Here is a 105,510-nt window from a genome sequence, read left to right on the forward strand (position 1 = left end):
CAAATGTAGATCCTTTAAACACCCCCAAACAGGGAAACAGATCCCAATCAAAGGTGTTATTACGTGCTCCACTAAGGCAGTTATTTATCTTATCCCACTTTTTTTCGTCCCAACGTTATATCGGCATCAAACATGTCACCCTCCCTAGGAGAGGGGGTGACCTCGACAACTTATTGTTAAAACGAGAGGCTGCCTGGATCTTTAATTTAAAGACCCTTGCTCCCTTCGTTCTCAACGTAGACTTTGATTTGAAGCCATTCTTGTGATTATTGTGATTTTGCTATTCATTGTAAATGTTTGTGGGCCTATGTAGCCAAGTTGTATCTATGATCGTATGCTATCCATGTTTTTTGTATGTCTGTTTATCTGTGAATTAACCAATGCTATTAGGCCACTCCCGGCCATGATTACAGACACCTGCGTGTGTCCTTTGACACTATATAAACTAGTGACCCGCAGTGTTTGTCATTATACCCTGATGAAGACAACTTGTCTGTCGAAACGTTGGTTATTAGGATATTAAATTATTGCATCTGAGCTCCTAGAGTGTGCAGCTTTCCTTTTCTTTTTCAGATGATAGCAGGGTGAACAGGCCGTGGCTCGGGTGGTTGATATCCTTGATTATCTTTTTGGCCTTCCTGTGACATCGAGTGCTGTAGGTGTCCTGGAGGGCAACAAGTACTGATATTGTGTCATATAATAGCACTCACAGCTTTCCAAGAAAACAACAGTTGAGACATTTGTGGTCTGTTTACATATATTGTGTAGAAGCTATTCATACAGAAACTTGGTATAGAACCTGTATAAACTGTATTTATAATTATTTGACAATATTTTAGGTTGACAATAATTCAATTACAGAATTCCTGATATCACATGCCTTACTTTTAATGTCCTGCATAAGTAAAATCAGGATTATGCCTCTACTGCCATTAATTCCAATTAGACTGATTAGATTTCTCCCTGACCTATATTGCTGCCATTTTCACCCCATTCTGGAACTTTGAGGGTTTATATCATAGCCCCTCTAGTAATTTAATAACATCTCTATGATTTTATCTCTATTAAGTTAAAGTTCTATTCTTAGTCTTCTAATTCAATAAGTAATTAATGAATAATCTCTACTTGTCCCTGTTCTCTGCTCTACTTCATATGAACAGTACCGTACAAAAGTGTTCCCATTATGAAAATGCCGAACCCCACCATGAGTCAGAGCCTATCAGAGTCCACCACACGGCGAGTGTTCATCTACGGTATCCAGGACGTCAACGGAACAGATATCCAGACATTCTCCCTAGACCTGACTCCTCCCCCAGACATATATTTCAGAATGCTACCGGGGACCAGTGACGGAATGAATGTCCTTGGAATTGTCATCTTCTCAGCCACATGGGTAAGAAACACACACTCATTCGCACGCACGTGCAGACACATACACACACACACAGACACACACACACACACACACACACCCTGTCTTTTTCTCCTGTGATATTGTTTTAACCCTCTTGCTTACATTAATTAGTTTGTTTTTTAATGGGCCAAGTTCAAATGTCAAGCAATGCCTAAATCACTGTCTGCAGAAATTAGCACTTGTCTCACTTGTCTAATGATGTGTACAAGCAGTGCTGTGTCATCATGATTTACTGAGAAGCTGTATAATTGGACAGGTATTACGCTGGGGCCTAATGGCAGCGCCTTGGTCAACTTCTGCCAGAGTTTGAATGAGGCTGTCCTGAAGATCGTCGCTATCGTCATCTGGTAAGGATTTGACTACACTATAACTAGGGCAAGACTCCAGGACCCATATTCACAAAGTGTCTCAGAGTAGTAGTGCTGATTTAGAACCAGATCCTCCCTGTCCATATAATATTATTCATTTTGATTTAAAAAAAGAAACTGATCATAGATCAGCAATCCTACTTTCTGAATACCCAGGTTTTCTGTCATGCACCTGAACTAGGTGGATGTCCAGTGTTAGGTTCTAATTTCTAGTACAATAATTCAGACGGACTCCAAGAAAACTCAGGCTAGATTTATTCACCACACTGGGTGTTGCAGCTGCAAAGACACCATACAGATCACAAGCACATATATTTATAACTTCCGACTAAGCCTCCTTATTTCCGACTATGCCCCCCTTCTATGTCTAGGATAAACAATCAGTCTCTGTTGCTGGGCAGGAACTGAGTCTGTTCCTCATGTTGGAGTTATCGTGTCCCAGCTTGAGTCCAGAACTTTTGTACTCCTCCATACCTTTCACAGATCTTCTTATCAGGAGAGGCCTTGAGTTATGGGGAGTATACATTCCTATAGTCTACTGCTGTCTGCTAGATAATTACACTTCTCATACACAAAGAGCTTAAACCTAACACTACTTTCAAACCCTAAGAATATTTAAAAACTCTATATTCATACTAACAGTATATCATTATATAAAACAATAAATATATAAGACAGTGTTATAGAACAGTAATTATGATCTATCAGCTCCAACTCCAGACACATGGCTCCTATTCAACCCTAATATAATAATTGCCCGTAGAGACAGGCCCCTTTCCCTCTGCCAAAATACAATGCACATAGATAATTCCATCTAACCCATGACATTATAGTTACTACTGCTAGGCTAATTATACAATTATAAACAGATTAAAACGGATCAAGTCAGATCTTCGTTTCAACAGTTCCTCCTCTGAAACAGTGAACCCTCAAGTTCCACACCACTTGGAAAACATGACTTGAGTAGAGAAGAGAGAGAAAATACATGTTTAATAATTTCACACCACCCTTAATTGAGATTGGGGCCAGGACCATCCATCTGATCTGTTCTATGCCAATAGGATGTTAGATCAATATCACATTTTATTTGCCACATACGCCGAATACAACAGGTGTAGACCTTACAGTGAAATGCTTACTTACAAGCCCTTAACCAACAATGCAGTTTTAAGAAAGAAAAAAAAAGTGTTAAGTAAAAAATAGATAAGCAAAAAAAAAGAAAAGTAAAATTAAAGAGCAGCAGTAAGATAAAATAACAGTAGGGAGGCTATATACAGGGGGTACCGGTACATAGTCAATGTGCGGGGGCACCGGTTAGTCGAGGTAATTGAGGTAATATGTACATGTGGGTAGAGTTAAAGTGACTATGCATAGAAAATAAACAGAGTAGCAGCAGCGTAAAAGAGGGGGTGGGGTGGACTATGCAAATAGTCTGGGTATCCATGAATAGCTGTTCAGGGGTCTTCAGGAGTCTTATGGCTGAGCTCCGTGAAAATAGGAACCTATTGGTTTCCCTCATACCAGTGGCGGTCAGTGCCTTTTAGATGAGGGAGGAGGATTATTTTTTTATTGGATGACTGTCATTCATATTCCATTCATCCAGCTCAATATAACATCGATAGGTTTAGGTTACTACATGATACTCTAATTTTCCCTGTACCAATCATGAGGTTGCTACAACCTAGCCTATGAAGGAAAGTTTACAACGTAGGTGCACAGGTCGAGAGAATTTTGAGTAATCAAGGTGACAGACAGTGACATATTCAATACCGACTTGCATACTCTTGCCTGCCTCTAGCTGATCTAGGGTGTAATAATTAGTCCAACAGTTGCAAAGGAGAGTTTCTATTGGAGAAATTCAGGTATGTTTATCGCTATTTCGTTTCGTTAGTTTCCGTTTAAGAAAAGTTTTTCAACAGAATCGGCGGAATGAATACACCCCTGATCGTTGTATATATAATTCCTTCTTGCAACTATCTACACGCTCTCCTCATCTCACCTTTTCCCTTCGCTTGTGGACTTCAGTGCACAACACATCAGCTGTCTGTGACCAGGTGAAAAAACCTCATATCATGACCACTACACACAGCCTACATCTTTGTCACATCAGAACTACTAGAACTGACACGTTAGTAAACCTGCTACAATAATGCAGTACAGTGTACAGTCAGAAAGTAGTTTAGCAGTTACGCTGGCAGCCCCGGTGGCAATAAATTAATAAAACCAAAAGCTTACCTTGACTTGGAAGAGTTCCAGTGTTGGATATCCATAACCAGCTAGATAGCTCTGTTTGAGCCAGGTGTTTGAGAAGGCTAGCTAAAAAGCTGCATTTGCTAGCTAAGTGAAAGTAAACAAAAAAAATACAATCAAATATAGCTCTCTCTCTCTCTCTCTCTTCTCCTTAATTTGGGAAGAAATTCATTCGTTCAAAACTGTTCAACTATTGTCTTTCTCTCTCTTTGAGTCAACTACTCAACATATTTTATGCACTGCAGTGCTAGCTAATTGTAGCTTATGCTTTCAGTACTAGATTAATTATCTGATCCTTCGATTGAGTGGACAACATGTCAGTTCATGCTGCAATAGCTCTGATAGGTTGGAGGATGTCCTCCGGAAGTTTACTTACTGTGTAAGTCTATGGAAGGGGGTGAGAACCATGAACCTCCTAGGTTTTGTATTGAAGTCAATGTGCCCAGAGGAGGACAGAAGCTAGCTGTCCTCCGCCTACACCATGGTGCTACCCTACAGAGTGCTGCTAAGGCAACCTTCATTGCAAAACAGTGGACTACGAGTCTTGTAAGTAATTAGTTAGACTGTGTCGTCCGGCAAGCCATATGTATTAATGCGCTTCAACATTAGGGTTTTGATAGCATGGTAAAACAAGGACCCTACCATCAAGATCCCAATTATGGCTAGCATTGCCCAAGCTGAATACTCAATTATCCACATAATTTGTCCCCATAATTTGTCCCTTGACCATGCGGTTTCTACTGCATTTCGAACAGATTTGGCTACCCCTTTTACATTTCCACCCACCACGGCTGGAGTCACTATCATTGACATGGTGAATCTGTTCACGCTGCTAGTCAAAACTCGTAAGGAATTCAATTTGAGTGACATTCACTTCTCTTATAGATGTGTCATTCTCCACCAGTGCCTTGGTGAACACTCCACCACGGTTGGAAGGTGGTGTTATCGCCTGTTCACCTGTGTCTGATTCTAACAACCCATAATATTGTTTATCTGTTTTTAGGTTGTTCCATTTACATTGGATAACCGCCTGTTACAAAATGACGACGCCAGTTTTGTTTTGCTCGCTCATATTGGTCATTTTGATCAACACGTTTCACTACTATTGTAGTTTTGTTAGCTTATTGCTCGGTTAACATCTGTCTTAGAGTCGCGTTATCCCAGCACAGAATTTGATCGGGTACGTGAAGCTTTCCCCCCAAGAGAGTCTGTGTGTTTCTATCTTTAACTTGATACACTATCGGCATTTAAGAAACAAACTTTATTTTACTGTACTCAGCCCTGAGCTACTCTCAGAAAGCTGAACGTCTGTGACATGTCTAGGGTGGGTTTCCTGCTCCCATCCCTCTGGGAGGATGTGAAAGTATATGGTTTCGAGAGTGTAGTTTTCACTGCTTCCTCCACACAGGGGCGGTGTTGGCGCAGGCATGAGGGACAGTCTCGTCTGATTCTTCAGACTTGAAGTGCCATTCTGCCCTCTCCAGATCCCTTCCTGCAACACAATTACTCTGCCCGGGCACAACCCACCCACAGAGTACTAGTTATCTCCCAGGACAACCCTCACAACATTCCCATGGTGATGAACCCTTTGATGCATACGAACACACAGGTGTGATCATTCTACAGTGGTCCCTGCAGTGTACGCTCAAACTGGTGTGATTAGAACACTTTATTAGAAGATCTAGTAACAATTGATGCAACAGTAAGCGTTTGAGCTGGCCACACTGTTCACAGAAACACTTTGCACAAACACAGTCTTTACAACGTTATGTCCTCAATGTGAACAGTATATTTTTGGATGCAAGATGAGTTGGGTTTGTTTGCAGTATGCATGTTGAAGGCGAAGGGGGTGTGTCATCTACCATCATTCACTTCCCATCATTCATTTCCGGAGGTTTACAAGAAAAATTAGTGAAACATCCCTTCACCTTGTTTTGCTATAACAACTGACAGACATTCACGTGACACCCAGAATGCATTGATTGATGTCAACAAACATGGCTCCACACATAGCAAATAGCTTAGCATTAGCTCATCATAATCAGTACAACCTTCAAAAAAGTATTTTACACACATCATATGTGTCCATTACAATCTATGCAAGAATTGGAATGCATGATTTGTCATCAGTACTTGAAAACATGTGAATAAAATAGTAAATAAAGAAATTATTACCACACAAACCATTTTCTGATAGTGATTAATACAAGTGGCACGTGCCGGTGTTATGATACTGATGATTTGTCGCCACAGATGGTTTGTTTACCTTTCTAGATGGACTAGCTAGGCCTACAACAGCTCTATCCAGTGGTCGTGCGAACACAGTTGTTGACAACTGTAGCATTGTCGCTAAGCCTAATCCTTTTCCTTACCTTAACCTCATTCTCTTAACCTCCTACGTTAATTCACCTAACCTGCTTCGTTAGTTCTCCTAACCTGCCACGTTAATTATCCTAAACTGTTATGTAAACAAACCATCTGTGGAGACAAATCATCAGGATCACCACACCGGCAGCCAATCACGTCACCCCTGACACTCACTTGGAGCCATTCATTGTTGTTGTTTATGTATGTAGCTAGTGGGATAATCTGTAGCATTAGCAATGTTTTTCTAAAGGAGACAATTCAAAAATGCAGGAATTCTGACAGTGACTCTGAGAATGACAGTGAGGAATCAGATTCTGACAGTGACAGTGAGGAGCTGGCCCCCAACCTTGTGGCCATTGAGAACCCTGAATCTGAGGACCCCTTTGCCACCGACGAAGTCCCAGGTCCCTCTGAAGATGCTGGTGGAGATGTAGGCAGACCTACAGTGGGTGAGGTACAGGAGGTCTGTGGTAGCTGAAAGGCCACTAGCCATTTCACCCCTCCTGGCCCTACTGTTCGCTTTGATGAGTCTCTGTCTGGAGTGCAAAACCCCCTTTTTTGTAATTGAACATACAGTTTGCATATAAATCAAATACAGTTTCATTATGCAATTTTATTGGCAATATCTTACCCACCTCCCCACTCCCTCATTGTCCCTACTCCCTCTCCAAACAGAATGTTGCTAGCATACAAAAGCTGTCCTCAATCTTCAGCACAAAAGATGTCCAGTTCCAGTTATGATGTTGGCAAGTTATGTTCAATACTGTGTGTGTGTGGTTTCTGAAAGTACAGAATAAAGAGGTATTATTAGTAATTAGAATACGATATTAGGATATAGCAATAAAACAATATTACAAGTAACATAATAACTGAAGAGCTCCTCAAGGGCTCCACAAGGGGGCATGGCAGAGTTATACAGGCCAAATACAGGCCAACGCAATGGTCATGATAAGGCCAGGGCAGCTTCAGGATACAACACAAGCAAATACTTATTTGACGCCATTAGTGTTAGCATTGTTACACAGAACTAATAGATATATGTAACTACATCATCAAAATTGAGTATAACACCATAAAGGTTATGATATCAGTACCTCGTCCACGGTTATAAAGGAATACACACAGAATACATTATGCTCCTAACATAAATACAGTGTGCTACAGTATAAATGACATAACACGATATACAGAAACTGTATTATGATAAGGTAATAAGGTGCTTACTTTGATACGAATGCACACAGTCATTATTAGTAAGGAAAAGGTTCTGTTCTGACTGGAGATGCACAAATGTCTGCATACTTGATCTGAGGAAACACTGGTGGAGTGCTTGGACCATTGGGCTCTCATCGAAGAGAGAAGTTTGTCCGGCTCATCTAGCTAATCCTCGTCTTACATTAGCATCACAGGAGGTTGCTGGCACCTTAATTGGGGAGGACGGGCTGGTGGTAATGGCTGGAGCGGAATTAGTGGAATGGTATCAAATAACTAAAACACATGGTTTCCATTCCATTTGCTCAGTTCCAGCCATTATTGTGAGCCGTCCTCCCCTCAGCAGCCTCCACTGATTAGCATAGCACGCCTCAAACCTAAGTTGTCCGTCACAGTGAAATTGGCTACTTCTATGTGAATTAATGAGGAGGCGTGCTATGAATTAATGAGAGGTTGTTACACAACATGCCTTTAGATAATTAGCAGGCAGCATGCCTTGGTTTGAGGTCAGGAGGTGTTAACTGTCCTGTTGTGTAACAATCATATTTTGGAACAGTGAGCGAATTCGGGCATTACGCACATAAGAAAACTCACTCTGGGGGGACCGTTAGAGATATTTTGGAACTCACGCGTGAAAAGGTTAATCATCTGCTTTGTCCCTGTGATATTAACAGCACTTCTCATCCAATTCACCCTCTCATCTGTCCACTCTCCTATTCATGGTACTGGCATTGAAATGCGGTCATTATCATTGTTTACATTTTAGTCATTTGGCAGACGCTCTTATCTACCCTGGACCAATTGTGCGCCGCCCCATGGGTCTCCCGGTCGCGGCCGGTTACGACAGAGCCTGGATTCGAACCAGGATCTCTAGTGGCACAGCTAGCACTGCATCCTTAGACCACTGCGCCACTCGGGAGACATTGTTCCCATCAATCACTACTGCTAGTGCTAGGAATACGGTTATCAGTACACAGATGGATGCTGTTATGACAACACTTTTCTTAACATAACTCCTACTCTCAAGTCTCCTTTTCTCCAGCTCTTCTGATAGTAGTGCCTCCTCCAGCTTACCTATTAGTCAGCCAGATCTTGTTTCACATGAGAAGTATGGACCCACTGAGGAGAGGCTGTAGTTTTCACTGCTGTAGGCGCGGTGTGTAGTACTGTGTGGGGCCCGGACAAGCGTTGTCTGAACACTCCGGCTTGGTGGACCTTGATGTACACTCAGTCCCCCAGACTCAGGCCATGCTTGCGGTTATCTCCTGGGGTCCGTTCCTCGTGTGTTACTTTTACCTGTGAATAAACACACTGCAAGGCATGGGTCATTTTCGGACAGTATGACAACATTGATTCACCCATCGTGGAATTACCTCCTTTAGGAGAGCCTGAAAACCGGTCCACAATTACCAGTGTGTGAGTTGTACCCCTACTTTGAGGAAGTGGCCCTACAAAGTCCATCTGCAATGATGTAAAGGATCCGTCTGGTAGTGGTAGCTGTTTGGTGGGTGTAGGCACTGTGGGTGCAACATTGCATTTTGCACACAAAAAATCGTTACACCTAGTCCCGGAAAGTACCCAACACTCCCCTCCGTAGTATACCACACCCCATCGGTGTCTACTTCACACCCGTTCTCTAACCACTCCCATGTTTCCTTGCTGGGAGTTTGCTGCTGATGTTCTCTCAAGCTGAGAATCCCAGCTTTAGTATTTACACGATTTACATGCAGTTTGGTCACATCTTCTATTTTAGATTGTGGCGCCACTTTACCCGCCTCATCTGCTCGGCAATTCCCTACTTCTATCTTATCAGTACGACTGGTGTGAGCTTCACATTTTACCACAGCTAATCTACTGGGTAGTAGATACACTTCTAGTAATGCCTCTACTTCGTGTCCATATTTAATTGGTGTTCCTGTTGCAGTTAGCATGCCCCTTTGTGACCACAGAGTCCCAAAATCATGAACCACCCCTAACGCGTAGCGAGAGTGTGTATATTGTAACATCCTCCCCTGCTGACAACTGACAGCGCAACTCCCTGGGCTGAAATTGATGCAGGCAATGGGCCAGCTTTAAATACTCCCACATCATCACACACAGCATGTCCAATCACTCGCTTTCCTCCTGTCGTCATGTGACTAGAGCCGTCCGTGTATAATAGCCTACTTTACCCGATTATTTTATTGTTTTATTGAACCTATTTAACTAGGCAAGTCAGTGAAGAACAAATTCGTATTTACAATGACGGCCTACCAAAAGGCAAAAGGCCTCCTGCGGGGACGGGGGCTGGGATTAAAAATACAAAATAAAATAAAAATATAGGACAAAACACACATCATGACAAGAGAGACACCACAACACCACATAAAGAGAGACCTAAGACAACAACATAGCATGGCAGCAACACATGACAACACAGCATGGTAGCAACACCACATGACAACAACATGGTAGTAACACAACATGGCAGCAGCACAACATGGTAGCAGCACAAAACATGGTACAAACATTATTGGGCACAGACAACAGCACAAAGGGCAAGAAGGTAGAGACAACAATACATCACGCGAAGCAGCCACAACTGTCAGTAAGAGTGTCCATGATTGAGTCTTTGAATGAAGAGATGGAGATAAAACTGTCCAGTTTGAGTGTTGTTTGCAGCTCGTTCCAGTCGCTAGCTGCAGCAATCTGAAAAGAGGAGCGACCCAGGGATGTGTGTGCTTTGGGGACATTTAACAGAATGTGACTGGCAGAACGGGTGTTGTATGTGGAGGATGAGACCTGCAGTAGGTATCTCAGGTAGGGGGGAGTGAGACCTAAGAGGGTTATATAAATAAGCATCAACCAGTGGGTCTTGCGACGGGTATACAGAGATGACCAGTTTACAGAGGAGTATAGAGTACAGTGATGTGTCCTATTTGGAGTATTGGTGGCAAATCTGATGGCCGAATGGGAAAGGACATCTAGCCGCTCGAGAGCACCCTTACCTGCCGATCTAAAAATTACGTCTCCGTAATCTAGCATGGGTAGGATGGTCATCTGAATCAGGGTTAGTTTGGCAGCTAGGGTGAAAGAGGAGCGATTACGATAGTGTCACGACTCCCTCCGAAGCTGCCTTATCTCCTTGTTCGGGCAGGCTTTGAGGTTCATCGTCACCTGCCTTCTAGTAACTGCCACTCCTCTTTTCATCATTCCATTTGTTTTGTCTTGTTTTCACACACACCTGGTACATATCCCCTCATCAGTCTCTGTATAATTATTCCCTCTGCTCCCCCATGTCTTTGTGTGTGATTGTTCCATGTGGAGGTGTCGCTAGCTCGTGTTGAGCATTATGTTCGCCGGGATATTCACCTGTGTGTTTTGTTTTCCCAGTACGCATTTAAGTCGCACTGTATTTGGTTTACACATTGCTGCGGACTGCTGTATTGGCCTCCTGCGCCTGGCTCCGTCCTACTCACCTTGTTACAGACTAACACATCCAAACAGCATGGAGTCAGCAGGAGCGGGGAATATGCCTGGAGTCATTGAGCGGGTCCGGGAGCATTCCACCATGTTAGCCAGCTTGGGTGAAGCGATGGATCGGTTCTCCAGGCCATCCAGCGCCTGGAGAAGAGAGGATCCGACCCTGCGGAACCAGCTGAGCAACCGGATCCAGCCACCCACACACCAGCAACCAGGGGTATTCACCTGTCTCTACCGAGGTAATACGACGGGACAGCTGCCCGCTGCCAGGGTTTCCTCCTGCAGCTGGACCTCTACTTCAACACCATCAGCCCTGCTCCATCGGATCGGGAGAAGGTGTCCGCCCTCGTCTCCTGCTTCTCGGGGAAAGCCCTAGAGTGGGCCAACCCGGTCTGGAGTGAAGGAGGAGACGCGTTGGACAGCTGTCGCTCGCCTCTTCCATGCAGTCTTTGATCATCCCCCCAAAGGAAGAGAGGGGGGCGAGTGTCTGTTCCATCTGAGGCAGGGGACGAGGACCTCGCAAGACTTTGCCCTGGAGTTTAGAACCCTAGCGGCTGGGTCCGGGTGGAACGAGCGGTCCCTCATCGACCATTTCCGATGCAGCCTGCGTGAGGACTTTCGAAGGGAGCTAGCCTGCCGGGATACCACTCTGACCTTCGACCAACTAGTGGACATGGCCATCCGGTTGGACAACCTGATGGCTTCGAGAGGACGTCCTGGAAGGTGCCTGCCCGTTACACTCCCCCTCACCCCGGCTCACGTTCCAATGGAGCTAGGTGGTGCAGCATTCCTGGAGAACGGAGGACGACAGATCCAGTGTCACTCATGTGGCAGAAGAGGACATACCCACACTCGTTCAGAGCCCTCTGCTGCGCATTTAACCATCCACGTCAACTTCCCTGATTACACGGTAGTTCCCCAGTGTAAGGCGCTGGTAGGTTCAGGCGCAGCTGAGAACTTTATGGACAGGTCTTTAGCTCTTAGTCTATGTATTACATTGGTTCCCCTGTCTATTCCATTGCCCGCCAAAGCACTTGACAATCGACCATTAGGGTCAGGTTTTGTTAGGGAGGTTACAGCACCAGTCACTATGATTACGCAGGAGACCCATAATGAGCAAATCACGTTTCATATTATTGAGTCCCTTGATTTCCCTGTTGTGTTGGGCCTTCCCTGGCTAGCACTACAGGACCCCTCCTTTTCATGGCCGCAGAGGGCTCTCACGGGGTGGTCGCGAGAGTGTCAGGGTAGGTGTCTAGCTGTTTCCGTTGGTGTGACCATGGTGGAAGTCCAGACAATGCCTCCACCATGCGCATTCTCCCCGAATACCTCGATTTGGCGCACGCCTTTTCCAAAATGCAGGTGACCAAATTACCACCCCATCGCTCAGGGGATTGTGCGATAAACCTCCAGTTAGACGCTGTGCCGCCCAGGAGTCATGTATATCTCCTGTCGCAGGCTGAAATGGAGGCTATGGAAACATACATCCCTCCTCTTCACCCGCCTCCTCAAGTTTCTTTTTCATGAAAAAGAAAGACGGGGGTCTGCGCCCATGCATTGATTACCGTGCATTTAATAAAATTACAATTCGCTATAGTTATCCTCTACCCCTCATTTCCTGTGTGATCGAATCAATGCATGAGGCGCGCTTCTTCACATAATTAGATCTCAGGAGTGCGTACAACCTGGTGCGTGTCCGGGAAGGGGACGAATGGAAGACAGCATTCAGCACCACCACGGGGCATTATGAATACCTGGTGATGCCGTACGAGTTGATGAATGCTCCATCAGTCTTCCAGTCCTTTGTGAACGAAATGTTTCGGGACATGCTTGGTCGCGGTGTGGTGGTCTACATCGATGACATCCTGGTGTATTACACTATGCACGCCGAGCATGTGTCCCTGGTTCGCAGAGTGCTTGGGCGACTGTTGGAGCATGACCTGTATGCCAAGGCAGAGAAATGTCTGTTCTTCCAACAATCCGTCTCCTTCCTCAGATACCACATCACCACCTCAGGTGTGGAGATGGAGGGAGACCGCATTTCAGCCGATAGGTGTACACCCTTTGATAAGACCGCAATCCAAAGGCGTCTTTTGCCCACAGTTCACAAAGATTATCCAAACCTAAAATCGGTTCTACCCCAGCTACCATAAAGAATGATCTCTGTGTTGTTATTGGACCTATTGTCAATGGCATGGGTAGTAGTTGCATAGCTTTAGATACAGCCCCAGTTACTCCAAGTTTTTTTATTGGTCACGTCATACTAGAGTCGTCTAGTCTAGTTGACCCCTCAGGTCTTTAATTTTAGTTTTATCAGTTTTACCTTTCCATTGATAGAACTCTGACATTAAAACGCTTGTGCCAACTCACAATAGCATCTCTGATTTATTTTTATCCGATCAGAATTTTCCATCCGCAGGGAAGTGCTGACCAATTTTATAACATTTGCAAGATTTTCCCCATACTCAAACCGAGTTGTTAGATTGCTCATGAGCCTCTTTCAGCATATCCATGGCTCTGTTAATGTTCCTTTCTCCAGAATGTACATGCATACAGATGTGCCAGCTTCTCCATATACCACACTGATAATGCAGACAATTAAACAGACATGTCGTAGGGACGGCCACTCCCCTCGACCCTCCTAGGGGACTTCAACCCCTAGTCCTAGGGGATGGTTAAACCCTCCTAGGAACGCAGTGCCCACAGTACCTACAGTAGCCTAACCTATATGGGGGCTAAACCTTCCTAAGCACGCCATGCCCACAGTGCCTAGTCTAACCTATATGGGGGTTAAACCTTCCTAAGCACGCCATGCCCACAGTGCCTAGTCTAACCTATATGGTGGCTAAACCTTCCTAGAGGACTCCAAAACTCTAGGTCTACGACCGGTCATATACACAGTGGGCCTACTGAATAACTCCAGCCTTTCTAGGTCCGTTTCCTATACATTTTGTATTCAGCCTATGACTCTCATCTCCCCAAGATGTCAGAATGAGTGGTAACAGGTTTAGGAACTTTGCCTATCTTGTTTTGTGCCGGCTGCCGTTCCACTGATTCGGAATCGTTAGTTTGACTGTAGATCGTGGTGAATACTGCCAACAACGCCAACTGTTAGGTTCTAATTTCTAGGATGAACAATCAGTCTCATAAAGTTATAGTGTGACTTTATGACTTTCATGTTCCAATAATGTTCCCTAAACATTCTTCAGCAATCATGTCTGGATTCAATTAAATTGCTTCTGATAAAACATTACTGGAATCTTCCGCTAACATTAATGGAGATGTCATCCAAGACACCTACCTAGGTATAGGATCTTATATGTATGAATATGTATTCACTCATTAACTGTAAGTCACTCTGGAAATGAGCGTCTGCTAAATGACTAAAATGTAAAATGTATATTGACCAGTTTCTCACAGCAGGAATATAATCCTGCAGCAACAGGAAATGCAAATTACTATCCTACAACAGGGTAGTCAAATTTAGATCCTGCATAGGCCTAACAACCAATGATGTGTGTTGATAACAACAAACAGCCCAGCAAACTGGAAAAATTCCCAGAACATTAGCTAACATTCCAATTAAGTTATAGTTAGGGTTTGAGCTAACATCAGAATGATAACGTTCCATAAACATTCAAAGAATGTTTTGGATCACCAAATGTTTTTCTCTAAGAAAATGTTTGAAATGAAATATCTTTGGAATGTTATGCTAACGTTCACTAAAATGTTGTTCACAACATCTGTAAAAACTACCACAGAACATTCCCCTAAGGTAATCGATAGGTTGCCAGGGAATGTAATAGCACAATGTTCCGGTAATGTTCTTAGAACATACTGTTGCAACAAAGTGTGGGAGCAATAGAAGTGGTTCTGAGGAAACATGTTATTCGAAAAACCCATAACAACAAGCAGGGAATATTTCTACAATGTCCTCATAGTATGACATTATGACATGATTGTTCTAATAACATTCCCTGAACATACTTCAGCAATATTCAGCTAATGTTGATGGAGATATTACTATTAAAACCTATAACAACAAACAAGAAACATTACTGCAAGACTCGCACAATTGGCCCAGCGTCGTCTGGGTTAGGGGGGCTTTACTTGGCTCATCGCGCTCTAGCGACTCCTTGTGGTGGGCCGGGCGCCTGCAGGCTGACCCCGATCGTCCGTTGAACGGTGTTTCCTCCGACACATTGGTGCGGCTGGCTTCCGGGTTAAGTGGGCAGGTGTTAAGAAGTGCGGTTTGGCGGGTCATGTTTCGGAGGACCCATGATTTGACCTTAGCATCCCGAGCCCGTTGGGGAGTTGCAGCGATGAGACAAGATCGAAATTGGGGAGAAAAAGGGGGTAAAATACCAACAAAATAAATAAATAAAATAAAATAAAACATACTTCAACAATAATGGAAGTAGTTCTGTAAACCTTGCTGCAATGTTCTGCTAATATTGATGAGTAATGTAACATTATTATAAGAAGTTGCCAAACTTTTAAACAAATAGCACTTCAATCTTCTTACATCATTATATTTCATTAGGGTATATAATATAATATAATATGCCATTTAGCAGACGCTTTTATCCAAAGCGACTTACAGTCATATGTGCATACATTTTTGTGTATGGGTGGTCCCGGGGATCGAACCCACTACCTTGGCGTTACAAGCGCCGTGCTCTACCAGCTGAGCTACAGAGGACCAAACATAGCTAAAAATGTTTGTAATCAAGTAGATTTGAACCTGCGATTTGCCATCTTCAAGCCCTGTAGGCTACTTAGTCTGCTGCACCACCATGATCCTAATGTTTTTAGTGGATTTCCCTTTGTACTGAAATCCTTCTATTATGATCCAAACTATGGCTATATGTCTTAGTACATATGCACATCTATGTACAGTACCAGTCAAAAGTTTGGGCGCACCTACTCATTCAAGGGTTTTTCTTTATTTTTACTATTTTCTACAATGTAGAATAATAGTGAAGACATCAAAAGTATGGAATAACACATATGGAATCATGTAATAACCAAAAAAGTGTTAAACAAATCAAAATATATTCTAGATTCTTCAAAGTAGCCACCCTTTGCCTTGATGACAGCTTTGCACACTCTTGGCATTCTCTCAACCAGCTTCATGAGGAATGCTTTTCCAACAGTCTTGAAGGACTTGTTGGCTGGTTTTCCTTCACTCTGCGGTCCAACTCATCCCAAACCATCTTAATTGGGTTAAGGTCGGGTGATTGTGGAGGCCAGGTCATCTGATGCAGCACTCCATCACTCTCCTTCTTAGTCAAATAGCCCTTACACAGCCTGGAGGTGGTATTTATGCATAGTCACTTTAACTCTACCCACATGTACATATTACCTAAATTACCTCGACTAACCGGTGCCCCCGCACATTGACTCTGTACCGGTACCCCCTGTATATAACCTCCCTACTCTTATTTTATTTTACTGCTGCTCTTTAATTATTTGCTTTTATAATTTTTTTCTTAAACTGCATTGTTGGTTATGGGCTTGTAAGTAAGCATTTCACTGTAATGTCTACACTTGTTGTATTCGGCGCATGTGGCAAATAAAATTAGATTTTATTTGACAATATTGATGTGAACATTGATGGATAATACACTGTTATTAGAGCAGATCGAGACAAAACAACATCACATAAATCAATAGGTGGCGGGCTATGTATCTTTGTAGATAATACTTGGGCCACGCAGTGTAATTGAACAAGTGCGCACCAGAGACTATGAGATTCTCGTTGTATCATTCAGGTCATTCTATCTACCACGCAAGTTTGGAGAGATTACCATTATTCTGGTATATGTGCCTGGACCTAACAATAAGGAAGTTGCGGACAGGATTACAGACTGTTTCAATGCTGCACTTTCACGATCAACTGACCAGCCAGTATTTGTGCTTGGGGATTTTAATACGCTCTCCCTCTCCGCGCACCTCCCCACTCTGCATTAGTATGTCACCTGTCCAACTCACTCAACTCGCATCCTGGACCATTGTTATGGCAACGTAGAGGACGCATACAAGGCAGTGTGCAGAGCACCAATCGGGAAATCAGACCATAACGTTATCCATCTCCTACCGAGATACAGGCAGCAGGTGAAAAAGTGAAAAACCTGTAGAGAAATCCATTCAGGTATGGACAGAGGAGAGTAGGGAGGAGCTCAAGGATTGCTTTGACGTCACAGACTGGGAGGTGTTCTTTGACTCATGCAGAGATCCCCACGAGTTGACAGACAGCATCACATCATACATCCAGTTCTGTGAGGATACTGTCATTAACACAAAAACTGTCAGAGTATTTCCCAACAACAAGCCCTGGGTGTCTAAGGACTTGAAAATGTGCCTCAATGAAAGGAAGTTTGCGTTCCTGAAACGAGATACTGATGCTTTAAAGGAGAAAGAAAATGAATTCAGGTCAAATGTGGAATGCTTAAAAGGACTTCAAGGATAAAGTGGAGCAGAGGTTCTGTACAGCCAATCCAAGACAAGCATGAGAAGGGCTTAATGCAATGACGGGAAGAGAAGGAAAAGAGAGAACAATAAAATTGCAGACTGTTCATCCTTTGTAAACGACCTCAACTGTTTTTATGGAAGATTTGACACCATTGATTTTAAAGACGAATGTAAACAAATATGTGAGAGCATCCACAAATCCTCTCCTGTCCAGATAACAGAGAACGAGGTGGCCTCATGCTTGTCACATACTAAGCCACACAAAGCACCGGGCCCAGGCGTACTACGGTGCAAAGTACTGATGGTCTGCGCCGACCAGCTCAAGGGAGTCTTCACACGACTGTTTCAACTCCTGCTGAGCACCTGTACAATGCCAAACTCCTGGAAGGTGTCGACCATTGTACCAGTGCCTAAGAATTCAGGGGCCAAATCACCAAATGACCTTCGACCTGTGGCCCTCACACCCCTTCTGGCCAAATGCATGGAAAGGGTTGTTAGTAAGCACCTTACCCTGTCCATAGCAGATCAACTGGACCCGTTACAGTTAGCCTATAAGCCACAGAGGGGGACTGAGGACGCTACCCTGACCTTGGTGAACAGGACCTTCAACATGTAAAATCATATACACACATTTTATTTATTGATTTTAGTTCAGCTTTCAATACAATGCAAATATACACACTGCTGAAACGATTACTGGACCAGAATGTCAACGGAGGCCTTGCAGGTTGGTCAAGGACTTTTTAACTGATCGCCCACAGAGGGTCCTCATGAATGGGGCCCTCTCTGATGAACTGACCCTGAACACAGTGGCGCCCCAGAGGTGTGTCTTTCACCGTTGTTGTTCTCTATCTACACTAATGAGATGAAGATCCAAGGAAACAATGTGAGCCTTTTCAGGTAGGCGGATGACATGGCTCTGGTGGGACTCTTTTTAAAAGAGACTACGTCAGATGGGGACAGCTATTTTAAACAGACCAACAACCTTCAAGAATGGTGCCGGTCAAGTGTCCTCCACATCAATGTGGAAAAGACAAAGGAGCTGATCATCAATGGCAACAACTTGCCAATGTCCCAACCACTCTCACTGTATGACCAACCAGTGGAGGTGGTTGAGTGTTTCAAATACCTAGGGACACAAATTGATGACAAGCTGAGTTTTACAGAGAATACAGACTGTATTTTTAACAAAGCAAACCAGCACCTGTTTTTAATCAGGTAATTGAAGGGGTTTCTGGTCTTCCAGGATCTCCTCCCTCAACTTAACCTCATACCCGCTCTCCTCTCCTTTTCCTGTCCAAGCCCTGGATATGTGACCATTGGGATCAGGCACAATTACTTATGTCACAGCACCACTCCCCCTCACAGTGGGATCCATACACCAGGAAAGCCTTCCCTTCCTCATCACCGCACCCGTACACAAAGTCATCCTCGGCCTCCTGTGGCTCCAACTCCATAACCCCACCATCTCCTGGTCAAAGATGAGAATCACCCCCTGGGGACCATGATGCCGGAGGACCTGCAATTAAAACGCCAGTATAGGGACAAAGTGGAGTCGCAATTCAACGGCTCAGACATGAGACGTATGAGGCAGGGTCTACAGAAAATCCCGGACTACGAAAGGAAAACCAGCCACATTGCGGACACTGACGTCTTGCTTCCGGACAAGCTAAACACCTTCTTCGCTCGCTTTGAGGATAATACAGTGCCACCGAGGAGTAGGAGATTTAAGCGTGTTAACCCTCGCAAGGCTGCCAGCCCAGATGGTATCCCTAGCCGTGTCCTCAGAGCATGCGCAGACCAGCTGGCTAGTGTGTTTACGGACATATTCAATCTCTCCCTATCCCAGTCTGCTGTCCCCACATGCTTCAAGATGGCCACCATTGTCCCTGTACCCAAGAAAGCAAAGGTATCTGAACTAAATGACTATTGCCCCGTAGCACTCACTTCTGTCATCATGAAGTGCTTTGAGAGACTAGTCAAGGATCATACCACCACTACCTTACCTGCCCCCCTAGACCCACTTCAATTTGCTTACTGCTCAATAGATCCACAGACGATGCAATCGCCATCACACTGCACACTGCCTTATCCCATCTGGACAAGAGGAATACCTATGTAAGAATGCTGTTCATTGACTATAGCTCAGCTTTCAACACCATAGTACCCTCAAAGCTCATCATTAAGCTCGAGGCCCTGGGTCTGAACCCCGCCCTGTGCAACTGAGTCCTGGACTTCCTGACGGGCCGCCCCCAGGTAGTGAAGGTAGGAAACAACACCTCCACTTCGCTGATCCTCAACACTGGGGCCCCACAAGGGTGCATGCTCAGCCCCCTCCTGTACTCCCTGTTCACCCATGACTGCGTGGCCAACCACGACTCCAACTCAATCATCAAGTTTGCAGACGACACAACAGTAGTAGGCTTGATTACCAACAATGACGAGACAGCCTACAGGGAGGAGGTGAGGGCTCTGTGAGTGTGGTGCCAGGAAAATAACCTCTCACTCAAAAATACCTCCAGAAGGCGAGGTCAGTATAGGTGCATCAAAGCTGGAACCGAGAGACTGAAAACAGCTTCTATCTCAAGGCCATCAGACCGTTAAATAGCCTTCACTATCACATTAGAGGCTGCTGCCTATATACATTGATTAGAAATCACTGGCCACTTTAATAAATGGAAAACTAGTCACTTTAATAATGTTTGCATATCTTGTATCACTCATCTCATATGTGTATATACTGTATATACTGGACATTGCTCGTCCATATATTTATTTACATATTCTTAATTCCATTGCTTTACTTAGATTTGTGTGTATTGGGTATATGTTGTGAAATTGGTACATATTACTTGTTAGATATTACTGCACTGTTGGAGCTAGAAACACAAGCATTTTACTACAATTTTATTGCCGCATCCTGTGGTTCCACGTCGGTTGGAGGGTCCTCTGAGTATCCTCCAGCCCATCAAGCGGTCCTCCCATATCGTTGGCCCCATATTTTGGGACGTAGATGTGGACATCCGCCAGGCTCTGGAGAGGGAACGCGCTCCTGCCACCTGCCCTCCAGCGCACATCTACACTACTGGTCAAAAGTTTTATTCAAGGGTTTTTCTTTATTTTTACTATTTTCTACATTGTAGAATAATAGTGAAGACATCAAAACTATGAAATAACACATATGGAATCATGTAGTAACCCAAAAAGTGTTAAACACATCAAAATATACTATATATTTGAGATTCTTCAAATAGCCACCCTTTGCCTTGATGACAGCTTTGCACACTCTTGGCATTGGGACCTGAACACTTATACTCATTTCAGCATTTCATTTTTAATTAATTTGTAAAAATGTCTACAAACATAATTCCACTTGGGTATTGTGTGTAGGCCAGTGACAAAACATCTCAATTTAATCTATTTTAAATTCAGGCTGTAACACAACAAAATGTGGAAAACGTCAAGGGGTGTGAATACTTTCAGAAGGCACTGTAATTAGAAAAGCTCTTGTCTCATCATAACCCATATTAAACTTTTTTACAACTGATTAATCACGTCATATCATATAAGGTCTGGAGTTTTACCTGGTTAGGTTATCAGATCAGGAAAAGCTACGGGCCCCAGCTAAATAATTCACCACTCTAAGACCTGTGGTGCCACCTCTGGTAGAATTGCAGGAAATGAACTTTAGAACAAAAATGTGTCTCTCCACCGTCAAGTGGGGGGCCACTGAAATGTTTTGCTGCGAGGTGGGGGGCCCCAAACTAAATCTCGCTTAGGGCCCCCAAAAGGTTAAAGCTGGTCCTGCATAAGGGTAAATAGCAGGAGGATAAAGAACATCACTTGTCTATAGATCTCCATGCTGGGAGACAGGCAGGCTGGAGACAGACTTCATTGACCTGTGTCATTTGAGCCATTTCTACTATTGTGTCTGAAATGGCACACTATTCCCTATCATGCACCACTTTTGACCAGGACCCCATAGAAAAAAAGATTGCCATTTTTGACACAGTTACAGTGGGGGGAAAAAGTATTTAGTCAGCCACCAATTGTGCAAGTTCTCCCACTTAAAAGATGAAAGAGGCCTGTAATTTTCATCATAGGTACACGTCAACTATGACAGACAAATTGAGAAAAAGAAATCCAGAAAATCACATTGTAGGATTTCTAATGAATTTATTTGCAAATTATGGTGGAAAATAAGTATTTGGTCACCTACAAACAAGCAAGATTTCTGGCTCTCACAGACCTGTAACTTCTTCTTTAAGAGGCTCCTCTGTCCTTCACTCGTTACCTGTATTAATGGCACCTGTTTGAACTTGTTATCAGTATAAAAGACACCTGTCCACAACCTCAAACAGTCACACTCCAAACTCCACTATGGCCAAGACCAAAGAGCTGTCAAAGGACACCAGAAACAAAATTGTAGACCTGCACCAGGCTGGGAAGACTGAATCTGCAATAGGTAAGCAGCTTGGTTTGAAGAAATCAACTGTGGGAGCAATTATTAGGAAATGGAAGACATACAAGACCACTGATAATCTCCCTCGATCTGGGGCTCCACGCAAGATCTCACCCCGTGGGGTCAAAATGATCACAAGAACGGTGAGCAAAAATCCCAGAACCACACGGGGGGACCTAGTGAATGACCTGCAGAGAGCTGGGACCAAAGTAACAAAGCCTACCATCAGTAACACACTACGCCGCCAGGGACTCAAATCCTGCAGTGCCAGACGTGTCCCCCTGCTTAAGCCAGTACATGTCCAGGCCCATCTGAAGTTTGCTAGAGTGCATTTGGATGATCCAGAAGAGGATTGGGAGAATGTCATATGGTCAGATGAAACCAAAATAGAACTTTTTGGTAAAAACTCAACTCGTCGTGTTTGGAGGACAAAGAATGCTGAGTTGCATCCAAAGAACACCATACCTACTGTGAAGCATGGGGGTGGAAACATCATGCTTTGGGGCTGTTTTTCTGCAAAGGGACCAGGACGACTGAGCCGTGTAAAGGAAAGAATGAATGGGGCCATGTATCGTGAGATTTTGAGTGAAAACCTCCTTCCATCAGCAAGGGCATTGAAGATGAAACGTGGCTGGGTCTTTCAGCATGACAATGATCCCAAACACACCGCCCGGGCAACGAAGGAGTGGCTTCGTAAGAAGCATTTCAAGGTCCTGGAGTGGCCTAGCGAGTCTCCAGATCTCAACCCCATAGAAAATCTTTGGAGGGAGTTGAAAGTCCGTGTTGCCCAGCGACAGCCCCAAAACATCACTGCTCTAGAGGAGATCTGCATGGAGGAATGGGCCAAAATAACAGCAACAGTGTGTGAAAACCTTGTGAAGACTTACAGAAAACGTTTGACCTGTGTCATTGCCAACAAAGGGCATATAACAAAGTATTGAGAAACTTTTGTTATTGACCAAATACTTATTTTCCACCCTAATTTGCAAATAAATTCATAAAAAATCCTACAATGTGATTTTCTGGATTTTTTTCCCTCATTTTGTCTGTCATAGTTGACGTGTGCCTATGATGAAAATTACAGGCCTCTCTCATCTTTTTAAGTGGGAGAACTTGCACAATTGGTGGCTGACTAAATACTTTTTTCCCCCACTGTAATAGTTGGATTCCTTCAACATGTGACCCTTGAAAAGTATTGTGAAACAATCTCAACATCTGTTCTGGACTGTCTCATATTTTATATAAATTATGTCATGATTTCTATTTGCTCAATGTTTTTGTTTATACGCTGGCATTGTATATACATTTCACACTTAATATTGTTGTGTGCTCAAAAACCTGTTAATGCATGATATTTATATTTATTTTTCCATCGATGTAAAGGAAAATACTTTAAATATTTAATGATTTTTCCAATAATTAATTGCTGTGTGAAATCCTTATGTATAAATCTGAAGGTGCAATACATAGAACGTGATTAAATTAATAGTTTATCAGATAGCATATACAAATATTTGCAGTCTTCGTAAAATAATACTGGATTAAAGCAAGGCATTACATTAACAGCATGGATCAAGCTCCTGGTAGGCTAAGAGAGAGGAGATTGTGACACGGTCACAGAACTTGTGGCATAATAACGATGATATAAGAATGACAGAATGGCATAAAGCCACAACCAGGGCCCATATTCACAAAGCATCTCAGAGTAGGAATACTGATCTAGGATCAGTTTATCCTTTTAGACCATAATGAATAAGAGAGAGGGACCTAATCCTAGATCAGCACTCCTAGTCTGAGACGCTTTACAGTATGAATACAGGCTCAGAACTGATGACAATAACTTCAAATCTTGACATAATCTTCTTTGTAAGGTGACACAGCTAGCATACAGTAAAGTTCAGAGATGGGACCCATACAGTATGATCAACATATGACAGATCTGACTGTCTTTTCCTTTCTGATTCCACTAAAGTGGTGGTGAGACAAAGGCTCTGTCCCAAATGGCACACTATTCCTTATATAGTGCACTACTTTCGACCAGAAATGTATAGGCCCTGGTCAAAAGTAGTGCACTCAATAGGGAATAGAGTGCCATTTGGGATGCAAGCAAAGACTCAAGTGCAGAAACGCAACCGTATCTGTCATTGAATAGACAAGCAAAGCCCAGAAAAGTAATACAACAAACAAAAATATAATTTTATCTGGTATCCTGCACCAGAGATATGTGCATCGTCTATTCACCACTATATGGGAAGAAATACCACTTTATGCCTCCACTCATAGTTCAATTGACATTTTAGAATTGAGCCTGACCTATTGCAAAAATACGGTTTTCTGTACTTTCAAAAGAGCATGACTTTGGGATTGCAGCCTAAACAACTGCAACATTTGGTTCAGATCATTTAAGCAGCTTGTGTCCATGGAATAAACTTATGAAGTGAATCCTTCTTCCTCTTCCATCATCTCCATCTCTTCCTCCTTCTCTTCCTCTCGTCTGGAGGAGGATCCGGAGGGGTCCGAGTGGCTCGAGTGGCCGATGTCCAGCACCTGCAGATTGGTCAGGTGTTTGAAGGAGCTCTCCTTCACAGAGTGGGCTAACAGACGGTTGAACCTGAGAGGGAGACATAGTAAAGGTTAGTAGTCAAATTCCCAATATGTGATGATGACTGAGCAGATGCTTGAGTTTGATGTGTAAACCAGCACAGCAAGAGCTGCTAACTGATAGGATGCTGTGTTTAGAATCTGAACCAGCATATTATAAGAACCAATCTGATGTGAATATTGTCCATAAGGACCGACACAACATGTGGTGTAAACAAATCAGATGCTGAGATTCAGTAATTCAGCTAATTAGAGTGTCTGTTTGCCTTCCATTCACAGTTCTATTAAGTTAGTGAGCACTCCCTATACTGCATCAAGGGGAAATAAGGCCATGTTATCCGAATCAAGCCAATTTTCCACTGTCTTCAGAATCTATGACGTCTTGAGTGTCAGTGAATCCGACCCATCTTAGTTTCTAATTCACTCATTATCTGACCCAGACACTCACACATGCTGCATACTCACGCATGTGCGGGCACACTCACATACGCACACATTTATATTCACACACTCAATGTAAACAGATGCAGGCATAGGCTAAACAGACTCAAATAGATGTGCACACACACACAAATCCACCTCCCCTCCCCCACTGAGGCCATGCTGCATTCCAGATAGGCTGTAATTGGCTCAGGCCAGCAGCTCCCAGATGTGTTGGGATTTGGTGGAAAAACAAGTGTTCCTAACTGCTGTGATACTGCAGCAGATGCTGCTGAGGCTGAGCCCACAGCATGAAGAGACCAACAGGCCGAACGGAGAGAGTGGGCTGGACGGGGTCAGGGTCTGTAAAGTTCATTATCCGATAAAGTGGTCAATTAGACTCCGCAAAACCAAACCGACAAAACCTCAGGGCAGCGTCCCAACGGTCTTGGATGGTTTGCTTTCCAAACTGACCGCTGGCCAAACTGACCTGAAATGATTAGAGTTCTACATGTAAGTACAAATATTAATATGATGGAAACTGATACTAACCTAGCTTCATACACTAGTAAATATTCAGATCAGTGGTAGCAAAAGGAAATGATACAAGTAGATGAGGAGACAATGATTTTGCTGGTTTAGAGTGTTGGGACCCAGCCCGCCCTGCAGAAAAAGAAGAGGTCAGAAGGGGACAGAAGGAAGGAAACTAAAAGAAAACAACTTGGCAGATCCAAGCTGTTTTAGTTAGAAATCCAATCATTGACTTGATTTAATTAATTGGAAAAGCAGCGGAGCATCAACTAGCCAAGAAACAGATCTAGACACAGTGGGGAATATTTCTGAAACTTTACCACCATGGGTTCTGTTCTGTTATATCCTGCATATTCCTCCTTCCAAGAGAGCAAAACAGCCTGCTGAACAAGAATGTCGACACAAAGGAAATCATGACTTTAATTTGGCAAAATACCTGATTTATTGAAATAATTTACATTTCATAACCCAACCAGATAATTAAGAGAGTTAATTACATTTTAGTCATTTAGCGGACACTCTTATCCAGAGCGACTTACAGGAGAAATTAGGTTTAAGTGCCTTGCTCAAGGGCACATTGACAGATTTTTCACCTAGTCGGCTCGGGGATTAGAGCCAGCGACCTTTCGATTACTGGTACAACGCTCTTAACCACTAAGCTAGCTGCCGCCCTACAAACCAACAACACCTGATGGGTAATATACATAGTGTATCTGTGTAAGGGATTTTAATGAGTGCAGTCAGCGCAGAAGTAGAGCAGGAATACAACTTATTCCATCATCAGCTCCCTCCTCTGCAACAGTCTTCTCAGCACAGCACACCACACGCAGACACACACACGCTTGCACTCACGTACGCACGCACGCACACACACACAAACAAACACACGCACACAGCAGAGCAGAGTAGGTTGGATCCAAACGGAAAATAAACTTAGTAAGGATAACGAGGGAACTATCAACCAAATACAGATATTGGCACCCTATTCCCTGTATAGTGCACTAAATTTGAGTAGGGCTCTGGTCAAAAGTAGTGCACTATATAGGGAATAGGGTGCCATTGGATGCAGCCTGGGACTCAGTTGACTAGGGGATATGTGGCTCTGTCTTACAGTTGGCATCAATCAATAGGACTTAGTCACACACTCACAACAGAGGATGAACGAATGGAGTGATGATATGAGCTGAGTAGAAGGCCAAAAATGTCTCATTCAGAAACAATGCTACAGACACGGATGGAACAGTGGAGAGGAGAGTGTTCTGCTGGGTTTGGGAGTTAACAGAAAGGGTCAGGAGTTGAATGATGGTTTAATTACTGTTCTATAATAACATAAGTGAGAGTGCGTGTATATACTGATTTGATAGAGTGTATTAATTCACATATCTACTGTAAGTGATTGGTACTCACAATTGAATTTGGTACTTACATGAGCTGTGGGTTTGAACCAAGAAATGGGTTCAGGTGTGTGTGTGTTTCTGAGTGTGCGTTCGTGCATTAGTGTCCAGTCTCTCACCGTAGGAAGATGCCCTTGATGTTGGGCGTGCCCTCAAAGGTGGTGGCGGGGACAGTGCTGATGTGGTTGGACTGCAGATACAGGTACTCCAGAGACTCAGGCAGGTCAGACGGAACATGGGACAGCTGGTTACTGGACAGGTCCAACGTCTGGAGGAACACATCAATCAAATCAATCACTGTATTTATAAATCCCTCTTTACACCGTCTGAGTGCTAACCAACAGGTCCAACAAATGACGGACAGCGCCAACAGCCAGCTTTATCACACAGAAAACCTGTAAGTGTTACTTGTGTGTTTTCACTGAAACATGGGTGGGGGGGACTGGTGGGGGGCACAGGCAACATGCATCCTCTCTCTCCCTCAACATGCATCACCCCTCCCCCCCACACACACACACTCCCCTGCCCCCAGTCTCACCGTCAGAGCACTGAGCTCCATCCATGCTCCCTGGTAGATGGAGTTGAGTCTAAGCTGGTTGTGGCTTAGGTTGATGTTCCTGAGCTTGGCCATGCCCTGCAGTGCCCCCTCTGGTATGGAGGTCAGCTGGTTGTCCTTCACCCGGAGGACCTGCAGGGAGCGGGGCAGGCCCAGGGGCAGAAAGTGGAGGGCATTCCCTGACAGGTCCAAGGTCTCCAGCAGACGCAGCTTCCTGAAGGCTGGATGATTATCAACATGGTCTCATTACAATATGTCGAAATAGAAAAACTAGATACAAAAATCATTGTAGTTAAATGTAGTTATATGCTGACATATCAGTTATTTGATGATAACGTCACTGTATCTGTTAGGAAATTATTTATGTGTCATACAGCAGGACCAAATATAGATAATCATATAGACAAAAGTACTGTACAGTTAATCTCAAACATGTGTGCAAGAGCCACATATAGTTCTACTGTAGATGTACAGTATTCATGTAGATGACAGCACAGCAAAGTACAACACAATACAACAAAACACAACACAACATTTCCATATACTCCATATAGGGTCCAGTGTACCCTCTTTGTGTAGCTTGGGGCTGGTGAGGCGGTTGTAACTGAGGTTGAGCTCGGTCAGGGTGTAGAGAATGACCAGGTCGTTGCGTCCGATCTCATTGATTGTGTTGTGAAGCAGCATGAGTGTCTTGGCTCGACGGGGCAGAGCCCTGGGGACACGCTCCAGCTGGTTGTTGTACATGTGGAGGGTGTGTAGCTTCTTCAGGCCCTGGCGAGAAGAGAAAACTCTTTATGTGAACATTTTCATGTAATTGTAATGGCATTTCATAGCACATTTCAGATTTCTCATGGCTCATTTAACAGAGATACATAATGAACTAGCTGTCAGATCAGGCTTTATATTTAGAATATTTTTCATGGTCCTTCGAGCCGGATACACCTGTGGGGATTCAACTATCCGCAGTATATCCTATAGCCCTCTATATAAGATTGAAATATCCCAAGTATCCTGCAGCGCTGTTGGCCTACCTGGAATGCAGCATGGTGTATGGAGTGGGAGCGAAGCTGGTTGTTGTGCAGCAGTAGGTACTCAAGGTTACGGCAGGCTGTGAGGGCATCGCCAGGGATACTGCGGATACTGTTCCTCTCCAGGTGTAGCAATATCAGACTCCTGGGCAGACCCTGAGGAACCACACTCAGGTTGTTGTTGGACAGGTCCAGATACTCCAGACTGGTCAACTTGCTGAGAGGGGAGAGGAGATGGAAGAGTAGAGGAGGAGAGGAGAGGAGAGGAGAGGGTGACATTATATTTGATACAGGAGAGGTGAGGTCATCCCTTTATCTTTAAACGTCTTCTTGTTATCTCTCCATGAATAGACAAATCTCATTTTTCTCTCCCATTTTGACATTTTCTCAGAATGTACCAGTTCAACCTCTCACCACTGGCTTTCTCTCTCTCTCTCTCTCTCTCTCTCTCTCTCTCTCTCTCTCTCTCTCTCTCATTCTCTCACTCTCTCTCTCACTCTCTTACTCTCACACTCACACCACTTTATTCTCTCACTCTCTCTGATGGCCAAGGGGCTTTCCAGTTCATACTGTGCTTTGTGAGCTGAACTGAACATGAGATCAATACTCATACATCGAAAGTAACAAGTCGACACTCAACTCACCATTCCCTTATGTACCTTCTCATAGATTGGCGTGTTGTCAAGTCTATAGGTCTTTGTTTTAAATTGATGCACTCTGTTATAGCCATTGATACATAATGGGCAACAGTGATAGTGTTCAACCTTGGATATATCGAATCAACTGCACTCAGGTAGAGTGACTGAATGACTCTGTCGAGAGTGTTTGTGTGTCTGAGTGTTCTACACTTAAAAGGAGAGTAGTTTGTAGTTCGCAGTTAAAGCATATTTTTTAAAAGAACCCTGGTGAATGTCTTATCTATTGACTGAAACGTTGGTTATAAGATCCAATATGGAGAATTCAAGAACACCCGACACACTCTTCCTACTACAGTACGTGAAGGTCTCATTGTCGATGCCTTACATTGGCTTGTGTTGTAAAGTCTATAGGTCTTTGTTTTGAATCAATAACCTCAGTTTTAATGTAACAGGTGGCCTCAGATATATCGAATCAACTTAGAAGAAGAGGAAGAATAGAAGAACTGAATGGCTCTCTGTTGAGTGTGTTTGTTTGTTAGTGTGTCTTAATATCCTACAAATTGACCGTAACAGGTACTCCAGTACCTGAAGGTCTTATCATCCATGCTGTACTACGTACTACAGTACTATTAGAATAGTCCTACAGTAATACTAGAATACTAATACAGTACTACTACATTACCTGAAGGTCTCGTTGTCCATGCCTTCGTTGCTGAGCAAGTTGTTCTGTAGGTAGAGCTCTCTGAGCTGGGTCAGGGTATCAAACACCCCTGACGGGATCTTCTCCAGCTTGTTACTCTGTTAACCAAGAAGAAGGACAGACACACAATCAAGCATCACATATCAGCAGGGGCGGTGTGTTCAATAGGGCGATATGGGCGACGCACTGCCAAACGGGAAAAGGAAGGGATTTTTTTTCTAATCAATTATATCACGGCAACAGTAGTTATCAGTGTTGTAATCTAGACGTCTGATCTGCCACAGTGCCACACTGCCACTAAATGTCCAATCAGGCTAAAGTCGTGCTTCAAATGGCCACCCCCCCTTTTGGGGCGATTTCAGTCAGGTTGAAAATCGCCCAGAAGTCTGTCATAGACTCCCATGTAAAATCTATTTTTTTCAAATGTCAGAGCTTTCAATACAATCTCTATGGGTGTCTGAGGGCTTGCACTTACGCGCTTTCGTCATACGTAACGTAACCATGAACGTAACTAAGAAAAGAGCGGGTAGCAGCGTCTCTGTTGCGACCTGCAGTGTGTGTGACGTTTGGTGTGGCGTTATCTTATGTTTTTAATCTTATGTTTTTAATTTGTACACTTAGTGGCGTTATTTTATGTTTTTAATTTGTACACTTAGTTTACAAACATTCTGCCAACCATGGATTTCCAGTGGTGGGGTCACGGTGTTGGACTGATCTTGTTGATCGTGTACATACCCGCTACGAACGGACTAAATAATGAAAACGCTGCTGGCAGCGGAATCCAATACAGCAGGGAGTTTTTACTACAATGCAACTCAAATACGAACGCGATGGATATCCCAATGGCCCATCTAATACCTGATTGTCTGCGAGTGGATTACAAACCCAAATGCAAACGTGGAAAACGCGGGGGAATCAGACAACGACTTAAAAAAAATTAAGAACAAACTTCCCTTACCCACCACCTTGCTGATTAATGCCCAGTCACTGAGGGGGAAAGCGGATGAGTTGTCAGCGAATCTGCGCTTCCAACACGAATATCGGGAGGCCTGTTTGCTGGCATTTACTGAGACTTGGCTGGATGACAGAGTCCCGGACAGAGAAGTGGAGCCGGCCGGCTTCACCCTGGTCAGAGCGGACCGCGATCTGACAGTCACAGGGAAACTTCACGGCGGGGGCGTCTGCCTGCTTGTCAGCGACCAGTGGTGTAAATCGATCCTGGTAAGAGAGCGACTCTGTACCCCCGACATTGAACTGCTTTCTGTGTCACTGCGACCTTACTATCTGCCCCGTGAGTTCCCCCAATTGTTTGTTACCGTTGTGTACATTCAACCAAAAGCTAATATAACAAAGGCATCAGAGATTATTTATAATCTGTCACAGAAACTGGAATCCATCTCCCCCGACGCACCCAAATTTATTTTAGGGGATTTTAACAACTGTACCTTGCACAAAGTCTTGCGCACATACCATCAGTATGTGAAATGTCACACTAGGAAAAATAGGACTCTTGATTTGTGCTATGGGACAATACCAAAGGCGTTCTCTGCCACCACCAGACCTCCTCTGGGGACATCAGACCACAATGTGGTCTACCTCAGGCCAATTTACTGTCGCCTCCTGGAGAGGGGGAAACCCACAGTTAAAACTGTCCAGATCTGGAATGACAACAGTATCACTTGGGGTGTTTTGACTGTACAATGTGGGAGGTATTTGAGGACAGCAGCTCTGATCTGGATGAACTCACAGAGGTTATTTCAGACTATGTAAACTTCTGTGTTGAGTCAGTTGTGCCTACTAAGACCTGTAAAATCTTCCCTAACAACAAGCCTTGGGTATCAAAACATCTAAAATCACTACTTGATAGGAAGAAGGCAGTTTATGCTGGGGGTGATAGACAGGCTTTAAGAGATGTACAACGTGAGATAAAAAGACAGATACTGGTGGACAAGTTTTGCGGAGTGTTTGAGTTAGCTTTGCGAGGCAAAGATGAAACTGAGGGCTCCACCAACCCTGGTAAGCCAACACTTTTGAGATCAGTCAATAAATGCTTCTGGTATTGACTTATATGCTGCCCCTGTCTTCATGTTGTTGCTGGACATATCTTTTTTAAAATGTGTGTAGGTCACCTAAATCATCAGAAAAATTGCCCCCCCTGAGAATTTTTTCAGGAGCCGCCACTGCATATCAGTATCACAGACAGTATATGAGCAGGGTTGGGGAGTAATGGATTGCATGTAATCCCCAATAGCTCAGTTGGTAGAGCATGGCGCTTGCAACGTCAGGGTTGTGGGTTCGTTTCCCACAGGGGGCCAGTATGAAAATGTATGCACTCACTAACTGTAAGTCGCTCTGGATAAGAGCGTCTGTTAAATGTAATCTGTTACATGTAATGAATTACAAAAAAAAACTGTTACGTTACCAGCAAAAGTATTGCAATCAAATTACAGATACTTAAAAAAAATAGATTATTACTTCTAAGATTACTTTTAAATTCAGAAAGGATGTTTGAGAAATTACATTCAAATCAGCATTGTAAAAAGGTGCAAGTTTGTTCCGCCTGAGCGAGTCTGATTACTATGAGACCACTATGATGACACACCAAATGCGTTTGATGAATCGCGGAAAAAGAGCAGGAATAGGCTTTTGGGTAGGCTACAGTCCAAGCTATGTCTTCCAATGGTGCAACTGCTGTCGACATCCAAAGATTGGCCAACTTGAATAAAGTTGGTGGTAAGGACGACAGAAGTGGTGCAACCTACGGGCGATACGGATATCACTTATTATTGATATCTACATAGCGCTTTGATGTGAATCATACAGCTGCTCTCTCATTTAGCTCTTGTTGTGGAGGGCTGTTCACAAACGTATACAGTGTCGTGAAAAAGTATTTGCCCCCCTTCTACATTTTCTCTATTTTTGCATATTTTTGATACTGAATGTTATCAGAACTTCAACCAAAACCTATTATTAGATAATGGGAACCTGAGTTTACAAATAACAAAAAATAGATACTTATTTTATTTATTTAATTAATAAAGTTATGCAACATCCAATTCCCCTATGTGAAATAGTAATTGCCCCCTTTCACTCAATACCTGGTTGTGCCATCTTTAACTACAATGACTGCAACCAAAATCAGTCTCTCACATCGCTGTGGAGGGATTTTGTGGGTTTTCAATCATGAACTGCTCATTTCAAGTCCTGCCACAACATCTCAATTAGGATTACGTCTGGACTTTGTCTAGGCCATTCCAAAACTTAAAATGTGTTACTTTCTAGCCATTTTCATGTAGACCTGATTGTGTGTTTGACCCAGACATAATGGGACCCATCTCTTCCAAAAAGTTGACTCAAGTTTTCCAAAAAGCACCTGGAAGCACCTGGATGATCATCAAAACTCTTGGAAGAATGTTCTATGGACAATGAGTCAAAAGTATAACTTTTTGGACAACATGGGTCCCATTATGCCTGGCGAAAAGCATTCCACAGTAAGAACCTTATACCAACGGTCAAGCATGGGGGTGGTAGTGTGATGGTTGGGGATGCTTTGCTGCCTCAGGACCTGGACGACTTGCCTTAATAGAAGGAACCATGAATTCTGTTCTGTATCAGAGAATTCTACAGGAAAATGTCAGGCCATACGTCTGTGAGCTGAAGCTGAAGCTGAAGCGCAGCTGGGTCATGCAGCAAGACAATGATCCAAAACACACAATCACAAATCTACATGAAAAGGGCAAAAAAGTAACACATTTGAAGTTTTGGAATGGCCTAGTTAAAGTCCAGACCTAATCCCAATGTAGATATTGTGGCAGGACCCACAAATGTCACTGAGTTAAACCAGTTCTGCATGTAAGAGTGGGCCAAAATTCCTCCACAGTGATGTGAGAGACTGATCAACAACTACAGGAAGTGTTTGGTTGGAGTCATTGCAGCTAAAGGTGGCACAACCAGTTATTGACTGTAAGGGGGCAAGTACTTTTTCACACAGGGGCATTGGGTGTTGCATAACTTTGTTCATGAAATAAATGAAATAAGTATGTAATTGTTGTGCTATTTGTTCACTCAGGTTCCCTTTATCTAATATTAGGTTTTGGTTGAAAATCTGATAACATAAAAAAATTCAAAAATATGCAAAAGTAGAGAAATTCGAAAGGGGGAAATACTTTTTCACAGCGACCAAAGAAAAATGTGCTCTTGCAACAACTGCATAGTTCAGATCACAGCCTATGGAATAAACGTTTGAGGGGAGTGCCTACCTTCTAAACTACTCTGTGGTATTGTGCTCCATACTGTCAAAAACTAGTTGAATTTAAGAAGACCACGAGTGCGCCTTTATTGCTCAATCTAATTTGTGCTGATTCAATAAATGTCCATTGGCCTAAATGACACTTGCTCAAACTCCTGTAATTTTGATAAACTTAAAGGGGCAATCTGTAGTTGCTACATCCAATTTTGGATTTATAAATTAATAATATATACACATTGATTCTGTCACGGTTTCGGCCGAGGCTGCCTCTCTCCCTTGTTCGGGCAGGTTTCGGCGTTCGTCGTCTCCGGAATTCTAGCTGCCACCGCTATATGTTTCATGTTCGTTTGCTTTTGTCTGTTTGTTTCCACACCTGTTTCTGTTTTGGCGTAATTAGTGTCCTATAAGTTTCTCGTTGTGTTTGTCTAGTGTTGTGTGTAATTATTTCCGTCAGTTTTGTGTTTTGCTCGGTTGAGCTTTTTCTCCACTGTGCTGGAGCATTTTCGCACCTGTGTGTGCACAGTTACATTTTTGTCGCACCTGTTTGTGCGCAATTACCTTTCGCCTTCGTGCGTGTTTTTTCGCTTTCGGGCTAAGTTGTCCTGTTGCCTTAGTTTGGCCAGTAATACAGCCTTTGGAACATTCAGTCTGAGTCCTGCGTTTGATTCCTACATTACACCTACAACACGCCCTGACAGAATTACACACCATCAATGGAATCAGCAGGAGCCGAAGCAGCCCAGACGAGACTGGAGGCCCAGGTTCGGGACCAACAAGAGCAGCTCCTGCAGATGGGGACCGCCCTGCAGGAGGTGATTTCCACCCTCCGAGGCTGGGGTGCGCCTCCACCGCCTCCCGCCCTGCCAGCACCATCGGCCAGCCCGCCCATTCCAGCGCCGGAACCTCGAGGAGTCCGACTATCTCTCCCGAGGGCCTACGACGGAACCGCGGCTGGGTGTCAGGGATTCCTACTCCAGGTGGAGCTATACCTGGCCACAGTGCACCCGGCACCTTCAGGGCATGAGAGCGTGTCCGCCCTGATCTCCTGCCTGGCCGGAAAAGCGTTGGAGTGGGCCAACGCGGAGTGGAGGAAGATCGACGCCACGACGATTACTTACAACGAGTTCTCCCGCCGCTTCAGGGCGGTGTTTGACCATCCCCCGGAGGGGAAAGCGGCGGGGGAGCGTCTGGTCTTCCTCCGGCAGGGGAGGAGAAGTGCCCAGGAATTCGCGCTCGAATTCCGTACTCTAGCGGCAGATGCAGGGTGGAATGATCGGGCCCTCATCGATCTATACAGATGTAGCCTACGAGAGGACGTCCGTCGGGAGCTGGCTTGTAGGGACACCAGCCTCTCTTTCGACCAGCTGGTTGACATGTCCATCAGGCTGGATAACCTACTGGCTACCCGCGGACGTCCTGCGGAGGGTCCGTCCATTTCACCCTCCAGCGCCTCCGAGCCGTGTCCTATGGAGCTCGGGGGCGCTGGCGCTAGAGAGAGGAGGAGTCGGCAGGCTAGGGGGTCCATCCACTGCACCAACTGTGGTCGGGGAGGACACACCGCGGCTAGGTGCTGGGGATGGCCTCCTAGGGGAGATGACGACAGGTCCCGCACTGGGGATTCCCTCCAGGTGAGTAGGCGCCCCACTCACCCAGAGCTCACTGTTGCCCATTTTTGTATGCCTGTACGTTTTCCACAGGTAGCACCTCATTCCCAGCATAAGGCGCTGGTAGATTCAGGCGCGGCTGGGAATTTTATTGATAAAAAGTTTTGTTTAGCGTTAGGGATTCCCCTCATTCCTGTTGATGTTCCTTTTCCCGTTCACGCCCTAGATAGTCGTCCGTTGGGTACGGGCTTAATCAGGGAGGTCACGGCGCCACTTAGGATGTGTGCGCAGGGGGATCATCAGGAGATGATTCAGCTGTTCCTGATTGACTCTCCTGCGTATCCGGTGGTGCTGGGCATGCCCTGGTTGAGTACCCATAACCCAGCGATTTCGTGGCAGGAGAGGGCTCTGTTGGAGTGGTCTGCTCAGTGTGTGGGTAGATGTTTGGGCGTTTCCGTAGGGGCTACCTCGGTGGAGAGTCCAAACCAGGTGCCCGCATTGCACGTTCCACCTGAGTATGGGGATTTGGCTATTGCGTTTAGTAAGGCGAGGGCGACGCGGTTGCCACCCCATAGGCAGGGGGATTGTGCGATAGACCTCCAGGCAGGAGCTGCGCTCCCACGGAGCCATGTGTATCCTCTGTCTCAGGAGGAGAAGAAAGCTATGGAGATTTACATAGACGAATCGCTGAGACAAGGATACATACGGCCTTCCACTTCCCCCGCGTCCTCGAGTTTCTTTTTCGTGAAGAAAAAGGATGGTGGTTTGCGCCCGTGCATCGATTACCGTGGTCTCAATCAGATTACGGTGAAGTATAGTTATCCACTCCCGCTGATTGCGACCATGACTGAGTCGTTGCATGGGGCGCGTTTCTTCACGAAATTAGATCTCAGGAGCGCGTACAACTTGGTGCGCATCAGGGAGGGTGATGAATGGAAAACAGCCTTTAGTACCACCTCGGGCCATTACGAGTATCTGGTCATGCCATACGGGTTGATGAACGCTCCGTCAGTTTTCCAATCATTTGTGGATGAGATCTTCAGGGACATGCAGGGGCAGGGGGTGGTGGTGTACATTGATGACATTCTCGTGTACTCACCTACCCGTGTCGAGCATGTGGCCCTGGTGCGCAGAGTGTTGCGGAGGCTGGTGGAGCACGACCTGTATGTGAAGGCAGAGAAGTGTCTGTTTTTCCAGGAGTCGGTCTCCTTTTTGGGTTATCAGTTGTCTGCGTCAGGGGTGAAGATGGAAGTAGACCGGGTGTCGGCCGTGCGTAATTGGCAAACACCAACCACTGTGAAGGAGGTGCAGCAGTTTTTGGGGTTTGCAAATTACTACAGGAGGTTTATCCGGGGTTTTGGACAGGTGGCAGCTCCCATCACGTCTCTGTTGAAGGAGGGTCCGGTGCGTCTGCAGTGGTCGGCCGAGGCGGACAGGGCGTTTGGGAGGCTGAAGGACCTGTTTACCTCGGCCCCGGTGCTGGCGCATCCGGATCCCTCTTTGCCGTTCCAGGTAGAGGTGGACGCGTCGGAGGCCGGTTTAGGAGCCGTGCTTTCACAACGGTCTGGCGCGCCACCTAAACTCCGCCCCTGTGCTTTTTATTCTAAGAAGCTCAGTCCGGCGGAGCGGAACTATGACGTAGGGGACAGGGAGCTGTTAGCCGTGGTACAGGCTCTAAAGGTGTGGAGGCACTGGCTTGAGGGGGCTCAACACCCTTTCCTCATTTTGACGGACCACCGTAACCTGGAGTACATCCGGGCGGCGAGGAGGCTGAACCCTCGCCAGGCAAGATGGAGTATGTTCTTGACCAGGTTTACTTTTAAGATCACGTACATCCCTGGGTCACAGAATGGCAAGGCAGATGCGCTGTCTCGGCGGTATCACACGGAGGAGAGGTCCGTGGAGCCCACTCCCATACTGCCTGAGTCGTGTCTGGTGGCACCGGTAGTGTGGGAGGTCGATGCTGAACTCGAGCGGGCGTTACGCACCGACCCTAGCCCACCACAGTGCCCGGAGGGTCGGAAGTACGTTCCGCTCGAGGTTCGGGATCGATTGATCTATTGGGCTCACACGTCACCCTCCTCTGGACATCCAGGTATCGGCCGGACAGTGCACTGTCTTAGTGCCAAGTACTGGTGGCCCACGTTGGCAAGGGATGTGAGGGTTTATGTTTCCTCCTGCTCGGTGTGCGCCCAGTGTAAGGCGCCTAGACATCTACCTAGGGGTAAGTTGCTACCCCTGCCCGTTCCACAACGACCATGGTCCCACCTCTCAGTGGACTTTATAACAGACCTTCCCCTCTCCCAAGGGAATACTACCATCCTGGTCGTTGTGGACCGGTTCTCTAAGGCCTGTCGTTTGCTCCCCATGCCGGGTCTTCCTACTGCCCTGCAAACTGCCGAGGCACTGTTTACCCATGTGTTCCGGCACTACGGGGTACCCGAGGACATTGTGGCTGATCGGGGTCCCCAATTCACCTCCAGAGTCTGGAGAGCGTTTATGGAGCGGTTGGGGGTCTCGGTGAGCCTCACCTCGGGTTACCACCCGGAGAGTAATGGGCAGGTGGAACGCGTAAACCAGGATGTGGGTAGGTTTCTCAGAACATACTGCCAGGACCGGCCGGAGGAGTGGTCAAGGTACGTTCCCTGGGCCGAGATGGCCCAGAATTCCCTACGCCATTCCTCCACTAACCTAACTCCATTTCAATGTGTGTTAGGTTACCAGCCGGTTCTGGCACCCTGGCAGCAGAGCCAGATCGAGGCTCCTGCGGTGGATGAGTGGGCGCGGCGCTCGGAGGAGACTTGGAACGCTGCACACGTCCACCTGCAGCGGGCCCTCCGACGTCAGAAGGCGAGCGCTGATCTCCACCGCAGTGAGGCACCGGTGTACGCACCTGGTGATCGAGTCTGGCTCTCTACCAGAAACCTGTCCCTCCGCCTGCCCTGTCGGAAACTGGGTCGGCGGTTTGTAGGGCCATTTAAAGTCCTGAGAAGGTTGAACGAGGTATGTTATAGATTACAGCTACCTGTGGAGTATAAGTGTATTAACCCCTCGTTCCATGTGTCCCTTCTCAGGCCGGTGGTAGCGGGCCCACTCCAAGAAAATGAGATCTTGGAGACTCCTCCGCCCCCGTTGGACATCGAGGGGGCACCGGCGTACTCCGTGAGATCCATCTTGGATTCGAGACGTCGGATGGGGGGTCTCCAGTATCTAGTGGAGTGGGAGGGGTACGGTCCGGAGGAGCGGTGCTGGGTGCCGAGGAGAGACATTTTGGACCCGTCGCTCCTGACGGAATTCCATCGGGGGCATCCGACGCGCCCTGCTCCGCGTCCTCCTGGTCGTCCCCGAGGCCGGAGTCGGCGCACGTCTGGAGCCGCGCGTCAAGGGGGGGGTACTGTCACGGTTTCGGCCGAGGCTGCCTCTCTCCCTTGTTCGGGCAGGTTTCGGCGTTCGTCGTCTCCGGAATTCTAGCTGCCACCGCTATATGTTTCATGTTCGTTTGCTTTTGTCTGTTTGTTTCCACACCTGTTTCTGTTTTGGCGTAATTAGTGTCCTATAAGTTTCTCGTTGTGTTTGTCTAGTGTTGTGTGTAATTATTTCCGTCAGTTTTGTGTTTTGCTCGGTTGAGCTTTTTCTCCACTGTGCTGGAGCATTTTCGCACCTGTGTGTGCACAGTTACATTTTTGTCGCACCTGTTTGTGCGCAATTACCTTTCGCCTTCGTGCGTGTTTTTTCGCTTTCGGGCTAAGTTGTCCTGTTGCCTTAGTTTGGCCAGTAATACAGCCTTTGGAACATTCAGTCTGAGTCCTGCGTTTGATTCCTACATTACACCTACAACACGCCCTGACAGATTCTTGAAGAATATAACTTATAAATGCATCATGAGCTTAGTTCAACTGTCACACCCCATGAGAACCCGAAATATAAGCTTGTTTTTCTCCAATGTTTACATTGTAAATGTAAACAAACACTGTATAGACTCAAAACATTGTTAAAACAATAATGTTTGATATCATGGATGGTCAGTCCTTGCATCCATAGCTCTGTCTATTACAGTGGCGGTCAGTGCCGTTTAAGATGAGGGAGGACAATTATTTTTTTTCATGAGCATGGCCTTATTTGTATTACAGAATATTGGATGACTGTCATTCATATTCCATTCACCCAGCTCAATGTAACAGCGACAGGTTTAGGCAAATACAAGATACTCAAATGTTCCCTATACCCATCATGAGGTTGCTACAATCTAGCCTATGAATAAAAGTTTACAACAACAGGTTGAGAGAAAATGTTGAGGTGACAAACAGTGAAACATTCAATATCGCCTTGCAAGCCCTTGCCTGCATCTAGCTGATCTAGGGTGCAATCATTAGTCCAACAGTTGCAAACTAGAGTTTCTATTGGACAAATTGAGGTATGTTCATCCCCGTTTGGTTCTGTTTGCTTCCGTTAAATAAACGTTTTTCAACAGAATCAGCTGAATGAATACACCCCTGATCACTCGTAAACACAGTTTACTTTCATGGCAGCCACGTTGTATTCCTTCTCGCATCTCTGCACTCTTCTCCTTTCACCGTGTCCCTTTGCTTGTGGACTGATGTGCACAAACCAAACCATACCATAGCTGCTATACATAGCCTACATCGTTGTCACCATATTAGCTAAAGTAACGTCATAGTCAACATAATAGAACTAACATTTTAGTAAACCCGCTACAATCATGCAGTAACATTACAGTCAGTAAGCAGTTACACCAGCGGGCCCCGGTGGCAATACATTTGTAAAACTAAAAGCTTACCTTGACTTGGAAGAGTTCCAATGTTGTGTTGGATAGTCATAGCCAGCTAGCTAACATAGCATCCCTCTGTTTGAGCAGGGTGTTTGAGGAGGATAAACTAGCTAGCTGCATGTGCTAGCTAAGTAAGTGAAACTGAAAAAAAATGACAATCTCTCTCTCTATCTCTCTCTTGCTTCTCCTTCATTTTGGAAGAAATTAATTTGTTAAAAACGGTTCAACTATTGTCTTTCTCTCTCTTTGAGTCAACTACTCACCACATGTTATGCACTGCAGTGCTAGTTAGCTGTATCTTATGCTTTCAGTACTAGATTCATTCTCTGATCCTTTGATTGGGTGGACAACATGTCAGTTCATGCGGCAAGAGCTCTGATAGGTTGGAGGACGTCCTGCGGAAGTTGTCATAATTACTGTGTAAGTCTATGGAAGGGGGTGAGAACCATGAGCCTCCTAGGTTTTGTATTGAAGTCAAAAGCAGTGTTACATCAAAAACGTCGTCATACGTCAGAGTGCTCAGCTGAACATTGTATGCTGGAAAACACTCAGTTTGTTATTTTTGATTAAAACAAAAACGCTATTCATAAATACGAATACAGAACTTGTTTTTGCGTGGATTCCACGACGCGGTTAGCTTTTAACAGCTAGGACCGATATTTCTTGTTCCGGAATCCCGCTTAAGAGACAGGTTGAAGCCTGCTTGACAGAGACGCTAAGATGCTAGCCATCAAGCTAACGAAGTTGGTACCAGATGAGTTTTGCAATGGAGCCCTCTGTCTGGAGAACAAAATGAACAGTTCCAGCGCTGTAGGAGCTGTATCTATTACGCTTTGTTTCGGGATAAACCGGATCACTCGGAGTTCCAATGTGGCAGTTGTTTACTTGCCGAGGATTATAGGCTTGAGGTGGCTTCATTGATCACGCAGGTCGCCAGCCTACGTAAGAAACTGGGAAAAACGCAGAGTGGAATGTTTACATTTTCTACGCCGGTCACATGTCACGAGCCGTGGAAGCCAAAAACAGCGACCTCCCGCAAAGCAGTCTACACTCCCAACGAGAGGCCTGGAGCGGGTGCAAACAATGAATAGTTTCACCGTCCTGGAGCTTGATCTTCCTGCACCTTCGTCGCTGGGGGTGCCTGTGTCTGCGGCCGCAGTGCCTTCTACTATGATTTCGAAGTCGACGTCGGCAACCTTCCGTCCCTGCTCTGGATCGAGCGGGGCTTCTCCATCTGTCGGAGGCCTGCACCAGGTGCCGGGAGCAATGGGCTCAAGTTATCCTGCCTCTCACCCATCCATAAAGGGTTCTCCGAATCCTGTGAAGCGTGGGAGTGTGCAGATTTCCTCGTCCTTCTCGCCAGCCGTGATTTTGGGCAGCTCCATGATAAGAAATGTGACCGTTCCTGGTGCAAAAACAATGTCCTATCCCGGAGCTTGAGTAAATTACATTACTAAGCTGCTCCCGAATGTACTACGTCAGGACATGGACATAGATTCTATCGTAGTCCTTGTGGGTTTTAATGACATTATGAAGGGCAGCTCTGAACAGTTGAAACTGGATTTTAAAGAGCTGATTGACTCTCTGCTAGACACTAACAAAAAAAAACATCATATCTGGCCCTGTGCCCTCTGTCACATCTCCTCCTGTTGCTCCCCTCCGGCGCTCTGATTCGCCAGTCTACTGAGCCACCAGTCTGACCGCACCACCTCAGTAACACCGGAATGGAAACCCAACGCACCCTAATCACCTCCAGCGCACCTGCACCTCATCATCTCATCACCACACCTATATAGCCCTGGACTGTTCAGTGTTGTGTTGTGTGTGATTGTTAGTGTCTTGTTGTGTACTTGCGCTTTGTTGTTCTCTTGCTCAGTGTTAAGTAAACCTTTACATTGTTGATTCCTGCGTCTGCGTCCTGCCTCTTCGTATCCTCAGTACTCGTCACACCCTCTCTGAATTGTGGCATTGAACGCTTTAGCAGGATTCTTGCTCTTCACAACTGGCTACGTGATTATTGCAGCTCAATGGGTGTAATTTTGGTTGACAATTTCGATACCTTTTGGAAATAAAACACATTTTATAAGGAGGATGGGATCCATCCAAATAATTTGGGTTCCTGGATCCTTTCACAGCATTATAAGGCTGTGTTGAGACAATGACTTATCAATGACCCAAGCCCAGATCAGCTAATCCCTACCATTGTGACACAGAGTTGTCATAATGCTTCAATAAAATGTACATTACACCAGGGGTAATGTACATTTGCTGAAGCATTATGACAACTCTGTGTCACAATGGTAGGGATTAGCTGATCTGGGCTTGGGTCATTGATAAGTCACAATGTAAGTAACCTAATTGCCCTGAATGCGTCTGCTGATCCTACAGCTATTGTATGCAGTAATAATGTGCCTAAGAACCAGATTTATACTGTTAGCACTGAGCCGGAGTGCCCTAGGAGGAAGTCCACTGTGTGCAGCTCACCCTGCATTAACATAAAGAACATGCTGCTAAGCTTCCCAGTAAAGCAATACAAAAGAGTAAACATCCCAGAAGAAAAGTGCTCGAAATAGCCCACGTTAACATATGCAGCTTAAGAAAAAAGGTTCATAAAATCAATAATTTCCTAGTAACAAATGACATTCATATTCTGACTATCTCTGAAACTCACTTAGATAATACCTTTGATGATACAGTGGTAGCAATACAAGGTTATAACATTTACAGAAAATATAGAAATGCCAATGGTGGAGGTGATGCTGTTTATATTCAGAACCATATTCCTGTGAAGATTAGAGAGGATCTCATGTTAAATACTGTTGAAGTAATATTTACATTTAAGTCATTTAGCAGACGCTCTTATCCAGAGCGACTTACAGTTAGTGAGTGCATACATTTTCATACTGGCCCCCCGTGGGAATGAACCCACAACCCTGGTGTTGCAAACACCATGCTCCAACAACTGAGCTACATGGGGGCCTCACCTAAAGCCCATTCTGGTGGGAAGCTGCTATAGACCACCAAGTGCTAACAGTCAGTATCTGGATAACATGTGTGAAATGCTTGATAATGTATGTGATATCAATAGAGAGCTATACTTTCTGGGTGATTTAAATATTGACTGGCTTTCATCAGGCTGCCTACTCAAGAAAAGCTTCAAACCAGTGCCTGCAACCTGGTTCAGGTTATCAGTCAACCTACCAGGGTAGTTACAAACAGTACAGGAATTAAATAATCAATATGTTGATCACATCTTTACTAATGCTTCAGAGATTTGTTTGAAAGCAGTATCCAAATCCATTGGATGTAGTGATAACAATATAGTAGCCATATCTAGGAAAACCAAAGTTCCAAAGACTGGGCCTAATATTGTGTATAAGAGGTCATACAAGACGTTTTGTAGGGATTCCTATGTTGCTGATGTAAAGAATATACAGGTAGCTTAGTGGTTAAGAGCGTTGTGCCAATAACTGAAAGGTCGCTGGTTCTAATCCCCGAGCCGACTAGGTGAAAAATCTGTCGATGTGCCCTTGAGCAAGGCACTTAACCCTAATTGCTCCTGTAAATTGCTCTGGATAAGAGCATCTGCTAAATGATTAAAATGTAAAAATGTATGTTGGTGTGTAATGAGGAGCAAACAGACACTGCACTTGACACATTTATGAAATTGCTTATTCCAGTTACTAATAAGCATGCACCCATTAAGAAAATGACTGTAAAAACTGTTAAATCCCCGTGGATTGATGAGGAATTGAAAATGGTATGGTTGAGAGGGATGAGGCAAAGGGAATGGCAAGTAAGTTTGGCTGCACAACCGATTGGCAAACGTATTGCAAATTGAGAAATCATATGAATAAAAAGAAGACGAAACTACACTATGAAACAAAGATAAATACAATCTGTAGAAACAATGAGAATAGAAGGGTTCAGAACTTTTGTGAAACATCACAGTACAGTTGAAAAATATATGGCTAATAGAAATCCAATATGGATAGTGTTAAGAAATAGATGGGAGGTGTTGAATGGAGCTGAAGGATGGGACTAATAACAACTAACAACAACTAATATCAACAAGATAACTAATGTTAAGCATACTGTGTCCATAATAAGTATATAGGTTATAGGTTGAGAGCTTTTGTGAAAGAGCACAGTTAGAAAGATATGGCATATAGAAGCAAACCGGAAGGACATCATGAAAATGATCGGAGAGGTTGAGGGTAGAGGAAGTTCATGAGTAAAAACAAACTAAATAGAATTATTGTAAAATTGACTGTGTCCATAAAATGTATATAGTATGTATAAGCTGGTAGTAGAGGCCTAAGCGTTGTTGTTCACAAGTTTAGTCCAATTAGGGAAGGGGTGGTGGGGTTGGGAAGTAATAAAGGGAAATATATGAAAAAAGGATATGTGTATATATATATATATATATATATATATATATATATATATATATATATATATATGTATGTATGTATACATATATATACACTGCTCAAAAAAATAAAGGGAACACTTAAACAACACATCCTAGATCTGAATGAATGAAATAATCTTATTAAATACTTTTTTCTTTACATAGGTGAATGTGCTGAAAACAAAATCACACAAAAATGATCAATGGAAATCAAATTTATGAACCCATGGAGGTCTGGATTTGGAGTCACCCTCAAAATTAAAGTGGAAAACCACACTACAGGCTGATCCAACTTTGATGTAATGTCCTTAAAACAAGTCAAAATGAGGCTCAGTAGTGTGTGTGGCCTCCACGTGCCTGTATGACCTCCCTACAACGCCTGGGCATGCTCCTGATGAGGTGGCGGATGGTCTCCTGAGGGATCTCCTCCCAGACCTGGAATAAAGCATCTGCCAACTTCTGGACAGTCTGTGGTGCAACGTGGCGTTGGTGGATGGAGCGAGACATGATGTCCCAGATGTGCTCAATTGGATTCAGGTCTGGGGAACGGGCGGGCCAGTCCATAGCATCAATGCCTTCCTCTTGCAGGAACTGCTGACACACTCCAGCCACATGAGGTCTAGCATTGTCTTGCATTAGGAGGAACCCAGGGCCAACCGCACCAGCATATGGTCTCACAAGGGATCTGAGGATCTCATCTCGGTACCTAATGGCAGTCAGGCTACCTCTGGCGAGACAATGGAGGGCTGTGCGGCCCACCAAAGAAATGCCACCCCACACCATGACTGACCCACCGCCAAACCGGTCATGCTGGAGGATGTTGCAGGCAGCAGAACGTTCTCCACGGCGACTCCAGACGTCTGTCACATGTGCTCAGTGTGAACCTGCTTTCATCTGTGAAGAGCAAAGGGCGCCAGTGGCGAATTTGCCAATCTTGGTGTTCTCTGGCAAATGCCAAACGTCCTGCACGGTGTTGGGCTGTAAGCACAACCCCCACCTGTGGACGTCGGGCCCTCATACCACCCTCATGGAGTCTGTTTCTGACCGTTTGAGCAGACACATGCACATTTGTGGCCTGCTGGAGGTCATTTTGCAGGGCTCTGGCAGTGCTCCTCCTGCTCCTCCTTGCACAAAGGCGGAGGTAGCAGTCCTGCTGCTGGGTTGATGCCCTCCTATGGCCTCCTCCACGTCTCCTGATGTACTGGCCTGTCTCCTGGTAGCGCCTCCATGCTCTGGACACTACGCTGACAGACACAGCAAACCTTCTTGCCACAGCTCGCATTGATGTGCCATCCTGGATGAGCTGCACTACCTAAATAAAAAAATAACACTACCTGAGCCACTTGTGTGGGTTGTAGACTCCGTCTCATGCTACCACTAGAGTGAAAGCACCGCCAGTATTCAAAAGTGACCAAAACATCAGCCAGGAAGCATAGGAACTGAGAAGTACACGTTGAATCTTTACCCACGCTCGCGAAGGCTGTGTTGTGGTCCTGCTGCTTGCTGGAAACCTAGCTGAAACGTTAGCTAGCCATTGCACTGACGTTTACCTACGAACTGACACGGGTTTAATTGTCAGTGGGACGTTCTTGGCTCGGCTTATTTGACAGTGGAGGAGGTGAAACAAATCAAGGTACGTGAGCAGCGATTGCCATTTACAAGGTAACGTTACATTTGTAACACGAAATTCGAATGAGCTGGCTGAATAGTCCTGGCCAAATAATGTGATGTTCTTTAGCGTTCAGTGTCTGCTGTGCAGGACTGTTTTAGCTAGCTAGCGCTTGCTATATATCCGCATTGAAGTGTCCCAAGCATCTATTGTATTGCAGGTAGCTAGCAAACGAACATAGTTAGCATTCACTATTTGCCAACCTTGTTATTTTCGAAAATGGTTTTTACTGTAGTTATAGTTAGCTGGACAACCTAAAGCCACACAGTGAACAGTGTTGCCATTCAGTTACACAAAGAACCCCCTTTTGTGTGTTTTGTATTGACGAATTGCCCCTCGCCATACACCTCAAACTGGCTTGTTGGATATCTTTGAATTTAGAATGACAGCTACTCCCTGGCTTACGTTAGCTAAATAGAGAAGATGTGTATTAAGAGTCATTATACCCTTCGTGAATTATACCATGACATTTGCTGAATGGCTTTGTAAACCAAATGTATACATGTTAGTCTTTGTGCATTCAATTTTCTAGCACCAGTGTTTATTTTAAAATGCATGGGGGTTGTGAATGCATTAGTACATGATGGGTTGTGTGTTTTTCTTACATTTCCAGTGGTGACAGAATGAAAGTTGTGACAGAACTGGACCTGGTTTCCCAAAAGCATCTTAAAGAGACATTTCAAAAGATGTCAAGCATATTCGTCATCTCCAGCACCATTCCAACATCAACATATGTGAAAATGGCGCGTTTCTATGTTTTGTTGATGTTGGGGTGGTGCTGGAGATGATGAATATGAAGTTGAAAATTTTAGAAATGTCCCTTTAAGGCTGAGTTCATCGTTAGAACCTTCTTAGGAGCATAGTTAAATCTCTGAGCTGTTTCCCAAAACCATCGTTATTAACATTGCACTTGAAAACTTAATCTAACGCCTGCTTCAGACCACTTGTAGAACGTTAATGTGTTTTGCTCTCCCGCGTCACTTTATACACAGATCTCTGCTAAATGTAGAATCACATGGTTTATCCGTCTATCTGTGACCATTGATAACTTTAGAACAAAGTTGACTACAAATACAAAGTTGCCAATGTCTTTGCAATTGATACAAACAAGCTACATATACTGTAGCTCAGCTGGTAGAGCACGGCGCTTGTAACGCCAAGGTAGTGCGTTCGATCCCCGGGACCACCCATACACAAAAATGTATGCACGCATGACTGTAAGTCGCTTTGGATAAAAGCGTCTGCTAAATGGCATATTATATTATTATTATATACAAATATACTTCAAATGAAAACCGAGATGACTGCATTAAAATATAAATACAGTAGGCTATAGGCTTATTTCAATCATATGTGCCCCGTTTCAAGAAGCTAGGCGTATGTCTCACGTCACTACTTCACAGGAGAGGCATTTGAAGATAATTAGTATTTATTTATTTAAAAAAATTGGGGGGCAGAAATGCCTTCTGGAACATGTGAACTTTCATGTGCCTTAATAACAAACTTGTATTCCATCTGTAAATACTAATAAAATATTACAATGACGAGCCTAGTTGGTTTAGCCACGGAAAACGACAGGAACCTTCCCGCTAGCCATGATTTTCTGAGATAATGGATGGGCTGGACATGATGAGAGATGAGTTCGGATTGGTCTGCCATGTAGCACGCTTCTGTTTATAACATGAGCTGCTCAGTATGTGTAGATAATCCTTGCTACCACAGCTTTTTTGAAAGATATAACATTAGCCATGGAGAACTGCAAAAGTGTTGCTACTGCTCTCAACAACATTGCTGCCCTGAATTTAGCAGGCGCTATTGCCATTTGCATTGCTAGTTATAGCCTAATGCTAGCTAACACTGAACCTAGTTGGTTAGCTTTAGCTACCTGCAGATTCATACTACAGATTTCATGCATAGTGGCTAGCTATGACAATCCGTTTGTACTGTAGCTATGGGTTGGGTTTATGGTTCATTGTTTAGCTAGCTACATGTCTAAACAAAAGACTCCACTTCGCCAGATGATTACATGAAGTTAGCCAGGGGTGTCTGGGGGTGATTATGGCCATCTGTTGTATTTCATGAACACGTGTACATATCTAGACAATAGTGACCCATCCACTGAGCTAGATGTGGCTGGGGGGATGGTTAAAGCATTTCTTTCACATTACCCATTAATTTAGACAAGTGTGTCTGGGTCATCTAATATTTATACAATATTTTTATCTGGACACTTTATATTTTTGATATTGCTACTATACAAATATGCAAGTAACCATTTCACTGTACCGTTTACACCTTCTGTATCCTGTGCATGTGTAACCGGTGTGAAATGGCTAGCTAGTTACCGGTGCGCACTAGCAGCGTTTCAATCGGTGACATCACTCGCTCTGAGACCTTGAAGTAGTTGTTTCCCTTGCTCTGCAAGGGCCGCAGCTTTTGTGGAGCGACGGGTAATGGTGCTTCGAGGGTGACTGTTGTCGGTGTGCTGAGGGTTCCTGGTTCATGCCCAGGTAGGGGCGAGGAGAGGGACGGAAGCAACACTGTTACACGTGACAAATAACATTTAGATTTTATATGATATAGTGTGTGTTTACCAGAGACGGTAATGTAAAGAACAACATGACCTGCACCAAAGTCAGATTAGGATGTAGGCCAAGGACTAGATAAAGTGTATTTCTCTCTGGATTTTTTTTCCCTTATTGTAGGCAACTACTTTCACAACTTTAATTCTTGAAATCTTTGGTTGTTTACTACACTACCCTACTCACTCTGTTTAGCACATGGCCTCACATGTGAATCCTTAAAGAGATGGGTGGGGCTAAAGGCATCCGCATGCTTCCCAGCCGAAATAGTGCGGAAGAGTTCGTGCATATATTATGACACCATTTTGTGATGTTTTTGTTCGTTTTGGACTTCAGTGAATTTTTTGGGGACTGTTCGGGCACACCATTTTTTCTGGAGGCAAATCGAAGTACGGAGCCGAAGTTTACAATCCTTTGTCGGTGATTGGTCAACAGTAGGGATTCTTCAATAAAGTATTTGTTGTCACTCAACGAGAGACGACTCATTTTCATCCACATTTTGAGAAATACTGCACCAAACATCTTAGTTAGATGTAAAATTGCGCGACTAAGATCTCCTCTGCGAAAACGTCAAAATTAGGGACAGATTTCTTCAGTTATCTTAATTAGGATTATATTATTCTTTTTTGTTCTTTTTCTTTCTTTTTTCTTTAAGGGTTAGGATTATTACTTTCCCATTGTTCCTCAACTGCACTGTATGATATACCATTTTGTATCCCTGAGTGTCTACTTTTATCCAATGTAAAAAAACACAATTTCTAATTTTGCTTCATAAGATCGAGGCAGTCAGTCACATATTGAAATATTTAATGTTCAATACATTGAGTTCTATTTTTTTTAAACTTGTAGGCTGTCTGTAATTTGTCTGAATATATTTAATGATGTGTAGTCTAACGTGTGCAATGATGTGCCAAATGGGTGATTTTGTGCATTTGTATTGCCTCCTGTAGCTCAGTTGGTAGAGCATGGCGCTTGCAATGCCAGGGTTGTGGGTTCGATTCCCATGCGGGGCCAGTATGAAAAATGTATGTACTCACTAACTGTAAGTCGCTCTGGATAAGAGCGTCTGCTAAATGACTAAAATGTAAATGTAGAAGTGGTCTGTGGTCACCACCTGCAGAACCACTTCTTTATTGGGGGTGTCTTGCTATTTGCCTATAATTTCCACCTGTTGTCTATTCCATTTGCACAACAGCATGTGGACTTTATTGTCAAAAAGTGTTGCTTCCTAAGTGGACAGTTTGATTTCACAGAAGTGTGATTGACTTGGAGTTGCAATGTGTTGTTTAAGTGTTCCCTTTATTTTTTTTAGCAGTGTATATATATATATATATATATATATATATATATATATATATATATATATATATATATATATATATATATATATATATATATTTGTGAGAGAAAAAAAACATATGGGGAAGTGATGCAGACAATTACATTGATGGAACTTACAATCTATCTGTAATATTAAAGCTGATCTACCCCCCCTCCCCCCCCCCCCCCCAAAAAAAAAAAAAAAAAGATAAATGACATAAACAATGATAATTAAAAAGGTTTGGAGCACCTTAAATGAAATGTTGGGGTAAAAGGCAAACTCAGCTCCATCATTCATTGAATCAGATGGCTCATTCATCACAAAACCAACTGATATTGCCAACTACTTTAATGATTTTTTCATTTGCAAGATTAGTAAACTTAGGCATGACATGCCAGCAACAATTGCTGACACTACACATCCAAGTATATCTGACCAAATTATGAAAGACAAGCATTGTAATTTTGAATTCCGTAAAGTGAGTGTGGAAGAGGTGAAAAAATTATTGTTGGCTATCAACAATGACAAGCCACCGGGGTCTGACAACTTGGATGGAACATTACTGAGGATAATAGTGGACGATATTGCCACTCCTATTTGCCACATTTTCAATTTAAGCCTACTAGAATGTGTGTGCCCCCAGGCTTGGAGGGAAGCAAAAGTCATTCCGCTACCTAAGAATAGTAAAGCCCCCTTTACTGGCTCAAATAGCCGACCAATTAGCCTGTTACCAACCCTTAGTAAACTATTGGAAAAATGGTGTTTGACCAGATACAATGCTATTTTACAGTAAACAAATTGACAATAAACTTTCAGCATGCTTATAGAAAAGGACATTCAACAAGCACAGCACTGATGACTGATGATTGGCTGAGAGAAATTGATGATAAAAATATTGTGGGGGCTGTTTTGTTAGACTTCATTGCGGCTTTTGACATTATCGATCATAGTCTAATGTTGGAAAAACTTATGTGTTATGGCTTTACTCCACCTGCTATATTGTGTATACAGAGTTACCTGTCTAACAGAACACAGAGGGTGGTCTTTAATGGAAGCCTCTCCAACATAATCCAGGTAGAATCAGGAATTCCCCAGGGCAGCTGTCTAGGCCCATTACTTTTTCAATCTTTACTAATGACATGCCACTGGCTTTGGGTAAAGCCAGAGTGTCTATGTATGCAGATGACTCAACACTATACATGTCAGCTACCACAGTGACTGAAATGACTGCAACACTTAACAAAGAGTTGCAGTTAGTTTCAGAGTGGGTGGCAAGGAATAAATTAGTCCTAAATATTTCTAAAACTAGTGTCTTACGAAAGTACCCCCCATGGCATTTTTCCTATTTTGTTGCCTTACAACCTGGAATTAAAATGGATTTTTGGGGAGTTTGTATAATTTGATTTACACAACATGCCTACCACTTTGAAGATGCAAAATATTTTTTATGGTGAAACAAACAAGAAATAAGACTAAAAAACGGAAAACTTGAGCGTGCATAACTATTCACTCCCCTAAGGTCAATACTTTGTAGAGCCACCTTTGCAGCAATTACAGCTGCAAGTCTCTTGGGGTATTACATTTTACATTTTAGTCATTTTAGCAGACGCTCTTATCCAGAGCGACTTACAGTTAGTGAATACATTATATATATATATATATATTTTTTTTCTTTTATACTGGCCCCCCATGGGAATCGAACCCACAACCCTGGCGTTGCAAACGCCATGCTCTATCAACTGAGCTACATCCCTGCCGGCCATTCCCTCCCCTACCCTGGACGACGCTGGGCCAATTGTGCGCCGCCCAATTGTGCGCCGGTATGTCTCTATAAGCTTGGCACATCTAGCCACTGGGATTTTTTCCCATTCTTCAAGACAAAACTGCTCCAGCTCCTTCAAGTTGGATGGGTTCCGCTGGTGTACAGCAATCTTTAAGTCATACCACAGATTCTCAATTGGATTGAGGTCTGGTCTTTGACTAGGCCATTCCAAGACATTTAAATGTTTTCCCATAAACCACTCAAGTGTTGCTTTAGCAGTATGCTTAGGGTCACCTTGTCCTGCTGGAAGGTGAACCTCCATCCCAGTCTCAAATCTCTGGAAGACTGAAACAGGTTCCCCTCAAGAATTTCCCTGTATTTAGTGCCATCCATCATTCCTTCAATTCTGACCAGTTTCCCAGTCCCTGCCAATGAGAAACCTCCCCTCAGCATGATGCTGCCACCACCATGCTTCACTGGGGGGATGGTGTTCTCGGGGTGATGAGAGGTGTTTGTGGTCCTCTGTAGCTCAGCTGGTTGAGCACGGCGCTTGTAACGCCAAGGTAGTGGGTTCGATCCCCGGGACCACCCATACACAAAAAAAAAAAATGTATGCACGCATGACTGTAAGTCGCTTTGGATAAAAGCGTCTGCTAAATGGCATATTATTATTATTATTATTATTATTATTTGGTTTGCGCCAGCCATAACGTTTTCCTTGATGGCCAAAAAGCTCAATCTTTGTCTGACCAGAGTACCTTCTTCCATATGTTTCGGGAGTCTTCCAACATGCCTTTTGGTGAACACCAAACATGTTTTTTGTTTAAGCAATGGCTTTTTTCTGGCCACTCTTCCGTAAATCCCAGCTCTGTGGAGTGCACGGCTTAAAGTGGTCCTATGGACAGAAACTCCAATCTCCACTGTGGAGCTTTGCAGCTCCTTCAGGGTTATCTTTGGTGTCTTTGTTGCCTCTCTGATTAATGCTTTCCTTGCCTGGTCCATGAGTTTTGGTGGGCGGCCCACTCTTGGCAGGTTTGTTGTGGTGCCATATTCTTTCAATTTTTTTAATAATGGATTTAATGGTGCTCCGTGGGATGTTCAAAGTTTTGGATATTTTTTTATGACACAACCCTGATCTGTACTTCTCCACAACTTTGTCCCTGACCTGTTTGGAGAGCTCCTTGGTCTTCATGGTGCCGCTTGCTTGGTGGTGCCCCTTGCTTAGTGGTGTTGCAGGCTCTGGGGCCTTTCAGAACAGGTGTATATATACTGAGATCATGTGACAGATCATGTGACACTTAGATTGCACACACTTTATTACTTTTTGACTTTATTGAACTAATTATGTGACTTCTGAAGGTAATTGGTTGCACCAGATCTTATTTAGGGGCTTCATAGCAAAGACGGTGAATACATATGGATGCACCACTTTTCCGTTATTTATTTTTTATAATTTTTTGAAACAAGTTATTTTTTTCGTTCCACTTCTCCAATTTGGACTATTTTGTGTATGTCCATTACATGAAATCCAAATAAAAATCAATTTAAATTACAGGTTGTAATGCAACAACATCCCGAAAATCGGTCTTCCCACAAAAATGACTGTAGCGTCCGAACGGTTTGGGCTACAAGCTAATATGACCATACTATGGAAAGGGGAGATTCTCTCCGTTTTGATCTACGACCCCCACAAGTGTCATGGGACTCATCTGAAGGTAACCTGGTACCGGTTAAAAAAATTAATGGAAGTTTGGAGTTATTCAATGCGTTTCAATGGGCTAAAGTATTAAAGGTCAAATGCAATACAGTGAGGGTAATCAATTTATAACATTTTTGAAATGCGTTTTTCTGGATTTTGTTGTTGTTATTCTGTCTCTCACTGTTCAAATAAACCTACCATTAAAATTATAGACTGATCATGTCTTTGTCAGTGGGCAAACGTACAAAATCAGCAGGGGATCAAATGCTTTTTTCCCTCACTGTATTCTATCAAATATTTTGTTTATATACTGTACATACAGGGGTGTCAAAAAATTCTAAATAAAATGGCTAAATGACACATGGTATGACCACCTTAAAACAATTCCATATGTTAGCTTAGTAGACCGCAAAGTTAATACTGATTACAATTTTGGACAGGTAACTAGTAACTGTAATTGATTACATTTAGAAAGTGTATTTATGCATTTGTTAGGTATTAGAGTACATACATGGGAATATCCAGACAGTTTATAAACAGAGATCAACTTGGCCGTATGAATGGGGAGTGAGCTCTCACGATAGGTTGTTATTGTGTGAGGGCTGTAGTTACTCAACTTGATTTCACAAGCTCACCTTCAGATGGAGGCGGTAGATGGCGGAGGGCAAGCTCCTAGGGACGTAGCGGAGGAAGTTACTGGACATGATGAGAACCTCCAGGCTGTCAGAACCGTTAAACATGTTCTCAGGTAGCCCTGCATCTGTCAGCTTGTTGTCATGGAGATACACTGACCTGGGGTGGTTAAGACATGGGGGAACATATGATATTAGTGGTCTGGAGTGGAGCAAAGGGGAAAGATAAGCTTTGGGTGATTAGTTTATTTATGAATAAAGTAAAGTAATGAAATGTAATATAACAATATAACACCTACAGCAACATAAGACCTTTCTACTGTGAAAATTTAATCATCCTACACCCAACCAACTATCTACCTACCCACCCTCTCTCTTACACTCACACACCCACACACATACTGTACCAGTCAAATGTTTGGACACACCTACTCATTCAAGGGTTTTTCTTTATTTTTACTAGTCCTCATGAGAGCCAGTTTCATCATAGCGCTTGATGGTTTTTGCAACTGCACTTGGAGAAACTTTAAAAGTTCTTGAAATGTTCCGTATTGACTGACCTTCATGTCTTAAAGTAATGATGGACTGTCATTTCTCTTTGCTTATTTGAGCTGTTCTTGCCATAATATGGGCTTGGTCTTTTACCAAATAGGGCTATCTTCTGTATACCCCCCCTACCTTGTCACAACACAACTGATTGATCACAAATTAACTTTTAACAAGGCACACCTGATAATTGAAATGCTTTCCAGGTGACTACCTCATGAAGCTGATTGAGAGAACGCCAACAGTGTGCAAAGCTGTCATCAAGGAAAAGGGTGGCTACATTGAAGAATCTCAAATATTGTAACGTGTACGCTGGGAGTCGGGAAGCAAGTGCAGGGAGTGAATTTAATAATAAAAGAACATGGAACAAAACAAGAAACACGAGTAGCGTACAGACATGAAACACAAACACTGAGTCAATAACGCCTGGGGAAGGAACCAAAGGGAGTGACATATATAGCGGAGGTATTCAGGAAGGTGATGGAGTCCAGGTGAGTCTCATGAAGCGCAGGTGAGCGTACCGATGGTGACAGGTCTGCATAATGGTGAGTGAACTGGCGACAACGAGCTCCAGAGAGAGGAAGCAGGAGTAGACGTGACAAATATAAAATATATTTTGATTTGTTCAACACTTTTTTGGTGACTACATGATTCCATGTGTCTTATTTCATAGTTTTGATGTCTTCACTACTATTCTACAATGTAGAAAATAGTAAAAATAAACAGAAACCATTGAATGAGTAGGTGTGTCCAAACTTTGGCTGGTACTGTGTACATACACACATTGAGTGCTTACTTCAGTCCTGGCTTCTGACCAAATGTGTAGGGGTAGATCTTCATGAGCAAATTAGCAGCGAAATCAGCACTGACAAGTGAGGGAGGCAGGTGTTTGGGTGCTTTGGTAAGCTGGGAGGGGAAAAAACAGAGAGAAAGCGAGAGAGAGATATAATGTTACTCTCTTCTTTTGTTTTATCCTGTTGTACTGACCACTAATGACCTGTATGTGCTGGCAGTGAGGGGTAATTTACGCCACACAGACAATCATTCTCAATTGACCTTGGAACATTGAGAAATTAACAATTCAGGACACTTCATAACTGTTTCCCTCCCAAATTGTGCCAAGAGGGAGTTTCTGCATTGCTTGAAATGGCTATGGCAGGAGAAATAGGAGAAACTGCTACAGTGGTAGCGAGCTTAACTTTACACTCTTAGAAAAAAGGGTTCCAAAATTTGGCTATTTTGGTTATTTGGTTATTTGGCTGTTGTCACGATCGTCGAACACAGTGGACCAATGCGCAGCGTGATTTGCGAACATACTTTTATTTTAATTACCACACGAACAAAACAACAAAACGATAACGTGATGTCCTTTGTTACAATACACAAACCAACACGGAACAAGATCCCACAACACACTGTGGAAAACAGGCTGCCTAAGTATGGTTCCCAATCAGAGACAACAAGCAACAGCTGATTCACGTTGCCTCTGATTGAGAACCACACCGGCCAACATAGAAACAAATGAACTAGATAATCAACCTAGCACACAAAACACATAGAAACAACACACCCTGGCTCAACATAACAGAGTCCCAGAGCCAGGGCGTGACAGTACCCCCCCCCCAAAGGCGCGGACTGCGACCGCGCCAAACATAAACCGAACAGGGGAGGGCCGGGTGGGCATTCCTCCTCGGAGGCGGTTCCGGCTCCGGGCTTGACCCCCACCCTCCAACAATCCCCCCATAGTGCCCCTGGTCCGGTCTGGCCCTGCTGGCTGGATCTGGACTGGACATCGGTGGAGCGGATCGCTCAGGCTCCGATGTGGAGCAGCTAACCGGTACCTGACCAGGCACCGGTGACCCAGGCACGGGCTGTGCCGAACAGACGACGCGCACCACAGGCTTGGTGCGGGGAGCAGGAACGGGCCGGACCGGGCTGACGACGCGCACCACAGGCTTGGTGCGGGGAGCAGGGACGGGCCGAACCGGGCTGACGAAGCGCACCACAGGCTTGGTGCGGGGAGCAGGAACGGGCCGGCCCAGGCTGACGACGCGCAACCCTGGCTTGGTGCGGGGAGCAGGAACGGGCCGGACCAGGCTGATGACGCGCACCCCTGGCTTGGTGCGGGGAGCAGGAACGGGCCGGACTGGGCTGACGATGCGCACCACAGGCTTGGTGCGGGGAGCAGGAACAGGCCGAGCCGGGCTGGCGACGCGCACCGTAGGCTTGGTGCAAGTGGCAGGAACAGGCCGGACTGGGCTGACGATGCGCACCACAGGCTTGGTGCGGGGAGCAGGAACAGGCCGAGCCGGGCTGGCGACGCGCACCGTAGGCTTGGTGCGAGTGGCAGGAACAGGCCGGGCCGGGCTGGCGACGCGCACCCTTGGCTTGGTGCGGGGAGCAGGAACAGGCCGGGCCGGGCTGGCGACGCGCACCGTAGGCTTGGTGCGAGTGGCAGGAACAGGCCGGGCCGGGCTGGCGACGCGCACCGTAGGCTTGGTGCGAGTGGCAGGAACAGGCCGGGCCGGGCTGGTGACGCGCACCCTTGGCTTGGTGCGGGGAGCAGGAACAGGCCGGGCCGGGCTGGCGACGTGCATCACAGGCTTGGTGCGAGGGACAGGAACAGACCGGACCGCACTGGGAACACACACCACTGGCCTTACATGGGAATCAGGAACGGGCCGGACCGGACTGGCTACACACCTCCGTACCTCTCGCCGTGCCTCTACATTTTCCTTCCCTCTACTCGCCAATGGCTCCCGTAACCCGGTGGCCTTCTCTCCTCGTCCACTAACTCGCCCCTTATCTGCCTCCAGCAGCCCCGTCGTCCACGGTGTGAGACCCCCCCTAAAAAATGTTTGGGTTTGTCTCTCCCCCGTGGATATGGCCTCCATGGCTCTCGCCAGACTCTCCATCCTCTGCTCCCAAGTCCAACCTCTCTCCTCCTCACGCGGCTTGACCCAGTCGAGGTGGATATCCGCTAGAGTTACCTCTGGCGTTGGCTCCTGGACACGCTGCTTGACCCAGTCGAGGTGGAATCCGCTAGAGTTACCTCTGGCGTTGGCTCCTGGACACGCTGCTTGGTCCAGTTTTGGTGGGATCTTCTGTCATGGGCTGAATGTGGATGTGGTGTAGGAATCAGGCGAAGGACACAAAAAGCTTCGTCCAACAGACTTTAGTCGACGACAACAATACAAACTAACGGGCCTCTACGAGCCCGGAGGCGAGCGATTACGCAACAGTGCGCAAAACACCAAAATACAACAGATACGCAAACAGTGCGTCTATACTCAAAACATAGGAGCAAAATATACACGGCACCTAATGACAGGCGGAACAAGATCCCACAACACACTGTGGAAAACAGGCTGCCTAAGTATGGTTCCCAATCAGAGACAACAAGCAACAGCTGATTCACGTTGCCTCTGATTGAGAACCACACCGGCCAACATAGAAACAAAAGAACTAGATAATCAACCTAGCACACAAAACACATAGAAACAACACACCCTGGCTCAACATAACAAAGTCCCAGAGCCAGGGCGTGACAGCTGTCCCCATAGGATAACCCTTTTTGGTTCCAGGTAAAATTATTTTTGGTTCCAGGTAGAACCATTTTGGTTCCAGGTAGAACCCTCTGGTTCTACATGGAACCCAAAATGGTTCTACTTGGAACCAAAAGGGTTCTACCTGGAACTAACAAGGGTTATTCAAAGGGTGCTCATATGGGGACAGCCAAAGAACCCTTTTAGTTTCTAGATACCACCTTTTTTTCTAAGAGTGTAGCGTTACATAGCATTATACTGTATCTGTCCCCTTTTCAACATGGTTTATGGATTAAAGTAACATGGGTGTCTTTGAAGCTTAGTGAGCATTTATAAATCCCCCATTCTTTCTGTTTCTGCATCCCCAAATACTGACAGTCACTAAATTAGCCCATAAACCTGTAGTAATCATGGTTGATTTTGTTAGTCAGTCTCACTCAGATATCATAATAAAAACTGCAAACATTTCTCTCCACCCTATGGCAAAATTTATAGAATTGCAGGAAATTAGTTATAGAATTGCTAAATCTTCTCTCTGCCCCATGGCAAAATGTGAAGAATTGAAGCAAACTTGCTTTAAACTGCAACATTTTCTCTAAGTCCCATGGCAAAATGTGTAGAATTGCAGGATATGAACTCTTAAAACTTCAAAGACTTTTGCTCGCAAGGTGGGGGGGTAAAAGGCTAGGGCCAGCTCTAAATGCATGTGTGGGTATGGATGTGGGTACGAAGACCTGCAAGCCACTGTGGCCCCATCAAAATTGCCCATCCACCAACAAAAACATTACACTGAGTGTACAAAACACTAGGAACATCTTCCTAATATTGAGTTGCACCCCTTTTGCCCTCAGAACAGCCTCAATTCGTTGGGGCATGGACTCTTCAAGGTGTTGAAAGCGTTTCACAGGGATGCTTGCCCATGTTGACTCCATTGCTTCCCACAGTTGTGTCAAGATGGCTGGATGTCCTTTGGTGGTGGACCATTCTTGATACACACGGGAAATTGTTGAGCATGAAAAACCCAGCCATGTTGCAGTTCTTGACACACTCAAACCGGTGCGGCTGGCACCTACTACTATACCCCGTTCAAAGGCACTTAAATATTTGTTTGTGACCATTCATCCTCTGACACACATACAAATCAAATCACATTTTATTTGTCACATGTGCCGAATACAACATGTGTAGACCTTACCATGAAACGCTTACTTACAAGCCCTTAACCAACAATGCAGTTTTAAGAAAAATAAGAGTTAAGAAAATATTCAAAAATAAACTAAAGTAAAAAAATTAAAAAGTAACAATAAAATAACAATAACGAGGCTGTACAGTCAATGTGCGGTGGTACAGGTTAGTCGAGGTAATTGAGGTAATATGTACATGTAGGTAGGGGTAAAGAGACTATGCATAGATAATAAACAGTGAGTAGCAGCAGCATAAAAATGAAAGGGGGGGTCAATGCAAATAGTCCGGGTAGCCATTTGATTAGCAGTTCAGCAGTCTTATGGCTTATGGTTTACACAATCCATGTCTCAATTGCCTCAAGGCTTAAAAATCCTTCTTTAACCTGTCTCCTCCCCTTCATCTACACTGATTGAAGTGGATTTAACAAGTGACATCAATAAGGGATCATAGCTTTAACCTGGATTCACCTGGTCAGTCTATGTCATGGAAAGAGCAGGTGTTCCAGATGTTTTGTACACAGTGTATAAATTACATTTTCTGATGGTTCTTTGACTTCTTTCAGCCATTTGGTTATTTTGCAGTTTTGTTCAGAAAACAATTACTATTTTGAGGGAGACACTGTGTTATGGCTTTAGCCTGAGTCATAACATATCTGTATTGCTGAATTCTTGTGGATGTAGGACTTTGGTTGTCTCAACCTTAAGACCATCCAAGCTTGTTCAAAATAAAACATTCCAATAGGAGTAGAACCAAATAGAGGTGTGAAGATGGTTTCAGAGAGCTCCATGATGGCCCTAGCAGTACTATTAATGAGCACAGCACACTATACTGTACGCTACTCACTCCTGGGAGTCCTGATTATATATAAATCCCCGTGTAGCTCAGTTAGTCCTGTGTAGCTCAGTTGGTAGAGCATGGCGTTTGCAACGCCAGGGTTGTGGGTTCGATTCCCACGGGGGGCCAGTATGAAAATGTACGCACTCACTAACTGTAAGTCGCTTTGGATAAGAGCGTCTGCTAAATGTAAAAAATGTTAAATGATTACCACAAGTGAAAACATGTACTGAAAAATGTTTACATAGAACCATATGTCCCTGGTTCAAGTTATGTCGCAATTACGGAAGAATAATGATGTGTTGTTTTGTGGAAGGTCTGTGTTTTTACGACTGTGTTTAGAATAACTCACCTTGTTATTGGCCAAGTACAAGTAACTCAGTTGTTCCAGCACTGTAAACCCTTCATCATCAAGGCCTGAATACACACACAAACACACACACACACACATACACGCACAGACACACAAGAAAAATAGAACATGGAATTATTTTAATTTTTTTGTGGGGTAGATCATGGATTATGGAAAATGTTATTCAGCCTAAAAACATATACAGCACAGAATAAAAATATTTGTTTCAGTAAACCTGGACAGCATATAAGAGAAAATAAAAGACATATGGTAATCATCATTTTAATTAGGTATACATTCTTATTGGAGTGAATCTAGAAGAACTAGAGCCCACCCACTGGGCACACACTGGTTGAATCAATGTTGTTTCCACGTCATTTCAATGAAATGACGTTGAACAAACGTGGAATAGATGTAGAATTGGCGTCTGTGCCCAGTGGGCAGTCTCTGAGCCCAGATTAATAAATCAAATCAAATTGTATTTGTCAAATAGAACAGGTGGAGACCTTACCGTGAAATGCTTACTTACAAGCCATTAACCAACAATGAAGTTTTTTATTTTACACCCCCCTTTTTCATGATATCCAATTGGTAGTTACAGTCTTGTCCAATCGCTGCAACTCCCGTACAGACTCGGGAGAGGCGAAGGTCGAGATGTGAATAGGGGCGTACTCTGCCCTCCTTTTCCTGTAGTCCACGATCAGCTCCTTTGTCTTGATCATGTTGAGGGAGAGGTTGTTGTCCTGGCACCACCCTGCCAGGTCTCTGACCTTCTCCCTATAGGCTGTCTCATCGTTGTCGGTGATCAGGCCTACCACTGTTGTGTCGTCGGCAAACTTAATGATGGTGTTCGAGTCGTGCTTGGCCACACAGTGGGGCGGTATGCAATTGGATTGGGTCTAGGTTTTCTGGGATGATGGTGTTGATGTGAGCCATGACCAGCCTTTCAAAGCACGTCATGGCTACAGACGTGAGTGCTGTGGGTCGGTAATCATTTAGGCAGGTTACCTTGGTATTCTTGGGCACAGGGACTATGGTGGTCTGCTTGAAATATGTAGGTATTACAGACTCGGTCAGGGACAGGTTGAAAATGTCAGTGAGGACACTTGCCAGTTGGTGAGTGCATGCTCTGAGTACACGTCCTGGTAAACCGTCTGGCCCTGCGGCCTTGTGAATGTTGAGCTGTTTAAAGGTCTTCTCACATCGGCTACGGAGAGCGTAATCACATAGTCATCCGGAACAGCTGGTGCTCTCATGCATGCTTCAGTGTTGCTTGTCTCGAAGCATGCATAGAAGTCATTTAGCTCGTCTGGTAGGCTCGTGTCACTGGGCAGCTCGCGGCTGGGCTTCCCTTTGTAGTCCATAATAGTTTGCAAGCCCTGCCACATCCAACGAGCATCAGAGCCGGTGTAGTAGGCCCAAAGCAGGCCTAATGCAGCCGTTTTCATATCAATATCAAATCATTCCTGGTTAACAATTAAGTACCTTGCTTGCAAAAATAAAGGAAATTCACATGAGCACCACAATGCTTACTCCACCCATGCTCCACCAAGGCTTTCCAGCACAAAGCTTTGACCTACTACAGTAGCTATGTTGGTCAACTGTACTTCAAACAATGTGTTGGCAGGTTGCTTAGGATTCAAACCTCAAACTCAAACAGTTTTCATACTCTTAGAGGAGGTGTTCCAACAAATAATGTGATTTATTAATACTTTAACCACATAGAAGTTAAAGTATTGGTTTCTTCACACACAACACTAAACCCATTCCACTACCTTTTCAATCTTTTTTATTGATGGTTTAACGAGAGATCAGCTGCCGATAATCTGGTGGCCTTTGATGGTTGCAATTGGCCATGTACTTTTTACATGTGGTTGTTTATCTACGTTAGTTGAATGCACTTATTTGCTTATTTGTATCCACATTAGCTTTTACAGAAGCAGCAGCTACTCTTCTTGGGGTCCACAAAAAAAAAACACAAAACATGACAAGTAACAAAACACTGATACAATGATAGACAAGGAATGTCACATACATTTTAAATACAACGATATACAAACAATGCAACTAAAAAAGAATGTGTGTGTTAGAAAGTGTCTGTATGTGTGTGTGTTTGTGTGCTGTCTGCTTGAGTAATTGGAGATGGGAGTTCATGTTATTTTATGTTATTTTTATCACAGTAATATTTCTCATAAAAACTAGGAGAAGCAGTTAATCTCTCGTCAACCCTCAACCAGGAAAGAATGGCATGCATGTTTTTGATGTTAGTTCTGTATGTGCAGTTATGAGAAAGGTGTGCTGCTCTGTTTTGAGCCAGCTGCAGCTTTGCTAGGTCTTTCTTTGCTGCACTTGACTATATTACCGACAGTAATCAAGATGGGACAAGACATACCCCTCCCCATCTTCACAACAACTTTGTCAATATGACTTGACCATGATAATTGACCATCCAATGTTATACATAGGAGTTTACTTTCCTCAACTTGCTCAATGGTCACACCCTTTATGTATAACTCCAGTTATACTCCAGTTAGAGAATGTTTTACACCAAATCCAATGCTCTAAGTAAGTTTTAGATGTATTTAAGACCAGTTTATTATTAATCACCCATTCTGATACTGACTCCTTATTTAGAATTTCATTGAGCTCACTGGCTTTGGGTGCGGACATGTAGTGTGGAATCATCCGCATACATAGTCATTCTAGCTTCATGTAAGACCAGTGGCAAATCATTTGTAAAAATAGAGAAGAGTAACGGCCCAAGGCAACTGCCCTGAGGGACACCGCACTGTACATATCTGATGTTAGAGAAGCTTCCATTGAAGAACACTCTCTGGGTTCTATTGGATAAATAACTCTCCAACCATGTGATGGCAGGTGATGTAAAGCCATAGCATGTGATTTTTTTTCAATAACAATTTATGAACAATAACATCAAAGCCTGCACGGAAATCTAACAATACAGCTCCAACTATCATCTTATTATCCATCTTATTATATTTTAACCAATCATCAGTCATCTGTTCCAGTGCAGTACAAGTTGAGTGCCCTTCTCTATATGCATGTTGTAAGTCAGTAGTTAACTTGTTCTCTGAAAAATAGCATTGTATTTGGTCAAACACAATCTTCTCCATCAGTTTACTAAGAACAGGCAGCAAACTGATTGGGTGGCTGTTAGAACCAGCAAGGGGTGCTTTACTATTTTTAGGAAGTGGAATTACTTTAGCTTCTTTCCACACCTGTGGACACACACACTCTTTTAGGCTTTGGTTAAATATACGTATAGCAAATAGGGCTGGCAATAAAGGCTGCTACCATTCTCAATAGTGTCCCATCAAGGTTGTCTATACCTGGTGGCTCGTCATTATTGACGGATAACAATTTTTTTTCCACCTCTCCCACACTAACTTGACCTAATTCAAAACAGAAATCCTTCTCTTTCATTATTAGATCTTTTATACAAAAATATGATGGTTCACTGTTCAATGTTGTCATTTCACTTCTGAGTTTTTCCACTTTACTAGTAAAATAATCATTGAAATGATTGGCAATATCGAAAGGTTTTGTTATAAATGACACATCAACTTCAATGAACAACAGAGATTAATTGGGTTTTCTGCCCATGATATCATTTAAGGTACTCATCATTTAAAGTATTTTTCCATAGTGTTTTATGTAATTTATCTTTGTTTGGTAATAAAATGTATTTTTCTTTTTGGTAAGTTTAGTCATAACATTTCTCAATTTACAGTATGTCAACCAATCAGCTGAGCAGCAGGTGGTGGTGTGCTGGTCACAGCTACTCATATATAGACATATGAATACAAGCTTTGCTTTTATACTTACAAGACCATAATGCTTGATTGAGCGAGCTGTTTTGTCTTGTGGTAATGTGGTTGTCACGATCGTCTAAGGAGGAGGACCAATGCGCAGCGTTGAAGGTGAACATATTTATATTTATTTAATGATCACACGATCAAAACAACAAACGAAAAACGTGACGTCTATGGTCTAAACACAAACCAACACGAACAAGAAACCACAAACACAAAGTGAAAGACAGACAGTTAAATATGGCTCCCAATCAGAGACAACCAGCTGACACTCGTTGCCTCTGATTGGGAGTCACTCAGGCCAACATAGATAGACAACGACTAGAACCTAAACAAAATAAACACCCTGGCTCAACATACGAGAGTCCCCAGAGCCAGGGCGTGACAGTGGTGCCTACCTGTATTTCCTTAACCCTTTACACTCGTGTGAATTAGCCTATATGGATAGGGCTAAATGGAAATGTTTTTTACAGAATAAATATGAAAAGCATATGCATAACCATGGTAACAAAAAGGAACAGTTTGGAGATTATGGGAAAAGTTTTAGACCAAAGGTGAGGACACAACAGTTCACCTGACAAGACTGAATCCAAATATTACACTGTTGATTTTATGTTAATTTTAAATGTACTGTACTTTTCGCTGCATTTGTTGATAATGAAATCTGAAAATACTCTGGATACATTCAGTAACATGATAAGAATATTCCTGGAAAATGTGTTGTAGGTGCAACATAAGGGTTTAAGTGAGAGGACTAACTGGTTTCTCCAAGTGGCCACATGCTTCTCTAAAGTGTGCACAGTTCCTAAGTAATTTCAATGCACTTTTATGACTCAAAGAAGAGTCTTCAATTATAAGGAGATTTTTTGAGCTCTCCTAGCTGTGCCATTGAGGAACTAGAGCAAACTCACTTGTAGTTGTTTTGTTTGGAACACAACCCTGAATCACCGCCCTCACACAATTACTGTTGTTGTTTACGCAATACAAAAATGTCCATTATAAATCGCAATCTGGGTCAGGTGGGTATAATTTGAAAGCCTGTTCTATTGCCAACATGAGTTATAAAGTATAAGTTATAAAATATGATATTACAGTTTTAGGCTTTCACAATGCAATTTCAGGGTGTGCATCGAAAGGAGTTATGAGTGCATTCAGGTGCGTGTGCAGTGGCAATCTTTTTTCACAATAGACAAACATAGGCTCATTCTGTTCAGAACAACCAAGGGTATGACGCCATGTCATCTTGTAACTGTACATCAAACATAGTGATCATAAACGTTGACGCTGTATATGATATGAGTTTTATGATATGGAAATGTGAAGTGCGCATTTGGCTTGCTTGTATGACATCAAAGCGGTATTTATTATAATCCTCAACCTCTCATCTTTCAAAATACATAGAGTCCTCTTAACTTACAGCATTTCCCTCAATTAGAACACAAAACATTTGCTAAATCATTGTACCATCTAAATCGCTGTGAAATATCCTTTCAATAACAAAAAATATTGTTTTTACAGCTGTTTGAAGCTGGTGGACCAAAATGAAAGTTATTTTCGGTTTTGGTCCACCAGCTTCCAGTGGTGTGTAAAGTACTAAAGTAAAAATAAAGTACTACTTAAGTAGTTTTTTATTTGTATCTGTACTTTATTATTTATAGTTTTGACAACTTTTACTTTTACTCCACTACATTCCTAAAGAACATATGTACTTATCACCCCCATACATTTTCCCTGACACCCAAAAGTACTCGTTACATTTTGAATGCTCAGGCAGGACAGCAATATGGTTCAAATTTACACACCTATCAATATAACGAGTTGTCATCCCTACTGCCTCTGATATGGAAGACTCACTAAACACAAATACTGTGTTTGTAAATGATGTCTGAGTGTTGCAGTGTGCCCGTTTGTCCGTAAATTTAAAAAAAACAAGAAGATTGTGCTGTCTGGTTTGCTTAATATAAGGATTTTGATGTAGTATTTACAAGTATGACAATTTAGTACTTTTTCCACCACTGTACTTAAGTACATTTAAAACCAGATACTTTTAGACTTTTACTCAAGTAGTATTTTACTGGGTTACTTTCACTTTTACTTGAGTCATTTTCTGTTAAGGTATCTAGAACTTTTACTCAAGTATAACAATTGAGTACTTTTTCCACCACTGCCAGCTTCAAACAGCGGTTTTGGTCCACCAGCTTATTTTTTGTTACTAAAAATATATTCCACAACAAAAAATATATTTCACAGCGATTAAGATAGTACAATGATTCCCTACACTATTCAGCACTTGTTTTCTCACATAAACTGAAATTGGGCGAACAGTGTAGAATTCTTGCAACCAGCAATTTCCACTAGATAACAGAGCTACAACGTCAGAGCAGCTTTCCCAGTTTGACAACAGATGCCACTCTGGCCGGAGAAATCAATAGGCGAATATCACAGCCAATCACAACGCTGGCGGGTAAGTAATACTGTTAAACACTATCATTCCACTATTAGCACCAGATATATTATGATTTTTGTTATTTATTACAATGCAAAAATTCAATAAAATCCTATGTGTAGCACCTTTAACTGCACATACAGAACTAACATCAACAACATGCATGCCAGTCTTTCCTGGTTGAGGGTTGACGAAAGAGTAACTGCTTCTCTTCTAGTTTTCATGAGAAATATTACTGTGATGGAAATTCCAGGTTGTCTGCATAATCAAATAACATTCAGCTCAGACACCCATACATACCCCACAACACATGCCACAAGTCCAAAACGAATTCATGGCAACACACAGTTTTATACAGAGCCATGATCGCATGGAACTCCCTTCCATCTCCAATAACTCAAGCAAACAGCAAAATTACCTTTAAAAAACTGATTAAACAACTAATGGAACGGCAGGGACTGTGAGGAGACACACAGACACACTCTAACGCACACAATTATTTTGTTGTATTGTTTGTATAATTTTTTTGTTGTGTTGTTTGTATATCGTTTTATTTTACATTTGTGTGACTGTCCTTGTCTATCAGTGTATCAGTGTTTTGTTACTTGTCATGTTTCGTGTTTTTTGTGGACCCCAGGAAGAGTAGTTGCTGCTTCTGCAAAAGCTAATGGGGTTTAGAATAAACAAACAAACAAGTAAAATAGCTGGAGGCTCCGATTCGACATGGACCGAGACAGAGAAACCCAGCGAGAACAGGACGCTACCAGACACTAACAGAGCTCCCACAGTTTGTTGTCAACAAACTGAACAACTTCCAACCATACTAAATGTGTCTGTCTGTCTGTCTCTTTCTCCCCTAGCTACTTTCAGATCTCTGTCCCCTGTTGTCCTTTGTTGTTTTCGTTTGATTCTCTCGCTCTCAGTCTCTCTGTCTGGTTTACCTTGCGTGGTCAGACAATTTTTTTTTTCTGTCTGTCATTTTCTCCCTTGGCTACTTTCAGATTAAATGTCTGTCTGTCTGTCTCTCTCAGTTTCTGTCTGGTTTACCTAGCTCTCTCTAAGTATCTGTCTAGTTTTTACCTTGCGTGGTCAGACAGTTGTTTTGCAGGTTTAGTGTCTCCAACTGCTGCAGACGTGTCAGGTCCTCAATGGTTACTATCTTTATCTGGTTGTTCTGAGACGAAGAGGAGGCAAAGGTATTATTGGCAGAACAGCAATGCTTCATTCATTCATTATTGATTGACTTAGAGAAAATGTACTCCTACCCTGGACATGTCCAGCATTCACTTATGTGCTTTAAACCTTAAATCATTCCTACAAAGAAACATCTATCGGGTTTTAGGTGTGTGTGACCCACCTGGAACAAGATCTATCAGGTATTGGGAGTGTCTGTCAATGTCTGACTCAATAGTGCTACCTGACTGATGTATCTAATGGATGTCTGAGACCCAACTGTAGGGAGAGAATGTAGGTGTTGTGTTGGGTGTGTGTGACCCACCTGCAGCGAGAGAATCCGTGTGCTCTCAGACAGCTCACTAGGAAAGTCCATGAGGTCTACCCCAGCACAGTCCACCACTCCCTCTGTACAGGTACATTCCCCTGGACATACAACCGGCTCGGCCTTCACTACAGCCGGGACTGTAAAGGTCTCTATCTCTGTCTCTGTCTCCTCCATGGGTTCTTCCTCCTCCTCCTCTTCCTTCTGGGGCTCCAGAGGGGCCTGGCAGTGTACCAGAGCCCAGGCCAGGAGCAGCACACTCAGGCCCTGAAAGAGAGACCTCCTGGGGCTGGCCATGTCTGCTGGTCGTGCCTGGAGGTCAAGCTACCTCAGATACCTCAGCTGCCCAGAAGCACCAATGATCAGATGGGTCTATATAACAGTGTAATAAATCAATGCATGGATATATTTTTTTTTAAACTATGATCAGTGACCATAGATAAGATATCAAGAACAAATATATTTAACAGCTTTACAGAGGATTTCAAGCAATGGTTCTAAAGTGGCAAGTGCTATTGAGACAGAAAAATAGATCATAAAACATAAAAGGGTGTGTGTATATAGGATAGGTAGCTCACAGGACATTAGATTTTTTTTAAAGAGTGTGTGTAGAAAAGGTTGCTTACATTGTCAGAACAGCAGGCCTCCTGGCAAAAGGGCAGGCTAACGAGGACAGGATGTGTATTGTCTGGGACAAGAACAAACCATCTGCTTTTGTGTTGAAACATTTTCGTGATAGACATTATGTTCCTGTTTTGGCGTATATTAAACATCTATTCTCTAATTTATTGCCACCAGCATTATCTCTATACTGTAACTTCTTGTGCAATTCTGGTAGACTATTTTCCATATAGTGGAGTGAAATATTTACAAAGTATTTTGTTGTTTTTTAACATTAAAGGCATTGTACTGTTGATATTATTCTCCCAGCAGGCAGAAAGTGTCCCAGTAGAGAAGTGTTTCGGTCCTATGGTCAATCAGGAAAAAGCTCTGCAGTGTAGTCATCTCCTCCTGTGCTGAGGGACAAGTTCCAAACAGGCAGTTTGTGTGTGTGTGTGTGTGTGTGTGTGTGTGTGTGTGTGTGTGTGTGTGTGTGTGTGTGTGTGTGTGTGTGTGTGTGTGTGTGTGTGTGTGTGTGTGTGTGTGTGTGTGTGTGTGTGTGTGTGTGTAAAGTCGCTACCACACCACCAGCCAAGAGCCTGCCTGTGACAGACCCAGGAGACTCACAGTGTGTTTGTGAACATCAGCCAAGTGTCGATGTTCACGTCAGATATAAAATTACATTAAAAACAATGCAAACCTACACATGTGATCCTGAGTATATCCCCCCACACGTACCAGGCACCATGACAATAACAAAAGGAGTACATTCAACCCCACATGCATAACGCTACTCATAAACAGACATCATGTTCTCACACCTACCTAAAGGACTCCTTTCAGCTAAAAAAAACACAACAACATTGAATCAATGACTCACAAGCTGTAAAAAAATATATATTTTTTATACAAGTTGTACGTGAGTCTGTAAAAGCTCATACACATCTGGACAGCTGTGCACTTGTACAGCTCACTATTATTCACGTATTCACATATTGCCACTCAGCCCATACACAGTCCTTTTCTAATATAATGTTATATGATTGGTGGCACATTACCAATTCATACACAGTCAGTCCATAATACATAGCACATATTGAGCATATCCATCTATAGATCAGGTCCACATGTCCCTCATGTTCAAAGTGCCATGAAAGAGTGACTGAACCTGACAATTATATTCCACCACAGCATTATTGTAATGCATATAAAGCAATATGGATGCACACATAGGCCTACATAATTACAGCACATCTATACAGTACATGCATTCTTTACCTTCTCTGATGGAGGGAGGTTAGCAGTGACAAAGGCAGGGCAGTGCAGTCTGGTGTCCAGTCGAACCAAAGACAATCACATAGCAGGATAGAGAGGAGCCACAGTCACTCCAGATCACAGATCACTACCAGATGGAATAGGAGAGTGGGAGTGACAGAGGGAAAGTTCAGAGAAAGAAGGGGAGAAGAAAAGAGAGACGATAAAAAATTGTGAGCTGAGGGACAACCAAAAGCACCAAATTATTTGCTTTCAAACTTTCCATGGTCTGCGACAGGTCTTTTACAATCCCCATATAGTAATGAGGCCATTTCATGTTGCAATTAGTTTGTTCTGAAAGAAAGAAAGAAAGAAAGAAAGAAAGAAAGAAAGAAAGAAAGAAAGAAAGAAAGAAAGAAAGAAAGAAAGAAAGAAAGAAAGAAAGAAAGAAAGAAAGAAAGAAAGAAAGAAAGAAAGAAAGAAAGAAAGAAAGAAGGATGAAAAGGGAGCTTTTTTAATTTTCGTTCTGATTCAACAAGAATAACTTTCATATTGCTCATGAATCAACAGAGATTAGTATCACAGTGAGACTGAGCGAGTATCTTGGACCGAAAGTATCTTGGATGTAATATCTTGGCTGAAGCTGAATCATACATTCCCTGTTTTTCTTTGAGCCCAGTACAAAGAGAGAGCTATCATGAACCAGTGAGCCAGGGATGGCAGTACCATTGTGTTGTTAGCTATTTGTTCCCTCAAAGGCCTAAAACTCCTCTCCTGTTTTTTCTCAATATATCATGTCGAACAACTGTAGAGCCTGAGATTAAAGAAAGAAAAGCTTTACTAAAGATGAACGAAAACTGACCACCAAAGGGGAAACCAATATCATATGAGCCTATAAACTGATCAGAATTAGCATTCAAGTATTTAGAGAACTCATATAATTCCAGCTTGTCTTAAAATGATATGTGTTTTGAAGATTACATTTCATATAGACAGGAAACAAGAGTCTGCCAGAAAACGGTGACAGACAGGATATGTCATAATAGTGCACACGTTCTGCAGAAGGTCCCTCTCTAGTCTGCGGGTGCATCCCATATGGCACCCTATTCCATATAGTGCACTACTTTTTACAAAGGGCCCATAGGGCTCTGTGGATTATATAGGGAATAGGGTCCCATTTGAGACGCAACCTATACCCTACCATCAGATGCTAGGCTATCTACTTTCGGTAGACATTTCTTTGTATTGCAAATTATGTTACTTCCACCATCAGCAGGCCTGTCTTTCCATATTCCCTCTGACACTTCTCAGAGGATATTCCAGCTGAATTATGTCCCATTTGGATGCAAGGCTCTCGTATCACATAAATTATAGGATTAAATCTGGATAAAAAATAAACGATACAGTACACACTAAGAAAAGATGGTTCCTCAAGGGGTTCTTTGGGAAAAATTATGGTTATATGTGGAACCATAATGATTCAAATAACCCCTTTGAGCCGTCGATGGTTCTTTGCAGTTCACAAAAGGGTTATTTGCTCTTTTACAGCCATGATACATTGGCAATTTTTGGGGCAGTATTGCCAAGCAATTTAGATGGCTATGGAGTGGGGTATGAGACACTGGAGCAATGATGCGCAATGAGCAACATGGACATGAATAATAGATTTCAAATTAAGCATATAATCTCAATTTAAAACTGAACACAGTATATACAGTACCAATCAAAAGTTTGGACACACCTACTCATTCAAGGGTTTTTCTTTATTTTAACTATTTTCTACATTGTAGAATAATAGTGAAGACATCGAAACTGTGAAATATCACATATGGAATCATGTAGTAACCAAAAAAGTGTTAAACAAATCAAAATATATTTTAGATTTTAGATTCTTCAAAGTAGCCACCCTTTGCCTTGATGACAGCTTTGCACACTCTTGGCATTCTCTCAACCAGCTTCAAAATGCTTCTCCAACAGTCTTGAAGGAGTTCCCACATATGCTGAGCACTTGTTGGCTGCTTTTCCTTCACTCTGCGGTCCAACTCATCCCAAACAATCTCAATTGGGTTGAGGTCGGGTGATTGGTTTTTTGGTTACTACATGATTCCATATGTGTTATTTCATAGTTTTGATGTCTTCACTATTATTCTACAATGTAGAAAATAGTAATAATAAAGGAAAACCCTGGAATGAGTAGGTGTGTCCAAACTTTTGACTGGTACTGTATGTATTAACGTATCATGATAAAATATTGTAGTGAAGCAACATATGACACGTGAATTGGCCAACATTTTACTCCAACGTTGGAGTTGATTTTCTCTCGCTTGAGCTCAAAAACATTGCCATGTTTTCCAAAATATTTTGGAAGAGCAGACTGATCACATGACCAATATCTGCGCTCTGATTGGAAGAATTTCTAAAAAATTGCCCACTAGGTGGCACTGCCGATCAAGATTCCCCAGATACTAAAAAGTTGCTCATTTTCAATGTAAAATAGTTGCAGCAACTATTGCTGGCAACATTGCTTGGCAATATTAGCCTTTAGCGATAATTAAAATGTTCACTATTTGGGGGCGTGGTTGGTGCACAGTTCTATTTGTTCAACCGTGAGTGAGAGTATCATTCCAGTTTATGTAAACTGTCATGTTATGCCATTACATCTTAAATATGACTATGGCCAATGACGGTGTCTTGTGAAAGACTCACATATTGCTTGCGTCAATTGAGAACTGATACCTAAATCAGGGGTTTGTAAACCTCTCCTCAGGGACCCCCAGCCATTCCAGAGCTAGAGCAACTGATTCAACTTGTCAATTAACACAATAATAAAACCTATGGAATTTCAACAATATAATATGGCTAACCAAAAAAAAGAACCCTGTATTCAAAAGGTTATTTCTAGAACCTTTGAGATTGAGAAAGGTTCTTTATAGCCCCATTAAATAGGGTTCTATATAGCCCAAAAAAGCATTGTAACCATAGCGGAACCCTTTTTTGGTGCTACTGTATATACAGTAGAAACTTTTATAAATTGTTATTTATAGAACCTTAGAAAACAGTTCTTTATAGCACCATAAAGGATCCATTTAGAACCTTATGAGAATGGTTCTTTATAGAACCTTAAAAAAAAGGTTATATATAGCACCAAAAAGGGATCCGCCATGGTTTCAAGCCGAACAACCCTCATTTGGCACTATATAGAACCATTTGTTTTTAGTGTGCATGATACAGTGGTTTCCTTCCTCATTCCTATATGGCTGTCCATAGGGCTGTAAAATGTGACCATAGACAGAAGTACTCAACACTTGTTATAAACTGGGTGGTTCGAGCCATGAATGCTGATTGGCTGAAAGCCATGGTAAATCAAACCGTACACCACGGGTATGACAAAACATGTATTTTTACTGCTCTAGTTACGTTGGTAACCAGTTTATAATAGCAATAAGATACCTCAGGGTTTGTGGTATATTGCCAATATACCATGGCTAAGGGCTGTATCCAGGCACTCCGCGTTTCGTCGTGCTAAGTACAGCCCTTAGCCGTGGAATATTGGCCATATACCACACCCCCTTGGGCCTTATTGCTTAATTATACAGTACATTACCCTCTTTGTTTACATTACAATTCAGTCCTATCAGATGAGCAACTAGCTATACAAAGCATGCACCAGTAAGCACCATCATCTACACTCTAAAAAATTAAGGTACAAGTTGGAACCAAATAAGGTTCTTGAGAGCGATGCCATAGGGTAACCATTTTAGGGTCTCTGAAGAACTATACAAAGACAAGAACTGTGACTTGCTTTCCTCTCTGGAGAAAGGCGCCATTGAAAGGAGTGAAACTGGAGTGGCGTTAAGTGTTGAGGAGGATCAACTGAAGTTGAACATTCCCGGTGTCTGTGATGCCCGCCGTTGGTGCGACGCGGACCCGGTGGAGAGTGTAGTGAAACAGAGAAGACACTGTCTGTTTTGATGCAGAGTCTTTACCAGATAAAATCAAGTTAGGATGTGTCAGTTATCCCCTCAAGCTTATGGTCATGTGGCAGCAGTGTGTAGGAGGGAAATTCCTAGATGTGAGAAGTGTGCAGGAGGACATGAGACAAAGGAATGTGTCATATCGGTGGAAAAGTTGTGTGTGTAAACTGTAGGGGTACCGATGGTGCTGGAGATCAGAGGTGTCCGCTGAGAGGAAGGTAAGTTGAAGTTGCAGGGATAAGAGTAGTACAGAAGGTGTTGTATGCTGAGGCAGTGAAGAGAGTAGTAGAGGAAGATGGGTCCTGGGTGAGGGATCGTAAGAGGAGCCCTGTGAGTAGGCCGAGGCCAATAGTGAGTGATAGGAATAACGTGCTTCAGTAAGGTTGGTTTATTGGCGTCCATGGCCATGGTTGTCAATTGTACCACAGGAATGGAACATGAATCACAGAGGATAGATGCTGTGGTGGCAGCTGCAGAAAAGTACTTGGGTGTACGAGATTGTACTGCAGAAGTGTTACAAGATGTTTTTAACAATAGTGTCCCGTCCTCCCAGGCTACTGGCCTGGAGTAGGATCAGATAGGGCCAAAGTAGTGGAATAGTGGTGAGGAACCCATAAGAGTCTAAGCCCTGTCTAAGCCGGGGGGTTCTACTAGCTACATGGAATTGTTTTAAGAAGGTCATACCAAAGATCATTTAGCTATTTGATTTTGAATTTTAAGACCCAAAAAAATGATTTGATGAAGAAAAGTTGCTATTAGCCCATACAAACGCATTGAATAACAGATTCACTACATGGAACAACAGATAGTGCCCCCAAAAAATCTAAAGGAAGTTTGTTCTGAAGTGTCTATCCTATATTTGAGAGATATAAAAAATATCAGGAATTTTTTATTTATATATATTTTTTTATGTATGTAAGGAAGTTTGAGAGATATAAGAAGATCAGGAAACAATTGTGTTTTTATGTTTTTACATGTATTTAACCACTTATTTTTGGCACTAAACAGTCCATATATACTTCTATTCATTTTTTCAACTGATACAGGGGGACCTTCAGACAAGTCTTGTGAGGCCCGACGTACAGGTTCGTGAGAGTCTCACCTTTCCATAGAGGGGTCATATTAGTTTTTAGGCCAAACCATTGGGACACTACAGACGATTTTGTGAGAAGACCGATTTTCAGGATGTCTCATGGTCTGACAAACACTGCTCTAGCTCTGTCACCTTTCACCTCAGATGCACAAGTGCGACATAGGGGGATTTCTCTAGCTTAAACTGACGGGTTCTTATGGGGATTTTTATATTATGCTAATTAATTTTCCATGGGGGCAAAGACATCAACCTTAGGGGGTTTTAATGGGTGCAGGATTAGTTGGTAGGGCAATTTTTTCAGAAAGTGTAATGAATTCATACTACAGAATAGTAAGCTGATACACAGCCAATACAGTAGGTGGTGGCATGCACCTATAATATTTGTTTGTGGACTGCCATTATACAAAAGAAGAAGAAGAAATCCAAAACGTAACATTATGACTATAACTACTGTTCCCTGAAGGAGGGAATTGAGGTACAACATAATATGGGGAGTCACACTCTCGCGACTTCGGTTGAAGGATGTACAATCACGCCTGACAAGGCCAATGAAATCCACGCCTCGCTGGAAGCCCCGCCTTCCACAGGTGACAAGCGTGAGGCTCGGATTAATTCCTTCAATTTAATACCGCTCTTCACCGAGCGCAGGAACGGCGGGTGCGGGGCCAAACAGGTGTTGTACCTTGTTTCCCTCCTTCAAGGAACAGTAGATATAGTCATAACGTTACGTTCCCTTTCAGTCAGCTAACTTCGGTTCAACATACTATGGGGAAATATAATCACGCCCCAAGCCAACACCAACAGATACTAAATTAAAAAGGCACATGACAGACCACCTAGCTCTGACCCTGCTAGATGGGACTGCACTGTAACAAATTGCTGTAAATTTACAGCAAAACTTTCGAAGTTAGCTACTATAATTCTATATTACAGTACAGTACTGTACTGTAAAGAGCAATGCATTATGGGGGCTCAATGGCGTTCTGCAAAATTTCTGTAAAATTACAGCAATTGCTGTAATTGTACAATACCATTTTACAGTAAAGTAATGTACTACCTGTTTTGCTGTATATTTATAGCAGCATACTGTGAATTATGGTACATTGTGGGAAAATATTGTGGGCGGTGAAAGGATCTCCGGCTCATTAACATATTTTGAGGCGTGCCTTGTAAAGTCGTCCACATGATTCCCAGATGAAATAGTTCGGAAGAGTTGTGAGGTTTTTGTTCGTTTTTGACTTTTTTTCTTGAGGCAAGCCAAAGTTGGTAGCTGAAGTCTACGCCCCTTCCTCAGTGATTGGTCAACAGTAGGGATTCTTCAATAGTCTTTGTTGTCATTCAATGAGAGATGACTCGTTTTCATGCAAATTTTTTCATTGAGAAATACTCCACCAAACATCTTAGTTAGATGTAGAATTGCGCGACTAAGATCTCCTCTGCAAAAACATCAAAATTAATGACAGATTTCTTGAGTTATCTTAGATTAATTCGGACTATTCTGAGGACGTGTATACTGGCTATGGCATCTCAAAATGGACAAACAGTACTATTGCAGCTTTTTTCTCATTTTTCAAGCGAAGGTCTTTTAAGGGAGTATGCAAGCAAAACTTTTCCTGTAAATCTACAGTAATTTACTGGCTACTGTGCTGCCAGTAATTTACTGTAATTCAGTACCACCCCCACAGAATACAGTACCAGACTGTAATTTTGGAGCACCAAAATCCGTGGATGCATGGTATTGTTGTGGCTCATTAACAAATTGTGAGGTGTGCCTTGTAAGAGTCTATACTTGTTGCACCCGTTAGTGAGAGTGCTGTACCAATTTAAGTGACATATGGTAGTAGTTCCCTACTAATTACATTTATGTAGGGAACAGATCAGAGTGATAGCAAGTTTCAAACCTTTAATGATTGAGTGTTTAGCCATGTCCTTTTAATCGGTTTTGTCATGTAGTCACTGTCAGTTTAGAAGCATTTGTTAAGGCCTGTGCAAGTGATATAAAACACTGAATATTAATCGGTATGCTGTAACATATAATCATATATTCACTGTCAGCAACTGCTGAAATTTTATTACGATACAGTTTAACAATAAATTGCTGTTTTGCTGTATATTTACAGCAGCATACTATGAATTATGGTGCATTGTGGAACATTTTTGCGGGATAGGAAATAATCGCTGGCTCATTAAAATATTTTGAGGCGTGCCTTGTAAATTGGTATACAGTGGGGAAAAAAAGTATTTAGTCAGCCACCAATTGTGCAAGTTCTCCCACTTAAAAAGATGAGAGAGGCCTGTAATTTTCATCATAGGTACACGTCAACTATGACAGACAAATTGAGAGAAAAAAATCCAGAAAATCATTTTTTATGAATTTATTTGCAAATTATGGTGGAAAATAAGTATTTGGTCACCAACAAACAAGCAAGATTTCTGGCTCTCACAGACCTGTAACTTCTTCTTTAAGAGGCTCCTCTGTCCTCCACTCGTTACCTGTATTAATGGCACCTGTTTGAACTTGTTATCAGTATAAAAGACACCTGTCCACAACCTCAAACAGTCACACTCCAAACTCCACTATGGCCAAGACCAAAGAGCTGTCAAAGGACACCAGAAACAAAATTGTAGACCTGCACCAGGCTGGGAAGACTGAATCTGCAATAGGTAAGCAGCTTGGTTTGAAGAAATCAACTGTGGGAGCAATTATTAGGAAATGGAAGACATACAAGACCACTGATAATCTCCCTCGATCTGGGGCTCCACGCAAGATCTCACCCCGTGGGGTCAAAATGATCACAAGAACGGTGAGCAAAAATCCCAGAACCACACGGGGGGACCTAGTGAATGATCTGCAGAGAGCTGGGACCAAAGTAACAAAGCCTACCATCAGTAACACACTACGCCGCCAGGGACTCAAATCCTGCAGTGCCAGACGTGTCCCCCTGCTTAAGCCAGTACATGTCCAGGCCCGTCTGAAGTTTGCTAGAGTGCATTTGGATGATCCAGAAGAGGATTGGGAGAATGTCATATGGTCAGATGAAACCAAAATAGAACTTTTTGGTAAAAACTCAACTCGTCGTGTTTGGAGGACAAAGAATGCTGAGTTGCATCCAAAGAACACCATACATACTGTGAAGCATGGGGGTGGAAACATCATGCTTTGGGGCTGTTTTTCTGCAAAGGGACCAGGACGACTGATCCGTGTAAAGGAAAGAATGAATGGGGCCATGTATCGTGAGATTTTGAGTGAAAACCTCCTTCCATCAGCAAGGGCATTGAAGATGAAACGTGGCTGGGTCTTTCAGCATGACAATGATCCCAAACACACCGCCCGGGCAACGAAGGAGTGGCTTCGTAAGAAGCATTTCAAGGTCCTGGAGTGGCCTAGCCAGTCTCCAGATCTCAACCCCATAGAAAATCTTTGGAGGGAGTTGAAAGTCCGTGTTGCCCAGCGACAGCCCCAAAACATCACTGCTCTAGAGGAGATCTGCATGGAGGAATGGGCCAAAATACCAGCAACAGTGTGTGAAAACCTTGTGAAGACTTACAGAAAACGTTTGACCTGTGTCATTGCCAACAAAGGGTATATAACAAAGTATTGAGAAACTTTTGTTATTGAACAAATACTTATTTTCCACCATAATTTGCAAATAAATTCATTAAAAATCCTAGGTGATTTTCTGGATTTGTTTTTCTCATTTTGTCTGTCATAGTTGACGTGTACCTGTGATGAAAATTACAGGCCTCTCTCATCTTTTTAAGTGGGAAAACTTGCACAATTGGTGGCTGACTAAATACTTTTTTTCCCCACTGTATATATATATATATATATATATATATATATATATATATATATATATATATATATATATATATAAATAAATAATTACACTCAAATTGAAAAATCATTCAACTAAATAATGAAGATTTCTATCATCCTAATCGAGGTGTAGATTACATCTCACATTCCAGTGTTCAAACTTGTAAACAAGGTTGCATGGGATTTCTGTAAATTCGACTCCATGTAGCCAATGGCAATGTCCACTTTAGGTATAATGCTGGGAGCCACCTTTGACACCGCCAAAACAACCGCTATGTGGAAGTTGGCTGAAACGGATCTGATTGAATGGACCCCTAGGATAAGATCTAAAACAAGGATTTGAGGAATCTATCTGGGGATTGAAACTACTGTGTATACTGCAGTGTATGATTCATTCTGGGTCTGGCTGACGGGATGTCCCATGGGGGGGTGAGAGAAGGAGTGTAGAAGGAGTGTTAAGTGTGGGATCAAGTGGAGAGGGAGTCTGACTAGACTAGACTGACTGTTCACATCTGTTGAGCTGCAGCCTGCTGTGGGATGGCAAGGCCCACTCTTTGATATAACATTGTGGCCTTGAAGCTGGTCTCAGACCAGGAAAAGATGACAGGCAGCATATCCTCTCTCTCAACTTTTTATGATCCACCCTATTATCATGGTTCTGCTCTTTGTTTTTCTCACAATGTGGCTTCATAATACAAATATTGCTGGTTTCTAAATAGGAAGACTAAAACTTCTGCATGTGTTGAGGAATTAGTGTGACTGGGGAGACTACATACTATGCAATAGGGAGGATCATTCACGAGAGACCGAGAGAGGAGGATTGGTACTGACTGAGGCATCTTGAGATATAGACAATAGTAAATGAGGGCATGGGGAAATAACATTGCCTTTACTTAATACATAATAACTCCTGTTCTGTTTCACACTTACCACATCAACTTTAATATCACATCTTTAATGGAGTGGTTACTTGTAAAACTCTCAGTCAGACAGAATGCAGGGGAAAGCTTTGTGGATTGTGAACTTCATAACTCAATCTATTGCTTGCAAATCCCTCTTTCCTGGAAGGTCCTCAGTGAAATCAAATCACAATCAAATCAAAATCGAAAAACGACATTCTAATGAAAACAACATCTCAGATTGGCTGTCGTGCCTCGTTTACACCCACACTGGAGCTGAACGGGGGCGAGGCTCCATTCTCCGCCGCCTCGCTGTGTGTGTGTACCTACGTGGGTGTGTGTGTATGTTGACACTTCTCATCTTATTGCTATTCCTCCATGTTAAACCAAGCTCCCACACAGCACAGATAGAATAACATAAAAGTTCATTTTGACAAGTTCTAATTTCATATGCCCTACTAAACTGTTTGGCAGGGAGGAACATGCATTGGCAATGGTGGTGAATGATGTCCTCTGGCAGGGTAAATGACAGGGCTGGCCAATGCTTAGAAAGACTGCCATTATAAAGACTAAGGCATTTTTATAAAGAGAAGTTATATGCAAAATAGGATTGTATTTTATATCTGTTTATACACCTTTAATATTAACATTCTAATTATGGGCTATCAACCCTTTATATGCATTGAGTGTGGGAAATGTGCTCTATTATTGTCTCATGTGTAAAAAAAAAATGGCTCAAATATGTACCATCCATTGTTATCATCAAAGGTGATTTCTCCTTTTTACATTCTACAAGAAAAACCAGCCTCTGAAACCAGACAGGGCAACACAATAAAAAATACTGAAAAGTATGTGACTCAAGATTAAGGCATTCTCGGACTGAAGAGAGACAGAGGTCAGCGTTTCAATGTGGAGGACAAAAAAAGCCATTCTTGTTATTATGTAAATAGAAAAAGATTTAAAAATCAACATTTTTCAAAACACCAGCAAATCAGCAAGTGATTTTAATTTTGAAAGTCTGTTCCAAAGTATTCCCACGCATAATAGAGAGTTATACACTGAGTGTACAAAACATTAGGAACATCTGCTCTTTCCACGACATAGACTGACCAGGTGAATCCAGGTGAAAGCTATGATCCCTTACTGATGTCAAATCAGTGTAGATGAAGGGGAGGAGACAGGTTAAATAAGGATTTTTTAACCTTGAGACAATTGGGACAATGCCAGGGTTGTGGGTTTGATTCCTACATGGGACCAGTACGAACAAATAAGAAAATGTAGGCACTCACTACTGTAAGTCGCTCTGGATAAGAGCATCTGCAAAAAAACGTAAATGTACATTGTGTATGTGTGCCATTCAGAGGGTGAATGGGCAAGACAAAATATTTAAGTGCCTCTGAACGGGTATGGTGCCAGGAGCACCGGCTGAATCTAGTTGATGATCTCTGGCCTACTAGATGAGCTGATATAAATTACTGTCATGCCCTGATCGAGAGAACTCTTGTTGGTTGGGTCAGGGTTTTCTGTTTAGATTCTATGTTTAGAGTCTAGTATTTGTATATCTATGTTTGGCCGGGTATGATTCCCAATCAGAGGCAGCTGTCGCTCGTTGTCTCTGATTGGAGATCATACTTAGGCAGCCAGTTTTCCTGCCTGGGTTGTGGGATCTTGTTTGTGTTTCGGTAAGTTTGGCTTGTTTGTGTATAGCCTTCTGATGTCACGTTTCGTTGACTTTTGTTGTTTTGTCAGTGTGTATTCAGTTTAATAAACATGTTCGCATACCACGCTGCACCTTGGTCTGACCCGTCTCTCAACGATCGTGACAATTACACCCAGGCTTACTAAAAAAAGTTGTAAACATCTATTCTACATAATATATGCACAAAATCCTTTCAAATCTCATAATTAGAGAACAGTTCTATACATCTATTCAAAATATGCATGATTTCCTTTCAAATCTCATGGCAATGGAACTTAACATAGAATGGGACTAGTGGTCACGACTACCATTAAACTGAATAATAACCTCCATACATGGACAATAACAAATACTGTAATTGTTATTAGAGGTCACACTCAAATATTCACCTGTCCACAAAGATTTATCCAGGTGGCACAAAATAATCAAAGGTCTGACTGCACAGAGATGCTTGGGGAAAATGGTTACAAAGGGGGACCAGAGCGTTTGTGTCTCAGGTGAAAAGGGTGGATCTGATCTCCATCACCTAGGACTTGACATAGATTAAATAGATTAATCAAATCTCACATTGTTGTCAATTTTTGCTCGATCTTGCATGCTTTCTCAAACAGCTGTAACTGTATATGCATTCGTAAATCAGGTCCTTTCCTGAGTTGGGCTCTGGGAATGTGAGCTCTAACATGGAGCCCCAGGCCGAGGGAGATTGACAGTTATTTTGTGTTTCTTCCATTTGCGAATAATCGCACCAACTGTTGTCACCTTCTCACCAAGCTGCTTGGCGATGGTCTTGTAGCCCATTCCAGCCTTGTGTAGGTCTACAATCTTGTCCCTGACATCCTTGGGGAGCTCTTTGGTCTTGGCCATGGTGGAGAGTTTGGAATCTGATTGATTGATTGCTTCTGTGAACAGGTGTCTTTTATACAGGTAACAAACTGAGATTAGGAGCACTCCCTTTAAGAGTGTGCTCCTAATCTCAGCTCGTTACCTGTATAAAATACACCTGGGAGCCAGAAATCTTTCTGATTGAGAGGGGGTCAAATACTTATTTCCCTCATTAAAATGCAAATCAATTTCTAACATTTTTTACATGCGTTTTTCTGGATTTTTTTTTGTTATTCTGTCTCTCACTGTTCAAATAAACCTACCATTAAAATGATAGACTGATAATTTCTTTGTCAGTGGGCAAACGTACAAAATCAGCAGGGGATCAAATACTTTTTTCGCTCACTGTAACAACCGTTGAGCATCTGATCTTATGGTTGATTGTGGAGGAAAGGGGTTGAGTGTGTTATAGTATGTGCGTGTGTGTTTATCCCACATCTGTTGCAAGGGGGTAAGGATGTTAGGGAGAATATAGGATGAACCACAATAATTGTTTGCTAAAATAATAATTTATTGTCAAAAATGTAATGTAATACAATGGCAATCCAAATTATAGGTTAAAATCCTATGCATGAACTGCCGACATATTATGCATATTAATTGATAATGATGGAAAATAAGATATGCAAGATATTTGAATAGATATATATTTTTAAATAGCAATATACATTGGAAATGCTTTTGGCGGTTGACCTGCGTCTGTTTTGTGGGTGGCACTGTGTGCTGTTTTCGATGGATGGGTCCTTTAAATTGTTTAACTTGGGTCAAATGTTTCGGGTAGCCTTCCACAAGCTTCCCACAATAAGTTGGGTGAATTTTGTCCCATTCCTCCTGACATAGCTGGTGTAACTGAGTCAGGTTTGTAGGCCTCCTTGCTCGCACACGCTTTTTCAGTTCTGCCCACAAATGTTCTATATGATTGAGGTCAGGGCTTTGTGATGGCCACTCCAATACCTTGACTTTGTTGTCCTTAAGCCATTTTGCCACAACTTTGGAAGTATGCTTGGGGTCATTGTCCATTTGGAAGACCCCATTTGCGACCAAGCTTTAACTTCCTGACTGATGTCTTGAGATATTGCTCCAATATATCCACATAATTTTAAATAACATTACTTGTGTCATGCACAAAGTAGATGTCCTAATTGACTTGCCAAAACTATAGTTTGTTAACAAGAAATGTGTGGAGTGGTTGAAAAACAAGTTTTAATGACTCCAACCTAAGTGTATGTAAACTTCCGACTTCAACTGTATATAATGATAAAGAGAATTGAAACTTGTATCTCATTATGGTATGTGGTGAAATAAGTATAGCCAGTTATAATTGTAATGGTTTAGCAGATAATAACAAAAGAAGAACAATATTTACATGGCTCAAAGAGAAGGAACATAATATCTATTGTTTACAGGAAACTCATTCAACAATTCTAGATGAAGTTGCGTGGAAAAAGGAATGGGGGGGAGAAATATACTTCTCCCATGGGCAAAGAACTCAAAAGGGGTGATGATATTAATTAACAGTAATTTTTATCCGAATGTGCAAATTGTCCAAACAGGCAAGGTAGATGGATTATTTTAAATATGTTATTGGACCATAAACAGATATGGCTCATTAAACTTTACGGACCAAATAATAATGATCCACACTTCTTTGACAATATATATAATACAGTATCAACCCTGCAAGCAATTCAAGACTCTATTATTATGGCGGGAGATTATAATAGTGTTTTAAATAGCTCAATGGACCGTAAAGGAAATCAGACTACAAACAATCACCCTCATGCTCTTAAGGAAATCGTGAATGTCATGGATACATTAGAACTAGTAGATATATGGAGGCTTAAATATCCTGATCTAGTGAGATATACATGGCGGAGACTCAATCAAGCTAGTCGTCTTGACTTCTTTCTTATATCATTCTCGTTGGCACCAAAAGTTATAAAAGTGTTGATAGGGGACAGAATGCGGTCGGACCGTCAGATAATTGACATATACATTACTCTTACTGAATTTCCACGTGGGCGAGGATATTGGAAATTGAATCAAAGCCTATTGGATGATAACTTGTTTTTAACAAGGACAGAGGAATTGATAACTGTTTTTTTCTGACATAACATAGGTACAGCAAATCCCCTTATTGTATGGGACACCTTGAAATGTGTCTTTAGAGGCCATGCAATTCAGTACTCATCTCGAAAACAAAAGCAATTTAGGTCAAAAGAGTCAATACTAACAAAGGAAATAGAAGGTCTAACAGAACAGGGGCTCAGAATAAATTAGAGAAAAACCAAAAAGAAACTTATTCAAGAAAGATCAAGTGTAAAAATAAAGCAAACTGGATGAAATATGGGGAAAAATGCACCAAATTATTTTTAATCTTCAACACAGGAATGCTACCAAAAATAATTTACTGTAACTGGTTACAAATGACGGAGTCACCCATGATTCACCTAATTATATTTTGAAGGAGGAAACAAAGTACTTTAAGCATATGTTTTCATTTCAGTCGCCTCCATCTCCTCTAACTGAAGCTAATTGTAGAGATTTTTTTTCTATTGATAATGTAAAATGAACAGCCATACAGAAAGACTTCTGGATGCAACTAAAGTCCGGGAAAACTCCAGGGTTGGATGGCATACCAGTCGAGGTATACCAAACCTTTTTTGATATACTCAGATGACCGTTATTAGCATGTTTTAACCACTCCTATGTAAACAGTAGATTATCAGACACTCAAGAAGAAGGTCTGATTTCATTATTACTGAAACAGGATACAAGTGGAAAATGTAAAGATCCAGTCCATTAAAAAAATTGGAGGCCCCTTACACTTCAGTGTTGTGATGCAAAAATTCTAGTAAAATGTATAGCGCATAGAATTAAAAAGGTATTGTCGGACATTATTCATTCTAATCAGACAGGTTTTTTGTATGGAACATACATTGGAGATAATATGGGGCGCCAGGTAGCTTAGTGGTTAAGAGCGTTGTGCCAGTAACCGAAAGGTCGCTGGTTCTAATCCCCGAGCCGATTAGGTGAAATTCTGTCCATGTGCCCTTGAGCAAGGCACTTAACCCTAATTGCTCCTGTAAGTCGCTCTGGATAAGAGCGTCTGCTAAATGACCAATATAATTTATTTATTTATAATATAAGGCAAGTACTGGAAACAATAGAACACTATGAAAACCTGGGAAACCAGGCCTGCTATTCATAGCAGACTTCGAAAAGGCATTTGATAAAGTACGACTGGGGTTTATATATAAATGCCTGGAGCATTTCAATTTGGGAGAATTTCCTATAAAATTGGGTCAAAATCATGTAAAGTAACCCTAGGTGTAAAATAGTAAACAATGGCTATTTCTCAGAAAATGTTAAACTGTCAAGAGGAGTAAAACAAGGTTGTCCACTATAGGCATATCTATTTATTATGGCCATCGAGATGTTAGCTATTACAATCAGATCCAACAATCATATCAAGGGATTAGAAATCCAGCCTCAAAGAAGATCTAGATACATTTTCTAACCTCTCTGGATTACAAACAAATTATGATAAATGTACTATATTACGTATTGGATCACTAAAAAAATTTAAATTGACATTGCCATGTATTTTACCAGTAAAATGGTCTGATGGTGATGTGGATATACTCGGAATACATATCCCAAATGAAATAAATGATCTCACTCCAATACATTTGAATAGAAAGTTAGCAAAAATAGATAAGATCTTGCTACCATGGAAAGGTAAATACCTGTCAATTTGTGGGAAAATCACCCTGATTAACTCTTTAGTATTATCCCAGTTTACCTATTTGCTTATGGTCTTGCCTACGCCTAGTGAACAGTTTTTTTAAATTATATGAGAAAAAAATATTCCATTTTATTTGGAACGGCAAGCCAGACAAAATTAAACGGGCGTATTTATATAATGAATGTGAATTCGGAGGACAGAAATCATTAAATATTAAAGCATTAGACCTATCACTAAACGCTTCAGTCATACAATAGGTATACTTAAATCCGAACAGGTTCTCTAGCAAATGTTCAAGAATGGCCTTTTTCCCTTTATTGAGATTACAACCTCTCACTTTTAGTTATTTGAAAAGGAAATAATCTCCCAAATATCACTATTTCTAAAACAAGCCACAGAAAGTTGGTTGCAATTTCAATTTAACCCTCCAGAAACGACAGAACAAATAATGCAGCAAATATTGTGGTTAAACTCAAATATACTAATTGATTAAAAAAAAGTATAATCTTCGTAAATGATCTCATCGGTAGGACTGGTGGAGTTATGTCGCACATGCAGCTAACAAAAACATATGGAAATGTCTATTCTACCCAAAATTACAACCAAATAATTGCAGCATTACTGCAAAAATGGAAGAGGAAAGTGGGAGGGGCGAAAAGTAAGGAACTTGTCTGAAAACTGTGATAAATAAAAAAGTATACCAGTTTAATTTAAGGACCAAAAGATTGACAGCCGTCCCATATAGATTGCAAAATAGTTGGGAAGAGATTTTTGACGTACCAATTCCATGGCATAGTGTTTATGAACTGATACGCAAAACGACGCCTGATTGAAAACGTAGAATTTTTCAATTTAAATTATTATATAAAATTCTTGCAACCAATAGAATGTTATTTATATGGGGGATACAATCTTCCCAGCTCTGCAGATTTTGCTGCGAAGAGACAGAATCATTAGATCATTTGTTTTGGTACAGTCCATTTGTAGCTTGTTTTTGGACACAGGTCCAGGAATGGATAAAGGATTGCAATATTTACCTGGAGCTAACCCTGCAGATAGCATTACTGGGTGATCTGAAAAGTCATAGTCAATCGATCAATAATATAATAATACTTTTAGCAAAAATGTTTATTTTCAATTTACAATCTGTAGAAACAATGACAATAGAAAGAACTTTTGTAAAACATCACAGTACAGTTGAAAAATATATGGCAAATAGAAATCCAATATGGATGTTATTAAGAGATAGATGGGTGGTGTTGAATGGAGCTGAAGGATGGGACTAATAACATCTAACAACAAGCAATAACAACAAGATAACTAATAATGTAAGCATACTGTGTCCATAATAAGCATAATAAGTATATAGGTTATAGGTTTAGATCTTTTGTGAAAGAGCACAGTTAGAAAGATATGGTATGGCATATAGAAGCAAACCGGATGGACATCATGAAAATGATCGGAGAGGTTGAGAGTAGTGGAAGTTCAGGAGTAAAAACAAAAATAGAATTATTGTAAAATTGACTGTGTCCATAAAATGTATATATTTACATTTACATTTACATCATTTAGCAGACGCTCTTATCCAGAGCGACTTACAAATATATAGTATGTATAAGCTGGAAGTAGAGGCCTAAGCATTGTTGTTCACTAGTTTACTCCAATTAGGGAAGGGGTGGTGGGGTTGGAAGATAATAAGGGGAAATATATTTTTTTAAAGGATGTGTATGTGTATGTTTGTATGTGTGTATGTATGTGTATGTATGTATGTATGTACAGTGAGGGGGAAAAAGTATTTGATCCCCTGCTGATTTTGTACGTTTGCCCACTGACAAAGAAATGATCAGTCTATAATTTTAATGGTAGGTTTATTTGAACAGTAAGAGAATAACAACAATAAAATCCAGAAAAACGCATGTCAAAAATGTTATAAATTGATTTGCATTTTAATGAGGGAAATAAGTATTTGACCCCTTCTCAATCAGAAAGATTTCTGGCTCCCAGGTGTCTTTTATACAGGTAACGAGCTGAGATTAGGAGCACACTCTTAAAGGGAGTGCTCCTAATCTCAGCTTGTTACCTGTATAAAGCACATTAAGGTCCTGGAGTGGCTTAGCCGGTCTCCAGACCTTAATCCCATAGAAAATCTGTGGAGGGAGCTGAAGGTTCAAGTTGCCAAACGTCAGCCTCGAAACCTTAATGACTTGGAGAAGATCTGCAAAGAGGAGTGGAACAAAATCCCTCCTGAGATGTGTGCAAACCTGGTGGCCAACTACAAGAAACGTCTGACCTCTGTGATTGCCAACAAGGGTTTTGCCAGTGGGCAAACGTACAAAATCAGCAGGGTATCAAATACTTTTTTCCCTCACTGTATGTGTATGTGTGTATGTATGTGTGTATATGTATATACAGAGGGGAGAAAAAGTATTTGATACACTGCCGATTTTGCAGGTTTTCCTACTTACAAAGCATGTAGAGGTCTGTAATTTTTATCATAGGTACACTTCAACTGTGAGAGACGGAATCTTAAACTAAAATCCAGAAAATCACATTGTATGATATTTAAGTAATTATTTTGCATTTTATTGCATGACATAAGTATTTGATACATCAGAAAAGCAGAACTTAATATTTGGTACAGAAACCTTTGTTTGCAATTACAGAGATCATACGTTTCCTGTAGGTCTTGACCAGGTTTGCACACACTGCAGCAGGGATTTTGGCCCACTCCTCCATACAGACCTTCTCCAGATCCTTCTGGTTTCGGGGCTGTCGCTGGGCAATACGGACTCTCAGCTCCCTCCAAAGATTTTCTATTGGGTTCAGGTCTGGAGACTGGCTAGGCCACTCCAGGACATTGAGATGCTTCTTACAGAGCCACTCCTTAGTTGCCCTGGCTGTGTGTTTCGGGTCGTTGTCATGCTGGAAGACCCAGCCACGACCCATCTTCAATGCTCTTACTGAGGGAAGGAGGTTGTTGGCCAAGATCTCGCGATACATGGCCCCTTCCATCCTCCCCTCAATACGGTGCAGTCGTCCTGTCCCCTTTGCAGAAAAGCATCCCCAAAGAATGATGTTTCCACCTCCATGCTTCACGGTTGGGATAGTGTTCTTGGGGTTGTACTCATCCTTCTTCTTCCTCCAAACACAGCGAGTGGAGTTTAGACCAAAAAGCTCTATTTTTGTCTCATCAGACCACATGACCTTCTCCCATTCCTCCTCTGGATCATCCAGATGGTCATTGGCAAACTTCAGACGGGCCTGGACATGCGCTGGCTTGAGCAGGGGGACCTTGCGTGCGCTGCAGGATTTTAATCCATGACGGCGTAGTGTGTTACTAATGGTTTTCTTTGAGACTGTGGTCCCAGCTCTCTTCAGGTCATTGACCAGGTCCTGCCGTGTAGTTCTGGGCTGATCCCTCACCTTCCTCATGATCATTGATGCCCCACGAGGTGAGATCTTGCATGGAGCCCCAGACCGAGTGTGATTGACCGTCATCTTGAACTTCTTCCATTTTCTAATAATTGCGCCAACAGTTGTTGCCTTCTCACCAAGCTTCTTGCCTATTGTAACTGCTGCCATCTAGTGGCTGCTGTTTGTCTACACATCATATCAACTAAACAGCCAAACTGATGACACTGGCAACATAACATCATAACACTCTTCATGTGTTCAGTTTAATCATCTATTTATTGCTTTGTCAAAACCAGTTTACTTTGATTGTCTGTAATGATTTTAAGTCTCTTAGCAAACCTCTGTAGCTCAATTGGTAGAGCATGGCGCTTGTAATGCCAGGGTAGTGGGTTCGATCCCCGGGACCACCCATACTTAAAAATGTATGCACACATTTGGATAAAAGCGTCTGCTAAATGGCATATTATTATTATTATTATTGTCCTGTAGCCCATCCCAGCCTTGTGCAGGTCTACAATTTTATCCCTGATGTCCTTACACAGCTCTCTGGTCTTGGCCATTGTGGAGAGGTTGGAGTCTGTTTGATTGAGTGTGTGGACAGGTGTCTTTTATACAGGTAACGAGTTCAAACAGGTGCAGTTAATACAGGTAATGAGTGGAGAACAGGAGGGCTTCTTAAAGAAAAACTAACAGGTCTGTGAGAGCCGGAATTCTTACTGGTTGGTAGGTGATCAAATACGTATGTCATGCAATAAAATACAAATTAATTACTTAAAAATCATACAATGTGATTTTCTGGATTTTTTTTAAAATTCTGTCTCTCACAGTTGAAGTGTACCTATGATAAAAATTACAGACCTCTACATGCTTTGTAAGTAGGAAAACCTGCAAAATCGGCAGTGTATCAAATACTTGTTCTCCCCACTGTATGTATGTATGTATATATGTGTATGTGTGTATATATATGTATATACAGTGGGGGAAAAAAGTATTTAGTCAGCCTCCAATTGTGTAAGTTCTCCCACTTAAAAAGATGAGAGAGGCCTGTAATTTTCATCAAAATCCAGAAAATCACATTGTAGGATTTTTAATGAATTTATTTGCAAATTATGGTGGAAAATAAGTATTTGGTCACCAACAAACAAGCAAGATTTCTGGCTCTCACAGACCTGTAACTTCTTCTTTAAGAGGCTCCTCTGTCCTCCACTCGTTACCTGTATTAATGGCACCTGTTTGAACTTGTTATCAGTATAAAAGACACCTGTCCACAACCTCAAACAGTCACACTCTAAACTCCACTATGGCCAAGACCAAAGAGCTGTCAAAGGACACCAGAAACAAAATTGTAGACCTGCACCAGGCTGGGAAGACTGAATCTGCAATAGGTAAGCAGCTTGGTTTGAAGAAATCAACTGTGGGAGCAATTATTAGGAAATGGAAGACATACAAGACCACTGATAATCTCCCTCGATCTGGGGCTCCACGCAAGATCTCACCCCGTGGGGTCAAAATGATCACAAGAACGGTGAGCAAAAATCCCAGAACCACACGGGGGGACCTAGTGAATGACCTGCAGATAGCTGGGACCAAAGTAACAAAGCCTACCATCAGTAACACACTACGCCGCCAGGGACTCAAATCCTGCAGTGCCAGACGTGTCCCCCTGCTTAAGCCAGTACATGTCCAGGCCCGTCTGAAGTTTGCTAGAGTGCATTTGGATGATCCAGAAGAGGATTGGGAGAATGTCATATGGTCAGATGAAACCAAAATATAACTTTTTGGTAAAAACTCAACTCGTCGTGTTTGGAGGACAAAGAATGCTGAGTTGCATCCAAAGAACACCATACCTACTGTGAAGCATGGGGGTGGAAACATCATGCTTTGGGGCTGTTTTTCTGCAAAGGGACCAGGACGACTGATCCGTGTAAAGGAAAGAATGAATGGGGCCATGTATCATGAGATTTTGAGTGAAAACCTCCTTCCATCAGCAAGGGCATTGAAGATGAAACGTGGCTGGGTCTTTCAGCATGACAATGATCCCAAACACACCGCCCGGGCAACGAAGGAGTGGCTTCGTAAGAAGCATTTCAAGGTCCTGGAGTGGCATAACATCACTGCTCTAGAGGAGATCTGCATGTAGGAATGGGCCAAAATACCAGCAACAGAGTGTGAAAACCTTGTGAAGACTTACAGAAACCTGTGCTGGGACCTGTGTCATTGCCACAAATAGTATATAACAAAGTATTGAGAAACTTTTGTTATTGACCAAATACTTATTTTCCACCATAATTTGCAAATAAATTCATTAAAAATCCTACAATGTGATTTTCTTGAATTTTTTTTCTCATTTTGTCTGTCATAGTTGACGTGTACCTATGATGAAAATTACAGGCCTCTCTCATCTTTTTAAGTGGGAGAACTTGCACAATTGGTGGCTGACTAAATATTTTTTTCCCCCACTGTATATATATATATATATATATATGCATATATATATTTGCGAGGAAAAAAAACATATGGGGGATTGGAAGTGATGCAGACAATTACATTGATGGAAGTTACAATCTATCTGCAATATTAAAGCTGATCTATCCCCCCCCCCCCCCCCCAAAAAAAAAATAATATATATATATATTTATCTAATTAGCTAATTTACATTACATTTCGATTTTTGTGTGGGCATGAGCATGATTGACGTAATTACTACATTATTTCAAACGGTAAACAGCAAACATTCATGAACGTTTAAATCCTAAAAGTAGCATAGTTTACGCAAATATGATAATATCAATGTTTGAGTAGTTAAAATTTTACTTTTTAACTGTCCAACACCATTTCACAACTTTTCTCAAATGAAAGAACAAAGGAAGAGGTTTTCGTTTCACATTTTCCTAATCACGCAAAGAAATTATCAAAACAATTCCAAAAACAGGTTAACCCTGAAATATGAATGTTACAAAACATTTTGCCCACTCACTGCCTGGATAAGACAGAAAAGCACAGAACTCTTTAAAACATGAACAGTTTGACAGTCCTAAAAGCAGTCATTAATGTAGTAGCTAAGTGAGTTTTGCAACCCTTTAGTCTGACTAAAGAGAGCTGGACCCAGAGGGGACCTCTCGCTAACTGCCTGCATCCTGGCTCCGTGAAATCAGGTAGAAAGTTGAGAAAAGTTTGGTTGCTCTGCAGGGCAGCTGACCATTAGGAAACGACGAGACTGTTTCTCAACTGATGTCTTTTTTAGTGAGCAAAACTGTGCCATCTCAAAGGGAAATGTTAATTAAAGGAAACTGAATGAATGGCGTGGAAACTCCTTTGTACAATGCCTTTTAATATTTTTTAATTTCAACCCTGACTGGCACAGGAGCCATTTACAAAACAAAACAAAACTTTCAATAACCGGTGCTGGGCAAAGAGTAAAATATTTATTTTTATGTGAGGCGCACACATGGAATATTGCTGCATCCCTGTGTTTTATTCCTGCACGTTTTGACTTTGGACCCAGGAGTCTGGCCTAGTCTCAGCCTCCACATCCTGAGATGAGCCTTCCTGCGAACATAACACCGCTGTTCACACAATAAACCCCAGAGGTCGCCTTAGGACATCTGGACAACGCTTCCCCTTCCTCAACATTATCCATAAATCTACCATGACCATGGAACCATAAAAGACGGAAAAGACTTGTCCTCCCTCGGCCCTAGAAAACGGGGTCAGCAGTAGCCCAACAGATATGTGTTATTCTGCATCCAGATTTATGTAGCCTGGGCCCATATCTGTTCTGTCTTGCCAACTCATATGGTAATGTCAAGCCAAACAATGACCATAGGAATTGGCTATACAACACAAACAGATCTAGGACCAAGCTAACTTTGTGATTTTTTACAGATAACCTGGGCCAGGGGTTGAAGGGGGTGGTATGAACTATGAAGGTATTGTTGAGTTGGACAAACTACTAAAGGAGAAGGCCAGGGGGACAACATCGGGTCAAGGAGTGGTCAGACAAAGGTCTCAGGTGGTTGAGGATGAGAGCCGCATATACTCCTTCAGATCAAGAGAATAAAAACAGAGTCATATGTCAAGAAGGGCAATTGATTGAAGAAAATGTAAGAAAGGATGTTCAGAGACAGTGTGTAGGGAGGAACAATGGCAGACTGAAGACAGCGAAACAGAATGGCTCAAGATAAAAACGGAATATTCAATATCTGTAAATCTGACTAAATATTGGCACTTCACTCAACATACTCGCATACTCGTGGGCAATAACCTTCACTCTGGATAACAACACAAAACAAATTATAAGGCTAGAGAAATGTATCAACAAATATTACCAACACAGTCAACACCAAAATATGTTGGAGAGTAAGCATTTATGATTTATGCTTTTCACCACCTGGAACAGTAAGTGTAGAAACCGACTTGCTAAAGTCGATAAATGATAAATTGGGCATAGTTTAACTAGTCAGTAAAGATGTCAAGGAGTTGAAGGCGATCTTCGAGATGAGTGACAAAAAGGAGAAAGAAACAAACAAGCTAAAAGATACAGTCATTACTATCGAAACTGACATTAAAGAACTGAAAAAGAGAACATGTTTCTGAGAGAAGCCTTACTTGAAATACAGAGTAGATCTATGCGAGAAAATCTAGTACTTACCGGTATTAAAGAGAATGAGGGTGAAGATCCAGAGAGTGTGGTGAAGATTTCCTGGTTAACGCGCTACAGATCCCAGGCGAAAATGTAGACAAAATCAAACTCAAACGTGTACATCATTTGGGTGCTCGACTCGAGGACAGCGAGTCGAGCACCCAATCTTTGCCAAATTTGCATTCTTTAAGGATAAAATAATGGTTAAAAGCCTGGGCAAAAGACTCGCTGGCACGAAAATAGGCATGAATTATCAATTCCCGAAGGAAATTGCAGAGCGTCGCAAAGTTCTGTGTAGCTCTCGCAGTCAATAAACTGTACATTGATAACCAACTATTCAGAGACACTAAGACTACTCCATGGCTATTCTAAATAATACAAAGTCCCCATAGTATCCATGGTAAAGATTGTAATAAAAAATGAAAACAATAAAATACAAACAATTATAAAGAAATAAACTGCAAATACACTATACCATTCAAGATAGGGAATGTTGTAAAATAATTAGTATTCGATTTTCTATTCATAGTATTTATAAATAGATAAAAGACAGCATTAGATTAAAGGACAATTATTGAAATAATACATCTTCAAATATAAGGAACTGGAACACAAAAGTACTTAAAAGCCCGACATTATGTAGGAATCAACATGGTAGAGATAAAAACACAGCAAACAGTGGACATAGAAGGCACAGTATGTGGGTATGTGGGGGTCTATATGTGGGGGGGAGAGTGTGGTTGTGATGGAAGATGGGGTGTGTGTTTTTGGGATTGGAAAAGTGTGGTGAGTTAAGTGAATGAAAAAGGAAAATGGTTGCAAATGCCAGAGCCCATGTGTGTCTATGAGTAGGAGTTGTGATAGAGAGTTTTCAATTTTGTGCAGATATGGGATATACATTTAATAATAAATGACAAATATAGTCTATTTATATATTGTCCTATCATGATGGAACGGTCCCCAACCCTATACCCTAGACACCCACCTGAGCGACCCACACACTAAGGAGAAGTCCTTATCTGTTTTATACAGTGAGGGAAAAAAGTATTTGATCCCCTGCTGATTTTGTTTGCCCACTGACAAAGAAATTATCAGACTATAATTTTAATGGTAGGTTTATTTGAACATTGAGAGACAGAATAACAACAAAAAAAGTCCAGAAAAACGCATGTATAAATTGATTAGAATTTTAATGAGGGAAATAAGTATTTGACCCCCTCTCAATCAGAAAGATTTCTGGCTCCCAGGTGTCTTTTATACAGGTAACGAGCTGAGATTAGGAGCACACTCTTAAAGGGAGTGCTCCTAATCTCAGCTTGTTACCTGTATAAAGCACATTAAGGTCCTGGAGTGGCTTAGCCGGTCTCCAGACCTTAATCCCATAGAAAATCTGTGGAGGGAGCTGAAGGTTCGAGTTGCCAAACGTCAGCCTCGAAACCTTAATGACTTGGAGAAGATCTGCAAAGAGGAGTGGAACAAAATCCCTCCTGAGATGTGTGCAAACCTGGTGGCCAACTACAAGAAACGTCTGACCTCTGTGATTGCCAACAAGGGTTTTGCCAGTGGGCAAACGTACAAAATCAGCAGGGTATCAAATACTTTTTTCCCTCACTGTATGTGTATGTGTGTATGTATGTGTGTATATGTATATACAGCGGGGAGAAAAAGTATTTGATACACTGCCGATTTTGCAGGTTTTCCTACTTACAAAGCATGTAGAGGTCTGTCATTTTTATCATAGGTACACTTCAACTTTGAGAGACGGAATCTAAAACTAAAATCCAGAAAATCACATTGTATGATATTTAAGTAATTCATTTGCATTTTATTGCATGACATAAGTATTTGATACATCAGAAAATGTTGTGCAGATATGGGATATACATTTAATAATAAATGACAAATATAGTCTATTTATATATTGTCCTATCATGATGGAACGGTCCCCAACCCTATACCCTAGACACCCACCTGAGCGACCCACACACTAAGGAGAAGTCCTTATCTGTTTTATACAGTGAGGGAAAAAAGTATTTGATCCCCTGCTGATTTTGTTTGCCCACTGACAAAGAAATTATCAGTCTATAATTTTAATGGTAGGTTTATTTGAACATTGAGAGACAGAATAACAACAAAAAAGTCCAGAAAAACGCATGTATAAATTGATTAGAATTTTAATGAGGGAAATAAGTATTTGACCCCCTCTCAATCAGAAAGATTTCTGGCTCCCAGGTGTCTTTTATACAGGTAACGAGCTGAAGATTAGGAGCACACTCTTAAAGGGAGTGCTCCTAATCTCAGCTTGTTACCTGTATAAAAGACACCTGTCCACAGAAGCAATCAATCAATCAGATTCCAAACTCTCCACCATGGCCAAGACCAAAGAGCTCTCCAAGGATGTCAGGGACAAGATTGTAGACCTACACAAGGCTGGAATGGGCTACAAGACCATCGCCAAGCAGCTTGGTGAGAAGGTGACAACAGTTGGTGCGATTATTTGCAAATGGAAGAAACACAAAAGAACTGTCAATCTCCCTCAGCCTAGGGCTCCATGCAAGATCTCACCTCGTGGAGTTGCAATGATCATGAGAACGGTGAGGAATCAGCCCAGAACTACACGGGAGGATCTTGTCAATGATCTCAAGGCAGCTGGGACCATAGTCACCAAGAAAACAATTGGTAACACACTATGCCGTGAAGGACTGAAAACCTGCAGCGCCCGCAAGGTCCCCCTGCTCGTGAAAGTACATATACAGGCCCGTCTGAAGTTTGCCAATGAACATCTGAATGATTCAGAGGAGAACTGGGTGAAAGTGTTGGGGTATGTCTCTATAAGCTTGGCACATCTAGCCACTGGGATTTTTGCAAAACTGCTCCAGCTCCTTCAAGTTGGATGGGTTCCGCTGGTGTACAGCAATCTTTAAGTCATACCACATATTCTCAATTGGATTAAGGTCTGGGCTTTGACTAGGCCATTCCAAGACATTTAAATGTTTCCCCTTAAACCACTCGAGTGTTGCTTTAGCAGTATGTTTAGGGTCATTGTCCTGCTGGAAGGTGAACCTCCGTCCCAGTCTCAAATCTCTGGAAGACTGAAACAGGTTTCCCTCAAGAATTTCCCTGTATTTAGCGCCATCCATCATTCCTTCAATTCTGACCAGTTTCCCACAGCATGATGCTTCCACCACCATGCTTCACTGGGGATGGTGTTCTCGGGGTGATGAGAGGTGTTGGGTTTGCGCCAGACATAGCGTTTTCCTTGATGTTCAAAAAGCTCAATTTTAGTCTCATCTGACCAGAGTACCTTCTTCCATATGTTTGGGGAGTCTCCCACATGCCTTTTGACGAACACCAAACGTGTTTGATAATTTTTTTCTTTAAGCAATGGCTTTTTTCTGGCCACTCTTCCGTAAAGCCCAGCTCTATGGAGTGTACGGCTTAAAGTGGTCCTATGGACTGTCACGGATTCAGCCGAGGCTGCTCCTCCTCCTTGCTCGGGCAGGCTTCGGCAGTCGTCGTCCCCGGAGTACCAGCTGCTGCCGATCGATGTTTCGGTGTTTGTCTTGTTTGGTCTTTATTGTTTACACCTGTTTCCCATTATGTTTTATTGTGTTCCCTTTATAACCCTCTGTTTCTCATTATGTATTGTGCGTAATTGTTTTGGTCTTTGCGGCAGTTGCCCATGTGTGCGGGTCTTATTATTTCCTCGCTGTTTGAGGTTGCCTTTGTACTTTGTATTTGCACTGCATCCAGTAAAGTTTCTGCCAGTAGCTCGGTGTCCTGCTCTTGACTTCGCCTACTGCATACACGTCGCTGTGACAGAATTACGCACCTTTAGACATGGAGTCAGCAGGAGCGGCGGTGCCAGCTGGATCAATAGAAGAGCGCGTAGAACAACAAGCCGCTATGATCCAGGCTCTCGGCACCGCCATGGAACAGGTGGTGAAAACCGTGGATCGATGGGAAAGAAGAAGTTGGTCTACACCTCCTCCGACGATACCACCACAATCAGCTATGCCCATCGCTTCATCTCCGGGGTCCAGTGGGATTCGGCTCTCGCTTCCGAGGGCTTATGATGGCACAGCTGCCGGGTGTCAGGGTTTCCTGCTCCAGGTGGAACTCTACCTGGCAACCATCCACCCGGCACCCTCGGGATACGAGAGCGTGTCCACCCTCATCTCCTGTCTGTCCGGCAAGGCGCTGGAGTGGGCCAACGCCGAGTGGGGGGGAATAGACGCCGCTACAGTCAACTATGCAGAGTTCACCCGCCGCTTCAGGGCAGTATTCGATCATCCACCAGAGGGTAAGGCGGCGGGTGAACGTCTATTCCACCTTCGACAGGGGAGGAGGAGCGCGCAGGAGTTCGCACTGGACTTCCGGACACTGGCTGCCAACGCGGGATGGAATGAGAGGGCCCTCATCGACCACTACAGATGTAGCCTGAGGGAGGACGTGCGTCGGGAATTGGCCTGCAGGGACACCAACCTAAACTTCGATCAACTGGTGGACATGTCGATTCGCCTGGACACCCTGTTGGCTACCCGCGGACGTCCGGACTCGGGGCCGTCCGGACTCGGGGCCGTCCATTCCATCCCCCAGCACTTCCGAGCCGACCCCTATGGAGCTCGGAGGTGCTGGTACTAGGAGAGAGACCAGGAGAGAGGCCGTCCCCTGCACCAACTGTGGCCGCAGAGGACACACTGCTGGTCGGTGCTGGGGAGGGTCTCCTCGGAATCGAGGCAGTAGGCCGCGCACTGATGAGTCATTCCAGGTGAGTAGGCGCCCAACTCACACAGAGCTCCCTGTTGCGCATATGTGTATTAAAGTTGTGTTTCCAGAGGTTTCTCCTCATTCCCAGCATAAGGCGCTAGTCGATTCAGGCGCAGCTGGGAATTTTATCGATCGCCATTTCACCCATAAGTTAGGGATTCCTATAGTTCAGGTGGATGTGCCCTTCCCTATCCATGCCCTAGATAGTCGCCCTTTGGGGTCTGGGTTGATTAGGGAGGTCACGGCGCCGCTCAGGATGAAAACGCAGGAGGGCCATGAGGAGATAATTTGTTTGTATTTGATTGACTCTCCTGCGTTTCCCGTGGTGTTGGGGCTTCCCTGGTTGACGTCTCATGACCCCAACATTTCATGGCAACAGAGGGCTCTCAAGGGATGGTCTGATCAGTGTGTCGGGAGGTGTGTGGGTGTTTCCGTAGGGGCCACGACGGTGGAAAGTCCAAACCAAGTTCCCACCATGCACATTCCACCTGAATATGCCGATTTGGCTCTCGCCTTCTGTAAAAAGAAGGCGACTCAATTACCACCCCATCGACAGGGGGATTGTGCAATAAACCTCCAAGTAGGCGCTGCGCTTCCCCGTAGCCATGTGTATCCTCTGTCTCAGGCGGAGACGGCGGCTATGGAAACATATGTCGCCGAATCGCTGAGACAGGGATACATACGGCCGTCCACTTCCCCTGCGTCCTCAAGTTTCTTTTTTGTGAAGAAGAAAGATGGGGGTTTACGCCCGTGTATTGACTACCGTGGTCTCAATCAGATCACCATCAAATACAGCTATCCTCTCCCTCTGATTGCTAGTATGACGGAGTCATTACACGGGGCGCGATTCTTCACAAAATTGGATCTCAGGAGCGCGTACAACCTGGTGCGCATTAGGGACGGAGATGAGTGGAAGACAGCATTCAGTACCACCTCGGGTCACTATGAGTACCTCGTCATGCCATACGGGTTAATGAATGCTCCTTCAGTCTTCCAATCGTTTGTGGATGAGATTTTCCGGGACTTACATGGACAGGGTGTAGTGGTGTATATTGATGACATTCTAATATACTCCGCTACCCGCGCAGAGCATGTGTCCCTGGTTCGTCGGGTGCTTGGTAGACTGTTGGAGCATGACCTGTATGCAAAGGCGGAGAAATGTCTGTTCTTCCAGGAGTCCATCTCCTTCCTGGGACACCGGTTGTCCGCGTCAGGGGTGGAGATGGAGATGGACCGTGTTTCAGCCGAGCGCAATTGGCCGACTCCCTCCACGGTGAAGGAGGTGCAGCGGTTCTTGGGTTTTGCCAATTACTACCGGAGGTTTATCCGGGGCTTTGGGCAGGTAGCAGCTCCCATTACCTCCCTGCTAAAGGGGGGTCCGGTGCGTCTGCAGTGGTCGGCTGAGGCGGACAGGGCTTTTAGGCATCTGAAGGACCTGTTTACCTCGGCTCCGGTGCTGGCACCAAGTTGAGGTGGATGCGTCCGAGGCTGGGATCGGTGCTGTACTGTCTCAGCGCTCGGGTACGCCACCTAAACTCCGCCCCTGTGCTTTCTTTTCTAAGAAGCTCAGTCCGGCGGAGCGCAATTATGATGTGGGGGACAGGGAGCTGTTAGCTGTGGTGCAAGCCCTGAAGGTGTGGAGGCATTGGCTTGAGGGGGCTAAACACCCTTTTCTCATTTTGACTGACCATCGTAACCTGGAGTACATCCGGGCGGTGAGGGGGCTGAACCCTCGCCAGGCTAGGTGGGCTATGTTTTTCACCCGATTTGTATTTACGCTCACCTATAGACCAGGGTCACAGAACGCTAAGGCAGACGCCCTGTCCCGACTATATGACACAGATGAGAGGTCAATTGAGCCTACTCCCATACTTTCGGAGTCTTGTCTGGTGGCACCGGTGGTATGGGAGGTTGATGCGGACATCGAGCGGGCGTTACGTACTGATCCTACTCCCCCACAGTGTCCAGAGGGTCGGAAGTACGTGCCGCTCGAGATTCGTGATCGATTAATATATTGGGCTCACATGTCACCTTCCTCTGGCCATCCTGGTATTGGATGGACAGTGCATTGCCTTAGTGGAAAGTACTGGTGGCCCACTTTGGCTAAGGATGTGAGGGTTTATGTTTCCTCCTGCTCGGTGTGCGCTCAGTGTAAGGCGCCTAGACACCTACCCAGAGGGAAATTACAACCCCTACCCGGTCCACAACGACCGTGGTCTCACCTCTCGGCGGATTTCGTCATGGACCTTCCCCCCTCCCAGGGGAATACGACGATCTTGGTCGTTGTGGATCGGTTTTCAAAGGCCTGCCGTCTCATTCCTATGCCAGGTCTCCCTACAGCCCTACAAACTGCTGACGCCCTGTTTACACACGTCTTCCGGCACAACGGGGTACCTGAGGATATAGTGTCTGATCGGGGTCCCCAGTTCACCTCTAGAGTCTGGAGGGCGTTTATGGAACGTCTGGGGGTCTCGATTAGCCTTAACGCAGGGTTTCACCCCGAGAGTAATGGGCAGGTGGAGAGAGTGAACCAGGATGTGGGTAGGTTTCTGAGGTTTCCTCCGAGCGCCGAAACCACTCGTCCACCGCAGGGGAGCAAAACTAATCTCTCTCCTGAGCCTCCACCACCATTCTGTACTATCCATTCTGTCCTGTCCATTTTCTGACCAGTACACCAGCAGCATGAGAGGAGTTTGGACATGATCTCTCTCCATGCTCACTCCACATGCATGGTCTCAGGACTCATGCCGCACTCCTGCCGCCCGTACACATGTTGCTGGCTCGGACTCAGGTCTTATCTTTTCTTTTTATTGGCCAGTCTGAGATATGGCTTTTTCTTTGCAACTCTGCCTAGGTCAGCATCCCGGAGTCGCCTCTTCACTATTGACATTGAGACTGGTGTTTTGCGGGTACTATTTAATGAAGCTGTCAGTTGAGGACCTGTGAGGCATCTGTTTCTCAAACTAGACACTCTAATGTATTTGTCCTCTTGCTCAGTTGTGCACCAGGGCCTCCCACTCCTCTTTCTATTCTATTTAGAGTCAGTTTGTGCTGTTCTGTGAAGGGAGAAGTACACAGAGTTGTACAAGATTTTCAGTTTCTTGGCAATTTCTCGTATGGAATAGCCTTCATTTCTCAGAACAAGAATAGACTGACGGGTTTCAGAAGAAAGTTATTTGTTTCTGACCATTTTGAGCCTGTAATCGAACCCACAATTGCTGATTCTCCAGATACTCAATTAGTCTCAAGAAGGCCAGTTTTATTGCTTCTTTAATCAGCACAACAGTTTTCAGCTGTGCTAACATAATTGCAAAAGGGTTTTCTAATGATCAATTAGCCTTTTAAAATGATAAACTTGGATTAGCAAACACAACGTGCCATTGGAACACAGGACTGATGGTTGCTGATAATGGGCCTCTGTACGCCTATGTAGATATCCCATTAAAAATCAGCCGTTTCCAGCTACAACAGCCATTTACAACATTAACAATGTCTACACTGTATTTCTGATCAATTTGATGTTATTTTCATGGACAAAAAAATTGCTTTTCTTTCGAAAACAAGGACATTTCTAAGTGATCCCAAACTTTTGAACGGTAGTATATACACTGTATATAGGTCTGGGAGGAGATCCCTACACTGTATATACTACCGTTTTATATATATATATATATATATATATATATATATATATATATATATATATATATATACACTGCTCAAAAAAATAAAGGGAACACTTAAACAACACAATGTAACTCCAAGTCAATCACACTTCTGTGAAATCAAACTGTCCACTTAGGAAGCAACACTGATTGACAATAAATTTCACATGCTGTTGTGCAAATGGAATAGACAACAGGTGGAAATTATAGGCAATTAGCAAGACACCCCCAATAAAGGACTGGTTTTGCAGGTGGTGACCACAGACCACTTCTCAGTTCCTATGCTTCCTGGCTGATGTTTTGGTCACTTTTGAATGCTGGCGGTGCTTTCACTCTAGTGGTAGCATGAGACGGAGTCTACAACCCACACAAGTGGCTCAGGTAGAGCAGCTCATCCAGGATGGCACATCAATGCGAGCTGCGGCAAGAAGGTTTGCTGTGTCTGTCAGCGTAGTGTCCAGAGCATGGAGGCGCTACCAGGAGACAGGCCAGTACATCAGGAGACGTGGAGGAGGCCGTAGGAGGGCAACAACCCAGCAGCAGGACCGCTACCGCCGCCTTTTTGCAAGGAGGAGCAGGAGGAGCACTGCCAGAGCCCTGCAAAATGACCTCCAGCAGGCCACAAATGTGCATGTGTCTGCTCAAACGGTCAGATACAGACTCCATGAGGGTGGTATGAGGGCCCGACGTCCACAGGTGGGGGTTGTGCTTACAGCCCAACACCGTGCAGGACGTTTGGCATTTGCCAGAGAACACCAAGATTGGCAAATTCGCAACTGGCGCCCTGTGCTCTTCACAGATGAAAGCAGGTTCACACTGAGCACATGTGACAGACGTGACAGAGTCTGGAGACGCCGTGGAGAACGTTCTGCTGCCTGCAACATCCTCCAGCATGACCGGTTTGGAGGTGGGTCAGTCATGGTGTGGGGTGGCATTTCTTTGGGGGGCCGCACAGCCCTCCATGTGCTCGCCAGAGGTAGCATAACTGCCATTAGGTACCGAGATGAGATCCTCAGACCCCTTGTGAGACCATATGCTGGTGTGGTTGGCCCTGGGTTCCTCCTAATGCAAGACAATGGTAGATCTCATGTGGCTGGAGTGTGTCAGCAGTTCCTGCAAGAGGAAGGCATTGATGCTATGGACCGCCCGTTCCCCAGACCTGAATCCAATTGAGCACATCTGGGACATCATGTCTCGCTCCATCCACCAACGTCACGTTGCACCACAGACTGTCCAGGAGTTGGCGGATGCTTTAGTCCAGGTCTGGGAGGAGATCCCTCAGGAGACCATCCGCCACCTCATCAAGAGCATGCCCAGGCATTGTAGGGAGGTCATACAGGCACGTGGAGGCCACACACACTACTGAGCCTCATTTTGACTTGTTTTAAGGACATTACATCAAAGTTGGATCAGCCTGTAGTGTGGTTTTCCACTTTAATTTTGAGGGTGACTCCAAATCCAGACCTCCATGGGTTGATAAATTTGATTTCCATTGATAATTTTTGTGTGATTTTGTTGTCAGCACATTCAACTATGTAAAGAAAAAGTATTTAATAAGATTATTTCATTCATTCAGATCTAGGATGTGTTGTTTAAGTGCTCCCTTTATTTTTTTGAGCAGTGTATATATATACAGTATCTCACAAAAGTGAGTACACCCCTCACATTTTTGTCAATATTTGAGTATATCTTTTCATGTGACAACACTGAAGAAATGACAGTTTTCTACAATGTAAAGTGGTGAGTGTACAGCTTGTATAACAGTGTAAATTTGCTGTCCCCTCAAAATAACTCAACACCATTAATGTCTAAACCGCTGGCAACAAAAGTGAATACACCCCTAAGTGAAAATGTCCAAATTGGGCCCAATTAGCCATTTTCCCTCCCAGGTGTCTCAGGTGTGAATGGGGAGCAGGTGTGTTAAATTTGGTGTCATCGCTCTCACACTCCCTCATACTGGTCACTGGAAGTTCAACATGGCACCTCATGGCAAAGAACTCTCTGAGGATCTGAAAAAAAGAATTGTTGTTCTACATAAAGATGGCCTGGGCTATAAGAAGATTGCCAAGACCCTGAAACTGAGCTGCAGCATGGTGGCCAAGACCATACAGCGGTTTAACAGGACAGGTTCCACTCAGAACAGGCCTCGCCATGGTCGACCAAAGAAGTTGAGTGCACGTGCTCAGCGTCATATTAAGAGGTTGTCTTTGGGA

General features: G+C 43.1%; 1 protein-coding gene across 1 annotated transcript; it reads right to left on the minus strand.

The window, feature by feature from the left end:
• Window positions 1-24,439: 24,439 nt before the first annotated feature.
• LOC311149083 (podocan-like) lies at window positions 24,440-69,134 on the minus strand (the record flags this gene model as incomplete). Its single annotated transcript, XM_084186192.1, has 11 exons — window positions 24,440-24,620; window positions 27,075-27,223; window positions 27,494-27,732; window positions 28,078-28,282; window positions 28,543-28,756; window positions 29,860-29,975; window positions 54,602-54,758; window positions 55,941-56,050; window positions 61,061-61,125; window positions 68,420-68,513; window positions 68,838-69,134. The coding sequence occupies 11 exons, from the start codon at window positions 69,132-69,134 to the stop codon at window positions 24,440-24,442; spliced, it is 1,827 nt and encodes a 608-aa protein (XP_084042318.1).
• Window positions 69,135-105,510: the final 36,376 nt, after the last annotated feature.

Source organism: Coregonus lavaretus (genome assembly GCF_964263955.1).
Source record: "Coregonus lavaretus genome assembly, chromosome: 21".
NCBI classification, from domain to species: domain Eukaryota; kingdom Metazoa; phylum Chordata; class Actinopteri; order Salmoniformes; family Salmonidae; genus Coregonus; species Coregonus lavaretus.